The 144179-nt window shown below is 43.5% G+C and overlaps 4 protein-coding genes, 4 non-coding genes and 1 pseudogene across 10 annotated transcripts; 6 read left to right on the top strand and 3 right to left on the bottom strand.

Annotated features, from left to right (window-relative positions):
• Positions 1-2083: 2083 nt before the first annotated feature.
• trnastop-uca lies at positions 2084-2170 on the top strand. The gene has a single exon. It is a non-coding gene; the product is annotated as a tRNA-Sec (tRNA).
• An 8524-nt stretch (positions 2171-10694) lies between these two features.
• trnastop-uca lies at positions 10695-10781 on the top strand. The gene has a single exon. It is a non-coding gene; the product is annotated as a tRNA-Sec (tRNA).
• An 8499-nt stretch (positions 10782-19280) lies between these two features.
• On the top strand, positions 19281-19367 carry trnastop-uca. The gene has a single exon. It is a non-coding gene; the product is annotated as a tRNA-Sec (tRNA).
• Positions 19368-19937: 570 nt separating this feature from the next.
• Positions 19938-20024, top strand: trnastop-uca. The gene has a single exon. It is a non-coding gene; the product is annotated as a tRNA-Sec (tRNA).
• On the top strand, positions 19955-22409 carry LOC124006305 (annotated as a pseudogene).
• Positions 22410-37129: 14720 nt separating this feature from the next.
• Positions 37130-46521, bottom strand: LOC124005638 (transcription factor RelB-like). Of its 3 annotated transcripts, XM_046315075.1 has the most exons (11): positions 46162-46521; positions 45599-45610; positions 45170-45357; positions 43109-43441; positions 42193-42359; positions 41889-41980; positions 41614-41745; positions 41334-41438; positions 40862-41077; positions 40629-40700; positions 37130-38971 (listed from the first exon to the last, which is right to left on the bottom strand). In XM_046315075.1, the coding sequence occupies exons 1-11, from the start codon at positions 46193-46195 to the stop codon at positions 38478-38480; spliced, it is 1845 nt and encodes a 614-aa protein (XP_046171031.1). In that variant the 5' UTR covers positions 46196-46521; the 3' UTR covers positions 37130-38477. The 3 variants fall into 3 exon arrangements, with proteins under 3 accessions (XP_046171031.1, XP_046171032.1, XP_046171033.1); XM_046315076.1 differs by lacking the exons at positions 45170-45357; positions 45599-45610; positions 46162-46521 and adding an exon at positions 43961-44336; XM_046315077.1 differs by lacking the exons at positions 45170-45357; positions 45599-45610; positions 46162-46521 and adding an exon at positions 44022-44336.
• Positions 46522-47789: 1268 nt separating this feature from the next.
• On the top strand, positions 47790-88504 carry LOC124005639. The gene is made up of 13 exons (XM_046315078.1): positions 47790-47840; positions 57398-57430; positions 62769-62826; positions 63094-63251; positions 63343-63477; positions 65145-65335; positions 65438-65469; positions 65838-65980; positions 71201-71301; positions 72074-72294; positions 84652-84980; positions 85227-85283; positions 87889-88504. The coding sequence occupies exons 1-13, from the start codon at positions 47819-47821 to the stop codon at positions 88140-88142; spliced, it is 1734 nt and encodes a 577-aa protein (XP_046171034.1). The 5' UTR covers positions 47790-47818; the 3' UTR covers positions 88143-88504.
• Positions 88505-98556: 10052 nt separating this feature from the next.
• On the bottom strand, positions 98557-125593 carry LOC124005664 (cleft lip and palate transmembrane protein 1 homolog). The gene is made up of 15 exons (XM_046315109.1): positions 125498-125593; positions 114435-114562; positions 111748-111871; positions 111265-111423; positions 111066-111183; positions 110896-110981; positions 110675-110795; positions 110241-110485; positions 109989-110082; positions 109755-109882; positions 109520-109582; positions 109334-109429; positions 109089-109224; positions 108485-108652; positions 98557-100647 (listed from the first exon to the last, which is right to left on the bottom strand). The coding sequence occupies exons 1-15, from the start codon at positions 125540-125542 to the stop codon at positions 100448-100450; spliced, it is 1911 nt and encodes a 636-aa protein (XP_046171065.1). The 5' UTR covers positions 125543-125593; the 3' UTR covers positions 98557-100447.
• A 2385-nt stretch (positions 125594-127978) lies between these two features.
• Positions 127979-132950, bottom strand: tbcb (tubulin folding cofactor B). The gene is made up of 7 exons (XM_046315785.1): positions 132769-132950; positions 132391-132561; positions 132099-132242; positions 131647-131743; positions 131179-131370; positions 130202-130274; positions 127979-130040 (listed from the first exon to the last, which is right to left on the bottom strand). Exons 2-7 carry the CDS (start codon positions 132508-132510, stop codon positions 129926-129928), a joined length of 741 nt encoding a protein of 246 aa, XP_046171741.1. The 5' UTR covers positions 132511-132561; positions 132769-132950; the 3' UTR covers positions 127979-129925.
• Between the last annotated feature and the right edge of the window lie 11229 nt (positions 132951-144179).

The following is a 144179-nucleotide window of genomic DNA, read 5'->3' as shown; positions in this document are numbered from 1 at the left end:
TCATGGAACGGGCAGTCCTTCCCCGGGAGGAAGAGCATCTCCGTCTTGCCGAAGTTCAGCTTGAGGTGGTGATCCGTCATCCACACTGATATGTCTGCCAGACATGCAGAGATGCGATTCGCCACCTGGTCATCAGAAGGGGGAAAGGAGAAGATTAATTGTGTGTCGTCTGCATAGCAATGATAGGAGAGACCATTTGAGGTTATGACAGAGCCAAGTGACTTGGTGTATAGCGAGAATAGGAGAGGGCCTAGAACAGAGCCCTGGGGGACACCAGTGGTAAGAGCGCGTGGTGAGGAGACAGATTCTCGCCACGCCACCTGGTAGGAGCGACCTGTCAGGTAGGACGCAATCCAAGCGTGGGCCGCGCCGGAGATGCCCAACTCGGAGAGGGTGGAGAGGAGGATCTGATGGTTCACAGTATCGAAGGCAGCCGATAGGTCTAGAAGGATGAGAGCAGAGGAGAGAGAGTTAGCTTTAGCGGTGCGGAGCGCCTCCGTGATACAGAGAAGAGCAGTCTCAGTTGAATGACTAGTCTTGAAACCTGACTGATTTGGATCAAGAAGGTCATTCTGAGAGAGATAGCGGGAGAGCTGACCAAGGACGGCACGTTCAAGAGTTTTGGAGAGAAAAGAAAGAAGGGATACTGGTCTGTAGTTGTTGACATCGGAGTGATCGAGTGTAGGTTTTTTCAGAAGGGGTGCAACTCTCGCTCTCTCAAATGTACCTGGGTATGTAGTTGGTTCATACTTCAACTTTGCTCATACACTGCTGCCATCTTTTGGACACTATCGGAATTACAACCAGAGTGATGGCTCGATGTGGGACCTTTCTGTTGCATTTCAAAGATGGTGATCTATTGTGTTATATTCTCCTACATTCAATTCATATTTCCACAAACTTCAAAGTGTTTCCTTTCAAATGGTACCAAGAATATGCATATCCTTGCTTCAGGGCCTGAGCTACAGGCAGTTAGATTTGGATATGTCATTTCAGGCGAAATTTGAAGTAAAGGGGGCTAACCCTAAGAAGTCTCCAAAACACAACATAATGATGTCTTTTCAATGTAGTCACTTTAACTACCAGTTAATCCAATAGCAAATGTAAGATATGTGTTTCAAATCACCCTTAGAAGTGCTGAAAGTAATATGGTACAGTACTGTAAATTACAGTACAGTTTTCACATTAGGCAATACACTTATTTATATTACCCAACAAAATTGACAGAAAATCTAGCATTTCCATAATACAGTACTGTATATATCCAATGTGTAATCAAAGGTGTGATCAATGAAGACATCCTCTACAATATAAGTATACTATCTGTAATGAAATGTAAGAAAATATAGATATATTTTTTTAAACCATGTTTAGCACACATTAATTGGCATCAAGCCTGTCTTGAGCATTTGGCCATAAAATTCTCATCCACATCACAGGTAAATGTCCTCATTGTTCATGCATCTTGAGAAAAACCTTTTGCCATGGTGAATCCAAGCTTGACATTGGTCTGCGTTGATGTTGTCGCATGCCTCATCCATGGAAGGAGGGTGGCACACCAAACCATCTTAAGAGATAGCTACGCACACAGAAATGTTTCCCCCACATTGTGCAGGCACTTGGAGGGTTGCCTGTTGGCCTATGAGCTGGTTTCCATGTATTTGATAACATTCCATTTACTCCGTTCCATACATTATTATGAACTGTACATTATGAACACAGCAGCCTCCTGTGCCTTAGACACCCTTGGAGAATGGGGTCAAAGCTGGGGACCAGCCATTATTTGATGGTGACCCTGGATGCGCACTACAAACACTCCACCCCTTTTGTTATCAACCAGCCAATCAAATCTTAGCAATTTTGCATTCTTTCGAAAAGCCCTCCCTTAACAAGACATTTCATTTCATTTCTGTGTTTCTTTCATTATACAGTCACTAAAATGCTTGCGATTTTCATTGCAGAAAAACGTACATTCCTTATACTAAATAATACGGTTGCTTTTACCACAGCATTTTGTCACCGACACTGAAACATTTATGTACACCCTCAGGTCTATATAGGCACTGCGAACTCTCAACACAATGCCCGGATGAGCCTCGGTGGTCCGGGGTGCAGGCTTCAAACCTGTAGCTGCCTAGCGGCAGAGTGGTTCAATTCCACCTTTCGGGCGTCATTTATCAACATCCAAATGTATGTACTTTGATCACCAACAATGTTCGTACGAATTCGCTGATATTATATACTGCGCAGCAAAAGAAACGTAATTGTGTTTTTGGAGGTAAATATAAGTAAAAAGTTGTGGATGGGCCGCCTGTGTCCTACCAAATTTTAAGAGATAAGTGCACACATTCCCTCGCCCCCACGTTGTCCAGGCCCTTGGACAATGAGCTTCTGCCCACAGTCCTGAGTTTTGGCCAGGTTGAACCAGCATCAAGCACCATCACTCTCTAAAAATATATTTTGGTTAGTTATTTTTATAGTACAGTTCCAATATGATATTGTGAAGAAAGTTGCATAGCATGTGCAATCAAATAGTAACAGTAATACACTATCCAGTGCTGTACCTGAACATAATAGGACCCCAGTGACTTTAAAGACATGCTCCAGAACTTTGGCAACTACTTTTTTTGTAGTGGGCTGGAAGTGTCAATGTGTACTTCATAAATGCATAATCTATGATCAAAATTACTTACTTACCTCAATTAGGCACAAAATCACTAGTTTGGAAGCAACTGTTTTTCTGGAACCTGTGCTGTGCCATTTCCCCCCATCTGGGCCAGCCCCCCAGCAATTCGATTTCAACCAATGAGCTTCAGCCCCTTGCTATATGAGTGACAGCTAGCAAGATGCACATGATGCACACACACAGCAGCATGACAGAGAGAATAATGACATTTTATCTGCACATTTTCTGGGACCACTTTTGGCTCGTTAACACTACTTTCAGAACTACTGGGTAAAAAGTAACCAAAAGGACCAGAGAATCTCTAAGTGAAACAGGGGTGTTTTTCAATGTTTATACTAATCAAGTTAAGCCATTTCATGGCTGGCAGACTAATTATTGCATTATTTCAGATTTGTTCAGTTCTTCCTGCCTTACCCTCTTTATATCCTGTCTCCTCCTCAGAAAATCAGACAGACCCCACCACAGCCTCAGCCCTAAAGTCAGAAAGCCCTACAAGCCTCAGGGTCCAACTTCCCACCTGCCTCCCATCCCTCATCAGCCTCACTCAGGCACTGCTGCGTTCCATCCTGGCACTCACCAACGGACTTACCCTGCTACTACTGGGCCCAAACTGCATGCATGGCTCTGGGGCCTGTGGCCTCTTCATCTACCTGGACCCCGCCCCAGGTGTGTGTGTCTGATCTGGGCCGGCGGATCGCCAGTGTTTATTTTATTTTTTATTTTTTTCACCTTTATTTAACCAGGTAGGCTAGTTGAGAACAAGTTCTCATTTGCAACTGCGACCTGGCCAAGATAAAGCATAGCAGTGTGAATAGACAACACAGAGCTACACATGGAATAAACAATTAACAAGTCAATAACACAGTAGAAAAAATGGGCAGTCTATATACAATGTGTGCGAAAGGCATGAGGAGGTAGGCGAATAATACAATTTTGCAGATTAACACTGGAGTGATAAATGATCAGATGGTCATGTACAGGTAGAGATATTGGTGTGCAAAAGAGCAGAAAAGTAAATAAATAAAAACAGTATAAAAACAGTATGGGAATGAGGTAGGTGAAAATGGGTGGGCTATTTTCCTATAGACTATGTACAGCTGCAGCGATCGGTTAGCTGCTCGGATAGCTGATGTTTGAAGTTGGTGAGGGAGATAAAAGTCTCCAACTTCAGCGATTTTTGCAATTCGTTCCAGTCACAGGCAGCAGAGTACTGGAACGAAAGGCGGCCAAATGAGGTGTTGGCTTTAGGGATGATCAGTGAGATACACCTGCTGGAGCGCGTGCTACGGATGGGTGTTGCCATCGTGACTAGTGAACTGAGATAAGGCGGAGCTTTACCTAGCATGGACTTGTAGATGACCTGGAGCCAGTGGGTCTGGCGACGAATATGTAGTGAGGGCCAGCCGACTAGAGCATACAAGTCGCAGTGGTGGGTGGTATAAGGTGCTTTAGTGACAAAACGGATGGCACTGTGATAGACTGCATCCAGTTTGCTGAGTAGAGTGTTGGAAGCCATTTTGTAGATGACATCGCCGAAGTCGAGGATCGGTAGGATAGTCAGTTTTACTAGGGTAAGCTTGGCAGCGTGAGTGAAGGAGGCTTTGTTGCGGAATAGAAAGCAGACTCTTGATTTGATTTTCGATTGGAGATGTTTGATGTGAGTCTGGAAGGAGAGTTTGCAGTCTAGCCAGACACCTAGGTACTTATAGATGTCCACATATTCAAGGTCGGAACCATCCAGGGTGGTGATGCTAGTCGGGCATGCGGGTGCAGGCAGCGATCGGTTGAAAAGCATACATTTGGTTTTACTCGCGTTTAAGAGCAGTTGGAGGCCACGGAAGGAGTGCTGTATGGCATTGAAGCTCGTTTGGAGGTTAGATAGCACAGTGTCCAATGACGGGCCGAAAGTATATAGAATGGTGTCGTCTGCGTAGAGGTGGATCAGGGAATCGCCCGCAGCAAGAGCAACATCATTGATATATACAGAGAAAAGAGTCGGCCCGAGAATTGAACCCTGTGGCACCCCCATAGAGACTGCCAGAGGACCGGACAGCATGCCCTCCGATTTGACACACTGAACTCTGTCTGCAAAGTAATTGGTGAACCAGGCAAGGCGGTCATCCGAAAAACCGAGGCTGTTGAGTCTGCCGATAAGAATATGGTGATTGACAGAGTCGAAAGCCTTGGCGAGGTCGATGAAGACGGCTGCACAGTACTGTCTTTTATCGATGGCGGTTATGATATCGTTTAGTACCTTGAGTGTGGCTGAGGTGCACCCGTGACCGGCTCGGAAACCAGATTGCACAGCGGAGAAGGTACGGTGGGATTCGAGATGGTCAGTGACCTGTTTGTTGACTTGGCTTTCGAAGACCTTAGATAGGCAGGGCAGGATGGATATAGGTCTGTAACAGTTTGGGTCCAGGGTGTCTCCCCTTTGAAGAGGGGGATGACTGCGGCAGCTTTCCAATCCTTGGGGATCTCAGACGATATGAAAGAGAGGTTGAACAGGCTGGTAATAGGGGTTGCGACAATGGCGGCAGATAGTTTCAGAAATAGCGGGTCCAGATTGTCAAGCCCAGCTGATTTGTACGGGTCCAGGTTTTGCAGCTCTTTCAGAACATCTGCTATCTGGATTTGGGTAAAGGAGAACCTGGAGAGGCTTGGGTGAGGAGCTACGGGGGGGGGCGGAGCTGTTGGCCGAGGTTGGAGTAGCCAGGCGGAAGGCATGGTCAGCCGTTGAGAAGTGCTTATTGAAGTTTTCGATAATCATGGATTTATCGGTGGAGACCGTGTTTCCTAGCCTCAGTGCAGTGGGAAGCTGGGAGGAGGTGCTTTTGTTCTCCATGGACTTCACAGTGTCCCAGAACTTTTTGGAGTTGGAGCTACAGGATGCAAACTTCTGCCTGAAGAAGCTGGCCTTAGCTTTCCTGACTGACTGTGTGTATTGGTTACTGACTTCCATGAACAGTTGCATATCACGGGGGCTATTCGATGCTATTGCAGTCCGCCACAGGATGTTTTTGTGCTGGTCGAGGGCAGTCAGGTCTGGAGTGAACCAAGGGCTGTATCTGTTCTTGGTTCTGCATTTTTTGAACGGAGCATGCTTATCTAAAATGGTGAGGAAGTTACTTTTAAAGAATGACCATGCATCCTCAACTGACGGGATGAGGTCAATGTCCTTCCAGGATACCCGGGCCAGGTCGATTAGAAAGGCCTGCTCACAGAAGTGTTTTAGGGAGCGTTTGACAGTGATGAGGGGTGGTCGTTTGACTGCGGCTCCGTGGCGGATACAGGCGATGAGGCAGTGATCGCTGAGATCCAGTGTGCCAGGGGTGCAGGCGGTGCACGACCTCCACGTGTGGCAGCTGACAGAGAGCTGCCTGGTGGTGTCTGTACATATCCACTGCCACGCTGGGTTCCAGATACACAGGTTTGTGTCTGTTTTTATAGTACAATACAATGCATGTTGCTGATGGTGAAATGGTTTTGGATGGACAGTAAATATAGTTAACTCAATATGCATCTGTTCCCACAGGTGTGGTGATTTGTTGTCGGGGGTCACCAAGGTACTGCAGAGTGTAGGTGTGAGCTGCTGCACCGTACAACCAGAGTTCCTCCTCTCTCTACTCCCACAGCCAACGGCAACCTGGATAACAACGGCACCAACCCCACCATCATCCATAGGGAGATGCCCTCACACCTCGCCTGCAGCCTGGCCTGTGGGAAGGGCTCTGCTGCGAAGATGTGCTGTGCTCCTCTGGAGGAAGGGCCTGCAGAGCCACTGGCACTCCCTGCTGGGGAAACTGAGGAGGAGCCTCACGTGCTGATCATGGAGAACACCTTTCTTTGAGGGAAGGACCTCTAGGATGTATCTCAGTAGTGTAGAGTGGGCTCCTTGCATCCTTTCCTTCATATTAAACTGACGTGAGAGGCCTGAAGTGGAGCAAACCACTTTTGGCAATTAAGATTCAGCTTGGGGATTGAATAGAATACATGATTATTGTCAGAATATTCTTAAAGACTTCTGTCCCCATGTCATTGAGGTACTTTTAGAGAGCTAGATAGCCTAATGTAAGAATTAGGCTCAGGTAAAGAGTAGAAATCCCAGTAGTCATCATGCGTGTGTGTATTTTGGGATGGGGTGGGATAATAAACAGCATTCCTATGGGTACTCAGAAAGGGCCTGTATGTGTACTGTATCTACTGTATGTATGTATGTATGTATGTATGTATGTATGTATGTATGTATGTATGTATGTATGTATGTATGTATGTATGTATGTATGTATGTATGTATGTATGTATGTATGTATGTATGTATGTATGTATGTATGTATGTATGTATGTATGTATGTATGTATGTATGTATGTATGTACTACATCATTATGTTGGGATTGTATTTCATTGTATTAACACGGTACCATACCAAAGATACAGTAGATTGTAAGCCAAGTCACTCACCTAATTAAGTGTTTATTCAATAATGCCATTTCAACATACACTACTGTTCAAAAGTTTGGGGTCACTTAGAAATGTCCTTGTTTTTGGAAAAAAAAAGCCACCAAATATTGTCCATTAAAATAACATCAAATTGATCAGAAATACAGTGTAGACATTGTTAATGTTGAAAATGACTATTGTAGCTTGAAATGGCTGATTTTTCTAAGGAATTTCTACATAGGTGTACAGATGCCCATTATCAGCAACCATCACTCCTGTGTTCCAATGACACCTTGTGTTAGCTAATCCAAGTTTATCATTTTAAAAGGCTGATTGATCATTAGAAAACCCTTTTGCAATCATGTTAGCACAGCTGAAAACTGTTGTTCTGTTTAAAGAAGCAATAAAACTGTCCTTTAGACTAGTTGAGTATCTGGAGCATCAGCATTTGTGGGTTCGATTACAGGCTCAAAATGGCCAGAAACAAAGAATTTTCTTCTGAAACTCGTCAGTCTATTCTTGTTCTGAGAAATGAAGTCTATTCCATGCGAGAAATTCCCAAGAAACTAACCAGAATCGAAAGAGGAGTGACAGGCCCCAGTGCACAACTGAGCAAGAGGACGAGTAGATTAGTCTCTAGTTTGAGAAACAGACACCTCACAAGTCCTCAACTGGCAGCATCATTAAATAGTACCCGCAAAACACCAGTCACAACGTCAAGATTGAAGAGGTGACTTCGGGATGCTGGCCTTCTAGGCTGCATTGCAAAGAAAAAGACGTATCTCAGACTGGCCAATAAAAAAAGAAAAGATTAAGATGTGCAAAAGAACACAGACACTGGACAGTGGAACTCTGCCTATAAGGCCAACATCCCGGAGTCGCCTCTTCACTGTGGATGTTAAGACTGGTGTTTTGCGGGTTCTAACATTAACAATGTCTACACTGTTATTTCTGATCAATTTGATGTTATTTTAATGGACAAAATTTTTGCTTTTCTTTCAAAAACAAGGACATTTCTAAGTGACCCCAAACTTTTGAATGGTAGTGTATTTTCACTGCCATTATTGCACATTAATGACAAAGTTGTATGTCTAATCATTCACTTTCTGTGTACATTGAATGTGTAAAATATTTAGGGCTGTCAAACAATCACAGTAATTAATGCAGTTAATTGCTAAATAAAGATTTTTACATTTAATTAAAAGGCAGTGCATTGAGGTACAGGCATACTATGCTTTGATTGTAAGGGACGGAAACACAACATTATCTACAACAGAATTTTCACCGTAAACAACACAAATGTCACTAACATATAGCTATTAATGATCCCAATGTTTAAGTAGGTCTACTCCCTCTTATCAATGTTCTTGAAGTTTAACACTTGGGCACAGCAGACAAATACACATACGCACATACTCTCTTGTGTAACGATCGCAGATTTTAGAGAAACAACAAATGTCGGTACATATAAGTGTGTTATATCGGCTGAAAGCTTAAATGATTGTTAATATAACTGCACTATCCAATATACAGTAGCTATTACTGCTAAATAATGCCATGCTATTGTTTGAGGAGAGCTCCTAACAACAAAACACCTTTTTCACCACGATAGGTTTGATCAATTCAACTCTGAAGGTGAAATGTGTACTTCAATTCTGAAATCATCATCCAAAGGGTCCCAGAGATAACATGAAGTGTCATGTTGTTAGATGAAATCCTTTTTCATGTTCTAAAAAGGTCCATATAGCATGCACGATCGATTTTGTACTTCCACTCGTTCAATTTGCAAAGAAAGGAATCTGAAAATCTAACCCTAAACATTGTTTCAACCAGTCAAACCACGTTCATATTTATTCCTCAGAGATCATAGACTGTAATCAGACTTCACTATATCATTAGGGGTGTAGCATATCCTATAGGACACTAAATTTGGTCAGAGAGCGACGCCTTCATGGCACGCCGATGATGCGGCCGAATCTGTCGCAAAATGTAGCTGCTAACCTTGTGCGACAGCAAGCCTTTTCCTTTTGGACAAAAATCATAAGAATATGGAGAGTTATAAAGTTATGAAAACTGGGTGTTTTGCAAATGTTGAACGTATAGTATGACGACTAATACTGGAAAAGCTCAATCAAAGTCCAAGTAAACAGATTTGACGATATTCTTGCAAAAAAATGTCATGTGAATGTCTCCTTCACAATTTGCCCAAATGTACCTGGGTATGTAGTTGGTTCATACTTCAACTTTGCTCATACACTGCTGCCATCTTTTGGACACTATCGGAATTACAACCAGAGTGATGGCTCGATGTGGGACCTTTCTGTTGCATTTCAAAGATGGTGATCTATTGTGTTATATTCTCCTACATTCAATTCATATTTCCACAAACTTCAAAGTGTTTCCTTTCAAATGGTACCAAGAATATGCATATCCTTGCTTCAGGGCCTGAGCTACAGGCAGTTAGATTTGGATATGTCATTTCAGGTGAAATTTGAAGTAAAGGGGGCTAACCCTAAGAAGTCTCCAAAACACAACATAATGATGTCTTTTCAATGTAGTCACTTTAACTACCAGTTAATCCAATAGCAAATGTAAGATATGTGTTTCAAATCACCCTTAGAAGTGCTGAAAGTAATATGGTACAGTACTGTAAATTACAGTACAGTTTTCACATTAGGCAATACACTTATATTACCCAACAAAATTGACAGAAAATCTAGCATTTCCATAATACAGTACTGTATATATCCAATGTGTAATCAAAGGTGTGATCAATGAAGACATCCTCTACAATATAAGTATACTATCTGTAATGAAATGTAAGAAAATATAGATATATTTTTTTAAACCATGTTTAGCACACATTAATTGGCATCAAGCCTGTCTTGAGCATTTGGCCATAAAATTCTCATCCACATCACAGGTAAATGTCCTCATTGTTCATGCACCTTGAGAAAAACCTTTTGCCATGGTGAATCCAAGCTTGACATTGGTCTGCGTTGATGTTGTCGCATGCCTCATCCATGGAAGGAGGGTGGCACACCAAACCATCTTAAGAGATAGCTACACACACAGAAATGTTTCCCCCACATTGTGCAGGCACTTGGAGGGTTGCCTGTTGGCCTATGAGCTGGTTTCCATGTATTTGATAACATTCCATTTACTCCGTTCCATACATTATTATGAACTGTACATTATGAACACAGCAGCCTCCTGTGCCTTAGACACCCTTGGAGAATGGGGTCAAAGCTGGGGACCAGCCATTATTTGATGGTGACCCTGGATGCGCACTATAAACACTCCACCCCTTTTGTTATCAACCAGCCAATCAAATCTTAGCAATTTTGCATTCTTTCGAAAAGCCCTCCCTTAACAAGACACTTCATTTCATTTCTGTGTTTCTTTCATTATACAGTCACTAAAATGCTTGCGATTTTCATTGCAGAAAAACGTACATTCCTTATACTAAATAATACGGTTGCTTTTACCACAGCATTTTGTCACCGACACTGAAACATTTATGTACACCCTCAGGTCTATATAGGCACTGCGAACTCTCAACACAATGCCCGGATGAGCCTCGGTGGTCCGGGGTGCAGGCTTCAAACCTGTAGCTGCCTAGCGGCAGAGTGGTTCAATTCCACCTTTCGGGCGTCATTTATCAACATCCAAATGTATGTACTTTGATCATCAACAATGTTCGTACGAATTCGCTGATATTATATACTACGCAGCAAAAGAAACGTAATTGTGTTTTTGGAGGTAAAAATATAAGTAAAAAGTTGTGGATGGGCCGCCTGTGTCCTACCAAATTTTAAGAGATAAGTGCACACATTCCCTCCCCCCACGTTGTCCAGGCCCTTGGACAATGAGCTTCTGCCCACAGTCCTGAGTTTTGGCCAGGTTGAACCAGCATCAAGCACCATCACTCTCTAAAAATATATTTTGGTTAGTTATTTTTATAGTACAGTTCCAATATGATATTGTGAAGAAAGTTGCATAGCATGTGCAATCAAATAGTAACAGTAATACACTATCTAGTGCTGTACCTGAACATAATCGGACCCCAGTGACTTTAAAGACATGCTCCAGAACTTTGGCAACTACTTTTTTTGTAGTGGGCTGGAAGTGTCAATGTGTACTTCATAAATGCATAATCTATGATCAAAATTACTTACTTACCTCAATTAGGCACAAAATCACTAGTTTGGAAGCAACTGTTTTTCTGGAACCTGTGCTGTGCCATTTCCCCCCATCTGGGCCAGCCCCCCAGCAATTCGATTTCAACCAATGAGCTTCAGCCCCTTGCTATATGAGTGACAGCTAGCAAGATGCACATGATGCACACACACAGCAGCACGAGAAGAGAGAATAATGACATTTTATCTGCACATTTTCTGGGACCACTTTTGGCTCGTTAACACTACTTTCAGAACTACTGGGTAAAAAGTAACCAAAAGGACCAGAGAATCTCTAAGTGAAACAGGGGTGTTTTTCAATGTTTATACTAATCAAGTTAAGCCATTTCATGGCTGGCAGACAGACTAATTATTGCATTATTTCAGATTTGTTCAGTTCTTCCTGCCTTACCCTCTTTATATCCTGTCTCCTCCTCAGAAAATCAGACAGACCCCACCACAGCCTCAGCCCTAAAGTCAGAAAGCCCTACAAGCCTCAGGGTCCAACTTCCCACCTGCCTCCCATCCCTCATCAGCCTCACTCAGGCACTGCTGCGTTCCATCCTGGCACTCACCAACGGACTTACCCTGCTACTACTGGGCCCAGACTGCATGCATGGCTCTGGGGCCTGTGGCCTCTTCGTCTACCTGGACCCCGCCCCAGGTGTGTGTGTCTGATCTGGGCCGGCGGATCGCCAGTGTTTATTTATTTTTTATTTTTTTCACCTTTATTTAACCAGGTAGGCTAGTTGAGAACAAGTTCTCATTTGCAACTGCGACCTGGCCAAGATAAAGCATAGCAGTGTGAACAGACAACACAGAGCTACACATGGAATAAACAATTAACAAGTCAATAACACAGTAGAAAAAATGGGCAGTCTATATACAATGTGTGCGAAAGGCATGAGGAGGTAGGCGAATAATACAATTTTGCAGATTAACACTGGAGTGATAAATGATCAGATGGTCATGTACAGGTAGAGATATTGGTGTGCAAAAGAGCAGAAAAGTAAATAAATAAAAACAGTATAAAAACAGTATGGGAATGAGGTAGGTGAAAATGGGTGGGCTATTTTCCTATAGACTATGTACAGCTGCAGCGATCGGTTAGCTGCTCGGATAGCTGATGTTTGAAGTTGGTGAGGGAGATAAAAGTCTCCAACTTCAGCGATTTTTGCAATTCGTTCCAGTCACAGGCAGCAGAGTACTGGAACGAAAGGCGGCCAAATGAGGTGTTGGCTTTAGGGATGATCAGTGAGATACACCTGCTGGAGCGCGTGCTACGGATGGGTGTTGCCATCGTGACTAGTGAACTGAGATAAGGCGGAGCTTTACCTAGCATGGACTTGTAGATGACCTGGAGCCAGTGGGTCTGGCGACGAATATGTAGTGAGGGCCAGCCGACTAGAGCATACAAGTCGCAGTGGTGGGTGGTATAAGGTGCTTTAGTGACAAAACGGATGGCACTGTGATAGACTGCATCCAGTTTGCTGAGTAGAGTGTTGGAAGCCATTTTGTAGATGACATCGCCGAAGTCGAGGATCGGTAGGATAGTCAGTTTTACTAGGGTAAGCTTGGCAGCGTGAGTGAAGGAGGCTTTGTTGCGGAATAGAAAGCAGACTCTTGATTTGATTTTCGATTGGAGATGTTTGATGTGAGTCTGGAAGGAGAGTTTGCAGTCTAGCCAGACACCTAGGTACTTATAGATGTCCACATATTCAAGGTCGGAACCATCCAGGGTGGTGATGCTAGTCGGGCATGCGGGTGCAGGCAGCGATCGGTTGAAAAGCATGCATTTGGTTTTACTCGCGTTTAAGAGCAGTTGGAGGCCACGGAAGGAGTGCTGTATGGCATTGAAGCTCGTTTGGAGGTTAGATAGCACAGTGTCCAATGACGGGCCGAAAGTATATAGAATGGTGTCGTCTGCGTAGAGGTGGATCAGGGAATCGCCCGCAGCAAGAGCAACATCATTGATATATACAGAGAAAAGAGTCGGCCCGAGAATTGAACCCTGTGGCACCCCCATAGAGACTGCCAGAGGACCGGACAGCATGCCCTCCGATTTGACACACTGAACTCTGTCTGCAAAGTAATTGGTGAACCAGGCAAGGCGGTCATCCGAAAAACCGAGGCTGTTGAGTCTGCCGATAAGAATATGGTGAATATGGCATTTCGCTACACTCGCATTAACATCTGCTAACCATGTGTATGTGACAAATAAAATTTGATTTGAATTTGATTTGACAGAGTCGAAAGCCTTGGCGAGGTCGATGAAGACGGCTGCACAGTACTGTCTTTTATCGATGGCGGTTATGATATCGTTTAGTACCTTGAGTGTGGCTGAGGTGCACCCGTGACCGGCTCGGAAACCAGATTGCACAGCGGAGAAGGTACGGTGGGATTCGAGATGGTCAGTGACCTGTTTGTTGACTTGGCTTTCGAAGACCTTAGATAGGCAGGGCAGGATGGATATAGGTCTGTAACAGTTTGGGTCCAGGGTGTCTCCCCCTTTGAAGAGGGGGATGACTGCGGCAGCTTTCCAATCCTTGGGGATCTCAGACGATATGAAAGAGAGGTTGAACAGGCTGGTAATAGGGGTTGCGACAATGGCGGCAGATAGTTTCAGAAATAGCGGGTCCAGATTGTCAAGCCCAGCTGATTTGTACGGGTCCAGGTTTTGCAGCTCTTTCAGAACATCTGCTATCTGGATTTGGGTAAAGGAGAACCTGGAGAGGCTTGCGTGAGGAGCTACGGGGGGGGGGCGGAGCTGTTGGCCGAGGTTGGAGTAGCCAGGCGGAAGGCATGGTCAGCCGTTGAGAAGTGCTTATTGAAGTTTTCGATAATCATGGATTTATCGGTGGAGACCGTGTTTCCTAGCCTCAGTGCAGTGGGAAGCTGGGAGGAGGTGCTTTTGTTCTCCATGGACTTCACAGTGTCCCAGAACTTTTTGGAGTTGGAGCTACAGGATGCAAACTTCTGCCTGAAGAAGCTGGCCTTAGCTTTCCTGACTGACTGCGTGTATTGGTTACTGACTTCCATGAACAGTTGCATATCACGGGGGCTATTCGATGCTATTGCAGTCCGCCACAGGATGTTTTTGTGCTGGTCGAGGGCAGTCAGGTCTGGAGTGAACCAAGGGCTGTATCTGTTCTTGGTTCTGCATTTTTTGAACGGAGCATGCTTATCTAAAATGGTGAGGAAGTTACTTTTAAAGAATGACCATGCATCCTCAACTGACGGGATGAGGTCAATGTCCTTCCAGGATACCCGGGCCAGGTCGATTAGAAAGGCCTGCTCACAGAAGTGTTTTAGGGAGCGTTTGACAGTGATGAGGGGTGGTCGTTTGACTGCGGCTCCGTGGCGGATACAGGCGATGAGGCAGTGATCGCTGAGATCCAGTGTGCCAGGGGTGCAGGCGGTGCACGACCTCCACGTGTGGCAGCTGACAGAGAGCTGCCTGGTGGTGTCTGTACATATCCACTGCCACGCTGGGTTCCAGATACACAGGTTTGTGTCTGTTTTATAGTACAATACAATGCATGTTGCTGATGGTGAAATGGTTTTGGATGGACAGTAAATATAGTTAACTCAATATGCATCTGTTCCCACAGGTGTGGTGATTTGTTGTCGGGGGTCACCAAGGTACTGCAGAGTGTAGGTGTGAGCTGCTGCACCGTACAACCAGAGTTCCTCCTCTCTACTCCCACAGCCAACGGCAACCTGGATAACAACGGCACCAACCCCACCATCATCCATAGGGAGATGCCCTCACACCTCGCCTGCAGCCTGGCCTGTGGGAAGGGCTGTGCTGGGAAGATGTGCTGTGCTCCTCTGGAGGAAGGGCCTGCAGAGCCACTGGCACCCCCTGCTGGGGAAACTGAGGAGGAGCCTCACGTGCTGATCATCGAGAACACCTTTCTTTGAGGGAAGGACCTCTAGGATGTATCTCAGTAGTGTAGAGTGGGCTCCTTGCATCCTTTCCTTCATATTAAACTGATGTGAGAGGCCTGAAGTGGAGCAAACCACTTTTGGCAATTAAGATTCAGCTTGGGGATTGAATAGAATACACGATTATTGTCAGAATATTCTTAAAGACTTCTGTCCCCATGTCATTGAGGTAATATATATGCCATTTAGCAGACGCTTTTATCCAAAGCGACTTACAGTCATGTGTGCATACATTCTACGTATGGGTGGTCCCGGGGATCGAACCCACTACCCTGGCGTTACAAGCGCCATGCTCTACCAACTGAGCTACAGAAGGTACTTTTAGAGAGCTAGATAGCCTAATGTAAGAATTAGGCTCAGGTAAGAGTAGAAATCCCAGTAGTCATCATGCGTGTGTGTATTTTGGGATGGGGTGGGATAATAAACAGCATTCCTATGGGTACTCAGAAAGGGCCTGTATGTGTACTGTATCTACTGTATGTATGTATGTATGTATGTATGTACTACATCATTATGTTGGGATTGTATTTCATTGTATTAACACGGTGCCATACCAAAGATACAGTAGATTGTAAGCCAAGTCACTCACCTAATTAAGTGTTTATTCAATAATGCCATTTCAACATACACTACTGTTCAAAAGTTTGGGGTCACTTAGAAATGTCCTTGTTTTTGGAAAAAAAAAGCCACCAAATATTGTCCATTAAAATAACATCAAATTGATCAGAAATACAGTGTAGACATTGTTAATGTTGAAAATGACTATTGTAGCTTGAAATGGCTGATTTTTCTAAGGAATTTCTACATAGGTGTACAGATGCCCATTATCAGCAACCATCACTCCTGTGTTCCAATGACACCTTGTGTTAGCTAATCCAAGTTTATCATTTTAAAAGGCTGATTGATCATTAGAAAACCCTTTTGCAATCATGTTAGCACAGCTGAAAACTGTTGTTCTGTTTAAAGAAGCAATAAAACTGTCCTTTAGACTAGTTGAGTATCTGGAGCATCAGCATTTGTGGGTTCGATTACAGGCTCAAAATGGCCAGAAACAAAGAATTTTCTTCTGAAACTCGTCAGTCTATTCTTGTTCTGAGAAATGAAGTCTATTCCATGCGAGAAATTCCCAAGAAACTAACCAGAATCGAAAGAGGAGTGACAGGCCCCAGTGCACAACTGAGCAAGAGGACGAGTAGATTAGTCTCTAGTTTGAGAAACAGACACCTCACAAGTCCTCAACTGGCAGCTTCATTAAATAGTACCCGCAAAACACCAGTCACAACGTCAAGATTGAAGAGGTGACTTCGGGATGCTGGCCTTCTAGGCTGCATTGCAAAGAAAAAGACGTATCTCAGACTGGCCAATAAAAAGAAAAGATTAAGATGTGCAAAAGAACACAGACACTGGACAGTGGAACTCTGCCTATAAGGCCAACATCCCGGAGTCGCCTCTTCACTGTGGATGTTAAGACTGGTGTTTTGCGGGTTCTAACATTAACAATGTCTACACTGTTATTTCTGATCAATTTGATGTTATTTTAATGGACAAAATTTTTTGCTTTTCTTTCAAAAACAAGGACATTTCTAAGTGACCCCAAACTTTTGAATGGTAGTGTATTTTCACTGCCATTATTGCACATTAATGACAAAGTTGTATGTCTAATCATTCACTTTCTGTGTACATTGAATGTGTAAAATATTTAGGGCTGTCAAACAATCACAGTAATTAATGCAGTTAATTGCTAAATAAAGATTTTTACATTTAATTAAAAGGCAGTGCATTGAGGTACAGGCATACTATGCTTTGATTGTAAGGGACGGAAACACAACATTATCTACAACAGAATTTTCACCGTAAACAACACAAATGTCACTAACATATAGCTATTAATGATCCCAATGTTTAAGTAGGTCTACTCCCTCTTATCAATGTTCTTGAAGTTTAACACTTGAGCACAGCAGACAAATACACATACGCACATACTCTCTTGTGTAACGATCGCAGATTTTAGAGAAACAACAAATGTCGGTACATATAAGTGTGTTATATCGGCTGAAAGCTTAAATGATTGTTAATATAACTGCACTATCCAATATACAGTAGCTATTACTGCTAAATAATGCCATGCTATTGTTTGAGGAGAGCTCCTAACAACAAAACACCTTTTTCACCACGATAGGTTTGATCAATTCAACTCTGAAGGTGAAATGTGTACTTCAATTCTGAAATCATCATCCAAAGGGTCCCAGAGATAACATGAAGTGTCATGTTGTTAGATGAAATCCTTTTTCATGTTCTAAAAAGGTCCATATAGCATGCACGATCGATTTTGTACTTCCACTCGTTCAATTTGCAAAGAAAGGAATCTGAAAATCTAACCCTAAACATTGTTTCAACCAGTCAAACCACGTTCATATTTATTCCTCAGAGATCATAGACTGTAATCAGACTTCACTATATCATTAGGGGTGTAGCATATCCTATAGGACACTAAATTTGGTCAGAGAGCGACGCCTTCATGGCACGCCGATGATGCGGCCGAATCTGTCGCAAAATGTAGCTGCTAACCTTGTGCGACAGCAAGCCTTTTCCTTTTGGACAAAAATCATAAGAATATGGAGAGTTATAAAGTTATGAAAACTGGGTGTTTTGCAAATGTTGAACGTATAGTATGACGACTAATACTGGAAAAGCTCAATCAAAGTCCAAGTAAACAGATTTGACGATATTCTTGCAAAAAAATGTCATGTGAATGTCTCCTTCACAATTTGCCCAAATGTACCTGGGTATGTAGTTGGTTCATACTTCAACTTTGCTCATACCCTGCTGCCATCTTTTGGACACTATCGGAATTACAACCAGAGTGATGGCTCGATGTGGGACCTTTCTGTTGCATTTCAAAGATGGTGATCTATTGTGTTATATTCTCCTACATTCAATTCATATTTCCACAAACTTCAAAGTGTTTCCTTTCAAATGGTACCAAGAATATGCATATCCTTGCTTCAGGGCCTGAGATACAGGCAGTTAGATTTGGATATGTCATTTCAGGTGAAATTTGAAGTAAAGGGGGCTAACCCTAAGAAGTCTCCAAAACACAACATAATGATGTAAATTACAGTACAGTTTTCACATTAGGCAATACACTTATATTACCCAACAAAATTGACAGAAAATCTAGCATTTCCATAATACAGTACTGTATATATCCAATGTGTAATCAAAGGTGTGATCAATGAAGACATCCTCTACAATATAAGTATACTATCTGTAATGAAATGTAAGAAAATATAGATATATTTTTTTAAACCATGTTTAGCACACATTAATTGGCATCAAGCCTGTCTTGAGCATTTGGCCATAAAATTCTCATCCACATCACAGGTAAATGTCCTCATTGTTCATGCACCTTGAGAAAAACCTTTTGCCATGGTGAATCCAAGCTTGACATTGGTCTGCGTTGATGTTGTCGCATGCCTCATCCATGGAAGGAGGGTGGCACACCAAACCATCTTAAGAGATAGCTACGCACACAGAAATGTTTCCCCCACATTGTGCAGGCACTTGGAGGGTTGCCTGTTGGCCTATGAGCTGGTTTCCATGTATTTGATAACATTCCATTTACTCCGTTCCATACATTATTATGAACTGTACATTATGAACACAGCAGCCTCCTGTGCCTTAGACACCCTTGGAGAATGGGGTCAAAGCTGGGGACCAGCCATTATTTGATGGTGACCCTGGATGCGCACTATAAACACTCCACCCCTTTTGTTATCAACCAGCCAATCAAATCTTAGCAATTTTGCATTCTTTCGAAAAGCCTTCCCTTAACAAGACACTTCATTTCATTTCTGTGTTTCTTTCATTATACAGTCACTAAAATGCTTACGATTTTCATTGTAGGAAACGTACATTCCTTATACTAAATAGTACGACTGTTTTTACCACAACATTTTGTCACCGACACTGAAACACTTATGTACACCATCAGGTTTATATAGGCACTGCGAACTCTCAATCAAATGCCCGGATGAGCCTCGGTGGTCCGGGGTGCAGGCTTCAAACTTGTAGCTGCTTAGCGGCAGAGTGGTTCAATTCCACCTTTCGGGCGTAATTTATCAACATTCAAATGTAATGGACTTTGATCACCAATGATGTTCTTACGAATTCGCTGACATATACTACGCAGCAAAACAAACGCAATTGTGTTCCTGGAGGTAAATATAGTGCCACAAATTGTGGATGCGCCGGGACCTAAACAATGACATCTTCACATTGACAGGTCCTTACTGAATTGTATTGTGCGGTGTTGTAGGATCCAAGTAATGGCCTAAGTCCTACCACATTTTAAGCAATGAGTGCACACATTCCCCCCACGTTGACCCTGGATATACCCTGGATACACTATAAAAACTCCACCCCTTTTGTTGTCAACCAGCCAATCAAATCTTAGCAATTTTGCATTATTTCGAAAAGCCCTCCCTTTAACAACATACTTCGTTTAATTTCTGTGTTTCTTTCATTATACAGTCACTAAAATGCTTACGATTTTCATTGTAGGAAACGTACATTCCTTATACTAAATAGTACGACTGTTTTTACCACAACATTTTGTCACCGACACTGAAACACTTATGTACACCATTAGGTTTATATAGTCACTGCGAACTCTCAGTCAAATGCCCGGATGAGCCTCGGTGGTCCGGGGTGCAGGCTTCAAACCTGTAGCTGCTTAGCGGCAGAGTGGTTCAATTCCACCTTTCGGGCGTAATTTAAAAATGCTCAAAATACATGGACTTTGATCACCTACAATGCACATTCGCTGATGTATATACTACGCAGCCAAAAACTACAATCTAAGTCTCTTCCTGAAGATATATATGTTATTTTATAGTTGTATTTCACAGAGTCACGCTGTCTGGAATACAGTGTTTTATAAAATGATTATTGCGTCACTCAAAACAGTAAAAAAAAAAATCTAGTGCAGCGCGACGCAAATTATATGCATCCTTCAAACGAACAAGACCGGAAGCACATAATGACTGCCAAACCCGATAAACCAATCATCGCTTCGCCGTTTTTTTTCTTAACCAAGCAATCAATGTCCTTGTTGGAGTAGGCGGAAATGTTGCATGTCCTTGTTTTTGTAACGTGGAAAGATATCAACGGCATCTGATGGTGTAGTTGGTCGTTTATCCATTTCAAAGGTAAGTTGCCGTTTGAACTGAGTAGAGACTAGTATTTGGCAACAAATTAGAAATTACATTATCAATAGCTTCATAGCTGTCCTATCCAGCTACTGTAGCTAGTTTAGTGAAACCGAACGTGCGGCATTGTTGCTGCTGGGTTGTCTGGAGGTCAACAGCGAGCATCTAGCTAACGTTAGTGAGCTACACCGACTCTTCCATATTCATATTTAAATAGCTATTTCTCCTTACCTTGCAGTTGTCTAACAATGAGTTTAACAAAATCACAATTAAATGTAACGAGATTTAACTTAACAAATAAGTAAAGGAATTGCAAATAAGACTACACTTGGTCCAATTATATTTTTGTTTTCCCAGCTAGGCATGCGTCAATACCAACCCAGTGACCATGCCTCTCCACAAGTACCTCTCAAAGATCTGGGAAGCCCTTACACTGAAGCAGGGGATCTATGCCTTCCTCCCCAAACACTACCTCTGCTCTCTGGAGGAGACCACGCAGGCCACCCCGGTCCACTGGAAGGCCCTGGGAGTCAAATACAGGGCACAAGGAGAGGGTCCAAGACATCCCCATTTACTACCCCCTGAGTCCCAGGACGGCCTATGGGGAGATGAAGGATGGATATCAGGCTTCAGATATGCAAACAATGACAAAGTGAGTACTATGAAGGGCATTAATGAATATCATGAGCATTTGTTGTGTTCCCCGTATTCACAGTCACACTTTATTCTATATCTGAGCATGTATCCTAACATTGTCTATCTCTTCAGCTCTCCACCAGGCTGGAAAGAGTCTGGAAGCCACAGCTGTTCACCAGAGAGCTGTACAGTGAGGTCCTCAACCACAAGCTCACCATCACCGTCACGGCTCGCACCCTAGACCTCATTGATGCCGCCTACAACTTTGACTATTACATCCTGAGGGTGAGGGAGAGGAGTCTGCATGTTGCCGTCTTTAGCTATAGTGTGTGGATACATGTCAATTGTCCAACGTGCTGTGTTTTGAGAAGATGGCACAGTGTGGGTTTCATCATCCAATGACTCGCTTGATTCTCCTCCAGACACCAAAGGAGGACCTGAATGGACCTGAGGCGGGCCATGCTCCTGAGGCTGGCCTTTAAAGACATCCAGCTCTACCCAGAGGACCCTGTCAAGAGGGAGAGGATCTACACCAAGCACAAGGTCGGTTCATTATGTTTTGGACAATGACAGTTTGAAATCCCAACACACTTTTGTCTTGAGCTTTCACCAAGTTGCTATAGGAGATGACGCAACAACTGTTCATAAAGTCAGTGAAAGTGCTGCACAAAGTTTATAGATGACGTAATGAGTTCTCCCTCATCTCTTTCCCTCACATTCTGTCCTCGCCCCTCTTCCATTGCCCCCAGCAGGAGTTTGAGATCCCCGCAGAGGAGGCTGAGTGGGTTGGCCTGAGTGTGGATGAGCCCGTGGAGGAACAGAGACAACTGGAGCACAAGGTAACTGCATCGTTTCAGTCACATAGGACATATGGTGTCCCACAGTAATCACCCTGCCAGGGTAAAAATGCACGGGTGATATTGACTGATTTTTAGATTGTATCTGCTCGTGCTCATAATCTCTCTAACGGGACTCTAATTGTTTTGTTTCCCAGGAGCCGGAGGCTTTGTTCAAGAGCTGTGTAGAGAACCCGGCGAAGGTGCTGGCCATCCAGAAGCTCTCTGAACCACAGCTGGTGGAGGAAAAAGCAAGGGCCATTTTTTTGAGGAGCACTGAGGTCACTTCCTGTTGATGGTGACACTTGGGGACACTTGGTGGTCACTTGATCCCATTGAAAGACACTTGTTTATTCAGGTTCTATTTTTCAGCAGCTGATTTGGGCTGATTCATCTGGTTGTTACCTTGTAAATATTCCCCATTCAGTGCTATATCATTTGTCTAAGGAATAAAATATTCATTTTTAATCTGTTTTTATTGGCAAATTCTTAGTTAGTGTTGTGGTTAGTTGTACGGTACTGGGCTCTTGATTCCAAATCTAGACTGTCATACTCATGTTTATCCTCTAGATGGGAGTGATTACCACTTTTTCAGTATCATTTTAAGAAAGATAGAAGACAGCCATGGGCCTCTTTTATCAAAGGTGCGTGCGCACAAAAAAATACTCTAAACCTTGCGTGTGCCCGTTTTTCCACAAAGGTTGGTATTTCTCAATTTGGAAGTTTATGGGAAAGTGTGCGTATCACACATACAGCTCAGACCAAATGCGGAAAACTCACTTATTTGAATGCATTCAGTTGTGCAACTGGCTAGGTATCCCATTTCCCCACGCGTATGCACAACTTCAATTGTATTGCAAGCAAATATTGTTATTTTGGAGGTGTTTGATACATGGGTATTATAGTAATGGTAGGCTACTAAAACATTTAATGTAGGCCTAATGATAAATATGATGACTAAGATCAGATAGCAGCATGAATCCTCATATTTATTTAGCTTTTATTATATAGCTTAGGCCTAAATCATCATCATTTGCAGGACATGTCTCTCCATTTCTGTCATGACTGGTTTATTCCTGCTACACAACAAATAAGGTTATTCCACGAAAACAGTGCCCTGTGATATTTTAAGTGGAAATTGTGCACCAATATTTAATTTTATAAAATGAATGCCCTTTTAGTAAAGACCACATGGAGAAGTCACTAAATCAAAATTTTCTATAAAAAGGCTTGCTAAAGTAACAAAATTCAGCATTTTGACATGTCAATCCCGAAATGTCTCCCTAGTTTCTCCATCCTTGTAAAGCGTTAATTATTTTGTTTCTTTGACATTAATTTCTGAAGATTATCATTCAGTGACTCTTTTACGTCTCCCTCATTTTAAGGTCAAGCGTTAACTGAACACTTTTTTTACTGAACACTTTTTTTTTTTTTTTATGATAAAATTCCTTTTTAAAGTATTTTTCCCAAAATAAATATCTAATAGTCAAATCATAGTGTAAAAGCAGGTGAGTTGATTCTACTCTTTTTGGCCATTTTGTGCTGGGAAACTGAATGGGTTGAGCATCCAACATTTTTGTGAAGCTTGCCACTCCCTGTTGCGCACAAGCTTCCATTCCCCCTGCCACAAGGGAATTTATGGCTGATTTTAAGAAGAAATCGGCAACCTTTGCCACTTTATTTGGCACTTACTTTAGTTATTTTTTTTATATATAACCACTTGAAGTTGAACATATACTCTTTTTAAGACGATGTTAAAATGAGCTCAAATCAAGTTTGTTTTTAAACAAGTCACACTTCTCAAAAGACACTGAATTGGTAGAACGACCCAAATATTAGGCTACCATTTATCCATCGCTCATTCAATAGCGAAGCATGCTCTGAAGTAAATAGACCAATAGCCCTGTTTAATATATTTGATGGTGTTGCTGTGCGATAGGAGCACAACATCATAGCCTATATAATCTCAGAGCCTATACCAGGGCAGGAGATAGAAACACAATCATGTGTTGATAAACTAATAATTCATATACTGAACTAAATATAACGCAACGTGTAAAGTGTTGGTCCCATGTTTTATGAGTTGAAATAAAAGCAAAAGCCCTGTTTAATATATTTGATGGGGTTGCTGTGCGATAGGAGCACAACATCATAGCCTATATAATCTCAGAGCCTATACCAGGGCAGGAGATAGAAACACAATTATGTGTTGATAAACTAATAATTCATATATTGAACTAAATATAACGCAACGTGTAAAGTGTTGGTCCCATGTTTTATGAGTTCAAATAAAAGATCCCAGAAATGTTCCATAGGCCCAAGAAGCTTATTTGTGCACCCTATTAGTGAGCATTTCTCCTTTGCCAAAATAATCCATCCACCAGACATATCAAGAAGATTATTAAACAGTATGATCATTACACAGGTGCACCTTGTGCCGGGGGCAATAAAAGGCCACTCTAAAATGTACAGATGTGTCACATTGAGGGAGCGCGCAATTGGCATTCTGACTGCAGGAATGTCCACCAGAGCTGTTGCCAGATAATTTAATGTTAATTTCTCTACCATAAGCCGCCTCCAATTTCATTTTAAAGAATTTGGCAGTACGCTCAACCATCCTCACAACTGCAGACCAAGTGTAACCACACCAGCCCAGGACCTCCACATCTGCCTTCTTCACCTGCAGGATCATCTTGAGACCAGCCACCAAAACCAAGTATTTCTGTCTAATAAAGCCCTTTTGTGTGGGAAAACAAATTCTGATTGGCTGGGCTCCCCAGTGGGTGGACCTGGTTCCCAAGTGGGTGGGCCTATGCCCAGTCATGTGAAATTAATTGATTAGGACATAATACATTTAAATTGACTGATTTTCTTATGACCTGTAACTCAGTAAAATCGTTAATTGTTGTATGTTGCGTTTATATTTTTGTACATTATATTTTGCATCGAAGTGTGGGCTGCAGCACTTTTAAATTGTTTCAATATTGCAGAATATGCGGACAGTATTTGGCACTCGCTGTAGGTGGCATGCATTTGGTTTGAAAAAATAACTTCAGAACATTACCCTTCTGCCCACACCTTTCCAGAAATGTGCTAAGATTGGCCATTGCGCTTTCTTTTAGAGACCGTCAGGGACCAGCTCCAAAATCTCAATCATACAGCAAATGAGGGTTTTTTTGTTACCATAAAAGGTGAATGACGTTTTCCAGACATGGTTGAAATGCTGGTTCACGAGCACACACATATATACTGAACAAAAATATAAACATGTAAAGTGTTGGTCCCATGTTTCATGAGCTGAAATTAAAGATCCCAGAAAATGTCATAAGTATTCAAACCGGAGTCAAAACTTTGTAGAAGCACCTTTGAGTCGTCTTGGGTATGTCCGTTTCAGCTTTGCACATCTGGATTTGGGGATTTTCTCCCATTCTTCTATATTTTCTCAAGCACTGTTAAAGAAGATGGGGAGCGGAGGTGAGCAGAAATGTTCAAATCTTTCTACAGATTTTCAATGGGATTCAAGTCTGAGCTTTGGCCGGGCCACTCAAGGACTGTCACATTCTTGTTCTGAAGCCATTCCAGCTTTGCTTTGGTTGTATGCTCGGGGTCATTGTCCTGTTGGAATGTAAATCGTCGCCCCCAGTCTATGGTCATTTTCACACTGAAGCAGGTTCGCATCAACGATTTGCTTGTATTTGGCCCCGTTCATTGTTCCCTCTATCCTTACCAGTCTCTTAGCATGATGTTGCCACCACCATGCTTCACTGTAGGGATGGTGTTAGATGAGTGATTAGCTGAGCCTGGTTTTCTCCAGACATAGCGCTTTTGCATTCAGGCCAAATAATAACATTTTTGTCTCATCAAACCATGTAATGTTCTTATGTTCTGTCTTTCATGTGCCTTTTTTGCAAACTCCAGGTATGTTGTCATGTGTCTTTTCTCAGGAGTGGTTTGTTTCGAGCTGGCCACTCTCCCATAAACCCCAGATTAGTGTACTGTAGAAACTGTTGTCCTTCTGGCAGGTTTTCCCATCTCAGCCAAGGAACTATGTAGTTCTGTCTCCTCCCAGATCAAGGTCCTTCTTGCCCGGGTTGCTCACTTTGGTCGGACGGCCAGCTCTAGGCAGAGTCTGGGTAGTTCCATATTCTTCCCAATGACGGAGACCACTGCTCTTGGATACTTTCAATACCCAAGAAATGTCGGAGATCTATGGATAGTTCCTTGGATTTCATGGTGTAGTTTCTGCTCTGACATGCATCTCTAACAACTGTGGGACCTTATCTAGAAAGGTGTGTTTCTTTCTAAATCACGTGCAAACAATTGAATTGGCCACAGATGGACTCCAATCCAGTTGTAATGGCATCTCAAGGATGATCATAGGAATGCACCTGAGCTCAATTTGGAGTGTCATAACAGAGGGTTGTGAATATTTATGTACATTTGATATTTCTGTATTTCATTTTAAATCAATTGAAGAAAAATAAATAAGTAACTTCATCGTTATGGGGTATTGTTTGCAGATGGGTGATATTTAAAAAATATATTTAATCAATTTTGAATTCTGGCTGTAACACAACAAAATGTGGAGTAAGTCAAGGGATATGAATACTTTCTGAAGGCACTGTATGTTCCATTGCACAGGCAAAGCCTAGAATCTCCACCTACGGCAGAATTTTGGACGAAATGTACACGCCGTTGATAAATGAGGTCCCAGGTCGTCATCGTGGTATTAGTTTCAACACAACAGGCAATAGCCTAGAATAATTGAATCTTAAACAAATAAGCTTAGTTTTCTCATTTACATTTTGAATATAACGCAGCTGTGTAAATGTACCACTCTCTGTTTGTGCTTCTTGGAAGATTACAAGGACTATAAGGCAAGATGGAGTTCATCCACACACTCCTTAACTCACTTAAATGTAATGAAGACCACATACACCACATGTCTATGAAATTCCCTTATATGGTACACAACTATATTACGTAAAAAGAAGTTGCTTGGCTCTTAGGTAAACACTGTGTTTTTTGTTGTTGTGTGGCTTTCGCTTTCGACAACTTCAGTGTGCCTGCACATATCCTGCTGTAACTGTTTCCATGACCAAATAGTGTGTGTTTAGGCGGGGAAACCCTGTTAGTTGGGGGACTCCCGTGGGTGTTGTAACCTAGCAACCGAGTAGGACTTCTCATTTACATTTACATTTAAGTCATTTAGCAGACGCTCTTATCCAGAGCGACTTACAAATTGGTGCATTCACCTTATGACATCCAGTGGAACAGCCACTTTACAATAGTGCATCTACATATTTTAAGGGGGGAGGGGGGTGAGAAGGATTACTTTATCCTATCCTAGGTATTCCTTAAAGAGGTGGGGTTTCAGGTGTCTCCGGAAGGTGGTGATTGACTCCGCTGTCCTGGCGTCGTGAGGGAGTTTGTTCCACCATTGGGGAGCCAGAGCAGCGAACAGTTTTGACTGGGCTGAGCGGGAACTGTACTTCCTCAGTGGTAGGGAGGCGAGCAGGCCAGAGGTGGATGAACGCAGTGCCCTTATTTGGGTGTAGGGCCTGATCAGAGCCTGGAGGTACTGAGGTGCCGTTCCCCTCACAGCTCCGTAGGCAAGCACCATGGTCTTGTAGCGGATGCGAGCTTCAACTGGAAGCCAGTGGAGAGAGCGGAGGAGCGGGGTGACGTGAGAGAACTTGGGAAGGTTGAACACTAGACGGGCTGCGGCGTTCTGGATGAGTTGTAGGGGTTTAATGGCACAGGCAGGGAGCCCAGCCAACAGCGAGTTGCAGTAATCCAGACGGGAGATGACAAGTGCCTGGATTAGGACCTGTGCCGCTTCCTGTGTGAGGCAGGGTCGTACTCTGCGGATGTTGTAGAGCATGAACCTACAGGAACGGGCCACCGCCTTGATGTTAGTTGAGAACGACAGGGTGTTGTCCAGGATTACGCCAAGGTTCTTAGCGCTCTGGGAGGAGGACACAATGGAGTTGTCAACCGTGATGGCGAGATCATGGAACGGGCAGTCCTTCCCGGGAGGAAGAGCAGCTCCGTCTTGCCAAAGTTCAGCTTGAGGTGGTGATCCGTCATCCACACTGATATGTCTGCCAGACATGCAGAGATACGATTCGCCACCTGGTCATCAGAAGGGGGAAAGGAGAAGATTAATTGTGTGTCGTCTGCATAGCAATGATAGGAGAGACCATGTGAGGTTATGACAGAGCCAAGTGACTTGGTGTATAGCGAGAATAGGAGAGGGCCTAGAACAGAGCCCTGGGGGACACCAGTGGTGAGAGCGCATGGTGAGGAGACAGATTCTCGCCACGCCACCTGGTAGGAGCGACCTGTCAGGTAGGACGCAATCCAAGCGTGGGCCACGCCGGAGATGCCCAACTCGGAGAGGGTGGAGAGGAGGATCTGATGGTTCACAGTATCAAAGGCAGCCGATAGGTCTAGAAGGATGAGAGCAGAGGAGAGAGAGTTAGCTTTAGCGGTGCGGAGCGCCTCCGTGATACAGAGAAGAGCAGTCTCAGTTGAATGACTAGTCTTGAAACCTGACTGATTTGGATCAAGAAGGTCATTCTGAGAGAGATAGCGGGAGAGCTGACCAAGGACGGCACGTTCAAGAGTTTTGGAGAGAAAAGAAAGAAGGGATACTGGTCTGTAGTTGTTGACATCGGAGGGATCGAGTGTAGGTTTTTTCAGAAGGGGTGCAACTCTCGCTCTCTTGAAGACGGAAGGGACGTAGCCAGCGGTCAGGGATAAGTTGATGAGCGAGGTGAGGTAAGGGAGAAGGTCTCCGGAAATGGTCTGGAGAAGAGAGGAGGGGATAGGGTCAAGCGGGCAGGTTGTTGGGCGGCCGGCCGTCACAAGACGCGAGATTTCATCTGGAGAGAGAGGGGAGAAAGAGGTCAGAGCACAGGGTAGGGCACTGTGAGCAGAACCAGCGGTGTCGTTTGACTTAGCAAACGAGGATCGGATGTCGTCGACCTTCTTTTCAAAATGGTTGACGAAGTCATCTGCAGAGAGGGAGGAGGGGGAGGGGGAGGAGGATTCAGGAGGGAGGAGAAGGTGGCAAAGAGCTTCCTAGGGTTAGAGGCAGATGCTTGGAATTTAGAGTGGTAGAAAGTGACTTTAGCAGCAGAGACAGAGGAGGAAAATGTAGAGAGGAGGGAGTGAAAGGATGCCAGGTCCGCAGGGAGGCGAGTTTTCCTCCATTTCCGCTCGGCTGCCCGGAGCCCTGTTCTGTGAGCTCGCAATGAGTCGTCAAGCCACGGAGCGGGAGGGGAGGACCGAGCCGGCCTGGAAGATAGGGGACATAGAGAGTCAAAGGATGCAGAAAGGGAGGAGAGGAGGGTTGAGGAGGCAGAATCAGGAGATAGGTTGGAGAAGGTTTGAGCAGAGGGAAGAGATGATAGGATGGAAGAGGAGAGAGTAGCGGGGGAGAGAGAGCGAAGGTTGGGACGGCGCGATACCATCCGAGTAGGGGCAGTGTGGGAAGTGTTGGATGAGAGCGAGAGGGAAAAGGATACAAGGTAGTGGCCGGAGACTTGGAGGGGAGTTGCAATGAGGTTAGTGGAAAAACAGCATCTAGTAAAGATGAGGTCGAGCGTATTGCCTGCCTTGTGAGTAGGGGGGGAAGGTGAGAGGGTGAGGTCAAAAGAGGAGAGGAGTGGAAAGAAGGAGGCAGAGAGGAATGAGTCAAAGGTAGACGTGGGGAGGTTAAAGTCGCCCAGAACTGTGAGAGGTGAGCCGTCCTCAGGAAAGGAGCTTATCAAGGCATCAAGCTCATTGATGAACTCTCCGAGGGGACCTGGAGGGCGATAAATGATAAGGATGTTAAGCTTGAAAGGGCTGGTAACTGTGACAGCATGAAATTTAAAGGAGGCGATAGACAGATGGGTAAGGGGAGAAAGAGAGAATGACCACTTGGGAGAGATAAGGATCCCGATGCCACCACCCCGCTGACCAGAAGCTCTCGGGTGTGCGAGAACACGTGGGCGGACGAAGAGAGAGCAGTAGGAGTAGCAGTGTTATCTGTGGTGATCCATGTTTCTGTCAGTGCCAAGAAGTCGAGGGACTGGAGGGAGGCATAGGCTGAGATGAACTCTGCCTTGTTGGCTGCAGATCGGCAGTTCCAGAGGCTACCGGAGACCTGGAACTCCACGTGGGTCGTGCGCGCTGGGACCACCAGATTAGGGTGGCAGCGGCCACGCGGTGTGGAGCGTTTGTATGGTCTGTGCAGAGAGGAGAGAACAGGGATAGACAGACACATAGTTGACAGGCTACAGAAGAGGCTACGCTAATGCAAGGAGATTGGAATGACAAGTGGACTACACGTCTCAAATGTTCAGAAAGTTAAGCTTACGTAGCAAGAATCTTATTGACTAAAATGATTAAAATGATACAGTACTGCTGAAGTAGGCTAGCTGGCAGTGGCTGCGTTGTTGACTTTGTAGGCTAGCTGGCAGTGGCTGCGTTGTTGACACTACACTAATCAAGTTGTTCCGTTGAGTGTAATAGTTTCTACAGTGCTGCTATTCTCAACAATTACCTGTCTAAAGGTTCATCCTCAACTTATAAGGACAGGCGATGTTGTATGCCAAAGGCTGGAATTACCCTCACTCTAAATCTAAAAGGCCCATATCTTTTTTTTAAACATGTCTTTGTGCCATTACGCAGGCAGAGTCTCCGATGAAGATTGCACAGTATGCAAACTAAGCATTAAAAAGTGAAATATACCATGCATGGATCATCGTTCAGGGAAGATGCCTCTTGCTGTGTGATCAGGGCCTTAAATGATTTCATTTCATTGTAAAGATAGTGAATGGAATGACAGTGTAGTATACTATAGATTTGAATATGGACATGTGACATGATCGGATCACTGTGACTTGAGACTTAACTTCTCAACGACTTTGAATTTGACCAGATGTGGTAATTGCTTTGTTCCATTCCCTCATGATTGTATGGGTATGTATTTATAGTTTGTCATTGACTGACAAGTGGGTCGGCGGGCGAGGTTTATTTACTTGGTGAACCTTTTCTGGATTTAAATCAAACAGTCATCAGGAGATGACATACACTGAGTATACAAAACGTTAAGGACACCTGCTCTTTCCATGACATATCCAGGTGAAAACTATGATCCCTTATTGATGTCACTTGTTAAATCTACTTCAGTCAGTGTAGATGAAGAGGAGGAGACAGGTTAAAGAAGGATTTTTAAGCCTTGAGACAATTGAGATATGGATTGTGTGTGTGTGTGTCATTTACAGGGTGAATGAGCAAGACAAAAGATTTAAGTGCCTTTGGTAATAGGTGCCACGCGCACTGGTTTGAGTCAAGAACTGCAACACGGCTGGGTTTTTCACATTCAATAGTTTCCTTTGTGTGTCAAGAAATGTCCACCACCCAAAGGACATCCTGCCAACTTAACACACCTGTGGGAAGCAATGGAGTGAACATGGGCCAGCATCGCTATAGGGAGGGGGCAACTCAATATTAGGAAGGTGTTCCTAATGTTTTGTATTCACACTTTCCCCTTTTGCAGGTATTCCCAAACTGGGATATATATATATTCCCTCAGGGATACGTGCAATGCCTTCGGGTGTACACCAAATAATAATATGATTCACATTAAGAAAAACAGTCCATTTATATTTTCTAACGGGGCTATACATTTGGGTGAGGTTTTTTTCTCGCCTGGGTAGCCTCGTTTCACTACCAAAAATAAAATTAAACTGTGTAGTGTTCAGCGAAATAACAATACAATGTCAAATACAGGTAGCCTCGTCAAATAGTTAACATCCAATCACATTAACCGTTACTCTCTCGCGGGAATTCCACTAACGGTCCGTATGTAGCCAAACGTAGCTGCTGCTCATGTTGGTATCTGTACTGATGGTGCAAAAGCCATGACAGGGAGACATAGTGGAGTGGTAACGCGCGTGCAAGCAGTTGCCCCCGACACCACTTGGGTACACTGCAGCATCCACCGAGAGGCTCTTGCTGCCAAGGGAATGCCTGACAGCTTGAAAGACGTTTTGGACACTACAGTGAAAATTGTTCACTTTGTTAAAGCAAGGCCCCTGACCTCTCGTGTATTTTCTGCACTATGCAATGATATGGGCAGCGACCATGTAACGCTTTTTACAACATACAGAAATGCGCTGGTTATCAAAGGGCAAAGTACTGACACATTTTTTTACTGACCATCATTTTCACTTGTCTGATCGCTTGCATGATGACTAGTTTCTCACACGACTGGCCTACCTGAATGATCTAAATCTAGGATTACAGGGACTCTCCGCCACTATATTCAATGTGCGGGACAAAATTGAGGCTATGATTAAGAAGTTGGAGCCCCTCTCCGTCTGCATTAACAAGGACAACACACGTCTTTCCATCATTGTATGATTTTTTTGTGTGCAAATGAACTCAAGCTTATGGATAATGTCAAATATGATATAGCGAAGCACCTGGGTTTGTTGGGTGCGCAATTACGGAGGTACTTTCCTGAAACGGATGACACAAACAACTGGATTTGTTATCCCTTTCATGCCCTGCCTTCAGTCGGCTTACCGATATCTGAACAAGTGAGCCTCATTGAAATTGCAACAAGTGGTTCTGTGAAAATTGAATTTAATCATAAGCCACTGCCAGATTTCTGGATTGAGCTGCATGCAGAGTATCCTGTCTTGGCAAATCAAACTGTTAAGACACTGATGCCCTTTGCAACCACATACCTATGTGAGAGTGGATTTTCGGCCCTCACTAGCTTGAAACTAAATGTGGAAAATGATTTAAGACGGAACTCAACATTGCAGAGTTACGTGCATCCTTTCAAGCATTCCCTTCTCATTAACCTGTGGTGAGTTATTCACAATTTTCGATGAACAAATAAGGTTTCATATGTAAGCTGGCTAAATAAAGAGCAAAATGATTGATTATTATATTATTATTTGTGCCCTGGTCCTATAAGAGCTCTATGTCACTTCCCACATGCCAGGTTGTGACAAAAACTCACACTCATTCTTATGTTTAATAAATATATCGTATAGTGTGTGTGTGGCAGGCTTACAATGATGGCAAAAAACAATATTTGAGAGTGCGCTGATCCTGGTGCTAGAGGGGGTACACGCAGCTGGAGGTTGAATGTTTGAAGGGGTATGGGGACTATTAAAAGTTTGGGAACCACTGCCCTGTAAGCATTGTGGTTCAGGAGGTGACAACTCTATCAGCTAAATTCAGATAGCATCTTGTTTGCTAATTGTTTCCACACTAAGATCAGCCAGTCAGCCTACAAGGCCAGGATTCCCTTGAATCCCCCATAGAAACAGCTATGAAGGCCATCTCTAAACCAACAGCATCCTCTGCACACAAAGTACACATCACACTAGTACATATTTTCACCTTAGGCTGCATTTAGACAAGCAGCCCAATTCTGATATTTTTTTCCACTAATTGGTCTTTTGATCAATCAGATCAGTTATTTTGCAAATAACTGGGCAAAAGATCAGAATTGGGCTGCCCGTGTAGATGCAGGCTTTGTGACTGCTTGTGTTAATGTCGCCCATGATAAATTACAGCTGAGTCCCACTGTGTATAGGGCCATCAACATTCAATGCTCCCAAACCAGGGCTGGGTAGGTTACTTTGTAAATATAATCTGTTCCAGTTACTTGTCCAAAATTGTAATCCGTTACTTGTTGATTACCTGAACTCAGTAACGTAATCTTATTAATTTTTTAGATTATTTTCCCCTTAAGAGGCATTAGAAGACGAAAAAGATCCATCAAATGGCATTTGTTGTGTCATCATAGGGGTCTCTGACTTGTGGTCAGACTCACTCAGGTGGAACAAACGTGCACTTTTTTTCAATGCTGAATTGAATGTCATTGAGAAAAAATAAAGGTGTCAATGTATTTTTCCTTAAATATCCTTTGGGAACCACTAGGAAGAGGTAGCGAGTCTGCTTAAATGGAGTGCTAGGAAAACTGCCTAGTCATACTGTACCACTACCAGGCCTCAGCCTGGTTCATCCTTATATAACAAACTTCCCTCCTGTATTTCTGTTATGTGGTAATTAAATTTTATCCTTTATCACGATTGAAATGATTTAATCATTCCACATTTAGGACAATCTAGTTTTAATTCATTCTAAAGTGCCTTCGGAAAGTATTCAGACCCCTTGACTTTTTCCCCATTTTCTTTTAACTTACAGCCTTGATTTATAATTGATTAAATAAAAACAAATCTTCAGCAATCTACACACAATACTCCATAATGACAAAGCGAAAACAGATTTTTTTTTTAAATTAAAAACCTTTTTACATAAGTATTCAGACGCTTTGCTATGACACTCGAAAATGAGCTCAGGTACATCCTGTTTCCATTCATCATCCTTGAGATGTTTATACAACTTGATTGGAGTCCACCTGTGGTAAATTCAATTGATTGGACATGATTTGGAAAGGCACACACATGTCTATATAAGGTTCCACAGTTGACAGTCCATGTCAGAGCAAAAGCCAAGCCGAAGGAATTGTCCGTAGACCTCCGAGACAGGATTGTGTTGAGGCACAGATCTGGGGAAGGGTACCAAAAAATGTCTGCAGCCTTGAAGGTCCACAAGAACACAGTGGTCTCCATCATTCTTAAATGGAAGAAGTTTGGAACCACCAAGACTCTTCCTAGAGCTGGCCGCCTGGCTAAACTGAGCAATCAGGGGAGAAGGTCCTTGGTCACGGAGGTGACCAAGAACCCGATGGTCGCTAAGACCATGAGAAGCAAGATTCTCTGGTTTGATGAAACCAAGTTTGAATTCTTTGGCCTGAATGCCAAGCTTCACGTCTGGAGGAAACCTCGCAACATCCCTACGGTAAAGCATGGTGGTCGCAGCTTCGTGCTGGGGGGGATGTTTTTCAGCGGCAGGGACTGAGAGACTAGTCAGGATCAAGGCACAGATGAACAGAGAAAAGTACAGAGAGATCCTTGATGAAAACCTGCTCCTGAGCCCTCAGCACCTCAGACTGGGGCGAAGGTTCACCTTCCAACAAGACAACGACCCTAAGCACACAGACATGACAACGCAGGAGTGGCTTCGGGACAAGTCTCTGAATGTCCTTGAGCTTTGCTTGCTTCAACAAAGTAGGCTACTGAGTGAAGGGTCTGAATAGCTGTGTAAATGTGATATTTCATTTTTCCCCTCCATTTAAAATAAACCTGTTTTTGCTTTGTCATTATGAGGTATTGTGTGTAGATTGACGAGGGGAGAAAAACTATGTAATCAATTTTAGAATAAGGCTGTAACGTAACAAAATGTGGAAAAAGTCAAGGCGTCTGAATACTTTCCCAATATGTCACAGAGATTCAATATGTCTCACACACACAGGTTGTTTTTAGCACCAGAGAAGATGGCGAGAGGAGAGGTTAGACGTTGACTTTGTTATGTCACACATTCTCGTTTGCGTTCAACCACATTTGCAGAACGTAAAGTCAGTAACGTGTCAGTAAGATCTATCGATGGTTTGAGGAGGTGGAGGATTGTTGTATGGCCACATAGGACATTTCAACTTCCTCAATCAGACGCAAGTGTTTGGGTGTGTAATGTTAACCTTTTAACTTTCACCTCTACTATAAAAAGGTTATCTCTGGAATGAGGAGGTCTGACTCTTAGCTCAGTGCAATGGTATGTAGGCCTACTTGTGTGAACACTCACGTCTGCTTTCCTATGACTAATCCGTATATTAGGAAAAAGCTCTTCTGCATGAATTCATGGGAATTTTTCGAGTTTCAAAATCCCAAAGTTTATTTCTGGGCAAGTATGCAAATTCTTCTGAAGCTGCTGAGCTAGTTTTAAAGTGAATTCAGACCAAAACTCGTGGGCATATACAGTAGGCCCATAGAAATAAAACCATTTAATGAGTGTGTATACTTTAGTCAAGTATGAAATGCACTATATAGTAAAGTAGGAAATGTGTATAGATTTACCTCTAGTAATACTCATCAGTGTGTAACTAACTGTGTACATACGGTAATTCAACTTTTGGTTGCGAGCCCAGCGTGGAGTTTCCCTGTGGCTTTATGCAATGCTATTTCCAGTGTTGGTGAACAGTGAAAAGCACAGTGTGAGATACACCTGCTCAGACTGGGCCTTATTGAGCTTATTAAACAAATCTATGTCATCATATCGTTCACCATGGACCTGTGAAGTGAGATCGATTCAGGTTTGTGCCGTTTAGCAGATAACAGAGTGGTGTGATTTGTGCCTCTAGTGGAACATTTGCTGCCATACAGTAGCCTTTCACTGGGTTGCGTTCAGTAGGCATTAAAAAAACGGAACAAACCCCTAAATTTCTCCTGTAAGAACATATGAAAAAATTGTTATTGTTTGTACTTGAACTGCTACCCTGCGTGGGATTTCACAGTGGCCTTATAACTTCCCATAATGCTCCTCTGACTAAGCAAAATCTCTGAACGCAAAGGGATTAAACTGTTATGTTTTAATAAATACATCCAAATAGAAATGCTTCCAAATAAAGTTTCAGCAGCACTACACAGAAGGTGTATGGGAGAATGAGTCATCGTCGATGCAGTGACTCACAGGTGGTGTAATCTCATCAGGCAAAAAGCCATATCCAATGGCATTGGAGGACAAAGTGAAGCGCCTCGTCAGAGCTCTACCCCAGAAACTGATGGGCTAACAAAAGAGCATCTCTGCTTTTACATGAGAAAAAAACCCAGTTACATACAACACAAACAATATATTTCTGTGTTGTACACATATTGTCAAGTCAGGGCCCATGTACAAGACTGTGTTGTGTTGGTGAGGTGAGGGGAGGTCACGTAGTTTTTGGAGTAAATGTGAGTGAGGCTTTTAGGAATGTGAGTGGGCTGGACTATGACCCGGCAACAAAAGCTGTGGCAGCTAAAAATAGGATGGCATTAAAAGCGGCAGTGCCTGAACACAAAGACGAACCCAGGAGGACAGACACTCGTCTGGCTCACCGTTCTCCCACAGCCTTTGCCTCATTCCCTCTGTCTTTCATTCAGTCCCTCTCTCTTTTTCTCTCTCCTTTGTCATTGGCCAATTAGGTTTTTACAAAATGAATAAAGCTATCATGTAATTAATATTAAATAGCCTATATGGCCAACGACAAAACCCACTTGATGTGACCAGAGTTTAAGATGAAGACTTGGAATCATTTTATTTTTTGAAATACTAAATGACAAGAATCAAAACACTACAGTGTGAAGGGTGGAGTCTGGCATACAGTGTACAATGAAGCTGAACATACACAGAACATAATCTGAACATGTTTAACACTAGGAACAGATGGACAGCGCATTGGACTATGGTCGTTTCTACTGTACATGGAGATTGGTTATTACAATGAACAGAGTCAACAGGTGAGCCAGAGGTTAAAACTAATGTCAACATTCAAAAACTACAGATACCAGTCAAAAGAAAGGAACTTTTGACGATACAACTTTGACTATACAACAAAGAATATATCACATATGGAAAGTGAAAAATAAAACAGCATTTGTGGTTGGTCCCTTTTTATTTAACAATTTCTCCACAGAGGGTTAGTTTTCAGGTTGTCTTGCGCCAACAATTAAATGCTTAGGGCTCGATTCAATGTGTCGTGCTGAAGATCCTTGCTACAGTGCGATGAAAATGTAACGGCAAAGTATGCCGCATTCGCAGAGACTGCATTCCTGGTAAATGGTGCATGTGTCGGCTCAATTGGAAATGACCTTGAAATTTCAATCGCGCTGAACATCCGCGATACGGATTGAATCGAGCCCTTTTGTTGTGCTTTCCTTCAGTTGAACCCTCAAAATCAGGGATCTCCTGCAGGTCCTGGTGGTAGTCTGCCTCAGTCACAATATATACACAGTAAGGACGGAGCCTGACAAGGAAAACTGACATGGCAGACAAGGGTTGAGTTTGTGTGTCCGTTTTGTATTTGGTCACCACAGGTAGTAATGACAATGGGTAGGTAGGAATCGTTCTTAACACCCATGGTTAGCCTAGTGGAAGGGCAACTCGCCTCCACCAGTATCACTCTGGTCCCCCGGAGGAGCGAAAGCTACATGTCTTCCGTGAGTGCTGTGCTGATCACAGCTATTAGCCTGAGGCTAACGTTAGCAGCATGGTGAAGGCAGCACAGTACACTCAGAGACTTGGGTCCGGGCAGACATTTTGAAACGTATCCTTTTAGGGTCTGGTAGTGGTCGTGTGTGGGAAGGGGGGGGGGGGGCAGGGGTCTGGATTATAGCCTCATCCAGCGAGGCCTTTGGGGGCAAGGGGTAACCACAACGTTAAGGTACAAGGTGCTTCCGCTACTGCTATTACCTGTGTGTGTTCAAACTCTCATACTGTACTTTATTTGGGTGAGATGACTGTCACAGGGCAGAGTTAGGACTTTACACACCCTACACTTCTGGTTTGAGGAGCAACACAACAAAAGCCCCTTAACGTTCAGGGGCTACATTCGCGCCACATTCAGTCTTAAGGGGTTACCTTTTGTCCTCATAGGTCCCCCTCTGTCTTTACCTGGACCAAATCACACCCCTCGTTATCACACTGGCCCTGGTCCTGAGAGGCGGAGCCGCGGAGTAACATTGGGAGGAGGTCCATCGGAGAGGTCTGATTCTCGTTGACCAGCTGGTTGAACTGCAGGTCGTTATAGTAGCCCAAGTCCTGCCCAGACCCACCCTGGTTGAAGTTAAAGTTCATGTCCATGACGCCTGGGGTGAAGTTGGAGTTGAGCTCCTGGCCAAAGCCAAGGAGGGCAGGGTCACTGAACAGAATTCGAGAGAGCATACTGATGTCGTCTGGGCTCATGTCCTCATTGAAGAAGTTGTCCTCCTGGAGGTCATTGTAGTGGATCTCCCCCATGGTGGAGGCCCCAGACTGGGCAGGAGGATGCAACTCTTCTGGGACCAGCTGGCTCTCTGCTGGGGGGAAGGTGAACGGCTCGAATGGCTGAGAGGTGGAGGCTCCTGCTGCAGCCACATTTTGAACTGTGGGCGATAGAAAGGACTTACAGTGTATTCGGAAAGTATTCAGACCACTTGACTTTTTCCACATTCTGTTACGTTTACAGTCCTATTCTAAAATGGATGCAATTATATTTTTTCCTCATCAATCTACAGACAATAACCCATAATGTCAAAGCAAAAACAGGTTTTTAGAATCTTTTGCAAATGTATAAAATAATGAAATATTACATAAGCATTCAGACCCTTTTACTCAGTACTTTGTTAAAGCACCTTCGGCAGCGATTACATCCTTGAGTCTTTTTGGGTATGTCGCTACAAGCTTGGCACACCTGTTTTTGCGGAGTTTCTCCCATTGTTCTCTGCAGATCCTCTCAAGCTCTGTCAGGTTGGATGGGGAGCGTTGCTGCACAGCTATTATCAGGTCTCTCCAGAGATATATGATCAGGCTCAAGTCCAGGCTCTGGCTGGGCCCCTCAAGGACATTCAGAGAATTGTCCCAAAGCCACTCCTGTGTGTCTTCAAATCAAATTTTATTTGGCTCTGTGCTTAGAGTTGTTGTCCTGTTGGAAGGTGAACCTTCGCCCCAATCTGAGGTCCTGAGCACTCTGGAGCAGGTTTTCATCAAGGATTCATCAAGTGCCAGGTTTCCTCCAGATGTGACGCTTGGCATTGAGGCCAAAGGGTTCGATCTTGGTTTCACCAGACCAGAGAATCTTGTTTATCATGGTCTGAGAGTCCTTTAGGTGGCTTTTGGCAAACTCCAAGCGGGCTGTCATGTACCTTTTACTGAGGAGTGGCTTCCATCTGGCCACTCTACCAGGTGATTGGTGGAGTGCTGCAGAGATGGCTGTCCTTCTGGAAGGTTCTCCCATCTCCACAGAGGAACTCTGGCGCTCCGTCAGAGTGACCATCGGTTTCTTAGTCATCTCCCTGACCAAGGCCCTTCTCCCCCATTTGCTCAGTGGCCAGCTCCAGGAAGAGTCTTGATATTTGCATATTTCTTCCATTTACGAATGATGGAGGCCATTTTGTTCTTGGGGACTTTCAATGCTGCATTTTTGGTACCCTTCACCCAGATCGTGTCTCGGAGCTCTATGGACAATTCCTTCGACCGCATGGCTTGGTTTTTACTCTGACATGCACTGTCAACTGTGGGACCTTATATAGACAGGTGTGTGCTTTTCCAAAGCATGTCCAATCAATTGAATTTACCACAGGTGGACTCCAATCAAGTTGTAGAATCATCTCAAAGATGATCAATGGAAAAAGGGTGCACCTGAGCTCAATTTCGAGTATCATAGCAAAGGGTCTCAATACTTATGTAAGTAAATAAGGTATTTGTTTTTTATTTGTAATAGATTTGCTAAACTTTCTAAAAACCTGTTTTCGCTTTGTCATTATGGGGTATTGTGTGTAAATGGATGAGAAAAACAACAACAATTGAAGGCTGTAATGTAACAAAGTGTGGAAAAAGTCAAGGGCTCTGAATGCTTCCCGAATGCACTGAATATAAGAACACCTTATTGACACTCAGATGTACAGTCATTTGTTTCGGAGAGGGTCCTGTGTAAGCAGCTGTTATTGTTCTCGCTTTCATTTTCTTTTTTTAACTTTCTGTCCTGCAATTAGGTGCAGAAGTTTAAGCTGGAAAGAGAAAGAGCCCGAGGCCAATCCTCACCTGCCACACAGGACCTCTCTGTGAAGCCGATGTCCGACTTTATCTTCCTCTTCCGCTTCACTTCATATGGATCTGAACACGGCATCAAAACAGAAAAAAAGATCTTTCATCCCTCTGTTTGAATAGCTCGTCTCTATAATGTTATATTATTGCACAATACATAACATGTTATAACACAGCATTATGATATCATATATATATATATATAAATAACGTTCATAAGTTGTATCAACCTGTGTTGTCGGGCTGGTAGGTAAACGTGACGGGGTCACTGTCCATGTGGTCCGAGAGACGACGCAGGAGGACATTTACTTCCACTTCCTCCCCCACGTCCTGTTCCTGGTAGGACGGGGTCTTGAACACGATAGCGATCTGCCGGTGGACGTCCGTCTGGGCAAACTCCGCCTTGGCCTCCCAAGACCCCCTCTTGAAGATGATCTCTATGTCATCTGAGCGGGAAACACACACACACACACACACACACACACACACACACACACACACACACACCAATCAGCTTGTATAGTCCTGCAGGCTGTATGACTTCAACAGTGTATTTCCAGAGAGGTGTCATTACACATCATGTGCCACTTCCATCAAGTTGTTTAAAAACAGGATTTTGCCTTCACCCTTTAATTTGCTAGATATCAGCGCGCTCAACACAGTGTTTCTATGTTACAACTTGGGAGTCTGGCTGCATCTCACCTTTCTGGACTTTGTCGCAGAGCATGTAGATCTCAGTCTTGCCGGTGCATGGCCCTTTAACAATGTTCAGACGGTTGATCTTCAACTCAGATGTTGTGGTCGCCTCTGTAAACACACACACACTGAGCACCTGCGAGATGGTTCAGGAAGGAAGTACATTTACATAGCTGTGGTGTGAGGGTACTGGTTCGTATCACGTTTGAAGACTATTGTAAAAGCAGTCATGCACAGGTGTCCGTGTCAGGAGGACGTTTGGGGGGGGGGGGGGGGGTGATCTTACTCTTGTCATAGACGGGGTTGGACACTATGGGGTTCAGGAAGTCCTTATTTCCATCCTCCCACTCCAGCTCACACTGGAAACACAGCCGCACCACGTTCATGTCCATGTCCTCGATGCTTTTAGAGTGGCCCGCTGGGAGGACAGAGGAGATGATATTACCCTACGGCTATTGAAAATACAACTTTCTTGTACAATGATATTGGGTTTATGTAATTGGGTAAGTTCTGTGTGCGCTTGCGATGTGCTTTGTGTGCGCGTGTCAGGGCTCTACTCACTTTTAAAGGGGTCGATCTTCTGATTCCGTCTCTTCTCGAGTGAGGCATCCAGCTCCTTCCGCCTGACACACTGGATGCCCAGGTTAGCAAAACTGCATGATGCACACAAAACATGGTCGGTTACAAACCATTAAAAACAGACATGTTTACACTAACCTAGTTTACACTTTCCTGGCAAAGCACTCCCAAAGAGGTGAAGAATGAACGAGAAAGAAATAGGATATGGGCCTCTGGTGGACAAAGGGAGAAAATGCACTTGTCACGAAAAGAGAGCGATGAATAGAGGAGAGAAAGAGAGGGGCACCTGTGACGTCGGTTGCTGTGAGGGTTTAAGCAGATGACACAGATTCCGGTACCGTCAGCACAGTCTTTACCCACAAGGCAGTGGGGGTGTGGGCGGTACGGGTAGTCTTTGGTCACCAGGGAAACAGTGACCATCACTTTTTTTATGTTCTGAATGGGACCCTGGAGCTGAAAGAGGGAGGAGAAGGGAAAGAGGGAGGAGAGGGGAAAGAGTGTGAAGACGAGAAAGAAATGGGGAGAGAAAGTGGGGGAGAGGGACAAAGAAAGAGGAGGGGGAGAGAGATATGCATCAATCAAACCGTCTTTCTTCCTCCAACGCAAGTGAGAGCATGATTAAAACTGAATAAATGTGCAGTGATTAACCAAAACTCTCCCTTTCAACTGTCATAATTCACACTTGCTGGTAATGTTAATCTTAGAGGGATGCGGTCTGAATTGTAGTATGTGGGTGCGAATCAACAGTGTTTAAAGGGGGGGGGTAATCCCCTTAGTTTGAACCACACAAAGATGTGGATTTGTGGGGTACTTTCTATTTCAGTTACATGTAATTCCTCCCCCTTCCCCTCTGCCCCTGCTCCTTACACTAGCAAGGCTCTACATGTTGAGGGCAGCCAAACCAACAAGGGGAGAAACACCTTTATTCTGGGATAGATGGTACATTCCGTTAACCCCCTTCCACTTCCCACACAAACATACAAATCCAGTGCAAGTTAGGGATGACATTGGGAACACAATTTGCAGTAAACAAATATAAGGACTAGGTTCTATATTAATGAGACGTTAAATGGTCACGATGAAAGATGTCCCTTATCACAAGAGTAAGGGCATTAACTGTGACTTCGCTAAGTTGTTTTAAATGAAAGTGTTTCCAATCAACTTCAAATAAATACAAACTACAATATGGATCTATTGGGTACCTCTATAGCAGGCAGGGTCTTGGTGGAGTCTCCACTGGAGGCCCCTAGGATGCTCCCGGCCGAGCGGCCCTCACACTCATAACGGAATCTCATGCCTCTCTCTTTGGGCTGCTCCACCACAGCCAGGGTGGGCCTCTCCAGGATCTGCTCCAGCAGATCTGTGTCTGTCTGGGCCTGTCGAGAGGGACTATCTGGCCCCCTGGAAGTCCCTGAACCAGAGGACCCCCGTCCTCGTCGGTTTGAGCCCGAGTGAGAGACCCCACGAGTGGGGTGAGGTGCTGCCATATCTCTGGTGCTAGAGGGGTGCTGGGGCTGAGGGAAGAAGCAGGGCGGCTGCGGAGAGACATCGTTTAAAGTCAGTGGCCATGTTTAAAAATCCATGTAAAGAACACAGCAGACAACAAACAGTTAACTTTGCATCCAAAACATCATCATGACGGTACTGAGAGTGAAATGGTGAGAGCGTTTTCAAAGATAACCTGCATTGTTATTGTTTATCTACATATTCCCTCTCGGTACACCACTTTCTATGTCCTCATTTGACACATTCTGTTGGCATGCCCCCCTTTCAACCGTTAAACTAGAGAGCAACCCTTCCGTTTTTGGTTAACCCCTCTATACTTCCGTCTCCCTTCCACCCTCTCAGGCTGCTGAGATGCATGACTGTTCTTCATGCTTCATGCCTCCATCTCTCTAGCTCTGTCCGTCTGCCCATTTCTTCTAGGTTCTCTTTCACGTCAAAATGGTATACTTATATACATTTGTTTTTTTTACGGCCCGTGGTCATTACAGACAGACACAATCTCTCTCACACACACTTTGCCCTACAACTCTCCAAGTTCAACCACATACCTTCTAATTAACAGCCTGTTTGAAGAATCCCTAGAGACCAGCAACAGGAAAAACTACTCACCAAAAACAAACCGGAACAAAGAAAAAAAGCTGACCGACTTAAAGGATCGCCTTCTCCCTTTGTTATTACAAGCTGCCCTACAACTCAAGCCTGTCTAAACAAACCGCCAGAAGTTGAGCAAGTATGAGCAAAAAGAGGTGCGTGTGAGATCATTGTGCTCCACCGCAAAGTAGCGTCTACAGGCGGGGTATGTGTGCGAGTGTGTAAGAGTAATAGTGTTGGCATGCCTTAGAGCCTCTACACAAAAGCAACTAGGATCGAGCCGGGAGGCGCATGTTCAGGAAACAGGAAGTTGACATAATCTACAGCAGATCGACCAATTAGAAAAGCAGAAAAGCCTCCGAATGTAAACTTCCACCCTGAAAGGGTTGGGTCCAGGAAGGAAGGGAACTCAAAACGAAAGTAGGAATCAGATGACACTCTTTCTCTCCTTTTTCTGCCACCTCCCCCACGAGATGCCACAACATGCAGACGGGGGTGTGTCAACTCAGCTCACAGTCTCTCTCAAGGCACCGCTTTGACTCACAGACGTACACAGACCTCAATTGTCTCACTGTGAGTTCCAGACTATTGAAGAACAGCAACCCAAGGCATGACAACAAGGTAATCAAGGCCGCCTTAGAAGTCAAAGCACCAGTGAGTTGAGTCACCATGCTTATCCATGGAAACTGTGAGTAGAGTTTCACTTATCCCTGAGGTGTGTCTGTCTGCCTTGGTTCCCACAACTAGCCCACGAGGAAGCAATAGCACACGTCCCAGATAAGACTAGACCTTAGCTGTTTTCTTGACTTTATCTCCCAGCTATTACAACAAACTGAGATACCAAGCCCTGACAGTGTGAACTGATGCGACCACAAAGAGTACCTGAGTGTCTGCAGAAACAAATCAAATCACTAACTAACCACCACACAACAACTACAAGTTTTGAGCTGGTGTGTAGGCCATCTGTGAACCCCAGGAAGAGTAGCTGCTGCTTTTTCGACAGCTAATGGGGAACCTAATGAAATGTCAAATACCAAAAAGTCAACCCCTCCATTTTTCTGTTGAACTCTATGAATCAATGGCCTAACAAAGACTATCTCCCTTGTAGAAATGTATCATTTAATGAATATATTTTTGTATTAGATCCCGAAAGGCCTGGTACTCACCCTGGAGGTCGTGCCCCTTGGCACCAGTACTGGGGGCGTTGAGGAGGGGATCTGCCTGGGCATGGCCCTGTGGTTCTGGGCCTGGGGGTCAGAGTCTACGGGGGGATGAGGAGGTCTGGGAAGGCAGAAACGAGACTGGGCCTGACAGGGAAACTCTCGGTCTGCAGAGATCACCTCCTGAATGATGTCTAAAAAGAGTAGAGGGAGTGGGATGAGATAGACTGCAAACACGCTGATGGGGGGCCTCCAAACATTGAGCTGGTGGGTTGGCCATCTGAGTGTGATCCACGTCTGTATGTGTACAGTACCAGCTACATCAAACCATGAGCATGATGCACAGACCTAGGAGGCACGTACAGAGACTATATGACTACTAGTCATTTAAATAAAAAAAAGTAACTATACATTAATAACAAATATCCTACTCACCCAAGTCATTTGCTGTTGTACAAAGCGGGAGAAAAAAAAGTAAGTTAACTCATTAATGATTACTTTGTGACAGGCAAGACTATATGCATGTATGACAGTGATTGTAATAGTGTAAGTATAACAGGTAAGTATATGTATTGCAATGTAATAGTATAGGTTTAACAGGTAGCCTAAGACTAGTGTCTAAGACTAACGTCTCTGAAGTGGGTGTTGACCCTTCTACTCAACTGTCAGTCACGCTGGGGAAGACAGAATGACAACACAAACTGTCAAATGAAATAGCATGGGCAGTGTGTGCCGTTTGAATAGCATGGGAGTGTGTGCAGTTTGAATAGCAAGGCCGTGTGTGCCGTTTACACTATAGAATCTCTTGTCTAGGCCCCTGCAGTCTGTCCACTTTTTGACACAGACCCGTGACAATGCGTTTACACTACAAGTAGATCAATTATTTATGAAAATTATACTATACTGTTCGTGCGAATGTGAATGACTTGGGACAACACACATTAGACACCGTTGATGCATAACTCAGATTCCGTTTATTTAAAAGAAAGGACACTTACTTGCAGTGCAGTTTTGAACACTCATGTTTCTCATGGCACTTTACGACGTTTGTCCTGGAGCTGAAAACCTTGTTCGAGTATAAAAATAAAAAACAGACACAAACACAATTCCGCCCTATTTCCCCTAACCGATCATTTCGTGGCCATGGTAGGCTACTGCAATCAAATATTGTCCTCTCTTCGCTCTCGTACTTCGATATGGTTCAATTGGCCTTTCGTTGTTAAAAAGCATACAAATTCTACATCTCCTGCATGCGATGAGCTAGTGCATATGTTATGGCTAGAAATGAGTCGCCTCACAAGCGCCCTGTTCGAGTGTGCGTTTAGTTCCGCACTTGTTGGATGGATTTGACTGGCTGTTCCGTTGGGTGGAAATCCCCTTACGTCACTGCTTGGGAAACCCCCAGAGGCAGTGTTGTGCCGGCAGTAGCCATGTAGAAACTTCAGATGACGGCTCATTCCATCAACTATATTTTGCAAACTACTGTTTTATAATAGCCGCAAAGTGCAATGACCCGAGTGTGGATATCCTGATATAAAAAATAAGACCCTTCCTCATGTCCGTTTTTTTACGCACAATGGGATCGATTATTGTACTTTAAAAATATAGCTACTTGCACTAAGTATATTTCAGAAAATAGAATAGTATATTTCATTGTTTAATGCAAAATAGAGTGGGATATTTATAATATAATGAGGAAGGATACTGGTAGTGCACAAACATGCAATTTCTCATGGTGGTGCATCCCGGTGTGATTCAAACGATATGCCAACTATAATCCAATTAATCTATCCTTTATGTCAGAGATGAACAATTTTGACCGTGGTGAGGGCCACAAAAAAAGCCGAACTCATCATGAGGGACCGCAGTTGCTCGCAGGTCTGCATACCCACATCAATACCCACACCTCCAAACAGCGCCGGCCCTGGCGTTTTGGAGAGCATAAGTGAAAATATGTTCGCGTAAGAGTGACTAACCAAATCAATGGGGGTGTCATGGCAAAAAGTGTCCCTCCAAATCACAATGGGGTTCGATCAACTATTAGGTTTCTTACAGATCACAAAGTCAGCTAATTTCTACTTCATTCATATGCAAATGCGTTTGATTCATACACTGGCTTGTCTGGCTGGCATGTTTTTAATTTGACCTGTCGTTCCCTTATCTACACTGAAATAATATTACTTTCAGTAGTTCTCTTATGATACTTTTTTCTATCTCGCATAGAGCTCATTAGTACACCCTTGTGGTTGAATATATGCATCTATTGTAGGTCCTAGGACACAATAATGAATCATGTTGAACTAACGAATACCGTAAAGCACATATGTCAGAGTCAAGGCCCGCGGGCCACATCCGGCCCGCGAGAAGGTTTTTTACGGCCCCTGGGATGATCTTGATTTATTATTAGAACCGGCCCGCAGACCGCAGCAAGCCGGCAGCCCGCAGATCTTTTACACGCACCAATACTACATTTCCCACAATGCAACGTTTACGTCCTATGCATGGCACAACTACGGGGCATGATTTGTATGAAGAGGTGTCAAGATGTGTAAATGAGATGGAGCTGCCTTGGGAAAAACTCGTGGGTTTGACAACCGACGGAGCACCTGCGATGTGTGGACACAGGAGCGGACTGGTGCGAAGGTACGGGAAAAGATGCAAGAGGAAAACGCGACAGGTGAGCTGACAGCTTATCATTGTATCATACACCAGGAAGCGTTGTGCGGTAAAGCCTTGAAAATGGAGCATGTAATGAGCATCATCACGCGCACAGTTAACTTTATCAGAGCCAAAGGTTTGAATCACCGCCAGTTCAAGGCATTTCTGACGGAGTTAGAAACGGAGCATGGTGATTTGCCTTATCACACAGAGGTGCGATGGCTAAGCCAGGGAAAGGTGCTTCAAAGATGTTTCGAGCTTCGTGAGGAGATTTGTCTGTTCTTGGACAGCAAAGGGAAAGACACAACACAACTCCGAGACGAAATGTTTCTGTGTGAAATGGCTTTTCTGTGTGACATTACGAGTCATCTGAATGCAATGAACTTGCAGCTGCAGGGTCGGGATCGTGTCATCTCTGATATGTACAGTACAGTGAAGGCATTTAAAACCAAACTGACTCTGTGGGAGACGCAGATGCGGAAAGAAAATTTGAGCCACTTTCCCAGCTGCCAGACCATGAAAGAGAAGCTCTCTACCAGTGCGTTCCCGAGCGCACAGTTGGCTGATAAAATAGGTATGCTTGCCGCTGACTTTCGACGCCGATTTGCTGACTTTGAAGCACAAAAAAGCAGGTTGGAACTGCTCGGTAACCCATTTGCTGTTGACGTGGAAAGCTCACCACCAAACCTCCAAATGGAGTTGATTGACCTCCAATGCAATGATGCACTGAGGGCAAAATATGCGGCAGTGGGTGCTGCGGAGTTCGCCCGTTTCCTCCCCGACACAATGCCCCAGCTGCGCATCCAGGCTGCTCAAACGTTGTCTATGTTTGGCAGCACATACCTGTGTGAACAACTGTTTTCTTTGATGAACTTGAACAAAACATCACACAGAAGTCGACTTACTGCTGAACACCTCCACTCAATTCTGAGGATTTCCTCAGCTCAGAGCCTTACCCCGAACATTGATGAACTTGTGGAAAAGATGGGACACCACCAAGTATCACCCTCAACCTCAAACAAGTGAACATTACTGTGCAATCACATATTTAGAGTTTTTACTCAGTTCAAGTTTAAAAGTTAAAGTTTAATATTTGTTTTCACTGCATGTTACTTCTCCTTAAACAAAGTGTTGTTTTTGATTAATAGATTTTTGCACTTTATTTTATTGTATTTCAATCCAATTATATTTTAAAAATATTTCAGTTGAGTGGATGATAGAAAATTGCTATTATTGTTTTTTTCTTTGAAGTAAATTTAGCCCACTTTTGCTAAAATAGAAAATATAGGCTACTGATGGTGCCTTGAATACCGGTTTCTTTCATTTAATGTTCATGTTATGGGGATTTTTATATAAAGGAAATTTGTCTTTTGTGTCTGTTGAAAATTAAAGATTACTGACAGAGCCATAAGAAAATATTGCTTTATTTATCTGATCATATTGGAATATATTTGTTAGGTTTTCAGTAGGTTCAATTAGGTTCACTAGACTATATGCGTCATTTAAAAAAAATTTCAATGAATAATATAATAATAATATATGCCATTTAGCAGACGCTTTTATCCAAAGCGACTTACAGTCATGTGTGCATACATTCTATGTATGGGTGGTCCCGGGGATCGAACCCACTACCCTGGCGTTACAAGCGCCATGCTCTACCAACTGAGCTACAGAACCCATTCGAACAGTCCGGCCCTCGGCTTGTAGCTAAATTTTTTATTTGGCCCTCCGTCCATTTGACTTTGACACCCCTGCCGTAAAGGGATACCTTACAATTTACAACAATGAACACCTTGTGCAACAGCTGTGAAAACCAACCTTCGATTCTGGGAGGTGATTCTGCAACTTCGGGCACTTTGGCCATTACAAGCTTTCAGATTCAAAAAAAAAAAATGAAACACCATTTTTACCAGTATTATAATTGTGTTTGATTTGTCTAGAAATAATATCTGATAATGGCTGCGATCGTACTATTCAGGAATGTATATCTTTTTGTCATTTTTCTAAAACCGCTATAAACAAATGTCAGTTACATCACGTCATTAACATATAAAGAATAAAAACATGTTTAAAAAAATAAATCCCCAAAATTGACCCTGAGGACATAGAAGCTCCGTAGTTGCAGAATCACCCAGGTACACTCACATGACAATCATAGACTGAAATACTGAATTATTGTGTGTGGACTCGAGAGGTGGGTGCTGTGTGGGTGGGAGGTTCTGCCTGTCTCTCAAGGGGGACTCAAAGAGGGAGACTGCAAAGTCCAGGCACTGCTGCTCTCTTTGATCTGAGTGTTTGCAGTGCTAGTGTTTTTAGTTCATCTGTGTATGTAATCAAACACAAGGCACCTGTGAGAACATTTGATGGATTAGTGCAGTGTTATAAATGGGAGATATTTACTTTTCAACAGTTGTTTAATGTATAGCTGACCTCAAGCTCCAACTCAGAGCATCAGACTGATCAGAACTCACTGGCTCTGGTGGATGGGATACCTCCTGTGTGTCTTAGACAGTTGATGGTCCTAAATTAATTTGGAGAGGTAAATTGAAGAGGTACACTTTTTATAAGCTAAGCATAAATACCATTTCTTGCTTTCTCATGTCACCCAAAGCTTATTATCACGTTTCAGGTAAAAACCCAGATGCAGATAATGTCGAATTAACGACAGTTTATTTATCCAACAGGGGCAGGCAAAAGACAGGTCAAGGGCAGGCAGGAGTCAGTAATCCAGATAGGTGGGGAAAAGGTACAAGATGGCAGGCAGAAAAGGTCAAAACCGGGAAAACTAGAAAAAAGGAACAGCCGAGAGACAGGACCAGAGGGAAACCGCTGGTAGGCTTGACCAAACAAAACGAACTGGCAACAGACAAACAGAGAACACAGGTATAAATACACAGGGGATAATGGGGAAGATGGGCGACACCTGGAGGGGGGTGGAGACAATCACAAAACAGGTGAAACAACATACACTCCTAAAAATCTTTTTAGATTAAAAGACTATAAGAGCACCATATAGAATTTAGGAACAGCATTAGCTAGGCCAACCACATTTGTATTTATTGATTGATTGACTTCGCTAGATAGAGGTGCACACACAACCCCAGACTTGACACAGGAGACTTAACACAGGACAAGTAAAATTATACAATCTCAGCCTTTGCCACTCATGCTGTACAAATGTAACAACTTTCCATCTTGGTAAAGTTCCCGTTGTTGGATGTCATTTGTCTCTTGTAGGAACTCCTCTGCCTGCAACAGCAATTAGATTGCTGGCCAACTCTTCATCAATCAAATGACCGCTTGCCCACCGAAGGCTCCGCAACATGGTCTAACAATAGCTGGCTAACGTTACTACGTTTTATTGATTCCATAACTAGATTATAGACGAGTGACGTTAGCTAGCTATCTCGAGTTCAGTTTACTGTCAATGGCAGATCTAGCTAGCTGACGCCGTTGGTAGCGTTACATTATCTAACTGTGACTAACCCCATTCGGTACACATTTGCGTAACCACTACATTCAAACGAGGTTGCAATGAAAACGAATGGCACTGTAACGTCTGTTGACATCAAAATATTGAGTGTGAACTACATTTCTAATCACGCGTTGATTGACATGGTAATGGCACAATAGTATTGGAGAAAGTTGCAAAAACTGAGCCCCCCCCGTACGTTAAATTGTGATGCGTCATGACGTAACAGCACGCATAAAGCAACTCATTCTGTGTCTTTACAGCCTCTCTCCACCAGGTGTAGCGCTTCTCTCACCGTTTAAAAACAACACAGGGACAGGGTAAGGGGGATATCTAAATCCTTTTTCGTTTTCGTCATCACTGCAAGTCATCATGATTTGAAAAAGCCTCTGTTTACTTCTGAAGATAACTTTAGCGGCCCCCTAAAATTCCCGATTCAAATTCGACACAAACCTTCCAATAGGTATAGGTAATGACACATTATAGAAACTCTTTATAGTGTTTTATTTACGTTTTAGAGGTGAAGGTCGATTTTGTTGGAAAGGGGAGAAAGTGTGCTTTACAATGGTATTGATATTACAGTTGATCTGGAAGTACTACGTTTTTGGGGGCGCTAAAATAAGGTCAGCGATGTAGATTCCAAGAACACAGGATGAGATGTTACTATCCTTTGTGCAAGCACTTCCAAGAGTTAATGAACAGTGAGCCTGGTGAAATTTGGGGAGCGCATCGACAGTAGTGTACCCTTGGTTCCTAGGGTGTTTCGGCCTTTCACACTATTCACCCTCCCCAAAGGCAGCCAGCGACAGGGTGATCAATCCTACACTTGCGTCCCATTCCCAATTAGTCATAGGAGTTGCCTTGTTGTTGATAGCCAACAATCCCATGGGACTATGCATGGCAGGGGCGTCCTCCTCCCTGAGTCAAGCATTGTTGACCGCATACTTCCTGGCCCTCTCACTTCGGGGCCCAGCTGGGGTCTTTCCTCTTCATCCAGAGCCACTGACTGCTGCCTTCTGCCGCCTCCGATACAGCTTTGATTGTCGAACGCTGGCTCTGGCCCTTAATTCCCAGGTCTCTAAGCAGTCTGGTTGTAGATGTTGCCACAAAACCTCTGCAAATACAAATAGGTCCTTGTTTTTGCTTCTCAAAACCGACGTTAGATAGCTAGCTAACATTAAGTCAACGTTAACGTTACTATGAACTTTAACGTTAACAAACTTTATGCAAATGACAATCTATGACTCATAGTGTAACAGTATACTTTTAAACCGTCCCCTCGCCCATACCCGGGCGCGAACCAGGGACCTTCTGCACACAACGACAACAGTCACCCTCAAAGCATCGTTACCCATCGCTCCACAAAAGCCGCGGCACTTGCAGAGCAAGGGGAACTACCACTTCAAGGTCTCAGAGCAAGTGACGTAACCGATTGAAACGCTAACTAAGCTAGCCGTTTCACATCCGTTACACTCACCCCCTTTTGACCTTCCTCCTTTTTTCCGCAGCAACCAGTAATCCGGGTCAACAGCATCAATGTAACAGTATACTTTTAAACCGTCCCCTTGCCCATACCCGGGCGCGAACCAGGGACCTTCTGCACACAACGACAACAGTCACCCTCGAAGCATCGTTACCCATCGCTCCACAAAAGCCGCGGCCCTTGCAGAGCAAGGGGAACTACTACTTTAAGGTCTCAGAGCAAGTGACGTAACCGATTGAAACGCTATTTAGCGCACACCGCTAACTAAGCTAGCCGTTTCACATCCGTTACAATAGCATACATATAGGTGAATCGTTGTGACATGATATACGAGTGAGAGTGTAATCAATGTGTAATAACTACGTTAAACAAAAAAACTATAGCTCCTGAAACAGCTTATGTCGTTTTGGTGTGTTTTTGATGAAGAACATTGTTTGCATCCATGAACTAGCTAGCTTTTTTACGACCAAGCACTGTCCGGCATTCCGACTCTTTTCAGTGAGCCGGCTCGTTCGGCTCAACTCACCAACTCTTTTGGCTTTCAAACGGCATCCCACAAATTGAAATAAATGTTAAAAAGAATGATGCTATTACACATGTGCATTTAAAGTATAACTTTTTAAATATATATATAAACAAAGGTCATATAAATGAACTATTCAAAACTAATACAATCTGAACAACATAATAATAGAATATTGCACCATGTCAAAGAAAAATAAGGAACAATGTGCAAAACTGCAGCATCCCACTTAAAACATTAAACTGGTCCCTTTTTCTCTCTCGCTTCTTTATTGCCATGTTATATCCAGCAGCACACAGCAATGCTGACCATATTTTGCTTTTATGAGAGGTTTGCATTCAGAAATACAAGCTGAATGCAAAGGGGGCTGATTGGGGCTGATGCAGTTTCTTCTCAGTAATTATTTGTCCCGTTTTCGAGAAGACCCTCTCAGAGGGAACGGATGTGGCCACTATGCAGAGTCTCCCTGTCGTGACTTTAGTAGGCCCTGGGTAGACAGAGGCCTTGTTCTTCCACCAGCTCAGAGGATCTGCAGATCTTTGGAGGAGCGGCTCCATTATGGCATCTGTTGAGGGATTCCTTCGTGCTGCATCCCCAGTTGCTCTCTCGTCAAACAGCAGACGTTTGTGGCACTACTGCTGGTTCTTCTGCTCCATCTGATCCCTCTTTTTCCTGTTGCCCTGGTGCCTGAGCCAGCTGACTGCTGGGGATGTCCCTCCCTGCTGCTGAGGTTATTCTTTGAAGAGCCTCATCAATCGCTCTGGCATCACTGAAGGCTAACTTCTTAAACATGGGGTCAAGTGCAGCGGTTTCTGATAGCACGTGATTATATTCCATTCTGTGGAACTTTCTGTCCATTGATGAACATAGGGTGTCCATCAACTCTGTCACATGTCCTGTGGTTACATTTGCTTCTCTCTGGCGGCTGGCTGTGATTCGCTGCAGACCTTTACACAGGAGTATCATTTTTTAGGCTGTCACATATCTGAAAAGAGAGAACAGTACCTTTATTAGTTCAGGTTCATGTTTTGTCCACAGATACTACATTCTCATATACATATATAATACTGGATTAAATAATGATGTAGTAATAACTGCTTACTGTATCTCTCTCCACTCCACTCTCTCCATAGTGACCTGCTCAAAGGGTTCCAGGACTCCACCACCTCTCATTACTCTTGGGTCAGAGCATCAACAGGTGCATTGACAATGGCCAGGGTAGAGACGATGGCATCTTTTGACTCAAGAAACCGCTTCAGCATATAAAATGTTGAATTCCACCTTGTAGTGCAGTCTTGTTTAGGCCTCAGCTCAGGCATCCCCATCTGGCGTTGTGTAGACCTTAGTTTTTCAGCACCTACTGTGCTCCTGTGGAAGTATTCCACAGCTGCTTTCACTTTGTCCACAGTGGGCTTCATCACTGTCAGAGCACCTCTTATGATCAGGTTGATTGTGTGGGCAAGACATGGATGATGTGTCCAGTTGAACATTTTCATGGCTTTGGTTATGTTAGCTGCATTGTCGTTAACACAACAGACCACTTTTCCATCTACTTGCCATTCTCTGGCCACTCTCAACAGTTCCTCTGCCAATTTCTCTGAGGTGTGTCTGTCGCTGAACTCAAAGCAGTCCAGAAGACAGCTAGACATCGAAAAATCTTCAATGAAGTGACAGGTAACCAACATGTAAGAAGTGGGTACCCTTGATGTCCAGCAGTCAGTGGTGAGGCAAACTGCAGTAGGTTTTTGGACTCCTTCCCATACTGAAGCCTGTGTGCTCTCGTACAGTTGTGGAATAAGTGATATTTGAAAGGGCTTTCCTGCTTGGAATTGTGTACATTGGATTTAGACTATTGCTAAAATTTCTAAAACCTCTGTCCTCCACGATCAAAAATGGCTGGAAATTGGTGGCAATCATTTTAGCCTGCTCTTAAATGCAAGTAAAACTAAATGCATGCTCTTCTACCGATCGCTGCCCGCCCGTCCAGCATCACTACTCTGGACGGTTCTGACTTAGAATATGTGGACACATACATATACCTATGTGTCTGATTAGAATGTAAACTCCTTTCAGACTCACATTAAGCATCTCCAATCCAAAATTACATCTAGAATCTTTAAATCTAGAATATATGTCACGCCTTGGTCATTGTATCTTGTGTTTATGTTATATGTTTGGGTAGGCCAGGGTGTGACATGGGTTTATATGTTGTATTTCGTATTAGGGTTTGTATTAATTGGGAGTGTGTATTATTAGGGGTGTGTCTAGTTAGGCTTGGCTGCCTGAGGCGATTCCTAATTGGAGTCAGCTGATTCTAGTTGTCTCGGATTGGGAACCGTATTTAGGTAGCCTGAGTGCGCGTTGTATTTCGTGGGTGATTGTACCTGTCTTTGTGTTAGTCACCAGATAGGCTGTATTAGTTTCACTCGTTTGTTGTTTTGTATTTTCAGTTATTTCATGTACAGCATTTTCTTCATTAAATGTCATGAGTAACCTACACGCTGCATTTCGGTCTGACTCTCTTCAAACAACAGACGAACGACATTACAATATACAGATTTGGTAAAAGATCAAGTCCATATTACAGCAGGAACAGCTCAAATAAGCAAAGAGAAACAACAGTCCATCATTACTTTAAGACATGAAGGTCAGTCAAATCGGACAATTTCAAGAACTTTCAAAGTTTCTTCAAGTGCATTCGCAAAAACCATCAAGCGCTATGATGAAAATGGCTCTCATGAGGACCGCTACAGGAAAGGAAGGCCCAGAGTTATCTCTGCTGCAGGGGAAAAGTTCCATAGATTTAATTGCACCTCAGATTGCAGCCCAAATAAATGCTTCACAGAGTTCAAGTAACAGACACATCTCAACATCAACTGTTCAGAGACTGCATGAATCAGGCCTTCATGGTTGAATTGCTGCAAAGAAACCACTACTAAAGGACACCAATAATAATAAGAATCTTGCTTGGGCCAAGAAACACGAGCAATGGACATTAGACCGGTGGGAATTTGTCCTTTGGTCTGATGAGTCCAAATTTGACATTTTTAGGTCCAACCGCCGTGTCTTTGTGAGACGCAGAGTAGGTGAACGGATGATCTCCGCATTTGTGGTTCCCACCGTGAAGCATGGAGGAGGAGGTGTGGGGGTGCTTTGCTGGTGACACTGTTAAGTGATTTATTTAGAATTCAAGGCACACTTAACCAGCATGGCTACCACAGCATTCTGCAGCGATACCCCATCCCATCTGGTTTGCGCTTAGTGTGACTATCATTTGTTTTTCAACCGGACATTGACCCAACACATCTCCAGGCTGTGTAAGGGCTATTTGACCAAGAAGGAGAGTGATGGTGCTGCATCAGATGACCTGGCATCCACAATCTCCTGACCTCATCCCAATTGAGATGGTTTGGGATGAGTTGGACCGCAGAGTGAAGGAAAAGCAGCCAACAAGTGGTCAGCATATTTTGGAAATCCTTAAAGACTGTTGGAAAAGCATTCCAGGTAAAGCTGGTTGAGAGAATTGTTGACCGGGGCACCTCTAGTTGGGTAGAAATTTGACGAACTGACTTGTAGGAAAGGTGGCATCCTATGACAGTGCCACTTTGAAAGTCACTGAGCTCTTCAGTACTGCCAGTGTTTGTCTATGGAGATTGCATGGCGGTGTGCTCAATTTTATACACCTGTCAGCAACGTATGTGGCTGAAATAGCCAAATCCACTAATTTGAAGGGTTGTCCACATACTTTTAGTGATGTCGTGTAGTTTCAGCCGTTGCAAAAATCGAGGAGTCGATTCGTTGCAGAATCGAAGCTTGACATCCCAGAAATTGGAGTCGACGGGCAAAGAATCTATTATTTTGGAGTTGACTCCCCACCACTAGGTGCTTGTAGGTGGGGCTGAATTGGACTACTTATCTCAGCTCATCTTAAGCTTCCATCTATGAATGAGATTGCTTTATGGAAAGAAACACCATGAACACTCCACTACGGATGTTTGGTATGTGACCATCACTGTCAAACTCTGCACATTTGCTAGAATTTGTGTGTACAATCTCTGGACTTCCTTTCCTTAACATGTGTTTGTTTCATTTGTGCAGTTCTTCTGACTCTACCCTGCTACAGCGCACATGGTAAGTGGAAAGCACTGTCATCTCTTGCATCTGTTTGTATGAATTAAATGGGGCCAGTTGTTGAGAGGTGTAGGGCTGTGCGGGCCACTATTCTGCCTCTCAGATTTATGTGTACAGTAGACATCAGAGATGATATTGTAATGTGGGATACTATTCTGCCTCTCAGATTTATGTGTGTACAGTATACAGCAGAGATAGTATTGTAATGTGGGCTACGACTCTCACTCTCAGATTGATGTGTGTACAGTATACAGCAGAGATATTATTGTAATGTGGGCTACTACTCTGCCTCTCAGATTGATGTGTGTACAGTAGACAGCAGAGATAGTATTGTAATGTGGGCTATTAATCTGCCTCTCAGATTGGTGTGTGTACAGTAGACAGCAGAGATAGTATTGTAATGTGGGCTACTACTCTGCCTCTCAGATTGATGTGTGTACAGTAGACAGCAGAGACAGTGTTGTAATGTGGGCTCCTCTTCAGTTACAATAATCCCCAGTGGAATACATTATTACTTATTGTTCTGTGGTTTGGACCTATATGTGCTTGCTATATTATTACATATATAATCGCTAGAATTAAATCAATAGGGTCTCTGTGGACATAGTTGTAAAGATTTGTCATTTCACTTTTAAAATGCATTACCTTTTTGACGTTTTCATCTGATTGTCAAACAGTCACTTCAAAGGGCTCCTTTACCAGGCTAGCAGCGCACGTTCATCCACTTCCTACCATATTTCAAGCCTCCAAACAGTGGTGAATGGAAAGAGACATCTGTTACACAAAACACCAAAAAAGTGTAATGATATTTGCCGATTGTCATTAGGCCAGAATTGATGTGTCCACTCCTAGGCGGCGTGTGAGTTTCAAGTTAGGGGAAGCTAATGGTCACCATAAAAATGCACCTTTATAATAAAGCATTACATGCGTCATCACATTTGCAAACTTATGTAAGATAGCCTACTATTCATAAGGTGATCAGTGCATTGGATATTCATAACTTAGGCTAATATAACTCAGTCACTGTTCACAAAATGACCTTTCAATGCTTGGCTGAGCGCGTACGGTAGAGTTGGCCTAGGCTATAGCAGATACATTTCTTAAACAATATTTTCTTTGCCCGTGAAGAATTTGGCCTTTTATAAACACATTTCATGCAATTCTACTTCACTTTATATGACTGGAGACATTGAAATAATCTTTTTTGATTAGACAAATGACAGGGTACTCTAATCTGCTGACACTTACAAACAGATCAGTAAAAACAATGTCTGATTAGGGCTTGGTGGTATGGCCAAAATATCATGTCACGGTATACAAAAAAAATAAGGTATTTTATGTTTTTGAATAATAAAAGTTATAAATTGCTTTGAGTAGTGCGTGACCCTAGGCTGGCAAAACATACATTCTATGTGATTTCAATTGGTCTTTCCCCATTTTCATCAATTTCTGCATTTCCATCACTCATTTGAGGTCATTTCCATACTGCACGATATAAGCAAACAATCCAGGCCTTATTTTTGACCAAATGTTGCAATTGAGATTTTATTAGCGATTTAGCTCAAAACACTTGGGTGAACTGTTGGAATCATGGAAGTATGACGGTTATTCTAATTCTATATTTAGAATATAATAGTGGACACTTTGAATACAGTGTTGTTGGACATGACAACGAATGAAAATGCCAAAAATGATTGTGACAGGGTAGGAACCGAAGTGTTAGTAACTGTTTCCTAGGGGACCCTATAATCTTTGGCTATATTTAATGTTTTTTCTTAGCTACTTTATGTAGCTAACATATTCACGATTTGTGTATTCCTCTTTGATTTAGAATATACTGTTGCGCAAACAAGATATATCAGGCTGTATACTTTTGCTCTGACTCAGTACATGTATTAACTAGCTAGCCAGCTAACTAGCGATTAGCATTAGCAGCTAACACAATGTAGGCCCAACTTGCTAAGGAAAGACAAACTAGCCGTTTGCAGATGTAAGAAAGTCACTTTTCCACATTTTGTCTCGTGACAGCCTTATTCTAAAATGGATGGAAAAAAATGTCCCCATCACCAATCTAGACAATTACCCCATAATGACAAAGCTATTTTTTATTTATTTATTTTTGCAAATTATTTTTTTAAATGAAATAACACATTTACATAAGTATTCAGGCCCTTTAAGCAGTACTTTGTTGAATCACCTTTGGCAGCGATTACAGCCTTGAGTCTTCTTGGGTATGACGCTACAAGCTTGGCACACCTGTATTTGGGGAGTTTTTACCATTCTCTGCAGATCCTTTCAAGCACTGTCAGATTGGAGCATCACTGCACAACTATTTTCAGGTTTCTCCAGAGATGTTTGATTGGGCTCTGGCTGGGCCACTCAAGGACATTCAGAGACTTGTCCCAAAGCCACTCCTGCGTTGTCCTGTTGGAAGGTGAACCTTCGCCCCAGTCTGAGGTCCTGAGTGCTCTGGAGCAGGTTTTCATCAAGGATTTTGCTGTACTTTGCTCTGTTCATATTTTCCTCGATCCTGATTAGTCTCCCAGTCTCTGCTGCTGAAAAACATCCCCACAGCATGATGCTGCCACCACCATGCTTCACTGTAGGGATGATATTGGCCAGGTGATGAGCGGTGCCCGCATTCCTCCATACGTGATGCTTGGCATTCAGGCCAAAGAGGTAAATATTGGTTTCATCAGACAAGAGAATTTTGTTTTCTCATGGTCTGAGAGTCCCTTAGTTGCCTTTTTGACAAACTCCAAGCGGGCTGTCATGTACTTTTTACTGAGGAGTGGTTTCTGTCAGGCCACTCTACCATGAAGGCCTGATTGGTGGAGTGCTGCAGAGATGGTTGTCCTTCTGTAAGATTCTCCCATCTCCGCAGAGGAACTCTGGAGCTCTGTCAGAGTGACCATCGGGTTCTTGGTCACCTCCCTGACCCAAGGCCCTCCTCCCCCGATTGCTCAGTTTGGCCTGGCGGACAGCTCTAGGAAGACTCTTGGTGGTTCCAAACATCTTCCATTTCAGATTGATGGAGGCCACTGTGTTGTTGGTGACCCTCAATGCTGAACACTAGTGGATGCACATTAAGAAGCAAAGGGAAAACATTATTGTTGTCATCAACATTGTTGCATGTGCTGCATTGACCATGCAGACTGAAAGCAAGTGTGTCAGGGTCGAGGAACAACAAATTCGCTCCATGAGTAACAGGGGGACGGTTTATATGGAAAGCAGCATGGAGAGAGTGAGATGACTCAAGTAATGGAGTAAACATTTAACAAACCAAAATCAAATACTGTTATAGAAGGTAATGTAAAAACCCAAACCGGTTTGTGCATCAATACTGGTGTATCATAAAATACAGTATAGTAGACTTCCATCTAAACTGGAAGAGGAAATTATTGTCCAAAAACAAACGTTTTTAAGTGGCATTGACACAACAGTGATGAGAGTGAATATGCACACTCACCGGGGATATGGCCGATGCTCTCCGCTGGTGCCAATATCCTAAGATAGGCTACAGGCCTACTGTTCGCTCAATTAAGTTGAGAATTTTGATAACTTTCAAGACAGATTAGAGTTTTTTCATTGCCTTCTCTTTCCAGCAATAGCCATTTTCTTTCCAAACTACATTACTTATACAAAAGTACTGTATGTGGACACCCCTTCAAGCTCACAGAACGGGACCGCCTAGTGCTGAAGCGGGTAAAAAATGGTCTGTCCTTGGTTGTAACACTCAATACCGAGTTCCGAACTGCCTCTGGAAGCAACGTCAGCACAATAACTTTTTATCGGGAGCTTCATGATATGGGTTTCATAGCCGAGCAGCCGCACACCAGCCTAAGATCACCATGCCAAACGTTGGCTGGAGGGGTGTAAAGTTTGCCACCATTGGACTCTGGAGCAGTTGAAACATCTTGTCTGAAGTGATGAATCACACTTCACCATCTGGCAGTACGACAGACGAATCTGGGTTTGGCGGGTGCCAGGAGAACGCTACCTGCCCCAATGCATAGTGTCGACTGTAAAGTTTGGTGGATGAGGGATAATGGTCTGGGGCTGTTTTTCATGGTGCGAGCTAGGCCCCTTAGTACCAGTGAAAGGAAATCGTAACACGACAGCATACAATGACACTCTAGACGATTTTGTGCTTCCAACTTTGTGGCAACAATTTGGGGACCAACACTTTACATGTTGTGTTTACATTTCTGTTCATTGTAGCTAGTTGAAAAGTGACGTACATGTGTGTCAAGTATGGAAAATGTGTGCTAGACATCCGGCAAAACAAAACGCATATGCATCTGGTGGACTTCGGGCATTACTTTCACCCCTGTGCATTATGTACCTTACTTCCCTGACAGAGTTCTGCTTGAATAGGGATATCTGCAATCTGCGATAAACAAAAATATGAATGCAACAAAATTTTCCCAACACACAAAAAGCTTATTTTTTACACATTTGGTGCACAATTGTGTTTACGTCTCTGTTAGTGAGCATTTCTCCTTGGCCAAGATAATCCATCCACCTGACAGGTGAGGCATATCAAGAAGCTGATTAAACAGCATGATCACGACACAGGTGCACCTTGTGCTGGGGAGGCCACTCTAAAGTGTGCTAGGTGTTGAGGAGTATTTCTGTCTGTAATAAAGCCCTTTTATGGGAAAAAAAACATTCTGATTGGCTGAGCCTGGCTCCCAAGTGGGTGTGTCTATGGCCTCCCAGGCCCACCCATGTCTGTGCCCCTGCCCAGTCATGTGAAATCCATAGATTAGGGCCTAATTTATTTATTTAAATTGACTGATTTCCTCATATGAACTGTAACTCAGTAAAATTGTTGAAATTGTTGCATGTTGCGTCTTATATTTTTGTTCAGTATAGATAGTAAGTCAGTGAAATGAGTTGTCATCATTACTCTAAACAGTATAGCCTTTTAGGGCATACTAGTGGATGTGTTTTTTATAGTTGCTGTGGAGATATTAAGCCTGTAGAGAACTTTAAGGAGCGTTAACAGCAGCCATAGGTACCGTTGCTTCCTGACAATACCTTATTTAGTTTTTCAGGCATTTTATCATCAAATGATCTTTATGCTTTTTATCCTAATCAACTTCAGTCACTGATAGGCAGTTGTAATATGCGATTTTTAAAGCAATGAATTATTCAGTGCTTTACTTTTTCTTTTCTTTTTTTTTTTACTGTAAAGAAATTTACAGTTACAATATTTTCTTAGTGTGTGTTTTGCAAATATCACACTTAGATTAACAGCATAACCTGAGAAAGCTTTTCACAGAATACGTAGCCAGGACATTGTCTTGATGTGGGGATGTTACTTGTCTCACAGGGCAGGTAAATCCTTTTGGAATTCCAGTCTCCGTCCATGCTGGGAAGTTCTACGGCACGTGAGTATAGCAAGTGCCATTATTATCTCTGCTCTGGTTAGAAGCTGCCCTTGGGCCCAGATCTTTAGTGGGGATATGCAAAACTGACCTTAGAACAGTGTTTAGGGGCAACTTCATCCTACTACCTTTCGTTAATTAAGACATGTCATCATGATGTAACTGTATGTGTGTGCATTGCGACTCCAGTTTGTCTATGTCTAGTTTATGTGCTTCATATAGATGAAGATAAATGCCCTCTAGACATGAAGATGAGCCTCTGCCTTTCAGGGCTCCCAGAGATCACATCTGCGGCGGGGTTAATTATAGAGATCTAGATTTCACCTGCTGTGAAGGAGTACGTCATGAAGGGGCGGGGCTGTCCTGCTGTGGAAACAGGGTCTTTAACCTCACCCAGGCTTCCTGCTGTACCTATTCACTTGATCCTGGTAACTGGGTTAAAATCATACTTTTTTCAGCACCTCCTGAATTTAAAATGATATGCTGTGTGGGTGTTTATCTGTGATTCAACCATTGCAGGTCAACTGACTCTGAATGTAAGCCAGCTGGTGTCAGATTGCTGTGGGTTGAGGGCCTACGACCCACTCAACCAACTGTGTTGTGACTCACGGATCCTGAACAGGACCCAACCCCATGCCAAGTGTTGTGGAAAAGGTCAGTGAGGTGCAGTCTATTAACATAGACTGCACCAAAGATTTGCTGTCATCATTGATGATGTAGCTGTGTTTGTTTTATTCTCCCCAAAGGCAATAACAGAGGTGGTGTTGTAGTGTGCATTTCAAACTGTCCTTTTCAAACTGCCTACAGCAGGCAATATATTGTTACCACACTCTGCAGTCTATTAAAGCCAAAAAAGGTGAACATGCTTGTGTTCCTTGCTAGAAACCTTTAGGTATATCGTTGTTTTTTGTATTGCACTTTTTATTTGTTAAATTTTCAAACGCCTATATTCACAGACATCTTCCTCAAAAAAAATGTAGCCTAGGCTAGAATATTCTGTTGTGTGCCATAAACTTATTTGCACTGTCATTTATTTGGTTAATTCCGTACTTGGTTTGTTTACTTTATTGGTTTTGTAATTTGTTGCCTGTCCAAATGTGGGTTTATAGGCAACGTTTATTTTTTGTTCCAGTTTTAGGTTTGTTTTTGTTCCAGGTTTGCAAGGATTTTCCGGCAGCACGCAACTTGTTTTTCCAAAAAGTTTTGGTCAAGTGGAGGCCCATTAGAATAATCTATCTTGCAATTGTTGGTTCTCTCTCTCTCATTATTACCATATCATACTTTTATTTAGACTATTCACAAGCATAACTTTCTGAGATAGAACTTGGTTACTGGCCTCTTATATTCATTTGAAAGGTGATCATGGAAGATATGCTTGGACCAACAAGTCACATTCAAATAAAATGGGGAATGGGATAAAAAAAGCCTTTCGAAAGGCCCATGATCATCCGACATTGGAGAGGTGAGTGAGATAAATGTTATCTGACATTTTGCGCAGATTTTGGCACTCTCCGCTTCGTCTACAATCTACATTGTAGGCCTAATCTTGCATCACGTTAATAGTTGGCTAAGTCTAACTCCATATTTATTGAAAAAGGCTATTGGTGGAGTGCTGCAGTGATGGTTGTCCTTCTGGAAGGTTCTCCCATCTCCACAGAGGAACTCTGGAGCTCTGTCAGAGTGACCATCGGGTTCTTGGTCATCTCCCTGACCAAGGCCCTTCTCCCCCGATTGCTCAGTTTGGCCGGTCGGCCAGCTCTAGGAAGATTCTTGGTGGGTTGAAACTTCTTCCATTTAAGAATGATGGAGGCCACTGTGTTCTTGGGGACCTTCAATGCTGCAAAAATGTTTTGGTACCCTTCTCCGCATCTCTACGGACAATTCCTTCAATCTCATGGGGTGGTTTTTGCTCTGACATACACTGTCAACTGTGAGACCTTATATAGACATGTGTGTGCCTTTCCAAATCATGTCCAATCAATTGAATTTACCACAGGTAGACTCCACAGAAGTTGTAGAAACATCTCAAGGATGATCAATGGAAACAAGGCTAGTCTTCCCAAGGGCATAAACAGAGGTGGTGTTGTAGTGTACATTTTAGACTTGGCTCTCAAACTGTATTTCCCAGTGGCGGTCTGTCTACTCAGAATGCTGTTTGGGAGATGTTTCCCGATTCTCATTGTGACGACCACCTTCACCTCACGGCTTCTGTGTTCACTCACTCCCCTTCACAATGTCAAGCTTGTAAGACTGTAGCACTTGAAAGCTCTTGAGTTCTTTTAAACAGTAAATCTCATCAATTGTTATTACCTGTCCCACAGAGCCTTACGATGAAGACAACCAGCTTTGCTGTGGAAATATTATCGAAGGAAGGAAGGTCCTGGCCAAAATGTCCAGTCACCACCGATGCTGTGGAGACCACCAGTTTAACCAGCAAAGCCACTGCTGCTGCTCTGAAACACTATCCCCAGAGCCTCTCAATGCAAGCTGCTGTGCATCATCAAGTTATAATGTTAGTAAAAAGGCAACCTGCTGGTTTTGTATGGCTGTAATGAAACTTCACATTATGATCGTTTGTCATCTTTGTGTGTATTTTGTTCTCTCTTTTTTTCAGCTGAGGGGAATTGATGCGAGTTCTCCAAACTGGTAAAGGTTGCCTTCATCCGTATAAAGAACCTCACTTTTATTTATTCAATGTTCCATTCAACCATTTCATTAACAGTCAGGGTTTCAAATAAAACATTTCGATGTCTCAGTTGCTAAAAGCCTTGTGGCTTTTGGCCGAGGCCCGAGATATTGAATGGCCTGCCAACAAGCACAAGAAGGGAGTTTAACTGATAACCTTTTGTCTGTAGAAAAAGACTGGTGGAATAATTAGAAACGTAACGATGATTGTTTTTTAGCATGGTTTTTCACAACTATGCTTGTGTTTGTGTACATATACGTTTATTGTTTATGTATGTGTAGGTGCATGTTGTTGTATTGCATCTCTCTCGCTCTCTGCATGCCTCCAGTATGCCAGGGGAGAGACCCTGTGGTCGAGGTGCCTGTTTTAACCCAACAACAGAGGGTTGCTGTGAGAACCCTACATCTCTCCAAGGGAAGCGTTACTTGCGTCACCAGACCTGCTGTGAAGGAATACTCAGCCGCAACCCATGTAAGACAGCACAAGGTGTCCGACTAGTTTTATTTTTTATTTTGTTTTTGTATCGGAGGCTGGTGGGAAGAGCTATAGGTGGACAGGCTCATTGTAATGGCTGGATTGGAATAAATATGATGGTGTCAAACATATGGAACCACACGTTTGACTCCGTTTCATCTATTCTATTCCAGCCATTACAATGAGCCAGTCTTCATATAGCTTCTCCCACCAGCCTCCTCTGATGTGTATGTACACTGAGTGTACAAAACATTATAGGACTACTCACTCTTTCCATGACGTAGACTGACCAGGTTGAAAGCTATGATCCCTTATTGATGTAATGTCTTAAATCCACTTCAATCAGTGTAGATGAAGGGGAGGAGACGGGTTAAAACGGGTTAAAGTCCCTTTGTTTATAAATCGATCTGTGGACCCCGTAGATCGAAATGGCTTGCATTGAGCAATAGCCCTGGTTCCACCTGGTTCTTTAGCCTGTGTGACATAGGATGTGAAATCTGAAACCACTTGAAGCCTGGGATGTCCCTCCTAGCGTTTCAATCACTCTTCTTACTGTCCATCAATTCCTGGCTAAACCCTACATCCCAGCCACTGACAAAGCACATGCTTGCAATGGGGTTGGGCCATGTCTGGAATGACACATCATCCAATCGACCTGTCCAAGCATTGTTGATCTATGGTTGTATCGTCAATTTATTTTTACCCGGGGCAGGGGGAGAGCGAGTTGTTGTATTGCCTAGCAACACAGTAAAGGATCTGTAATGCAGCCTGAGACTGTGCACAAACATGTGGTGGCAAAACATTGTAAAAGAGGTTGAACTGCATGTGAAGTCCTGGCCAGCATGTTAAGTGAATGGCACACCACCAAAGCAGGTCCCCGCAGTCAGAAAAGAGCTACCATCTAAACCATGGCAGATCCTAGCCACCTCCTCATAAAAACAGATTAGAATCAAATGTTATTTGTCACATGCGCCGAATACAACAGGTGTTCACCCTCCACCATACTTTACAGTTACATTTTTTTCTCCACCGATAGTGTTGTGTGTTCCTTCCAAACAACACAACTTTAGTTTAATTTGTCCACAGAATATTGCCATGAGTGCTGTCAAATATCCAGTTGCTCTTTTGCTAACTTCAGATGTGCAGCAATGTTTTTTTTGGACAGCAGTGGCTTCTTCCACGGTATCCTCCCATGAACACCATTCTTGTTTAGTGTTTTACGTATCATAGACTCGTCAACAGAGATGTTAGCATGTTCCAGAGATTTCTGTAAGTCTTTAGCTGACACTAGGCTTCTTCTTAACCTCATTGAGCATTCTGCGCTGTTGCTCTTGCAGTCATCTTTGCAGGACGGCCACTCCTAGGGAGAGTAGCAACAGTACTGAAATTTCTCAATTTTATAGACAATTTGTCTTACCGTGGACTGACCTTTAGAGATACTTTTGTAACCCTTTCCAGCTTTACGCGAGGCAACTATTCTTAATCTTCTGAGATCTCTTTTGTTCGAGGCATGGTTCACATCAGGCAATGCTTCTTGTGGATAGCAAACTCAAATTTCGTGAGTGTTTTTTAATGAGGCAGGGCGGCTCTAACCAAAATCGCCTAACTCGTCTCATTGATTGGACTCCAGGTTAGTTGACTCCTAACTCCAATTCGCTTTTGGAGAAGTCATTAGCCTAGGGGTTCAGGTACTTTTTCCAACCTACACTGTGGATGTTTAAATTAGGTATTCAATATAGACAAGAAAAATATAATACTTTGTGTCAATAGTTTCAGCACACTGTGTTTGTCTATTGTTGTGGTTTAGATGAAGGTCAGATCAAATTTATGCAGAAATCCAGGTAATTCCAAAGGGTTCAGATACTTTGTCTTGCAACTGTAGGTTAAATTATCGTCTGTCGCATCACGGTGTTATTGCCATTGACGATGTCTATCAAACATCGTTGATTTCTGATTTATATCGTAATATTGTCCAACCCTAGCCCTCAATCCTTACATCATAGCACATTGAGTTTGATTTACAGCCATTCATCTAAAATAATTCATAGATTTTAAACAAAAAACGTTATGTTCGTCATAGATGGACAACATTGATATGGGGTGAAAGGCGGGTTCCTAACAAGTTCAGGAAGCCAAGCAAGAGCTCTGTGTGATGTTTACAGCAGTGGGAGCAAGAGGGACTTTTAGAAAAGATATACATTTCTCTAACACTAAATCAAATCAAATCAAATTTATTTATATAGCCCTTCGTACATCAGCTGATATCTCAAAGTGCTGTACAGAAACCCAGCCTAAAACCCCAAACAGCAAACAATGCAGGTGTAAAAGCACGGTGGCTAGGAAAAACTCCCTAGAAAGGCCAAAACCTAGGAAGAAACCTAGAGAGGAACCAGGCTATGTGGGGTGGCCAGTCCTCTTCTGGCTGTGCCGGGTAGAGATTATAACAGAACATGACCAAGATGTTCAAATGTTCATAAATGACCAGCATGGTCGAATAATAATAAGGCAGAACAGTTGAAACTGGAGCAGCAGCACAGTCAGGTGGACTGGGGACAGCAAGGAGTCATCATGTCAGGTAGTCCTGGGGCACGGTCCTAGGGCTCAGGTCCTCCGAGAGAGAGAAAGAAAGAGAGAATTAGAGAGAGCATATGTGGGGTGGCCAGTCCTCTTCTGGCTGTGCCGGGTGGAGATTATAACAGAACGTGGCCAAGATGTTCAAATGTTCATAAATGACCAGCATGGTTGAATAATAGTAAGGCAGAACAGTTGAAACTGGAGCAGCAGCATGGCCAGGTGGACTGGGGACAGCAAGGAGTCATCATGTCAGGTAGTCCTGGGACATGGTCCTAGGGCCCAGGCCAGTTGAAACTGGAGCAGCAGCATGGCCAGGTGGACTGGGGACAGCAAGGAGTCATCATGTCAGGTAGTCCTGGGGCATGGTCCTAGGGCTCAGGTCCTCCGAGAGAGAGAAAGAAAGAGAGAAGGAGAGAATTAGAGAACGCACACTTAGATTCACACAGGACACCGAATAGGACAGGAGAAGTACTCCAGATATAACAAACTGACCCTAGCCCCCGACACATAAACTACTGCAGCATAAATACTGGAGGCTGAGACAGGAGGGGTCAGGAGACACTGTGGCCCCATCCGAGGACACCCCGGACAGGGCCAAACAGGAAGGATATAACCCCACCCACTTTGCCAAAGCACAGCCCCCACACCACTAGAGGGATATCTTCAACCACCAACTTACCATCCTGAGACAAGGCCGAGTATAGCCCACAAAGATCTCCGCCACGGCACAACCCAAGGGGGGGCGCCAACCCAGACAGGCTGACCACAACAGTGAATCAACCCACCCAGGTGACGCACCCCCCCCCAGGGACGGCATGAGAGAGCCCCAGCAAGCCAGTGACTCAGCCCCTGTAACAGGGTAGAGGCAGAGAATCCCAGTGGAAAGAGGGCAACCGGCCAGGCAGAGACAGCAAGGGCGGTTCGTTGCTCCAGAGCCTTTCCGTTCACCTTCCCACTCCTGGGCCAGACTACACTCAATCATATGACCCACTGAAGAGATGAGTCTTCAGTAAAGACTTAAAGGTTGAGACCGAGTTTGCGTCTCTGACATGGGTAGGCAGACCGTTCCATAAAAATGGAGCTCTATAGGAGAAAGCCCTGCCTCCAGCTGTTTGCTTAGAAATTCTAGGGACAATTAGGAGGCCTGCGTCTTGTGACCGTAGCGTACGTGTAGGTATGTACGGCAGGACCAAATCAGAGAGGTAGGTAGGAGCAAACCCATGTAATGCTTTGTAGGTTAGCAGTAAAACCTTGAAATCAGCCCTTGCTTTGACAGGAAGCCAGTGTAGAGAGGCTAGCACTGGAGTAATATGATCAATTTTTTTGGTTCTAGTCAGGATTCTAGCATACAAATATACTAAACATACAAATATGTATTTTACAGTTATAAGGAAGGTGAAATCTCATAGTTAGTGGTTTTATAATTGTATTATATGATATTTAGAAGGCTGTGTGCTTAGGGTTGTTGTCCTGTTGGAATGTGAACCTTTGCCCCAGTCTGAGGTCTTCAGTGCTCTGGAGAAGGTTTTCGTCAAGGATCTCTCTGTACTTTGCTCCGTTCATCTTTCCCTCGATCCTGACTAGTCTCCCAGTCCCTGCCACTGAAAAACATCCCCACAGCATGATGCTGCCACCATCATGCTTCACCGTAGGGATGGTGCCAGGTTTCCTCTAGATGTGACTCTTGGCATTCAGGCCAAAGAGTTCAATCTTGGTTTCATCAAACCAGAGAATCTTGTTTGTCATGGTCTGAGAGTCCTTCAGGTGTCTTTTGGCAAACTCCAAGTGTGCTGTCATGTGCCTTTTACTGAGGAGTGGCTTCAGGCCACTTCCATAAAGGCCTGATTGGTGGAGTGCTGCAGAGATGGTTGTCCTTCAGGAAGGTTCTCCCATCTCCAAAGAGGAACTCTGGAGCTCAGGTTCTTGGTCACCTCCCTGACCAAGGCCCTTCTCCCCCCAATTGCTCAGTTTGGCCGGGCAGCCAGCTCTCAGAAGAGTCTTGGTGGTTCCAAACTTCTTCCGTTTTAAGAATGATGGAAGACACTGTGTTCTTGGGGACCTTTAATGATGAAGACATTTTTTGGTACCCTTCCCCAGACCTTTACCTTGGCACAGTCCTGTCTTAGGGACAATTTATTTGACCTCAAGGCATGGTTTTTGCTCTGACATGCACAGTCAACTGTGGGACCTTATATAGACAGGTGTGTGCCTTTCCAAATAATGTCCAGTTAGTTGAATTTACCACAGGTGGACTCCAATCAAGTTGTAGAAACATCAAGGATGATCAATGGAAACAGATGCACCTGAGCTCAATTTCAATTCAATTTCGAATCTCATAGCAGAGGGTCTGATTACTTATGTAAATAAGGTATTTCTTATTTTCTTTATACGTTTGCAATCATTTCTAAAAACCTGTTTTCGGTTTGTCATTGTGGGGTATTGTGTGTAGATTGAGGAGGAAAATAATCAATTTGATAAATTTTAGAATAAGGCTGTAACGTAACGAAATGTGGGAGAAGTCTAGGGGTCTGAATACTTTCTGAATGCCGCAGTAAGTTCTATAGATGTCTATAGCAAACAAGTATTTTTTTCATGTGAGTCATCACCATCTCTGTCCTCCCTCCTTCCCATCTCTCTCACCAGGTCCCTACAATGTTGCTAGCTGTGGCTCTCAGGTTTACAATCCAGATATCAACATCTGCTGTGCCGGGCAGATTTCTCACAGGGTGCTTGGGAAAAACCTGGTGAGTCCATTAGCCCACAGAGCTTAGGCCTACAGCTAAATTTAGTTCACTGAACCTCCTCCGCAACATAAAGATGTGCTAATCCCAGTCAAATGAATGTATCATCCACCCACTTGTTGAGTAGTTGTTTGTCAAGACATGAAGACAATGCTGTACTGTAAATGGATGTGTTTGTAAAAAAAATACATGTTAATGGTCAAAATAACAAAGTGTCAAACTATACGTTGTCCACAGACTAGTTTCAATACACTCAGAATGTTTAGATAGGGCCCCAGTTGGAAGTGGGTGTCCTATACTCCAAGCCAATGTCCTAGAGTGCTGTTTGATCTAAAAGTCTATCAGGGAGAAAATCTGCCCCATGATTTGCCAGTAACAAGGACTATTTGTAGTGGTGAGAGCTTTACTTTGGCTATATGCTGTACTATGTCAGTTTAGTCCGCACAGTTATTTACTTAAGCCCCATTCCGCAACCAATTAGAGTAGTACAGCCCCTCTTCAGTGTGAGAGTGTACCTGACGAGTAACGAGAGCTCTCTTTGGGTCTCTTTTCTATCACGGCACTCTGTCGGTAGAAGATGTGTGCACAGGTTTACTGGTAAGAAAGTCAGACTTTCTTTTCTAGCGTTTTGACTTTCTTTTGTGATTTTGTGTGAATTTTGTGTATTTGCATGCTATGGTTTGTGAGTGCATGAAGTTGTCTGTGTGTGTGTGTGTCTGTTATTTATGTGTGCGCGTGTGTTGATACCCTGCTGACTGGTGTGTGTCTCTCCCAGTGCTGCGGTAAAACTCCCTATGCTGTAGAGGACCGACGGGTGCTGTGCTGTAACCAGATGTTGCACCGTGGGGTGGAGGCTAGGCACCAGTGCTCCCCAGGTGGCCACTTGTATCTGCCATCCCGTGAAATTGTGTGTGAGTCACGCGTTCATCTCAACAATCCAGGCTGTGGAGAAGAGACCTACAACCCTCAGGATGAAATCTGCTGCAATGGACACAAGTGAGTTGCTCTGTAGGGTGGAAACTGTAGGTAGATTAACCTAGCCAGGCAGTTTATCCCAAAGACATGGGGTTATCACTGTCTGCAAGTAGATTTCAGAGTGCCTGAAGGCTAACGATTAGATCACTTCATCTTCAACAGACTGTATCCAGCCTCCCCTTTCCAAGTGATGATGCAATCCCACTAGGCACATCAATTCAACATATCTATTCCACGTTGATTCAACATAATGTAATTGAAATGATGTGGAAACAATGTTGATTCAACCAGTGTGTGTGCATGTTTGTACTTTAACTAACGGTGGAAAGTATTCCCAACCATCAGACAATGGGTGTGCATCTATGTATGTTTATGTCTGGGAAACATGAATGGATGCGACTGTAATGAAATTAAACATACCCACATTCCCAGGCCCACTACCTTCGATTTTATAGAATTCCGTGGGCGACTAACTGCTTAATGGAATGCACCAAGTCATACAAACCACTGACTCCCAGAGGGCGTCTACCGCTGCAGCCAAAGGTCTAAAGGTCTCCTCCCATCCTGTACTTCACTTCCCTTTTTCCAGTCAGAGGCATTCAGACAGACTACCAGACATTTTAAGAGAAGTGGTATGTCTGCTTTGGGGTCTCTAAGAGGGGGCCAGACACCTCTTTGGGTTTGGGGGGTGGGTAGTGACGCACTTCGATTTGCTTTTTTTTTGACTCTGTGGTTGAATCCCAAATCACTCCCTCATCCTTGTTTGTGTCTGATTTCAAGGCATGACACATGTAACAAAGTAAATGCATCCCAAAACTTGTTCTCAACTGGCCTGCCTGTAATGTCTGCTTTGGGGGTCTCTTAAGAGGGGGTTTGGGGGGTGGGTAGTTGTTTTTGTCTACCTAGTCCTGTTGTGTGACTTGTGCTTGACCTCGGTGTCTGACTCTAGGAGGAAGCTGGTTGATTTCTGGGGGGGGATTTGTTCATTTGAACATCATGCTTGTTATATTATTTCAATGTGAAACATGAATTGCATCATTCAAGTCACGAGTGTGTCCTGAAGTTGAAGGGTTGACCCTCTCGCTACTCTTCAGGTCACCCTCCCGAGTTTCCTCCGCAACATGTGACAACGGAGGGCCCTCAGAGCGAGTTGGCAAGCGCGAGGGGCTGGTTTATGATGGATAACGGGGTGAGAAAAGTACCCAATTGTCATACTTGAGTAAAAGTAAAGATAAATGTAATAGAAAATTACTCATGTAAAAGCCATCCAGTAAAAGTCTAAAAATATTTGGTTTTAAATATACTTAAGTATCAAAAGTAAATGTAATTGCTAATATATACTTAAGTATCAAAAGTAAAAGTATAAATAGATCATTTCAAATTCCTTATATTAGGCAAACCAAACAGCCCCATTTTATATTTTATTTACGGATAGCCAGGGGCATACTCCAAAGCTCAGAGATCATTTGCAAATAAAACATTTGTGTTTAGTGAGTCTGTCAGATCAGAGGCAGTAGAAATGACCAGGGATGTTCTCTTGATAAGTGCGTGAATTGGACCATTTTCCTGTTCGGCTAAGCATTCAAAATGTAACGGGTACTTTTGGGTGTCAGGGAAAACGTATGCAGTAAAAAGTACATTATTGTCTTTCGTAAAGTAAAAGTTGTCAAAAATATAAATAGTAAAGTACGGAAACAAATTCTTATTTACAATGATGGCCTACCAAAAGGCAAAAGGCCTCCTGCAGGGATGGGGGCTGGGATTTAAAAAATAACATACAAATATAGGACAAAACACACATCACGACAAGAGACAACACTACATAAAGAGAGACCTAAAACAACAACATAGCAAGGCAGCAACACATGACAACACAGCGTGGTAGCAACACAACATACCAACAACATGGTAGCAACACAACATGGTAGCAGCACAAAACATGGTCCAAACATTATTGGGCACAGACAACAGCATACAGGGCAAGAAGGTAGAGACAACAATACATTACGTAAAGCAGCCACGACTGTCAGTAAGAGTGTCCATGATTGAGTCTTTGAATGAAGATATTGAGATAAAACTGTCCAGTTTCAGTGTTTTGTTGCAGCTCGTTCCAGTTGCCAGCTGCAGCGAACTGAATAGAGGAGCGACCCAGGGATGTGTGTGCTTTGAGGACCTTTAACAGAATGTGACTGGCAGAAGGGGGGAGTGAGGCCTAAGAGGGTTTTATAAATAAGCATCAAGAGACGGGTATACAGAGATGACCTGTTTACAGAGGAGTATAGAGTGCAGTGATGTGTTCTATAAGGAGCATTGGTGGCTAATCGGATGGCCGAATGGTAAAGAACATCTAGCTGCTCGAGAGAACCCTTACCTGCTGATATATAAATTATGTCTCCGTAATCTAGCATGGGTAGGATGGTCATCTGAATCAGGGTTAGTTTGGCAGCTGGGGTGAAAGAGGAGCGATTACTATAGAGGAAACCAAGTCTAGATTTAACTTTAGCCTGCAGCTAGCCATACTCCCAAGTACTTGTATGAGGTAACTACCTCAAGCTCTAAACCCTCAGAGGTAGTAATCACACCTGTGGGGAGAGGGGCATTCTTCTTACCAAACCACATTACTTTTGTTTTGGAGGTGTTCAGAACAAGGTTAAGGGTAGAGAAAGCATGTTGGGCACTAAGAAAGCTTTGTTGTAGAGAATTTAACACAAAATCGGGGATATGTTCGAGTGTGCCCCTGGCTATCCGTAAATTTAAAAAACAAGAAAATGGTTCTGTCTGGTTTGCTTAATATAAGGCAAGATAGGCAGCACCTATCTGGGCCAGGGCGCTCTTGAAAAATAGATTTTAATCTTAATGAGCCCTTCCTGGTTAAATAAAACTTTAAAATAATACATTTTTTAATTGTTGATACTTTTGCTTTTGATACATATTTTAGCAATTTTATATTTTAGCAATTACATTTACTTTTGATACTTAAGTATATTTAAAACCAAATACTTTTACTCAAGTAGTATTCTACTGAGTGACTTTCACTTGTACTTGAGTCATTTTCTATTAAGGTATCTTTACTTTTTCTCAAGTATGACAATTGGGTACTTTTTCCACCACTGGGTTTTGGTAATCTCTCTTCATTGCTCAATCTGTTGATTCAAGCAATCAATGGGCTAAAATAATTCAATCTTATAGCTAGACTCTCCAGATTGCATTTCTTTGAGTGCTATATTCATTGAAATATAATGGTTAAAATCCATCAAATTCTAAATAATCAGTACTTATGGCTTTGAGTTCACCGAACATGACAGCACTTTAAAAAAGATGAATCCTTATTAATCCCTCTTCAGAGGACAAATATCATTTAACTTTTTTTACAGCTTTTTTGCTACATAAACTCAGCAAAAAAAGAAATGTCCCTTTTTCAGGACCCTGTCTTTCAAAGATAATTCGTAAAAGTCCAAATAACTTGACAGATCTTCATTGTAAAGGGTTTAAACACTGTTTCCCATGCTTGTTCAATGAACCATAAACAATTAATGAACATGCACCTGTGGAATGGTCGTTAAGACACTAACAGTTTACAGGCAATTAAGGTCACAGTTATGAAAACTTAGGACACTAAAGAGGCCTTTTTACTGACTCTGAAAAACACCAAAAGAAAGATGCCCAGGGTCCCTGCTCATCTGCGTGAACGTGACTTAGGCATGCAGATGTGGCCAGGGCAATAAATTGCAATGTCCGTACTGAGAGACGCTTAAGACAACGCTACAGGGAGACAGGACGGGTTGATTGTCCTCATAGTGGCAGACCACGTATAACAACACCTGCACAGGGTCGTTACATCCGAACATCACTCCTGCGGGACAGGTGCAGGATGGCAACAACAACTGCCCGAGTTACACTAGGAATGCACAATCCCTCCATCAGTGCTCAGACTGTCCGCAATAGGCTGAGAGAGGCTAGACTGAGGGCTTGTAGGCCTGTTGTAAGGCAAGTCCTAACCAGACATCACCGGCAACAACGTCGCCTATGGGCACAAACCCACCATCGATGGACCAGACTGGAAAAAAGTGCTCTTCACTGACAAGTCACGGTTTTGTCTCACCAGGGGTGATGGTCGGATTCACGTTTATCGTCAAAGGAATGAGCATTACACCAAGGCCTGTACTCTGGAGCGGGATCGATTTGGAGGTGGAGGGTCCGTCATGTTCTGGGGCGGTATGTCACAGCATTATCGGACTGAGCTTGTTGTCATTGCAGGCAATCTCAACGTTGTGAGTTACAGGGAACACATCCTCATCCCTCATGTGGTACCCTTCCTGCAGACTCATCCTGACATGACCCTCCAGCATGACAATGCCACCAGCCATACTGCTCGTTCTGTGTGTGATTTCCTGCAAGACAGGAATGTCAGTGTTCTACCATGGCCAGTGAAGAGCCCGGATCTCAATCCCATTCAGCACGTCTGGGACCTGTTGGATCGGAAGGTGAGGGCTAGGGCCATTCCCCCCAGAAATGTCTGGGAACTTGCAGGTGCCTTAGTGGAAGAGTGGGGTAACATCTCACAGCAAGAACTGGCAAATCTGGTGCAATCCATGAGGAAGAGATGCACACTTAATGCAGCTGGTGGCCACACCAGATACTGACTGTTGATTTTGACCCCCCCTTTGTTCAGTGACACATTATTCCATTTCTGTTAATCACATGTCTGTGGAACTTGTTCAGGTTATGTCTCAGTTGTTGAATCTTGTAATGTTCATACACATATTTACACATGTTAAGTTTGCTGAAAATAAACGCAGTTGACAGTTGAGGACGTTTCCTTTTTTTGCTGAGTTTATACATACATTTTACATATACATTTGACATACATGGTACTTTTATATATAGCAGTCACATAACAATGATACTTTACCAAACACAAGCTCTTTAATCCCGCCACTCAGCCCATCCCACCTGTCTCCATAGACTACCCTTGTTTGGTTTCCATGTGCCATATATTTTTCAATTGGGCTGTGATATTTTACCTAATTTTTTTACCTTTCTAATTGTATACTATCCACAGTTTATGAGCTAAAGATGTAAACCTTTCCTACGAGTATTATTATATTATTTATTGACTGACTATGACTTTCCAAATCACCAAACACTGCTATTTGTAAGGTTAGTTTTTAAGTGCATGTTGTGATTTTTTTTTTTTTAACCATTCCTGTACCTGTGACCAGAAACAAGCTACATAGGGCCAATACCAAAATAAATTATCTATTGATTCGGTCTCTTCGCAGCAAAATCTACAGAGCTGAGATTGTTTTATGCTCCATATATATATATAGCATTCTGTTGGTGGCAATAATTTTATATAATAATTTAAAGTGTTGTATAATAATTTAAAGTGTTGAATCAAGTGTAGTTTTTTTTGTACCAGTTCATGAACCATATGCCATGGAATTGGTACATCGAAAATATCTTCCCATTTATTTTGCAACCGTTATGGTGCAGCTGTCAACATTTTTGTCCTCAAATTAAACTGGAATATTTTTCTATTTATGCCAGTTCATTTCAGCCAATTTGTATCTTTAATATATGGCAGCTTTATTGCGGTTTTGGAGCAGTGGCTTCTTCCTTGCTGAGCGGCCTTTCAAGTTCCCTACCTTCTCCCTTTTCCACTTGCCTCCCTTTTTGTTGTAGTGCTGCAATCAGTTGGTTGGCCGTTTGGATTGAGGTTGTACGTTTGGATCCCCACATATATTTTCGATAACTACATATGTGACATAACTCCTCCGTTTCTATTCATAATGTCATTAACAAATCTAATCATTTTTAAACATTTTTTCAATAAAGAATGTTTTTATTTTTTTATTATCAGTATATTTGAGTTTAACCATAACCATTTGTTGTAATATTTGTTCTTTCTTTTCTGGAGGATAAAACTGAAATTGTAACCAGCTTTGCATGGCGATACTTTAAACAAAATGTAATTTTCAATTAGTAGGAAATGAGAAGTTGTAATCTGTATAGAGGCAAAAAGGACATGTTTGAACAATGGATGAGCCTTTTGTGATAATCTACTGGAAGACCATTTTGGGTTTAAGTATAACTTATGTATGAGTGAAGCTTTTAGAGGTTTAAAGCTTTAATAGTTTATAATTTTAGCCCCCCAAACTTATATTCGTTATAGAAATAGGCATGTTTAATTTTGTCTGGCTTAGCATTCCAAATAAAATGAAATGTTTTTTGCTCATTTGATTTTAAAAAACAAGTCATCTGGAGTAGGCAGTGCCATTAGTGTAACGCTCGTCGTTGGAATGAGGTAAGGACCAAAGCGCAGCGTGGTAAGTGTTCACATTTTTTATAAAATAACTGAACACTGAACAAAACAACAAATGACAAACGAACAGTCCCGTAAGGTGAATGAAAAAACACTAAACAGGAAATAAACACCGACGAAACACAGGTGGACAAAGTATGATTCTCAATCAGAGACAACTAACGACACCTGCCTCTGATTGAGAACCATACCAGGCCAAACTCAAAAACCAACATAGAAAAACAAACAGACTGCCCACCCCAACTCACGCTGTACTAAAACAAAGACAAAACAAAGGAACTACGGTCAGAACGTGACAATTAATAAGTAAGTATTCTGTGATAGGACCAAAGAGTTAATCAATATGATTTTTTCCATCAATAGACAAGTATTTACCTCGCCATGGTTTCAGAATATTATCTATTGTTGCTAACTTTCTATTGAAAGTTAATTTATACCAGGTATGTCTACTTCACCTTCCACCCATTTTATTGGTAAACTAACAAGGTAGTGTCAACACAATTTTTTTAACGATCCAATACGTAATATGGTGCACTTGTCATAATTAGTTTTTAATCCAGAGAGGCTAGAAAAGTGATCAAGATCTTCAATGAGACTGTGCAGGGATCCAGATTGTAGACTTGTGAAAAAAACGCTTCACGGTTGGGATGGTGTTCTTCAGCTTGCAAGCCTCCCCCTTTTTCCTCCAAACATAATGATGGTCATTATGGCCAAGCAGTTCTATCTTTGTTTCATCAGACCAGAGGACATTTCTCCAAAAAGTACAATCTTTGTCCCGATGTGTAGTTGCAAACCGTAGTCTGGCTTTTTTATGGCGGTTTTGGAGCAGTGGCTTCTTCCTTGCTGAGCGGCCTTTCAGTTTATGTCGATATAGGACTCGTTTTACGATGGATATAGATACTTTTGTGCCTGTTTCCTCCAGCATCTTCACAAGGTCCTTTGCTGTTGTTCTGGGATTTATTTACACTTTTCGCACCAAAGTACGTTCATCTCTTGGATACCTATGATGAAAATTACAGGCCTCTCTCATCTTTTTAAGTGGGAGAACTTGCACAATTGGTGGCTGACTAAATACTTTTTTGCCCCACTGTATGTGAACTTCTGACCCACTGGAATTGTGATACAGTGAATTATAAGTGAAATAATCTGTCTGTAAACAATTGTTGGAAAAGTGACTTGTGTCATGCACAAAGTAGATGTCCTAACCGACTTGCCAAAACTATAGTTTGTTTACAATAAATTTGTGGAGTGATTGAAAAATAAGTTTTAATGACTACAACCTAAGTGTATGTAAACTTCCTACTTCAACTGTAGATTAATTAGCCAGATCTGTTTTTGGTCCACTAGCATATTTAAAAGAATCCATCTTCCTTGCGGCGCTGTTCGAACAGTTTGCACAATCGGATCAAAATGTGTATTAAATTAGTATAATCACCCCTTTTGAGTTTCTTTGCCCATGACACAAATATATTTCTCCCTCCCAGTCCTTTTTCCACCCAACCTCATCTATATTTGTAGAATGAGTTTCCTGTAAACAATAGATATTATATTCTCTTTTAGCCATGTAAAAATGTATCTTGTTTTTTTTTATGATCTGCTAAGCCATTACAATTATAACTGGCTATACTTATTTCCAGACTTACCATAATGATACCCAAGTTTCAATTATACTTACCACAACCAATGTTTGTAGACTTACCATTAAAAAGCACCACAATGATTTAAGTGTCAAAAAATGGTGCCGAAGAGGATGGCTAACGTTTTACATGTCTGTAATCAATTGTGCTATTTTGTTCGATTTTTTTTTTTAGCGTTGTTTGTAACTAGTTTTTTAACTTATTTTGTACACAATGTTGCTGCTACCGTCTCTTATGATCTATAATAACTTCTGGACATCAGAACTGGGATTACTCACCACGGACTGGAAGAATCTTTTTCATTTAACGAGTCCGACGAGAAAGATATACTGCTCTCCCGGGAACAGGCCCAGATCCCCGCCTTTTGCGTGAAGAAAAGACGGCGGAAAAGAGGACGCAGATCAGGCTGCCTTTTGAGAATTCTTAGGCGAGCGAGTAAACTCCCATTGCCATCAATTCTACTTCAGTATCATTAGAAAATAAAATAGATGACCTATGATTACGATTATCCTATTAACGGGACATTAAAAACGGTAATATGTTATGTTTCACTGAGTCATGGCTGAACGAAGACACAGACAATATAGAGCTGGAGGGATTTTAAATGCACCGGCAGAACAGAGACGCTACCTCTGGTAAGACGAGGGGTGGGGGTGTGTCTTTTTGTCAATAACAGCTGGTGCACGCAGTCTAATATTAATGAAGTCTCGAGGTATTGCTCACCTGAGGTAGAGTAGCTTATGATAAGCTGTAGACCACACTATCCACCAAGAGAGTTCTCATCTATATTATTTGTAGCTGTCTATTTACCACCACAGACCGATGCTGGCACTAAGACCGCACTCAACCAACCCTATAAGGCCATAAGCAAACAAGAAAATGCTCACCCAGAAGCGTAGCTTCTAGTGGCTGGGGACTTTAATGCAGGCAAACTTAAATCAGTTTTACCACATTTTTACCAGCAAGTCACATGTGCAACCATAAGGGAAAAAATTCCAGACCACCTTTACTCCACACACAGAGATGCATACAAAGCTCTCCCCCGCCCTCCATTTGGCCAATCTGACCATAATTCTACCCTCCTTATTCCTACTTACAAGCAAAAACTAAAGCAGGAAGTACCCGTGACTCACTCAATACAGAAGTGGTCAGATGGCGCAGTTGCTACGCTACAGAACTGTTTTGCTAGCACAGACTGGAATATGTTCCGGGATTCATCCAATTGCGTTGAGGAGTATACCACCTCAGTCATTGGCATCATCAATAATTGCATCGACGACGTTGTCCCCAAGGCTAGAGCTGCCGCTTTCAAGGAGCGGGACAATAATCCGGATGCCTATAAGAATTCCTGCTATGCCCTCAGACAAACCATCAAACAAGCAATACATGATTAAGATTGAATCCTACTACACTGGCTCTGACGCTAATCAGATTTGGCAGGGCTTTAAAACTTTTACGGACTACAAAGAGAATCCCAGACGCAAGCTGTCCAGTGACGCGGGCCTACCAGACGAGCTAAATGCATTTTATTCTCGCTTCAAGGCAAGCAACACTGAAGCATGCACTAGAGCACCAGCTGTTCTTGATGCCTGTGTGATAACGCTCTCGGTAGCCGATGTGAGCAAGACCTTTAAACAGGTCAACATTCACAAAGCTGCAGGTCCAGATGGATTACCAGGACGTGTACTCAAAGCATGCCCGGATCAACTGGCAAGTGTCTTCACTGACATTTTTAACCTCTCCCTGACTGAGTCTGTAATACCTACATGTTTCAAGCAGACCACCATAGTCCCCGTGCCCAAGGAAGCAAAGATAACTTGCCTAAATGATTACCGCCCGTGGCACTCACATCGGTAGCCATGAAGTGCTTTACATTTACATTTAAGTCATTTAGCAGACGCTCTTATCCAGAGCGACTTACAAATTGGTGCATTCACCTTATGACATCCAGTGGAACAACCACTTTACAATAGTGCATCTAAATCTTTAAGGGGGGGGAGGGGGGGTGAGAAGGATTACTTTATCCTATCCTAGGTATTCCTTAAAGAGGTGGGGTTTCAGGTGTCTCCGGAAGGTGGTGATTGACTCCGCTGTCCTGGCGTCATGAGGGAGTTTGTTCCACCATTGGGGAGCCAGAGCAGCGAACAGTTTTGACTGAGCTGAGCGGGAACTGTACTTCCTCAGTGGTAGGGAGGCGAGCAGGCCATGGCTCACATCAACAGCATCCTCCCGGATACTCTAGACCTACTCCAATTCGCATACCGCCCCAATAGATCCACAGATGAAGCAATCTCAATCGCACTCCACACTGCCCTTTCCCACCTGGACAAAAGGAACACCTATGTGAGAATGCTGTTCATTGACTACAGCTCAGCGTTCAACACCATAGTGCCCATGAAGCTCATCACTAAGCTAAGGACCCTGGGACTAAACACCTCCCTCTGCAACTGGATCCTGGACTCCCTGACGGGCCGCCCCCAGGTGGTAAGGGTAGGCAACAAGACGTTTGCCACGCTGATCCTCAACACTGGGCCCCCTCAGGGGTTTGTACATAGTCCTCCCTGTTCACTCTCAACTGCGTGGCCAAACACGACTCCAACACCGTCATTAAGTTTGCTGATGACACAACAGTGGTAGGCCTGATCACCGGCAACGATGAGACAGCCTTTAGGGAGGAGGTCAGAGATGTGGTCGTGTGGTGCCAGGACAACAACCTCTCCCTCAATGTGAGCAAGACAAAGGAGCTGATCGTGGACTACAGGAAAAGGCGGGCCGAACAGGCCCCCATTAACATCGTCAGGGCTGTAGTGGAGTAGGTTGAGAGTTTCATGTTCCTTGGTGTCCACATCACCAACGATCTATCATGGTCCAAGCACACCAAGACAGTTGTGAAGAGGACACGACAAAACCTTTTCCCCCTCGGGAGACTGAAAAGATTTGGCATGGGTTTTGGCATCCCCAGATCCTCAAAAGTTCTACAGCCTCACTATCGAGATATAATATTCCACCCACTAAAACCTCCCCCCATATCTAGGTCTGTTATCACTAAGACCATCAGACCATCTCCCTGACTCATGACGCACCTTTGCGTCCTAAGGCAAACCCTTGGCCGCCAATTGGCGTTGGCCAGAGGGAAATACGGGCAGTCCCATGATAACATATCTATGAGGGTAAGAGAACTAACCAAATAACATGGAAAACAGTCAGAAAAAAAAATAGTAACAATAATTGATAATATTAATATAAATAATAACAGCACAATCTTATAAATGCATGCTCATATTTAGAAAGTCAATAACCATGTCAGCCCAGCCTGCTCAGTTCATTGGATTCAATTGTTTGAAAATGTTTGAAAAAATGAAGAGAAAACAACCTAAATATATCACAAGACCAGTCCTTTTTTTTAATGTCCAATACATGCAAGACATATTTCATGTAGTCCTCATCATATCCTGTTGTTTTCCGAGGAAAAAAAGTAAGGAAAAAAAGAACATGGATTCTAACGGCTGCTAATGACTGGAAGTAAAAATGTGTCTTAGGAATCACACTGCCCATAAAGGACTACCCAAGTTACAATCAACTCTGACACAGCCATGGCACGACAGCCAAGAATACATGCAGTACTGACAATCTAGAGCGAGTGAACCTGTAAAACCAACCCTCTCTCCACCCATACACATTTAGTTTTTTATTCCACGGTCATTACTCTATCACATTGGCTGTTGTACATCTCGGCCTAAATCATTAGGATCAGCGATATAAAAGATAGCATAAATAGTTTATATATAATTATATCATCTCTCTCACATAGAGAAGTGCTTCCATAAGCCAGTTATTGTGTTAGTGTTAGTTAGTGTTCGTTTTTTTTTCAGAGTTTTACCCCCTTTTTTCGCCCCAGTTTCGTAGTATCCAATTGTTTTAGTAGTTACTATCTTGTCTCATTGCTACAACTCCCGTACGGGCTCGGGAGAGACGAAGGTCGAGAGTCATGCATCCTTCCGAAACACAACCCAACCAAGCAGCACAGCTTCTTAACACAGCGCGCATCCAACCCGGAAGCCAGCCGCACCAATGTGTCGGAGGAAACACTGTGCTCGATGAGACAAGGACATCCCGACCGGCCAAACCCTCCCTAACCCGGACGACGCTAGGCCAATTGTGCGTTGCCCCATGGACCTCCTGGCCACGGTCGGCTGCGACAGAGCCTGGGCTCGAACCCAAAGTCTCTGGCCTTAGACCAGTGCGCCACCCGGGAGGCCCGTTGTACCGTTAACTTTAATCAGTTTATCCAAGTGTTAACTAACCCGCCACACACTAATAGAGACAACAAACCTGTTGACAATACCTAATAAATTTGCTGGTGTGTATCGGAACAGCTCTCTTGCTATTGGGTCAAATCTTTTTTTCTCTGCACAGACACCGCAGGTTGGGAAACATGTCCTGCTGCGGAGGGAAGGGCTACAGCCCCAGCACGGGCCAGATGAAGTGCTGTGCAGGGACTCTGTACGACCTGCAGGTTCAGGGCAGGCTCACAGAGGATGCCCAGTGCTGTGGGAATATCCTGATGGAGGCCGGCTCCACTCAGACCTGCTGCTCTGCCCCAGGGCTAGACCTGCTCTACCCTACCCAGTCAGGGTTCACCTGCTGTGGGCACCGCTACCCCAACTCCTCCCTGTGGTCCTGCTGCGCGGGGGTCCTGCACCCAAGGTCTGAACGAAACACCACCAGCATGAACATGATTCCAGGTCAGTGGGAACAGGATACATTCCGAACTTGACTCCCATTTGTCATCGATCCATGATTTATGTCAGTTTGTTTTACGTCTTTTTATCTCTGGGCCATACGAAAGACCAACCCACAGCCCAGACGAATGATATGATGATTCTATATGTAGTTCATAAATGATAAACGGGGTGTGTTTTGATGGGTCCCTGCATGGATTCTGTCTCTGTCTAAGTCCATTTGATTAGACTGTTGTTTACTACCCTCAGGACCCAGGCTTCTACCACTGGGGGATTTGAAGACGGAAGATCTGTGTTACACCGAAGGTAAGGTCTCCAGTTTGCAGCACAGAGTGAAGGAAACATGAATCTATACTTTGACCTCTAGCAAGAACAGTGGGAAGCACTTGAATCTACACTGAACAAAAATGTGACCGACCGGCTGGATTCGTTCGGTCTTATGTAGCAACATTTGAGGTGGTGTTTTTTACATTGGATAAAAGTATAGACTCCAAGCTAGAAAATGGCATATCATGCACTAGAGTTGAGGAACAATGGGAAAGTAAATTCTGCTTTGAAAGTTGATCAACTTGTAACCCCACTTTTGAGAAAATGGCCCTTGAATATTTTGGTACCACTACTGGACAGCTCTTCTTTGTCTACACCCATTCAGCATCGTTCACATCCCCTTAAGCCAGCCCCACCCTTCTCTTTAAGGATTCACATGTAAGGCTAAACAGAGTGAGTACACCTTGTAGTGGGGACAATAAAAGGCCACTTTAAAATGTGCAGTTTTGTCACACAACACAATCCTAGAGACGTCTCAAGTTTTGAGGGAGTGTGCAATTGGCAAACTGACTGCAGGAATGTCCACCAGAGCTGTTAATTTTTCTGCCATAAGCTGCTTCCAACATCGTTTGATAGAATTTGGCAGTAAGTCCAACCGGCCTCACAACCGCAGACCACTTGTAACCAGCCCAGGACCTCCACATCTGGCTTCTTCTTCATCTGAGGGGTGGTTGGGAGGGTGCTGAGGAGTAGTTCTGTCTGTAATAAAGTCATTTTGTGGGGGGAAATTATTTCTGATTGGCTGGGCCTAGCTCTCCAGTGGATCCCCTCCCAGGCCCAGCCACGGCTACACCCCTACACAGTGATGTGAATTCCATAGATTAGGAATTAATTTATTTATTTAAATTGATTGATTTCCTTATATGAACTGTAACTTAGTCAAATCTTTGAAATTGTTGCATGTTCTGTTTATATTTTTGTTCAGTATACAGTTGAAGTTGGAAGTTTACATACACTTAGTTTGGAGTCATTAAAAATTGTTTTTCAACCACTCCACAAATTTCTTGTTAACAAACTATAGTTTTGGCAAGTCGGTTAGGACATCTACATTATGCATGACACAAGTAATTTTTCCAGCAATTTTTTACACAGATTATTTCAAATATAATTTACTGTATCACAATTCCAGTGGGTCAGAAGTTTACATACACTAAGTAGACTGTGCCTTTAAACAGCTCGGAAAATTCCAGAAAATTACGTCACGGCTTTAGAAGCTTCTGATAGGCAAATTGACATCATTTGAGTCAATTGGAGGTGTACCTGTGGAGATATTTCAAAGCCTACCTTCAAACCCAGTGTCTCTGTGCTTGACATCATGGGAAAATCAAACGAAATCAGCCAAGACCTCAGAAACAAAATTGTAGACCTCCACAAGTCTGGTTCATCCTTGGGAGCAATTTCAAACACCTGAAGGTACCACGTTAATCTGTACAAACAATAGTACGCAAGTATAAACACCATGGGACCACGCAGCCGTCATACCGCTCAGGAAGGAGACACGTTCTGTCTCCTAGAGATGAACGTATTTTGGTGCGAAAAGTGCAAATCAATCCCAGAATAACAGCAACGGACCTTGTGAAGATGCTGTTGGAAACAGGTACAAAGGTATCTTTATCCACAGTAAAACGAGTCCTATATCGACATAACCTGAAAGGCCGTTCAGCAAGGAAGAAGCCACTGCTCCAAAACCACACCACAAAACTGCACATGGGGACAAAGATCGTACTTTTTTGAAAAATGTCCTCTGATGAAACAAAAATATAACTTTTGGGCCATAATAACCATTGTTATATTTGGAGGAAAAAGAGGGAGGTTTGCAAGCCGAAGAACACCATCCCAACCGTGAAGCACGGCGGTGGCAGCATCATGTTGTGGGGGTGCTTTGCTGCAGGAGGGACTGGAGCACTTCCCAAAATAGATGGCATCATGAGGGAGGAAAATTATGTGGATTTATTGAAGCAACATCTCAAAACATCAGTCAGGAAGTTAAAGCTTGGTCGCAAATGGACAATGACCCCAAGCATACTTCCAAAGTTGTGGCAAAATGGCTTAAGGACAACAAAGTCAAGGTATTGGAGTTTCCATCACAAAGCCCTGACCTCAATCCTATAGAAAATGTGTGGGCAGATCTGAAAAAGTGTGTGTGAGCAAGGAGGCCTATAAGCCTGACTCAGTTACACCAGCTCTGTCAGGAGGAATGGGACAAAATTCACCCAACTTATTGTGGGAAGCTTGTAGAAGGCTACCCGAAACATTTGACCCAAGTTAAACAATTTAAAGGCAATGCCACCAAATATTAATTGAGTGTATGTAAAGTTCTGACCCACTGGAAATATGATAAAATAAATAAAAGCTGAAATATATAATTCTCTCCTATTTTTCTGACATTTCACATTCTTAAAAAATTGTGGTGATCCTAACTGACCCAAGAAAGGGAATTTTTACTAGGATTAAATGTCAGGAATTGTGAAAACTGAGTTTATGTATTTGCCTAACGTGTATGTAAACTTCCGACTTCAACTGTACTTTATTTTTGACACCAAGTACAGTGGCTTCACAAAGCTGATCTGAATTTTGTGTCCAGTTCTGCTAGGAACAGTGGAGAGTGTGTCTATGAAGATGAACGAGCGGTCCATCGTGATGGTAAACGCCATGTCTTTGCTGGCCTCTCATGGCAATGTCAGCACCCTGCCTTCCCCTCTGTACCACACATTACCCGACCACTGCTGCTCCCCTGAACTGGTGCCGGGCAACACTTACATCTGGGTGAAAACAGGATTCATCTCTGATCTCAGTGATCATTCCTCCCCTCTCCATTCCATCCTTTCCAGGTGCTGAACCTTTATCTCTCCCAGAGGAAAGAAGCCCAACCCTCTCAGCATAATGTGAATTCTGGGTATTTCCATAGCCTATTGCTGAGAAATCTGGTATGTTAACTGTTAAGCTTAAAACTAGCATCTTTATAGTCTCTAATGAGCCAAATCTCTGGATAAGCCATATTGTGTCAGTCTGGGTAGTGGTGGTGTACTGACTAGATGTTTTGTTGGTTTAAAGAGGCAATTGGTGCATCCATTTCTGGACTTTCACGTTAGTGCATTCAGAAAGTATTCAGACCTTGACTTTTTCCACATTTTGTTATGTTACAGCCTCATTTTAAAATTGATTGAATAGTTTCCCCCCCTCATCAATCTACAGACAATACCCCATAATGACAAAGCAAAAACAGTTTTTATTTTGCAAATGTTCAAAAAATATTTTAAAAATATCACATTTACATAAGTATTCAGACCCTTTACTCAGTACTTTGTTGAATCACCTTTGGCAGCAATTATAGCCTAGTGTCCTCTAGGATATGACGCTACAAGCTTGGCACACCTCAAATCAAATTGATTTATATAGCCCTTCTTACAAACAGCAAGCAATGCAGGTGTAGAAGCACGGTGGAGACATACCCCAAGCGACTTACAGCTGTAATCGCAGCAAAAGGTGGCGCTACAAAGTATTAACTTAAGGGGGCTGAATAATTTTGCACGGCCAATTTTTCAGTTTTTGATTTGTTAAAAAAGTTTGAAATATCCAATAAATGTCGTTCCACTTCATGATTGTGTCCCACTTGTTGATTCTTCACAAAAAAAATACAGTTTTATATCTTTGTTTGAAGCCTGAAATGTGGCAAAAGGTCGCAAAGTTCAAGGGGGCCGAATACTTTCGCAAGGCACTGTATATATATATATATATATATATATACCGATTTGATTCTTAAAGAATATAATTTGTCTCATGGGTTTAGTTCAACAGTGGGTACATCCATCCCTCAGCTGTTTACCAAAGACAGTGGCAGGGTGTACCTGCAGATTTGTTGCCTAAACATTTGTTTGAACAACAGAGTGCCCCTTTAATGGTGCTATGTTAATACAAATATGTTCTTAGAGTACCACAGTATGAGTCATTATACCCATAAAAGCTATTTTAAAAACACTTCAAATAAGGGCTATGTTTTGTGAAGGCTTACCATGGCATCAGTTTTTAATAACTGCCGAAACGAGGAAAAGCTAAGAATTTCTGCATTAACCATCTGTTTACTAAATTTTGTAAGAAATAAATTGGCAAAATATCCTTAAGTTGACAATTCTGTGAACTGTCTTGGACATGTTTGAAATTTACACAATACCTGTTGGCAAAGGTATCGTCTAAAGATGACGTGCTCTACTTTGATCTAATTTGATGCTAATTATCATTTTCAACAGCTGAGAATAAATAGAACCGAATATATTGATAAGTCACCTTGTCCAAGAGAGATTTACACAGTTAATAAAATTCCACGCCCGGAAAAGCCTACACAAAACACAGCCCTTATCCAATTTGTAAGTCGCTCTGGATAAGAGCGTCTGCTAAATGACTTAAATGTATGTAAATGTTATTTTAAGTGTTTCTAAAATCCCCTATCGGAATAATAAATGGTGGAAAAACAATTGGAACCATTTCCCTGTTTGACCGCTAGGTTTTCTGGGTATATGACTCATCCACTGTGGGACTCTATGGCTATTCCCTCCAAATCCATACTGAAGCCATTTCTTCACTGAATGTTAACGCTTTGTTCAATGTGATACTGTCATCGTAGGAGTAAACATGTCTGTGAAGTGATTGCACCACGTTGTGAAACATCAGGAAATAAAGCCTAAATTTAAGTAAGTATTTGTGTAGGTGTGTGACTTTACCGCGGGTTGCCTTTATGCCAGCGCTTCCCAAACTGGGTCCTGGGCACCCCAAGGGGTGCATGTTTTGGTTTTTGCCCTAGCACTACACTGCAGATTCAAATAATCTAAGCTTGATGATTAGTTATTTGAAACAGCTGGGAAGTGCTATGGAATAAAAATGTTCAGCCCTTGGGGTCCCCAGGACCAAGTTTGGGAAACACTGCTTTATGCTATTCCACATACAGTGAGTGTACAAAACATCATGAACACCTGCTCTTTCCATGATAGACTGGGTGAATCCAGGTGATGTCACTCGTTAAATCCTCTCCAATCGGTAGATGAAGGGGAGGACACAGGTTAAAATGTATTTTTAAGGCATGGATTGTGTTTATGTGCCATTGAGGGTGAATGGGCGAGACAAAATATTTGAGTGTCTTTGAACTGGGTATGGTAGTAGGTGCCAGCCGAACCGGTTTGAGTGGCAAGAACTGCAACGCTGCTGGGTTTTTCTCACTCAAAGGTTTCCCCTGCGTATCAAGAATGGTCCACCACACAAAGGACATCAAGCCAACATGACAACTGTGGAAAGAATTGGAGACAGCATTGGTCAGCATCCCTGTGGAATGCTTTTGACACCTTGCACCTTGCTTTTGACACCTTGCACCTTGCTTTTTGACACCATGCACCTACAAATTGAGGCTGTTCTGAGGGTGGGGTTGTTAATGTCTTAGGTGTTCTTAATGTTTTGTAGACTGTGTGTCAAGGTGGTCCTGCTTGGCGTGTGAATATAGTATAACAATTTTAAAAATCAAAAGTCCAGGCAAAGACTTGTAAATCAGCTATTGCTAGACATTTTGACATCAGTATTAACATTACAAGCTGAGATTCTGTAGTTTCAGAACATACTAAATAAATTCAAGTGACTGAAAAACAAATCAAGTCATTAATATATTTATATTAATACATACAATACTGTTGTTGTTTTTTTGCTCAAGTTTGGAACATCGAACATTTGTTTAAAACTTCTTTCGGCTGCCGGGATCGATATGACAACAGCTAAGGAAAGTGCAGGGCGCCAAATTCAAAACATCAGAAATCCCATAATTAAAATTCCTCAAACATACAAGTATGTCAGACCATTTTAAAGATACACTTCTTGTTAATCCCACCACAGTGTCCGATTTCAAATAGGCTTTACAGCGAAAGCACCACAAATGATTATGTTAGGTCAGAGCCAAGTCACAGAAAAACACAGCCATTTTTCCAGCCAAAGAGAGGAGTCACAAAAATCAGAAATAGAGAGAGAATTAATCACTAACTGTTGATATAATTTCATTATTCCAATATGTTTTCATTAATTGAATTCACTTAGTCTATTTTATGAGAATTTGTAAGATTATTATTAGCATAAAATAGATGGAGACCAGTCTTATCAAAATGAGATATTTATTCTCGGAGCGCGCTGCCATGTAACCACGAACAACAGTTTATATACAAAATATGACGTCATTGGTTCTAGAATGAATCTCCTCCTGTCGACCAAGATAAACGCAGGTTTAAAAGTTCATTCCGACCTACTAGCGTGCACACATGACACACAATATAACTGAATTAACTCTTGATCCCTCACCATTATCCATCACCACTTAGCTGACAGTTCCAGTTCCAATGGAAAACCTAAGAAAACGAACAATGTCTTTATCTGAACATTTAAAAAAAACACTTCCAATCTTCTCCAATCTGGCTGGAATGGTATTTATTTAATTTAATTACCCCCTGTTTCAGGCTCCACAATCCCTCACTTATGACTTCATATTGTTAATTAGATATAACAAAACAGAGTATAAGTTTACTTAGTTACAGTTCTATTTATAATGGGGATATTGTTTAGTAATTTATTCATACAATTCCTAACACTAACCTTTGATGATCTTCATCAGATGACACTCATAGAACTTCATGTTATACAATACATGTATGTTTTATTCGATAAAGTTCAGATTTCTATCAAAAAATCTCAGTATACATTGGCGCGTTATGTTCAGTAGTTCCAAAAACATCCGGTGATTTTTGCAGAGAGCCACATCAATTTACAGAAATACTCATCATAAATGTTGATGAAAATACAAGTGTTATACATGGCACTTTAGATAAACTTCTCCTTAATGCAACCGCTGTGTCAGATTTAGAAAAAGCAAACCATGCAATAATCAGAGTACGGCGCTCAGAGCCCAAACAAGCCAAAAAGATATCCGCCATATTGTGAAGTCAACAGAAGTCAGAAATAACATTATAAATATTCACTTACCTTTGATGATCTTCATCAGAAAGCACTCCCAGGAATCCCAGTTCCACAATAAATGTTTGTTTGGTTCGATAATGTCCATAATTTTTGTTCAAATAGCTCCTTTTGTTTTGTAAGCGCGTTTGGTAAACAAATTAAAACTCACGAAGCGCGTTCACTAGGAAAAAAAGTCAAAAAGTTCCATTACAGTCCATAGAAACATGTCAAACAAAGTATATAATCAATCTTTAGGATGTTTTTAACATAAATCTTCAATAATGTTCCAACCGGAGAATTCCTTTGTCTGTAGAAATGCAATGGAACAGAGCTCGCTCTCACGTGAACGAGCGTGGCCAGCTTGTGGCTCTCTGGCAGACCTCTGACTCATTCCCCTCTCGTTCGGCCCCCCTTCACAGTAGAAGCATCAAACAAGGTTCTAAAGACTGTTGACATCTAGTGGAAGCCTTAGGAAGTGCAACATGACCAATATCCCACTGTATCTTCAACAGGGAAAGAGTTGAAAAATGACAAACCTCAGATTTCCCACTTCCTGGTTGGATTTTTTGTCAGGTTTTTCCCTGCAATATTAGTTCTGTTATACTCACAGACATCATCAAACAGTTTTAGAAACTTCAGAGTGTTTTCTATCCAAATATACTAATAATATGCATATGTTAGCAACTGGGACTGAGTAGCAGGCAGTTTACTCTGGGCACCTTATTCATCCAAGCTACTCAATACTTCCCCCAGCCATAAGAAGTAAAAAATGGAGGGTAGTCTGTCTTTCGTGGGTAGCAGGCCCGGCCCTTCCATTAGGCAAGATTAGGCCGTCGCCTATGGCGGCACTTGAATTTGAGGCGACATTTTGACAATTGATTGGCTACTTCACCGCCCGCGGCACCCCGGCCATCAGTTCTTGGCACTGCTGCAGTTCCCGCCCTCACCCCATTCCCGCTTCTCCCGAAGTTCACTCCCATTATCCGTGGTAGCTATGGTGTTGTGTGTGTTTATATGGGATTATACAAACAACATTTGCCTCCACCCTATGCCACACCAAACTGGAAGTCTTCCTACTAGCTTAGAAAGACAGTACCGTGCAGTATCGAAAAGCCCTCACTGCTGCTCGATCATCCTATTTTTCCAACTTAATTGAGGAAAATAATAACAATCCTAAATTTATTTTTGACACTGTCGCAAAGCCAACTAAAAAGCAGCATTCCCCAAGTGAGGATGGCTTTCACTTCAGCAGTAATAAACTCATTGAGGAAAATATCATGATCATTAGAAAGCAAATGACGGACTCCTCTTTAAATCTGCGTATTCCTCCAAAGCTCAGTTGTCCTGAGTCTGCACAACTCTGCCAGGACCTAGGATCAAGAGAGACACTCAAGTGTTTTAGTACTATATCTCTTGACACAATGATGAAAATAATCATGGCCTCTAAACTTTCAGGCTGCATACTGGATCCTATTCTAACTAAACTACTGAAAGAGCTGCTTCCTGTGCTTGGCCCTCCTATGTTGAACATATTAAATGGCTCTATCCACCGGATGTGTACCAAACTCACTAAAAGTGGCAGTAATAAAGCCTCTCTTGAAAAAGCCAAACCTTGACCCAGAGAATATAAAAAACTATCGGCCTATATCGAATCTTCCATTCCTCTCAAAAATTGTAGAAAAAGAGGTGTGCCGCAACTCACTGCCTTCCCAAAGACAAACAATGTATACGAAATGCTTCAGTATGGTTTTAGACCCCATCATAGCACTAAGACTGCACTTGTGAAGGTGGTAAATGACCTTTTAATGGCGTCAGACCGAGGCTCTGCATCTGTCCTCGTGCTCCTAGACCTTCGCGCTGCTTTTGATACCATCGATCACCATATTCTTCTGGAGAGATTGGAAAAGCCAAATTGGTCTACACGGACAAGTTCTGGCCTGGTTTAGATCTTATCTGTCAGAAATTAACTTTCACTGCTAACATGGTGAATCCCCAAAATTGCCCTCGCTAGAAGCCTGTGTTTCAGACATAAGGAAGTGGATGGCTGCAAAACTCGGACAAAACAGATGCTTGTTCTAGGTCCCAAGAAACAAGGAGATCTTCTGTTGAATCTGACAATAATCTTGATGGTTGTACAGTCATCTCAAATAAAACTGTGAAGGACCTCAGCGTTACTCTGGACCCTGATCTCTCTTTTGACTAACATATCAAGACCGTTTCAAGGACAGCTTTTTTCCCATCTACGTAAAATTGCAAAAATCTGAAACTTTCAGCCAAAAATGATGCAGAAAAATTAATCCATGCTTTTGTTACTTCTGGGTTAGACTACTTGCAATGCTCTACTTTCCGGCAACCCAGATAAAGCACTAAATAAACTTCAGTTAGTGCTAAAAATGGCTGCTAGAATCCTGACTAGAGCCAAAACATTTGATCAGATTACTCCAGTGCAAGCCTCCCTACACTGGCTTCCTGTTAAGGCAAGGGCTGATTTCAAGGTTTTACTGTTAACCTACAAAGCCTTACATGGGCTTGCTACTACCAATCTTTCCGATTTGGTCCTGCCGTACATACCTACATGTACGCTACAGTCACAAGACGCAGGCCTCCTAATTGTCCCTAGAATTTCTAAGCAAACAGCTGGAGGCAGGGTGTTTTCCTACAGAGCTCCATTTTAATGGAATGGTTTGCCTCCTCACGTGAGAGATGCACACTCGGTCTCAACCTTGAGGTCTTTACTGAAGACTCATCTCTTCAGTAGGTCATATGATTGAGTGTAGTCTGGCCCAGGAGTGTGAAGGTGAACGGAAAGGCTCTGGAGCAACGAACTGCCCTTGCTGTCTCTGCCTGGCCGGTTCCCCTCTCTCCACTGGGATTCTCTGCCTCTAACCCTATTACAGGGGCTGAGTCACTGGCTTACTGGTGCTCTTCCATGCCGTCCCTAGGAGGGGTGCGTCACTTGAGTGGGTTGAGTCACTGACGTGATCTTCCTGTCTGGGTTGGTGCCCCCCCTTGGGTTGTGCCGTGGTGGAGATCTTTGTGGGCTATACTCGGCCTGGTCTCAGGATGGTAAGTTGGTGGTTAAAGATATCCCTCTAGTGGTGTGGGGGCTGTGCTTTGGCAAAGTGGGTGGGGTTATATCCTGCCTGTTTGGCCCTGTCCGGGGGTATCATCGGATGGGGCCACAGTGTCTCCTGACCCCTCAAGTCTCAGCCTCCAGTGTATATGCTGCAGTAGTTTGTGTCGGGGGGGCTAGGGTCAGTCTGTTATATCTGGAGTACTTCTCCCGTCTTATCCGGTGTCCTGTGTGAATTTAAGTATGCTCTCTCTAATTCTCTCTATCTCTCTCGGAGGACCTGGGCCCTAGGACCATGCCTCAGGACTAGCTGGTATTTTTATTTTTTATTTTATTTTTTATTTCACCTTTATTTAACCAGGTAGGCTAGTTGAGAAAAGGTTCTCATTTGCAACTGCGACCTGGCCAAGATAAAGCATAGCAGTGTGAACAGACAACACAGAGTTACACATGGAGTAAACAATTAACAAGTCAATAACACAGAGAAAAAAGGGGAGTCTATATACAATGTGTGCAAAAGGCATGAGGAGGTAGGCGAATAATTACAATATTGCAGATTAACACTGGAGTGATAAATGATCAGATGATCATGTACAAGTAGAGATATTGGTGTGCAAAAGAGCAGAAAAGTAAATAAATAAAAACTGAGGGGATGAGGTAGGTGAAAATGGGTGTGCTATTTACCAATAGATTATGTACAGCTGCAGCGATCGGTTAATTGCTCAGCTAGCTGATGTTTGAAGTTGGTGAGGGAGATAAAAGTCTCCAACTTCAGCGATATTTGAAATTCGTTCCACCTCATACTCCAGCAAGGAGTATGAGGACTCCTTGTTGTCCCCAGTCTACCTGGCCGTGCTGCTGCTCCAGTTTCAACTGTTCCACCTGCGGCTATGGAACCCTGACCTGTTCACCGGACTTGCTACCTGTCCCAGACCTGCTGTTTTCAAATCTCTAGAGACAGCAGGAGCGGTAGAGATACTCTTAATGATCTGCTATGAAAAGCCATCTGACATTTACGTCCGAGGTGCTGACTTGTTGCACCCTCGACAACTACTGTGATTATTATTATTTGACCATGCTGGTCATTTATGAACATTTGAACATCTTGGCCATGTTCTGTTATAATCTCCACCCGGCACAGCCAGAAGAGGACTGGCCACCCCTCAAAGCCTGGTTCCTCTCTAGGTTGTTTCTTCCTAGGTTTTGGCCTTTCTAGGGAGTTTTTCCTAGCCACCGTGCTTCTACACCTGCACTGCTTGCTGTTTGGGGTTTTAGGCTGAGTTTCTGTACAGCACTTTGAGATATCAGCTGATGTAAGAAGGGCTATATAAATACATTTGATGTAGGATTTAAGGTAAACAAACAATTCCCTAGGAAAGCAGACAACTGTACAGGGATTGGGTTAGCCAGATTGAAGTACTCGGGCAACCCACCTCGGTTTACTCCTGGTGAGCACCAGTGTTATAGACACAAGAATGGCACCAGGAATTTAGGAGATTAATGGATGTAAGTCTGATAGTTAATGTGACTGACTTAGGTTTGGAAGCACAGGAGAAAATTCTTAACCTTACAGCACCTATAACTGATGCATAGTGGGCTTGTACCAGTAAAGGATGCATATAACAGACACTACCAAAAGGGTGGTTAGGAACTTGCCCTGCGGTGTTATTGGTCCAACCAGTTAGAATTAGTCATCAGAGGCCAGTTATAGGATGCCAAGGTAGGCACATGAGGAGTTTTGACCAGGATGAGAGTAGCCCTGTCTAGATGGATGCTATTGGCATCCATAGGGGAGTTCCAGATGAATACAAAGCTATGAATCAAATAGGTGAAGGCATTACCACTACGTTTTTCGGTGGTTGACAATAAATAAAAATGTGGATTGGATAAATTACATCTAATATAATCAATAGAGATTCATGAATGAAACCGGGGATGCAGTAAAGGGGATCTGACCAATTATCCGCCACCTCCCTTATGACCTGGCAAAATAGGCTGGCTCTCGATGTTATTGGCAGAAAAGGGCGGGGTATGTAGAATGATAGGGGTTCATTGTTGTACGTTTATTCCGAATAAAACATCACCAGATGGGACAGTTACAAGAGCTCTAGCAGGCTTAACAGCTCTAAGTGAAGAATGGGCTGAGAACTCAGGGGTTAATACATCTGTGACAGGGTGGTTCGATAGTATGTTTGGAAAATGGAAAAATGTTATAATCACCGTGTTGTGGGCCGCTTTCATCTGTATGAGTGTGTTGATGTTGTGTGGTTGCTGTTTGATTCCGTGTGCTAGAGGTTTTAATCACCAGGACTCTAGAGATCGATGACGCAACAAAATGGTGAGGTAAGGACCGATTCTGAGCTCCGACCAGTGGGACAACAAATACATGCCTCCAAACCGAGTAGATGACTCTGATCCCTTTGATTACGAGGAGCCCATGCTGGATGAGACGATCTTCAATGTTTAGACAGACTGTTTATTTCATGAAGATAATGAAAATCCTAAAAAGAAGAGTTTTAATTGGATATAGGCCTAGAACAGTCGTTGACGAGTATATGATGTAAATACATGTATTGGTTGTGTTTGATTTTGTGTGACGTTTATAATTCCAATAAAAGGTTGACGTATCAGTGTGTAATATTTAGTCAAAGGGTGGATTGATAAAGGAATTTATATGTTTAAAGTAATGACTAAAGAATTCCACCCTGAAACGTATTTAACGGTGTGAAATGTATTAGAATTATGAGACTATAATCCAATAATGTGTGTGTAAAACAAGTTAAGATAAAAAAAACATTGTGTTACTTTGTAGCAATGTGAACCACAGATGACGTTATAACTCTGAAAACGTACGACAGGAAAGAGGCCCTTTCCAAGGTCCCTCTAATCTAGGGAGGAGAGGAACAGCTAGAAACTGCCAAGCTGGAAGAAAAGTGATCAACTAGGAATGTGTTAGTATTGTGGAAAAATACAACCCACCTAAAGGGAGGCAGAGTTTCTACTGATGTGTGTGTGAATTATAAAATGACTGTTCTCATTTTTGACTTCAGAGTACTCTGAATAAAGAATTAACCTTTTGCAGAATCTGAGACTTCGCCTAATTATTATTAAACCCAGGGTCTTACAAACCTCTGGGAATTGGTCAAAGTTATAAATTATTTGATCATTGGGATTGAAAATTCTCACGACAACACCCATTAATTCTTAAAGAATAGAATTTGTCTTACGGGTTTATTTCAACAGTGGTTACATCCATCCCTCAGCTGTTTAACAAAGACAGTAGTGGGGTGTACCTTCAGAAGTTGCCTGGACATTTGCTTGAACTACAATTTGCCCCTTTAAATGGTGCTAGTTTAATGAAAATATGTTCTTAGAGTACCACAGTATGAGCAATAACACCCATAAACCTATTCTAGAAACACTTAAAATAAGGGACGTGTTTTGTGAAGTCTTAAACTGGCGTCATGTTTTGATAACCATGCCCGTGATGCTCTGGGTGAGACTGCCGAAACTAGGAAAAGGTAAGGATTTCTGGATTAACCATCTGTGAACTACATTTAGTAAGGAATAAAATGGCTAAATTTCTTTAAATTGACAATTCGGAGAGCTGTCTTGGGTAAGTTTGAAATGTACGCATGTCATCTACTTTGATGCCAATTAGCATTTCTGAAAGCTGAGAATAAATAGCCAAATACATTGATAACTCACCTTGTCCGAGAGAGATTTACATGGTTAATAACTCATCACAGCCTGTTAAGACTGAACAGGCCTTATTTTAAGTGTTTCTAAAAATCTCCTATGGGAGAAATAAATTGGGGGAAAAAGTAATTATTTGTGTAGGTGTGTGACTTTACTGCGGGATGCCTTTATGTCAGCGCTTCCAAAACTCAGTCCTGGGGACCCTAAAGGGTGCATGTTTTAGTTTTTGCCCTGGTGCTACACAGCGGATTAAAAATAATCTAAGCTTGATGATTACTTGATTATTTGAATGTGAAGTACTAGGGGAAAAAAAAAAAAAAAAAAAGTACAGCCCCAGGACATAGTTTGAGAAACACTGCTTTAAACCATCTCACTCAACAGTTTCCCATGTGTATCAAGAATAGTCCACCACCCAAAGGACATCCAGCCAACCTGACAACGGTGGGAAGCATAGGAGTCAACATTGGCCAGCATCCCTGTATTAGGCATTTGACACCTTGTAGCGTCCATGCCCCGACAATATGAGGCTGTTCAGAGGGTGGGTTGTTAATATCTTGTAGACTGTATGTCAAGGTGGTCCTGCTTGGCATGTGAATGTAGTAAAACAATTCAAAAATCAGAAGTCCAGGCATAAAGACTTGTAAATCAGCTATTGCTAGACATTTTGACATCAGTATTAACATTACAAGCTGAGATTCTATAGTTTCAGAACATACTAAATAAATTAAAATGACTGAAAACAGAAATCAAGTCAATAATATTAATGTATTTATATTAATACCTACAAGGCTGTTTTTTTTTGTTCAAGTTGGGAACATCGACCATTTGTTTAAAAATGGAGGGTAGTCTGTCTTTCGTGGGTAGTGTTGGACAGGTCGTCCATCTTGGTTCCCTTCACGTCGCCCTTGGCTCTGGACCCTTCCAGTTTCCTCCAGCACTACTCACCAATTTCCAGTTACCCCACCATGACACACTGCGTTCACACACGGAATGAAAAAAATAAAAAAAAATAAAAAAAATCACAAGAAATCCATGAATGGTGCAAAGATCTGAAAATACGGAGATATGTACTGCGACCTTCCACCCTCAACTGGATCTCCCACATTCACAACCTTGCTTCCAAAACATTACTGTTACCCATAGAAAAAGATAACAATTACAGTACATCACGTTTCACTTGAACTGCAGAAAAAAAAAAAAAGTGAGTCTACATTAATTACGATTTGCTGCAGATCCCCCACACAAAGAAGAGTTAAACAGAAATATGTAGCGGTGTCCATGACAAAATACAATGACTCCTTTTCCCTGGCAAGTGACATTTCACTCTGCCTGGTTTCCACAGGTCCGCTTCGCCCCAGGAGCGAGGGAGAGAAAGGCGGATAGGTTGGTCATGTTAATCGTTCTTCTTCTCCTCCTCTGCTTTTTCTGTTATAGCGGCGACCTCCCCTGTGGCTGTGACCTCCCCCTGTGCTGTGCTGTCCTTGTTAGGGTCCACTCCAGTGGGTTCCGCTCCGCTGGTGCCAAATTCATTCATCCGGTTGGGATCCACCCTGTAGATCCAGCGCTGGTACAGGTAGACAAAGAATACTACGTCTGTGGGAGGGAAACATAGGAGTTATTACAGGGGTGTAATGTTCACCAAAATCCATGGTTGGGTTAAAACAGTTATAACTGTCCAGATCTGGAATGACAACAGTATCACTTGTCTCCAGGGGTGTTTTGACTCTACTATGTGGGAGATATGAGGACAGCAGCTCTGATCTTGATGAAGTCACAGATGTTATTTCAGACAATGCCAACTTCTGTGTTGAGTCAGATGCGCCTACTAAAACCTGTAAAATCTTCCCTGACAATAAGCCTTGGGTATCAAAACTAGGGTTGGGTACGTATTGTGGTTTTGGGGTCACAGTTCAGTTTCAGTACAGAGGAAAAATGAAATGCCAATAGTTACTGTAGCAACATTTTTGGCCCTTTAAAATACAAAGTGTTGGTATTCCTGATTCCATGTATGATCATGAGTCATATAATGGCTGATGAGAGCACAAATCAGGAGTCCTAACACTTTGCCTTTTCTTAAATGAAAACAATTACTCATCAACAAAGTGCAATATCTGTGTGAAATCAATATGTAAACATGGCTCAGACATTGTACATTAAGGACACCTTCCTAATATGGAGGTGACACCCCATGTGTCAATTGTCTCAAGGCTTGAGAATCCTTAACCTGTCCCTTTCATCTACACCAGGGATGAGCCTGCAGAACATTTTGTAGGCCGGTGGACCAACTCAGCCTGGGTCTCAACTTACTGTTAAGAGTAAGAATAATAGACAACACAAGCTGCAATTAAACCGTGTGGCTGTGCATCAGTCACTCACTCAATTAGCCCATTTCAGCACAAAAAAATATTTTAATGTTTAGTTAGTCTTGCGGCCAGCTATCTAAACTTGAAGTAAGCATGTTTTGAATTACTGACCGGGGTGGGGCACATTGATCACGAGTGATCATATTTAAAACTGAAAACATTTGCCTCCACCCTATGCCAAAATGTGGAGAATTGCAGGAAATGTAATTTTACAATATAGATTTTGTTATCCTTTAATTAGCTCTCTGTAGGCGTGGAGATCCATTTGTAGCAGGGATGGGCAACTCCAATCATCTGGGGCCTGATTGGTGTCACACTTTTGCCCCAGCTGACACACCTGACTCCAACAATCAACTAATCATGATATTCAGTTTAGAATGAAATTAGTTTAATCAGCTATGTTTGATTAGGATGGGGAGAAGTGTGAAACCACTCTATTGCTCAACACATTGGACAATTCATTTACAATGCCGGCTTTAGCTTGCTTAGATAGCAAACAGGTAGGACCCGCTCTGAAATGGGTGCGAAGGTTCCAGTTTCATAGAGTCTCGGGCACGTTCATGAGGTGCTGAATCCCCATATTCTCAACAACCGAGAATGGGCGCATATACTCAGCAATAAACATGCTAAAGACAAATCAGAAAGTATACATTTAACCCTGCTTTGTAGTATAACTTATTTTGAACAAAAGCTACAAATAAGTGAGTCAATCAGCCCTATGCTGAAAAATAGAGCTGTCCATACTTCTGAAACAATCTTCAGTGACCATTGAATTGTCGCCTTTCCCTATATGTTGCTTTGTGCATAAAAGTGCAAATTGAGGAAACACCAACTTAATTACACTGAACAAAAATATGAAAACACACAACATGTAAAGTGTTGGTCCCATGTTTCATGAGCTGAAAAAAAAAAGATCAGACATTTTTCAAACACACAAAAAGCGTATTTCTCAAAAATGCTAAAGTTGGTTTACATCCCGGTTAGTGAACATTTCTCCTTTGCCAAGATAATCCATGCATCTCACAGGTGCATATCAAGAAGCTGATTAAACAGCATGGTCATTACACAGGTGTAGCTTGTGCTGGGGACAATAAAAGGCCATTAAAATGTTAACTTTTGTCACAACACAATGCCACAGATGTCTCAAGGCAAGGGAGCGTGCAATTGGCATGTTGATTACAGGAATGTCCATCAGAGCTGTTGCGAAATAATTTAGAATGTTAATTTCTCTACCATAAGCCGACACCAACGTCGTTTTAGAGAATTTGGCAGTACGTCCAACGGGCCTTACCTTTTTTTTAAGGTTGTATCTGTCTATCATTTGAATTCCATAGATAAGCCTACTGAATTTATTTAAACTTCACAGATTTCCTTGTATGACCTGTAACTCCTTTGAAATTGCTGCGTTATGTTTTTGTTCAGTCTATCTACGTAGACGAATTGGCAGTAGAATGGCCTTACTGAAGAGCTCAGTGACTTTCAACGTGGCAATGTTATAGGATGCCACCTTTCCAACAAGTCAGTTTGTCAAATGTCTGCCTTGCTAGAGCTGCCCTGGTCAACTGGAAGCTCTGAAATGGAAACATCTAGGAGCAACAGTGGCTCAGCTTCAAAGGGGTAGGCCACACAAGCTCACAGAATGGGACCGCCGAGGGCCGTAGCGCGTAAAAATGATGTCCTCGGTTGCAACACTCACTGCCGAGTTCCAAACTGCCTCTGGAAGCAACGTCAGCACAAGAGCTATTCGTTGGGAGCTTCATGAAATGGGTTTCCATGTCTGAGAAACCGCACACAAGCTTAAGATCACCATGGCAATACCAAGCGTCGGCTGGAGTGGTGTAAAGCTCGCCACCATTGGACTCTGGAGCAGTGGAAACGCGTTCTCTGGAGTGATGACAGACGAATCTGAGTTTGGCGGATGCAAGGAGAACGCTACCTGAACCAATGCTTAGCCCCAACTGTAAAGTTTGGTGGAGGATGGGGCTGTTTTTCATGGTTCGAGCTAGGCCACTTAGTTCCAGTGAAAGGGAAATCTTAATGCTACCGAATACAATGACATTCAAGACGATTATGTGCTTCCAACTTTGTGGCAACAGTTCGGGGAAGGCACTTTCCTGTTTCTGCATGACAATGCCCCCCGTGCACAAAGCGAGGTGCATACAGAAATGGTTGGTCGAGATCGGTGTGGTAGGTCTTGACTGGCCTGCACAGAGTCCTGACCTCAACCTCAATGAACACCTTTGGGTTGAATTTGAAAGCTTACTGCAAGCCAGTCCTAAATCACCCAGCAAGTCCCCGCAGCAATGTTCCAACATCTAGTGGAAAGCATTTACATTTACATTTTCATTTAAGTCATTTAGCAGACGCTCTTATCCAGAGCGACTTACAAATTGGTGCATTCACCTTATGACATCCAGTGGAACAACCACTTTACAATAGTGCATCTAAATATTTTAGGGGGGGGGGGGTGAGAAGGATTACTTTATCCTATCCTAGGTATTCCTTAAAGAGGTGGGGTTTCAGGTGTCTCCGGAAGGTGGTGATTGACTCCGCTGTCCTGGCGTCGTGAGGGAGTTTGTTCCACCATTGGGGAGCCAGAGCAGCGAACAGTTTTGACTGGGCTGAGCGGGAACTGTACTTCCTCAGTGGTAGGGAGGCGAGCAGGCCAGAGGTGGATGAACGCAGTGCCCTTATTTGGGTGTAGGGCCTGATCAGAGCCTGGAGGTACTGAGGTGCCGTTCCCCTCACAGCTCCGTAGGCAAGCACCATGGTCTTGTAGCGGATGCGAGCTTCAACTGGAAGCCAGTGGAGAGAGCGGAGGAGCGGGGTGACGTGAGAGAACTTGGGAAGGTTGAACACTAGACGGGCTGCGGCGTTCTGGATGAGTTGTAGGGGTTTAATGGCACAGGCAGGGAGCCCAGCCAACAGCGAGTTGCAGTAATCCAGACGGGAGATGACAAGTGCCTGGATTAGGACCTGTGCCGCTTCCTGTGTGAGGCAGGGTCGTACTCTGCGGATGTTGTAGAGCATGAACCTACAGGAACGGGCCACCGCCTTGATGTTAGTTGAGAACGACAGGGTGTTGTCCAGGATTACGCCAAGGTTCTTAGCGCTCTGGGAGGAGGACACAATGGAGTTGTCAACCGTGATGGCGAGATCATGGAACGGGCAGTCCTTCCCCGGGAGGAAGAGCAGCTCCGTCTTGCCAAAGTTCAGCTTGAGGTGGTGATCCGTCATCCACACTGATATGTCTGCCAGACATGCAGAGATGCGATTCGCCACCTGGTCATCAGAAGGGAAAGCCTGCCCAGAAGTGTGGAGGATGTTGTAGAAGCAAAGGGGGGACCAAGTCCATATTAAAACTCCTATGATTTTGGAATGAGATGTTCAACGAGCAGGTTTCCACATACACTACATGACCAAAGGTATGTCTACAGGAATGAGACGGATCCTGCTTCTGTTGCCTGTTTGAGTTTATTTAATAGTCTACTGACTCCGTGAGTACCAAGTATCACACAACTGCAAAATGTCGCTAAATGTTGGGTAAAGCAAGCAGTCAGTTTTTAAAACCTTTTCTATGCTTTAATAAAAGGCTTTACAAAATGTTTGTTAGAACAGATTCTCTGGTATTCGTGTTGTTTACACGGCTCCAAGCAGGCAGAAAAGGTATTGTAATCCAACACCATCGGTTTGTCACACATAATATGCAACCAGCTCTCGCTTCTCTACCCTCCTTTTTCTTCATCTCCTTATTGTTATTACAATTATGAGCATCATTATAATAAGTCATGTCATTAGATGGTTTCTTATCGCTATAGCCTTGTATAACCACCACTCAGCTGTAGGCCTATGAGCGTGTCCGGTTTAGTCTTAATATCGTAACTTCCTATGCAGCCTCTCCAGTCTTAAGAGTTCCAACTAGTCGTTGACAGATTTTTTAAAAACATTTTATTTTAAATCTTTATTTAACCAATTCTTATATAGAACAAATTATTATTTACAATGATGGCCTACAGGAGACCCCATAAGCTGTCCTAACAGTTAAGTGTTCTCAGAGTAAGTGTATTATTCCCAGAGGATCATTAGAGCTGCACTAGACACATGTTTCCACCACAACAAGTATATACACTCCAAGTTCGAGACAAAGTAATAGGGTAATGAATAATCATTTCTCCCTTAAGGGGATATGACCTGACCTCAACCCCTCATTTTCCTAATCCACAGATGTCCATCCCTATCCCCTATAGCAATCCTGTGACTTCCTCCCATCCACCCAGCACATTCCAGAGCCATCAACTTCTGATGTAAAACATAGTTTCTAGGATAGCAAATGTTCCAAGTTTAACCCAGAATCCAACAAGAGTTACCAGTAGGTATCTTGATTACAGAAAGAGGCAAGTGGTTCCTGAGCCATAGACAGGCAATTGCTTTGGAGCTGGTAAAATAAACGTTATAATTTCTATATGACGAACCCATCGGAATGGAAAAGGCACAACGCTCGCTTAACACTAAGACTGTACTTTCCCTAAACAGGTTTTAAAGAATGATGTTGAGGCCTTCAATGGCCTTCTTCAGAATAATCACAAAGTGAATGGACAAGTTCATATTAGGGCATGGGGAAGACAATTAAGGAGAAATCGTCAGCTGGTGGTGCTAATGAGACATGTGGTAGACCATACAGGTCGGTACTCAGGGTTTGGGGTACTATGGTCAATGTCTTCACCTAGTGATATAATACAGATGTGGAACCAGTAAAAAGAAAAATTGGAAAACTGGGCAAGCTTTTTTCACTACAGTAGGTGTAATTGATATAAAACCATCACTATATAATGCATGTTGAATATGTTGGGTATAGAAACTCAGAAAAAAAGAAGGAAAGAAACGGACCTTTTTCAGGACCCTGTCTTTCAAAGATAATTTGTAAAAATCCAAATAACTTAACAGATCTTCATTATAAAGGGTTTAAACACCATTTCCCATGCTTGTTCAATGAACCACAAACAATTAATGAACATGTGGAATGGTTGTTAAGACAGCTTACAGAAGGTAGGCAATTAAGGTCACAGTTATGAAAAGCCTCTTTAATGTCCTAAGTTCTCTACTGACTCTGAAAAACACCAAAAGAAAGATGCCCAGGGTCCCTGCTCATCTGCGTGACGGAGGCATGAGGACTGCAGATGTGGCCAGGGCAATAAATTGCAATGTCCGTACTGTGAGACGCCCAAGAAAGCGCTACAGGGAGACAGGATGGGAGTTGATCGTCCTCGCAGTGGCAGACCACGTGTAACAACACCTGCACAGGGTCGGTACATCACACCTGCGGGACAGGTACAGGATGGCAACAACAACTGCCCGAGTTACACCAGGAATGCACAATCCCTCCATCAGTGAGAGAGGCAGGACTGAGGGCTTGTAGGCCTGTCCTCACCAGACATCACCGGCAACAACATTGCCTATGGGCACAAATACACCGTCGCTGGACCAGACAGGACTGGCAAAAAGTGCTCTTCCCTGTGAGTCAAAACCGAGACTCTTCAGTGGTGATGGTCGGATTCAGTTATCATCGAAGGAATAGGCGTTACACCGAGGCCTGTACTCTGGAGCGGGATCGATTTGGAGGTGGAGGGTCCGTCATGGTCTGGGGCGGTGTGTCACAGCATCATCGGACTGAGCTTGTTGCCATTACAGGCAATCTCAACTCTATGCGTTACAGGGAAGACATCCTCCACCCTCATGTGGTACCCTTCCTGCAGGCTCATCCTGACATGACCCTCCAGCATGACGATGCCACCAGCCATACTGCTCGTTCTGTGCGTGATTTCCTGCAAGGCAGGAATGTCATTGCTCTGCCATGGCCAGCGAAGAGCCCGGATCTCAATCCCATTGAGCACGTCTGGGACCTGTTGGATCGGAGGGTGAGGGCTAGGGCCATTACCCCCAGAAATGTCCGGGAACTTGCAGGTGCTTTGGTGGAAGAGTGTGGTAACATCTCACAGCAAGAACTGGCAAATCTGGTACAGTCCATGAGGAGGAGATGCACTGCAGTACTTAACGGGGCTGGTGGCCACACCAGATACTGACTTACTTTTGATTTTGACCCCCCCCCCCCCCCCCTTTGTTCAGGGACACATTATTCAATTTCTGTTAAGTCACATGTCTGTGGAACTTGTACAGTTTATGTCTCAGTTGTTACTTCGAAGCTGCGATGCCTGATAAGGACCCGATCAAAAACAGTCGCTTTCAATCGTGATTGCAATTGCTTTAGCCAACTTGTTGCAGCTCATATATTGTTAAATTATTCAAGGCTCCCTTTTGTTTCTTATTTTTTTTATAACTGAAACGCTTAAACAAAACGAGCAAACCAAAAGAAACAACAGTTCACCTGACACAAGACTAAAGTTTGAAATGTCTAACTCAATAGCACAGACCTGATTTGCCCTGACGGAAATGCTTCAACCCCCTACAAATGACAATTATAATCCACATAATCAAAAACAACCTTATTAGGTCATGATGTACAGTATATACTTTACATCCAATAGAAAGTAGTATACGGTTTTTGTTCATCAACATCTTTGTGTTTCCGGTCAATATAAAAAAAGGATAAAAAGACTAGATGGAGAAGATGTGCTCAAATATGCCCTCTGGTGTTTTAAATGAGTATTAACTGCAAGCTCTGCGACTCACCGACATATCACAACATACCGTTCACGACACTACAGTGCGATTTCAAATGAGGAACCACTGTAGTCGTTAACGGAACAGCCTGAACATGTTATTTTTCAGCTCAGGCGTACTCAAACAGGCAGACAATGCAGCGTAGACAGCCTGCAGGCCTAGTGTTATTACTTTGTTCATATATTTTTGGGATGCATTCATTCAGGTCCACGATGCAGCCAGAAACAAACGGTTCGGTATGAATACGTGTACCGTTAAACCCCTAAGGGAACTCGTTTTTTAGTGTTTTTTTTTTACATCAATGGGATAGTCATTGTTAAGACCCGGAATGGACTGTACTTAAGTCTATGAAATGTGTGTGTGTTGGAGGGCAGTGAGGAATAACGCACCGTCTCTGAGACATCCTATCCTGTACATCATGGGCATCTTGATGACAAAGGCGAACAGGTCGTCGATGAAGGTGTTCAGTGCCTTGTAGGTGAGCATCCTCCATGGGAGGTGGGCCACGGACTTCATCTTATAGTTGATGAACAGCTGTGGCGTCATCGTGATGAAACCTGAGCCAAAAATCACAAAGCAGACACCACGACGAATCAGAGCAAAGAAACGATGAGCGTCGCACTTAGTCCGTCTCCGACAGTGTCACTTAGGGTCGAATATCACTTAGGATGTCAAATAATAAAGAGACATTTAGGAGAGAATGTGTTAACAAGGACAGACTATCAATAATTATAGACTTCACGGGTCAATAAGACTCGACTGTCTGCTGTCTGCTCGGACACTGTCAATAGGGATCAGGCTATGTAAAATGAGGATTAAGACGGCATAGACTCTCACTTGTCCTGGACTGTGCAACTGATATTTAGCGATTTGATCATCACAGCATAGAAAACGAGGATCTTCCAAGACCAGAAAAATAGGAATTCCTTGAAAAATCAGACAACAAAAAATATGTATAATCCCATTTCTGAACAATGACCACCCGCGACTCACCAAAGGTTAACAAGAAGCCATAGAGCATGCCCAGTACGAATGAGTACCAGCCTTTGTGCTCTTGGTACAGCACACTGTAGACGGCATAGCACCCGAACAGAGGGTAGAGCAGCCATGACAGGTACTTGAACGCCATCTACGCAGAGGGAAGAGGACAGGACAAAAAACATCAGTGGAAGTTTTGCCATTCTAGCGGTCAATAAAAGCCATTGTATTGTGTGTGTGGCGTTGTGGCGTTTCCTTACGTCGTCGAAGACTTTGGTGGAGGACTGCACGTACGTGGACTTGTCTTTTATTGATAAGCGTGGGAGGATCCCGAACAACTTGTTCTCTCTGTCCAACTAAGGGGAAACCGACATCCAGATTAGCTAACAAACAGGGATTCATTTGTGCAACCCGAAAACAAGAGAAATACCTGTTCTCCATCTCACCTTGACGTCCATGACCTTGGTGATCTTCCAGAAGTCGATGAGCAGGCCGATGAACACGCTGACCTGTTATGGGACACGAGCTGGGGATTAGAGAAGGGACCACTCTGCTCTAGTACAATGGTCATGAACGACATCCCTACAGAGCCTGTCATGATGAATGACATTACAGGGTCTGGTGACATGTCCATTTTTTTTTTATTTTTTTATATACACACAAATGGAAAAACCCACTGACCTGCACCACGAAGTTTGTCTCATTGTCCAGGATGTAGAGCAGCACCACCAGGGACTGGAACACCCCGAAGATGATGGAGCGCACAGAGAGACCCTCCATGGACTGCCTGCTGTTCCAGAACTGGATGTCTAACACACACACACACACACACCAGAATAGAAAGAACATTCAACCACACAAAATACATGTAATAGGTAGTTAAGCTGTGGGAAAAAAGAAGCACAGTGAGCTCACCATTCTTGAATGCCAGGAACTCGAAGACGCTGTGAACGATTGAGACCACAATGGTCACGCCCAGGAGGTAGGGGTTGGTTTCCAGCAGGGCCACCTACAGAGACAACACAGTTCCTTAGCCACGGTTACCAGGGAAACAACATGGGGTCCAGACTCCGGGACCAGTTTGATTCTACGATGTGCTAAATTGGAGGAGCAAAAGCAAAACAAAAATATACGCCCTGCCCCAGCCTATGACCTCTAACCCCTGACCTTGACAGAGTCCTGGTCCTCGTCAGACTGCTCATAGGTGTCCTCTGGCAGGAAGTTCCACGGTGAGCGGGCGTTCTGGGCAGCGTAGAGCTGCCAGCGCCACAGGGACAGCGGGCAGTAGGACAGGCGCAGAGGCAGTGACTGCAGGCTCTCATTGATGGGGTAGTAGTCTTTCTGCAGGTTCCAGTAGTCGTTGAAGTAGACGATAGGATAGTAGTCGCCGCTCACCGCGTCAAACTTCACATCTGTAGGGTTGTGGAGGGTAAAAAGAATGGGTTGAGAAAATGAGACTGAATAGAGCAGTAAACTAAACAAAAAAAAGTTTATTTCCCCTTTAGTTAGATATTTGTAAAGAAGCAGTAGATCTCAACCCTCCTAGTACATGCTCTGGTCTGAACCACTGAGAAGCGTGAGAATAGGTTGGTAGAGCTTACGTTGGTCCAGTGGAGGTGGGACCGAGCCCTTGACCCAGGCTGTATGGTCATCCACCATGTTGATGGTGAGGTTAGGGTGCCAGTGGGAGATGATCTCCACTGGGCCGTGGCTCTCCGCTCGCTGGGGGGGAGAGGAACGGCAGTCAATCAATACGGTACGGACTTGGTTTACTGACCGAAAACAAAAATAGGGTCTAGGCATCATGGTAAACACAGCCGACCTTGATCATCTCCGGGTCTGTCTCGGTCTCCCCCGTCAGCAGGTTCTTAGTCTTCACGAACTTCCTGCGTTTGAACTTGTTCAGCACTGAAAGAGTCAAAGAGGAAAACGTGAGTCAAACCACTGACATACTACTTTGAAAAGGTAGGGGGGGGGGGGTCGGTTACTTACTCCGCGTGGCATGGACTGTCGCTAGCCGACGATACTGGCCCTTGCGTTTGGGGTCTGGGTGGAATCCAGTCTTTGTGAAGTACACGTGGATGTAGAGGGAACCATTCATTTGCACCTTCTGTAGCACATTGGATCAGCGAAAGAGAAAGAGATTAGAAAATGGACATTCTACCTTCACTTCTCCCTCCTGCTCCCTCACCTCTGGGATGTTCAGATCTATTGAGTGCTCATAGCAGCCGTCCCCATCTTCTCCAGTGTTCCAGTCTCCGTAGACCAGGTCTCTATGGAACCAGAACAGGGACTGTGTGTCGTTGAAGTCAGAGAACACTTCGTCCTGGGAGATGTACACATACAGGTCCTGAGGGCAAAAAAAAAACAGGTTATCACTTATTCTTCATGTTATCTATTTCCATATTCTCCTATTGACTTGTTCTCAACCACTTTGGGTGGTTGTTTGCTGTGGCACAGCTTCTTTGTCCAGCAGTGTGAACTAATTACTGAGTGCAAGTCAACAAGCTAGCCAGGATAAAGCTCATCAACGGAGACAAGTTGTGCACACAACTCATCCAGAGAACTACCACTGAGCGGCAGGCACAGACCAAAAGGTCAACCAGGAAGTCAATACTGTCACATGACCTGGGGTTAATCGCTTATGCAGAACGGTGTGAAAAGGCTGGTGTACCATGAGGCTTTCCTTGGGGAAAAGGTTTCGGCTGGGTAAATGCGGTGCCCCAGCTGGGGTACTGGGGTCTGGTGTAGAGGACCCTCTGCGGAACCAGCTACTGATGGCCCAGATGACAAAGATCCTGTAGAGGATGAGGAAAGAGAAGAAGAAAGTCAAGTAAGTCCAATTGAAACCAATTAAACTTTTAGTCAAATGTGTAAAAAGGTTGTTTTTTTCTAAGTGGGGTGCTTGGAACCATAGAAATAGAATTAAATTTCTATGATTGGGACCACCCAAATGACATAACCCCATTCAAGTTGAAATTTAAAACAGTTATGGTATGGGTTAAATGCTAGGTTAGGGTTAAGGGTAGGGTAGTCCCAACGATCCCACTTAGCATCTACCATAAAGGGTGTGTGTCAAACAAAGGTTGAGATAAAGACGAGTGTTTTTATATATCCCTCTCTCTTTAGCATCAGATGTTGGAGAGGATTGATTCCAGTTCCTTGGTGTCCACGTCACCAACAAACTATCATGGTCCAAACACGCTAAGACAGTCATGAAGAGGGCACGACAATGCCTGTCGTGCCCTCTTCATGGCTGTCTTAGAAACAGGAGACTGAAAAGATTTGGCATGGGTCCCCAGATCCTCAAAAAGTCCCACAGCTACATCATCGAGTGCCTCCTGACCGGTTGCATCACCACCTGGTATGGGAACTGCTCGGAATCCAACCTTAAGGCACTACAGAGGGTAGTGCGTACTAGAGGTCGACATGGACGATTAATTAGGGTCAATTTCAAGCTTTCATAACAATCGATAATCACGCGCCGATTATGTGAATGCAGCAAGGAGCCAAGGTAAGTTGCTAGCTAGCATTAAACTTATGTTATAAAAAAAAACAATTAACATAATCACTAGTTAAACTAGTAATATCAACCACCATGTGTAGTTAACTAGCTTGTCCTGCGTTGCAAATAATCAATGTGGTGCCTGTTAATTTATCGAATCACAGCCTACTTCACCAAACTGGTGATGATTTAACAAGCGCATTCGCAAAAAAAAGCACTGTCGTTGCACCAATGTACCAAACCATAAACACCAATCCCTTTCTTAAAATCAATACACAAGTATATTTTTTTTAACTTGGCACACTTCATTAAGAAATGCAAGTTAGCAGTAAATATTAACTCTGGGAATTGTGTCACTTCTCTTGTGTTCAGTGCAAGCAGAGTCAGGCTCGTTGCGAACTGTGTGAAGACCATTTCTTCCTAACAAAGACCATAATTTGCCATAGTTTTAAATAATTATGACATAACATTGAAGGTTGTGCAATGTAACAGCAATAGTTAGACTTATACCATGACTTGACCGCTCGCGTCGCGTGCGTGTCGCGTTTCAAAATAAATGTAGAAATATATATTAATCAATTATTGCACCAACACTGCTCGCGCGCGCCAACAAGCATCTGCGTTGCCAAGGGCTAAAATAGAAGTCAGTTCTATTTGTGATGCAGATCGCACTGCAACTCCTGACTCCCATCTCCTCATTGGTTATACCCATGTGGGTGACTGAAAGACGAACGAGGGCAGTGGCGGAAATGCACCTAATTTATGAAAGTTGCCAATCGCAATATAAAGTCCAGAGAAGAAAAGGCCTGGGAGGAGAGATGACTGGAAACGATTCGGTTGACCGTTTTATGTGTGGATTAATTGGTCGGAGTAGATGGATCGTGTGCATTTCAGGTATAATAACAACGCAATGTTTATATCCCAAATTGGCTAGCAACAGCAAACTACCTAAATAGGACAAATTAGCTAGCAAGTGCAAGCTAGCTGGCTAAATTGCCATAAATGTTTAATGCTTTTCAACCCGTTTCCAAATTAATGTAATTGGTTCAGAGTTTGTTTTTATATTTCAACCTGAGTGTCGTGATCGCGTTTGGTGTGGGGGGATAAAATATGCATTTATGCACGATGGCACACGCGCGCAGCCGGCAACAACATGCAAAGGGATGTTTTTCAGCGGATGGTGAAGCATGGTGGTGGCAACAACATGCAAAGGGATGTTTTTCAGCGGATGGTGAAGCATGGTGGTGGCAACAACATGCAAAGGGATGTTTTTCAGCGGAAGGGAATGGGAGATCAGTCAGGATCGAGGGAAAGATGAACGGAGCAAAGTACAGAGAGGGTTCCTTGATGAAAACCTGCTCAGGACCTCAGACTGGGGCAAAGGTTCACTTTCCAACCACACAGACAACGCAGGAGTGGCTAGGGGAACAAGTCTCTGAATGTACTTGAGTGGCCCAGCAAGAGCCCGGACTTGAACCCGATCAAACATCTCTGGAGTGACCTGAAAATAGCTGTGCAGCGACACTCCCCATCCAACCTGACAGTGCTTGAGAGGATCTGCAGATAAGAATGGGAGAAACTCCCCAAATACAGTTGGGCCAAGCTTGTAGCATCATACCCAAGAATACTCCAGGATGTAATTGCTGCCAAAGGTACTTCAAATACTGAGTAAAAGGGTCTGAATACTTCTGTAAATGTGATATTTCAGTTTGATTTCTCAGTATGGGGTATTGAGTGTAGATTGATGAGCAAAAAAAAAAAAGATTTAATCAATTTTAGAATAAGGCTGTAGTGTAACAAAATATGGACAACGTAAAAGGGTCTGAATACTTTCCGTGCACACATTTCTGACCCACCTGAACAGGACTCCCTTTATGACCGACCATGCGTTGGGTGGTGGAGCCGGCGGGGGCTGTGCAGGGTCCCCAACAGCAGTCTGTATGGCCTGGCCATCCACGGCTGCAGCAGCTCCATTGCTGCTCACCTACACACACACACACACACACATATAAAATCAGTAGTGATGCACCGATATTAAATATTTTGGCCGATAGCGATATCCAATATTTTCCTCACCAAAAACAAAACACAAATGACCAATATTTAAACATTTTAGCGGCCTTTTCAGCATTCTAGTATAGTTAAATAGGCACTGCATCTCAGTGAAAGAGGAGTCACTAAAGTCCCTGGTTACAATCCAGGCAGTATCACATCCGGCCGTGATTGGGAGTCCCATAGGGCGGCACACAATTGGCCCAGCTTCGTCCAGGCCATCATTGAAAATAAGAATTTGTTCTTAAATGACCTCCCTCGTTAAATAAAGGTTACACGCAAAAAAAGTTATTGCTGGCATTTGTCCCCATTACCAGTAAAACAATCAAAACATATTTTTTCACTTACTTACTATTCTGTTCCGTTGTTCAATCATTTCAAAATTTTACATGGAGTTATTACGTCATACAGGTATGCACGGTAGCTTTGACATGGGCTTTTAACATCGCCGTTGAACTAGACATCGGCTGATACCGATTTTGACATTTTTAGCTAATATCGGCCGATTCCGATATGTTAACCGCTATATTGTGCTTCCCTATCAATCAGGGAATCCTAAGATGGGTTTCCATCCACTAGCGGAATATCCATCAAAAAGATAGGCACAGGAGTGTTTCCATCAAACTGGCTTGTTACAGATGAAAAGCTGTGCGATGACATAAAAGCTAGCCTACTTCAGCAGTACTGTATCATTTTAATCATTTTAGTCAATAAGATTCTTGCTACGTAAGCTTAACTTTCTGAACATTTGAGACGTGTAGTCCACTTGTCATTCCAATCTCCTTGCATTAGCGTAGCCTCTTCTGTAGCCTGTCAACTATGTGTCTGTCTATCCCTGTTCTCTCCTCTCTGCGGTAGCCTCTGGAACTGGTCTCCGGTAGCCTCTGGAACTGCCGATCTGCAGCCAACAAGGCAGAGTTCATCTCAGCCTATGCCTCCCTCCAGTCCCTCGACTTCTTGGCACTGACAGAAACATGGATCACCACAGATAACACTGCTACTCCTACTGCTCTCTCTTCGTCCGCCCACGTGTTCTCGCACACCCCGAGAGCTTCTGGTCAGCGGGGTGGTGGCATCGGGATCCTTATCTCTCCCAAGTGGTCATTCTCTCTTTCTCCCCTTACCCATCTGTCTATCGCCTCCTTTGAATTTCATGCTGTCACAGTTACCAGCCCTTTCAAGCTTAACATCCTTATCATTTATCGCCCTCCAGGTCCCCTCGGAGAGTTCATCAATGAGCTTGATGCCTTGATAAGCTCCTTTCCTGAGGATGGCTCACCTCTCACAGTTCTGGGCGACTTTAACCTCCCCACGTCTACCTTTGACTCATTCCTCTCTGCCTCCTTCTTTCCACTCCTCTCCTCTTTTGACCTCACCCTCTCACCTTCCCCCCTACTCACAAGGCAGGCAATACGCTCGACCTCATCTTTACTAGATGCTGTTTTTCCACTAACCTCATTGCAACTCCCCTCCAAGTCTCCGACCACTACCTTGTATCCTTTTCCCTCTCGCTCTCATCCAACACTTCCCACACTGCCCCTACTCGGATGGTATCGCGCCGTCCCAACCTTCGCTCTCTCTCCCCCGCTACTCTCTCCTCTTCCATCCTATCATCTCTTCCCTCTGCTCAAACCTTCTCCAACCCATCTCCTGATTCTGCCTCCTCAACCCTCCTCTCCTCCCTTTCTGCATCCTTTGACTCTCTATGTCCCCTATCTTCCAGGCCGGCTCGGTCCTCCCCTCCCGCTCCGTGGCTTGACGACTCATTGCGAGCTCACAGAACAGGGCTCCGGGCAGCCGAGCGGAAATGGAGGAAAACTCGCCTCCCTGCGGACCTGGCATCCTTTCACTCCCTCCTCTCTACATTTTCCTCCTCTGTCTCTGCTGCTAAAGCCACTTTCTACCACTCTAAATTCCAAGCATCTGCCTCTAACCCTAGGAAGCTCTTTGCCACCTTCTCCTCCCTCCTGAATCCTCCTCCCCCTCCCCCCTCCTCCCTCTCTGCAGATGACTTCGTCAACCATTTTGAAAAGAAGGTCGACGACATCCGATCCTCGTTTGCTAAGTCAAACGACACCGCTGGTTCTGCTCACACTGCCCTACCCTGTGCTCTGACCTCTTTCTCCCCTCTCTCTCCAGATGAAATCTCGCGTCTTGTGACGGCCGGCCGCCCAACAACCTGCCCGCTTGACCCTATCCCCTCCTCTCTTCTCCAGACCATTTCCGGAGACCTTCTCCCTTACCTCACCTCGCTCATCAACTTATTCCTGACCGCTGGCTACGTCCCTTCCGTCTTCAAGAGAGCGAGAGTTGCACCCCTTCTGAAAAAACCTACACTCGATCCCTCCGATGTCAACAACTACAGACCAGTATCCCTTCTTTCTTTTCTCTCCAAAACTCTTGAACGTGCCGTCCTTGGTCAGCTCTCCCGCTATCTCTCTCAGAATGACCTTCTTGATCCAAATCAGTCAGGTTTCAAGACTAGTCATTCAACTGAGACTGCTCTTCTCTGTATCACGGAGGCGCTCCGCACCGCTAAAGCTAACTCTCTCTCCTCTGCTCTCATCCTTCTAGACCTATCGGCTGCCTTCGATACTGTGAACCATCAGATCCTCCTCTCCACCCTCTCCGAGTTGGGCATCTCCGGCGTGGCCCACGCTTGGATTGCGTCCTACCTGACAGGTCGCTCCTACCAGGTGGCGTGGCGAGAATCTGTCTCCTCACCATGCGCTCTCACCACTGGTGTCCCCCAGGGCTCTGTTCTAGGCCCTCTCCTATTCTCGCTATACACCAAGTCACTTGGCTCTGTCATAACCTCACATGGTCTCTCCTATCATTGCTATGCAGACGACACACAATTAATCTTCTCCTTTCCCCCTTCTGATGACCAGGTGGCGAATCGCATCTCTGCATGTCTGGCAGACATATCAGTGTGGATGACGGATCACCACCTCAAGCTGAACTTCGGCAAGACGGAGCTGCTCTTCCTCCCGGGGAAGGACTGCCCGTTCCATGATCTCGTCATCACGGTTGACAACTCCATTGTGTCCTCCTCCCAGAGCGCTAAGAACCTTGGCGTGATCCTGGACAACACCCTGTCGTTCTCAACTAACATCAAGGCGGTGGCCCGTTCCTGTAGGTTCATGCTCTACAACATCCGCAGAGTACGACCCTGCCTCACACAGGAAGCGGCGCAGGTCCTAATCCAGGCACTTGTCATCTCCGTCTGGATTACTGCAACTCGCTGTTGGCTGGGCTCCCTGCCTGTGCCATTAAACCCCTACAACTCATCCAGAACGCCGCAGCCCGTCTAGTGTTCAACCTTCCCAAGTTCTCTCACGTCACCCCGCTCCTCCGCTCTCTCCACTGGCTTCCAGTTGAAGCTCGCATCCGCTACAAGACCATGGTGCTTGCCTACGGAGCTGTGAGGGGAACGGCACCTCAGTACCTCCAGGCTCTGATCAGGCCCTACACCCAAATAAGGGCACTGCGTTCATCCACCTCTGGCCTGCTCGCCTCCCTACCACTGAGGAAGTACAGTTCCCGCTCAGCCCAGTCAAAACTGTTCGCTGCTCTGGCTCCCCAATGGTGGAACAAACTCCCTCACGACGCCAGGACAGCGGAGTCAATCACCACCTTCCGGAGACACCTGAAACCCCACCTCTTTAAGGAATACCTAGGATAGGATAAAGTAATCCTTCTCACCCCCCCCCTCCCCCCCCTTAAAATATGTATCACTATTATCACTATTGTAAAGTGGCTGTTCCACTGGATGTCATAAGGTGAATGCACCAATTTGTAAGTCGCTCTGGATAAGAGCGTCTGCTAAATGACTTAAATGTAAATGTAAATAAAAAAACACCTTCTGCACATCAGTTTTTTTATTCAGTTAATGGAAACTTAAGTTCAATGCGATTCCATCGGTTGTCACAAAAACTTTCTATCAAATAGCAATCTTGCCCAATCTCGTCTTGGTGCATGTTCTCTGGACAACACTGATAAAGTGGAATGTAGGGTGCAAAAATGTAAATTTAAAAAAGACATTTCAATAGCTAGGCAAAAGATTTATGCAAATATTCTACATTAACAAAATATGTGCATTTTCCCCTCAAGTTAACTAGTTGTGCATGATGACGTAGTGCACAACTTCTGTGCTTAAATTCTGACGTACCGTATGAAAAAAATACAAGTTAAAATGAGTTTCCATCGCATTTTCAGCTCTACTGATGGTTTAAATGTTGCGTTATAGAGCAAAAGTGCCCACTCTGGTATTGGCGCGTGCGCTATAGCCAAGAGCTCGCAGATATAGTGCGGGTATATCCTGCACGAGATGATTATGGGCAAAAGAGCAAGTTTATTTTTAAAATTTATGGACAAAAGAGCAAGTTCATTTTTAATTTGTCATACGGTAGCCATCATGTCACTAGAATAAGACCCTCAATATTTATTGTAAAGGAGCATCAAGCTCATCACCTTGCACTTTCACCACCACCCTCTGAAGTTCATTATTTATTTATAGTGTGTGGTTTTCTGAGTCATTGTGGCAGGACCACAAATCACAACTTGTTTACTTCGGTATGATGGTTATTATATCAATTTGCGCATAAACAAAGTTGTTTCCACTGGCATTTCTTGCATAAAAAAACATTTTACAGACAAGAAGATCTCACCATGTCTAACAAACAAAATGTCTGTCGTAGGGATGCAAATGTTGGTACATTTTGCAGCCAACTAACTGACCCTCATTAACCGGTCAACAACCTACATTTTTTCCCCAAACAGTAAAATGACGTAACCAACAGAAAGTGCACAATTTGCTGGTTTGGGTAAGTGTCCTTCAGTAGCGTTTGGACACCACGTACATTACCACTCATCACCGCTGCCCCGTCGTAGGTTTGTGCAACCAGCTTCTCGACGTTTTAGTGGCCAACACCAGTTTTGTCCACCTCCACAAACTCCAAAAACCTCTCACACACACACTGTTGTTTGGCAACATGTAGCGCAGCACTATTACCATCTGTGATTTACAGGAGGCGTCAGTAGTCTCGTCTGCCTGTACAGACGCAAAAGGAGTCTCAGACACCTCCTTAACTATAGGTTCTCTGTACACTGCATACATGCAACCCCCAAATTTGTTTTGGATTGTGCTAGATGTACCCTTTTGGTTGGTTGTCATAATGCCTTTGTAGCCTGTAATCTCTTTCACCCCATGCTCTCAAAAATACTCCGGAAACGGCCTGGGTTCAAGGAGACGGTAGACTCGTAATTTTTATTTAACCAGGTAAAACCCATTGAGGTTAAAAAAACAATTTTGAGGGCGAGCTGGCAAGAAGGAGAAACAGGTTAATAGCAGCGTGTGCATAAAACATAACAGAAAAATACAGAATACACACAAAATACAAAGTGTCACAAGTTAAAGATACAATTGAAGATTAGAAACTGCAGTTGTGAAACAGTGTTGTCGATCAGTCTTAAAAACAGACAAGGACACTAACTCCCCTACCTTTAAAATCTCCTAAAGCATGTTCCAAGATGAAGGCGCATTATGGGAAAAATATCTCCCCCCGTTCATCTTAGTTCTAGCCCGGAACAGACAAGGACAGCAGCAATTGTGAACGAAGACTATATTGAGTGACTGATCTGGTCAGTAAAGAACAGATACAAAGGGAGTTGTCCCACCAACGCTTTGTACACAAAAGTGTACCAGTGCTATCACCTCCTGGTGGAGAGAGAGGTCCATTGCACCATAGCATACAAATCACAGTGATGGGTGAGTGATCAAGCATTTGTAATACATCTTATTATGTATTATGTACCCGACAGGTGATCCTGGGCAGCTTCAATGTGGTGCTCTTATTCTTCTCACTTTGCTTGGTGAGGTAGATTGCTGCTATAACTTGATGACCCTTAACATACCTAACCATTTCCTTGGCTGTCTTGTAGTGTGTATCCATTGTTTTCAGTGCCATGATGTCCTTGAAGAGCAGATTCAATGCATGAGCAGCACAGACAATGGGTGTGATGTGAGGGTAGGACTCCTCCACTTTAGACCAAACAGCCTTCATGTTTGCAGCATTGTCTGTCACCAGTGCAAATACCTTCTGTGGTCCAAGGTCATTGATGACTACCTTCAGCTCACCTGCAACGTAGTGTCTGTTGTCCCTTGTGTCTGTGCTATTGTAGAATACTAGTTGAGGGGTGGAGATTAAGTTAATTATTCCTTGCCCACCCATCAGAGATGATTGCAATTCAGTCTGCTTTCTCAATGATTTGCTTGACCTTCACTTGAACTCTGCATCCAGCAAATGAGTAGATAAATCATGTCTGGTTGGAGGGGTGTATGCTGGGCGAAGAACATTCAGAAATCTCTTCCAATAGACATTGCCTGTGAGCATCAGCGCTGAACCAGTTGCATACACAGCTCGAGCAAGACATTCATCAGCTTTTCTCTGCCTACATTCCTCCATTGAGGCAAAAAAACTTCTGATTCCAGGAGGACCATGAGCTGTTGCTATCGATTATGTGTCCAAATCATCATTTTCACCTTGAATAGAAGTAGAGGGACTTTTGTCAGATAGTGCCCGTGGCATTTGCCTGTAAAGGTTATAAAAACATTTGTAAAAAAAAGTAAATAAATACAAATACTATTCCATGTACAGATAAAGTTAGGCAGTTAGATTAAACAACTCCTTTCTAAGAGATATATATATATATATATGTTTTAATTAAACATGTATGGAAACAGATGAATTAACACTCAGTTAGCAGGCTCAAGCAAGCTAAAAACCCACATGGTAGCAAAGACTATAGCAGAAATTGTGACGTTAGAAATCATTTAAACACACTTTGCTGTAGACTACTATTTACTAGTTAACAAAAAATCATGTGTCATAAAATATTCAACCCACCCAGTATTGTAATCAAAACGTACCAGAAAGCATGTAGTCCTTGGCTCAGGTAGTGTAGTAGTGTGGGCTCAATAGCATCTCATTAGTGTGTAAGATCTTGAGAATCAGCCTGTACATGTGATGGAAGAATGCGCTGTGCATGCAGAGGGTTGCAATTCCATTGAATTGGGGATAGTTTAACCAAAATATGCCACAAAATCTAGAATTGCCTTCTGTGTATCCCACAAAAAAGGTTCACTGTTATAAGCTTACTTTTAAAAAAATGAATTTAAGCAAAATTCCCAGGCTTAACTCCCCATGGAAATTTTCCCGCAAAGCTTCTGAGCCTTCGCAACACTATTTCTAACCTAAAAACGCGGGGCTCAAAACAGGTGGGGGCTCTTGTGCCAGAGCTTCATACAGTCAAAAGTCTCTGTGGTCTATTATTTAACATGAAACTGCTGTAATGAAGCAGCTAATAAAAACATATTTTTAAAACATTTGCCAAAACGCAAATCACGGGAATTTGATTTGAACATGAGAGAAATGTTGATTAATGGCATGAGGAAGTCTAAAATAATTGCCTTCACGTTTCTATGTATGGATTTCCGCAATGCTACTTTGAAGCAAGGTAAGACATGACTCATTATTTGAAGTAAAACTTTCAGGTTTCAAACGAATATACTGCCGCAAACTAAAATTGCAAAGTGGTGAGTGACGCGCTGATTGCCTTCTTACCATTGACTAAGGTTATAGCCTACGCACTCGAATGGGAGGCGTGCTTTTATTACGAGTTGAGATCGAGAAAGAAAACTCATTTTAAAACCGTGGCCATCAAAGCTAAACAATTCTAGATGCAGTCGCATGTTATTTGTTGCGCAGTGACTTGGCTGACAAAAGCACGTTTCTCATCAGTGCAGGCTTTTTGTCAGGTCATCGACTATTCCGCTCCTCAAACTAGCCTCGTTATGCATGACGACAAACGAAAATACACACGCCAATTTAATTCCACTAAATTTGCTAATTCACCTATATCATGACAGGCCAAATGTATTTTCAGCAGCTAACCGTTTAATGTTTAATCTCCCTAGGCTGTCTGCATTTATAAAATTGTATTGAATCTTCCTGTTTCCGTCACAGCTGTCGTGATTTTGCTTGCATAAAAACTGTGGATGGAAACGTGGTTACAGACAACAAAATTCACCCATGTCTGGTTTGTTTTGTCGACTGTAGGACATTTTACCTAGAAGTTCCCAGTTTCCAGGAACACTATTAAGAAAAGATTTTTGATTTTCCAGCATCCATTCAATTTTACCTAAAGCGAGCAAGAGAAAAAAAAATAAGACCCAAACCAGGGTGAGGAAAGTAGCACTTCGGGGGTTATCCAATCTGGGACTCATTTCAAGAGCCACCAATGAATTACGCAAGTCACTTATAAAGAAAGTGATTCCCTGAGGTTAGTCAATGGTTTACACTGCATTAATGTTCCCCTGAAAGTCTACTATTAGGACCCATGATGATGTAGCTACTTTGATAGGATTTGACATGTAAGCAAAACCTGTCTAATTAAGTTGTATGGTTTGGAGTGCAGCATGAAGGAAGCATTCCAAGCCAAGAACGTGTCAGTCAGAAAGCCCAAGCAGGGGTGCATTGTTGCCCAGTGAAACAAAAGACAAGCACAAGCCAAGTCACAAGACAGGCCCCACTTTCTGAAAATCACATCTCCCCTGCATGTCACCAACACAAACAGGGTTGGACAGCAAGCCTCTAAGAACAAACTGCATTGACAGTCAAAGGTTTCAGTCAACACAGTGACCACCATGGCCTAAGAGGCTGATGCTAAATAGTGCTGCATGAGTGTTTTTGAGTGAAGGCAGCAGTTTCCTTATGATGTTAACTGACTGGAATGATTTCATTATCTGTGGCAGATGCTCTGTTTTGTTCCAGAGGGCACCCCAAGATTACACAGGATCCAAAATCCAACTTATTTTCCCAGTAAGAAGTAATTCTTACAACTCACATTGTCAACTGGGGTTAACATTTTACCCACTACTAAATTCTGCCAATGGGACACAGAGTAAAAGCTTCAAAACAACCAATGGCTATGCCTACTGCTATGAGAGGCAACACAGCCCTTTATCTGTCAATCTTTCATGGAGGGAATCGAAAGACAGCTGCTGCCTTGGCTCCGGTAGCATTCCTCATTGGTGAGATGAGTGACAGGATCTGTGATAAGAGGACCAAACTGGTTCCTATGAGTGGGAGATACTCGTGAATGCAGTGGATAATCAACTAGAAGTATCTGCGCAAACAAGCCATGAGGACCTTAGATAACACCACTCTGAAGGCTAGCATGGTAAGAGGGCCTCTAGTGGATGCGTTTGAAGTTGATTTAATAACTTAACACACCTATCAAATCAGGAGGCTTGTTGAGACACAGCAAGAAATTACACTCCCCCTCCCTCCCTCCTCTTTTTATTTTTTACATGCGTAGTCTCCCAGTGAAAGCAAATGTCACACAAACCAAAAATTTGTAATTGATCCGATCTGTTCAGAAGGGGATGACAGTCCCGTGGCATGCATGTGCACGGATGTTTGACCGAAGTCTACATTAGCTTGCTAACTGATGAGTAGTGACTAGCTTGCTAGCTAGTTAGCTAATAACTAACCAGAATATCCAACCCGCTTGCTTACAGATGCACTAGGGTCAGACAGGCTCACTGTGTAAATTGTTTAGATTATCCAGCGTCTCACTTGGAAAACATACCCCAATTCAGGGATGATAAATGCTTTGTACTTCGAATTGTCCCATTATCACAACTGTTACAGGAGAAGAATGAATGACAGTTATCAGTAGCCACAGCAGCCATTATGGAATGGCATGTCGCCTTGAACAACAAAGAAGCGGATTGGCTGACACTGCAATTCCAAAATGGCTGCCATGGCTTGAGGATGAAAAGAGCAGTTTTCCAGAAAAACATCCTGGTCTCAGACTAGACGTAACATAGTAATTGTACATCCAGGACACCCAAATTAGTAGATTTTACATTTGGTATGGTTACAAAAGACATACACAAATTAAAGTAGGGTGGTTGGTTGGGCGTTTAACGCAAATGTCAAGTTCAAATCACAGACAACCAAAGCATTTTTTAGCAACTTTAACTACTTTGCATGTTACCTTACTCTTTTAGCTAACCCTTCTAGCAAACTTCTCGGTGTAACAGTTTGGATAATGGGACAAATCGGAATACAACACATTTCTCATCCCTGGATTGAGGTATGTTTCCCGAGCCATATTTTGCGTCAACTCCGCCGTGTCTTAATCTATACATGAATCCCGTCTGACCCTAGTACAGCTGTAAACATGCGGTCGGATCTACTTGCTAGCTAATAAGATGCAACATCCATAACTAAGTAGTTAACGAACCAAAATCTAGAAAACACAGATGTTCGATCATTCTCAGCGCCGGGCTGTGATTCGTTTAGCACTCAGTTGATAGTGATAGGCAGCAGACTAGCCTAGTCTACCAAGTAATAACTTTAGTCCGTTAAAAGGGGAAGTGCGATTAAAGGATTAATGATTATGCTAACGAACGTCGGCTAGGCTGACGAAATATCATCGCCAGTCTAGCTAGCCACTCCTGTAGCTAACTAGCTAGGTTAAAACGGGCTAACCCAATCACCCACTGTCATGACATGATCTGTTACCCCAAGTAACGACCTCATTATTTTGATCAGAAATATGGTTGTCGGTTTATCAGAAAATAACTAACTTGCAAGATGCTGTAACAAACGCACCGTGAAAGGCAGGGGGGACGTTTATAAACCGACCGGCATTGACAGCGTCAAAAAGCTCGCGAGTGAAACGATCACACTTCAATAACAATGTCTGCAGTGCCATTCACTGCTCGAGTTAGCCATATGCCGATATTGGTACGTTCACACATTGACGACAGTCATACAATTTAATTCATTTTTACCTCGCCGTTGGCTTGCGGAGAAGCTTCGGTCTCCTGCGACGCCATCTTCGCTGTCTCTGTCGCACACCGCTGGCAATGAAACCGAAGTTCTCGCGTGAGCTCAGATAGGTACATATGCAACGTGACGTTTTTTTTTTGCAAAGAAGCAAGTCGTCCCATGTTGGCATGAAGACATCAGAGTGAGTGCCTTCCTTATTTCTCTATTTGCAGCAGTACCCACTTTTAAACAATAGAGGAAACAGCTGCTTGTTATATCTGCTACACTCTCTTTACTGTATGTTCAGTGGTATGTTGTGCTTACTGTATTTGTGCCTGTTGTAACCCAGGGGTGTAAAGTACCTTTGCAAAAAATACTTTGAAGTATTACTGAAGTCGTTTTGGGGGGGGGGGGGGGGGGGGGGGGTATCTGCACCTTACTATGTATTTTGTTTGCCTACTTTTACTTCAGTAAATTCCTAAAGAAATTGACTTTTTACACCATACATTTCCCTGACACTCAAAAGTACTTGTTATGTTTTTACAGAAAAATGGTCAAATTCACTCACTTATCAAGAGAACATGTGAGCAAATGAGGTGAGATAAGGGAGGTAAAGGCAAAAAAAAGGCCATGGTGGCAAAGTAAATACAATATAGCAAGTAAAACACTGGAATGGTAGATTTGCAGTGGAAGAATGTGCAAAGTAGAAATAAAAATAATGGGGTGCAAAGGAGCAAAATAAATAAATAAATATAGTAGGGAAAGAGGTAGTTGTTTGGGCTAAATTATAGGTGGGCCATGTACAGGTGCAGTAATCTGTGAGCTGCTCTGACAGTTGGTGCTTTAAGCTAGTGAGGGAGATAAGTGTTCCCAGTTTCAGAGATTTTTGTAGTTCGTTCCAGTCATTGGCAGCAGAGAACTGGAAGGAGCGGCGGCCAAAGAAAGAATTGGTTTTGGGGGTGACTAGAGAGATATACCTGCTGGAGCGCGTGCTACAGGTGGGTGATGCTATGGGGACCAGCGAGCTGAGATAAGGGGGGACTTTACCTAGCAGGGTCTTGTAGATGATACTTAAGTATATTTAAAACCAAATACTTTGACTTTTACTCAAATAGTATTTTACTGAGAGACTTTAAATTTTACTTCAGTCATTTTCTATTAAAATCAAATCTAATTTGATTGGTCACATACACATATTTAGCAGATGTTATTGCAGGTGTAGCGAAATGCTTGTGTTTCTAGCTCCAACGGTGCAGTAATATCTAACAATTCATAAAAATACGGATCTAAATCAAATAATGTAGTAAATATGTAAATATTATGACGAGCAATGTCAGAGTGGCATTGACTCAAATACAGTGGAATAGAATACAGTATATCAAATCAAATCTAACTTTATTTGTCACATGCACCGAATACAAGCAGTCTCTAAGGTGCAAGGTTGAGTAACCAGGTGGTAGCCGATTAGTGATGGCTATTTAACAGTCTGATGGCCTTGAGATAGAAGCTGTTTTTCAAGTCTCTCGGTCCCAGCTTTGATGCACCTGTACTGACCTCGCCTTCTGGATGGTAGCGGGGTGAACAGGCCGTGGTTTGGGTGGTTGATGTCCTTGATGATCTTTTTGGCCTTCCTGTGACATCGTGTGCTGTAGGTGTCCTGGAGAGCAGGCAGTGTGCCCCCGGTGATGCCTCTGGAGAGCCCTGTGGTTGCGGCCAGTGCAGTACCAGGTGGTGATACAGCCCAACAGGATGCTCTCAAATGTGCATCTGTAAAGGTTTGTGTGGGTCTTCACCACACTGCCTGTGTGGGTGGACCATTTCAGATCGTCGGTGATGTGTATGCAGAGTAACTTGAAGCTTTTCACCTTCTCCACTGTGGTCCCGTCGGTGTGGATAGGGACGTGCACTCTCTGCTGTTTCCTGAAGTCCATGATCAGGGAGAGGTTATTTTCCTGGCACCACTCCGCCAGGGCCCTCACCTCCCTGTAGGCTGCCATTTTCGGAGAGGCCTACAACTGTTATGTTGTCTGCAAACTTGATAATATAGTTGGGAGGCATGTGTGGCCACGCAGTCATGGGTGAACAGAGTACAGGAGGCTGAACACACACCCTTGTGGGGCCTGTGTTTAGTCAGCGAAGTGGAGGTGTTGTGTCCTACTTTCACCACCTGGGGTGGCTCATCAGGTAGTCCAGGACCCAGAGCGTAATGAGCTTGGAGGGTACTATGGTGTTGAAGGCTGAGCAAAAGTCAATGAGCAGGTATCAAGTATGACAATTGGGTACTTTTACAACCACTGACCATATTCCTTCTCAGTTTCCTGTGCAGTGTCCCACTGCAACCTGACAGTTTCGGGATAAGTGTGATGAAGTCTTCAACCCCTGCCTAGACTAGAGATCTCTTCTACCTCTCTTTTCGCCATGCATGAGGTACTTTATTTTTGTCCTACTAATAGTGAATCAGAGTAAGAATCGGTAAAATACACCCTGAGCATCACATCTGCTGGTATGTTTATTTTACTTTATTGTGCATTAGATACCATTGCACTTTGGCACATCAAAAATAACACCAGCACCTTTGAGATTTCATAAGAACAGATTGCAATTCATGGACCAATCAGGGCCTGTCAATTGCTGACAAGGTCCGAGAAAAAGAAAAGAAAAAAGGAATGCATTAATTATTTGCTTTCATATTCAGTTTCTCTTCCAAAACTGGCTCAGTTACATGCGCGACTTAACAAATGACAGATCACATGCTTTCATGAGTCAATCTCTGAAGTGGCGATGAGGAGCAGTACAATGAAGTTCAGTAGAAACACAGATAAGATATCTCATCCATCTGAAAAGTGACTTGTCAGCTGAGCTCTAGGTCTGAACTGCATGCTGTCTATGTGCATAACTGGTGACATTTGAAGTGTTGGAGCGTTAGAAGCAGCTTAACATTTTCCAGAATCTAGAACAGGGACATGACACACAAAAACAAAGGGCTTTATGGTACAATAACCATTGAACAGATATTCAAATAAACTGTCACTAATCAGAACAACTAGATAGTTTGTTGTAGTGTGAATTCTTGCATTCCAAAGCATGGGATTTATTTTATAAAGTTTAACAGAACCATGGCTTGGGTTGATAATTCACATTGTGATGCTTTTTATGACTGCCTATTATTAAATTTGAATCTAGGATGTGATGGGCAATTCAGGTTCAACTCAAAATTCAGAGGACATCAATTTAGGAACACTTGCATTCTAAAGCCACTGGATCAAATGAAGTAGTAGGACCACCTGGTTATCATTCACATGGAATACATCCAACAATGTAGTTGTAACAAGGTATCAAAGACTGTACTTTAATTCAAGAGCTTTTCTCAACTCTGCTCATTCAATATCCAGTAAATTCCACACAAAAAAAAACATTTAAAGATGCAGTCCTGGATTTTTAAAGAAATTCATAAAATATGGCACAAATTGGATTTGTAACAGATGAATTTTAAAATACACCTCAAACAATTTTCCAAATTCACATCACACAAAATTAATGACAATACACAAAAACAGGGACTAGTTTTGACTCAGGAGCGCCACTTTCAAAACTACTGCAAAATGACTTATGTAAACAAGGTATTTCTGTTCAATAAATTTGCAAACATTTCCAAAACCTGTTTTCTCTAAACCATTATGGGGTATTGTGTGTAGATTGTTGAGGAAAATGTTTTATTCGAGTCCTCTTCATTATATTTCTATATGTAATGTTCAGAATCAAAATGATTCACCTTGCTGACTATAGGTTTCTCTTGTTTTGGTATATTTGTTTTATTGCTGTTATTGGTCTGTTTAATTGTGTCGTATGCTTAATCTAGTTCTGATCACATACGCGGTGCAGTTTTATAGTTTTAAAATAAGGCTGAAAAAGTAGAGGAGTGTGAATACTTACTTTATGCACTGTACATGTACAGATTAGAAGAAAAAAAACGTGAATTTTATTTGGAACCCAACCGTCTGCTCTGATATAGAATGCCAGTGAAGAATATTAGTAGTCGTTTTCCATCTTGGAACAACTCATCATTGAGCAGTGTAATTGAGTGGGGGCAGTGGGTACTTCTGAAGGGAAGGTGGTGCATAAGAGGACCACTTCATACCCTCCGACAGAGTTCACATGAAACATTGACTAGGTTAGATCCTCCCATGGCGGTTTACTCACGTTCTGCACTGAATTTCTATTCTGATATCAAACACCTACACTAGATTTGGTCCTAGGCGATACTGCCTCCTTACCCAGTTGCAGCTCTCTATTGTCCAACCCATACCTCCCTGACCAGCGCAAAACAAAATAAAGTTAATTGCAATGACACTGTCCCTCGCCCCGGGTTCGTAGTCTGACTGGAGGTCAAAGTTGAACCTTGGTTGAACCCATCTGCCCACACCCTTTGACTGGGTGACAGCATCACAGTTCTACATCTCATCCAGACCATAGTCTTCCTCTGGGAAGTCCCCCACGGTCACTGTCAGGGGCCTGACAAACGCACCATACTTGTTCTCACATTCAAAGTATCGCTTCTCCTTCACACTAAGGAAAGAGAGAGAAGAGACATCAAGTACATTTCATGCGGTCTGCACAACTCCATAAGTCTAATACAAGAAATACACTTCATGATGCAAGGTAGATCTTAACAGTGAACATTCTCAGACACCATGTGATGTCACAAAAATTATGCCAGTTGCCCTCACCTGCCATCATGTTTCCCAAGAGGCTCGTCATACTTCACTCCCACCCAATGACCCGGCTTGAAATCTACTGTACCTGCAAGACAGAAAATAAGTGTTTTCTGTTGGAATAAGGAGTGCCTTAAGTATTCATACCCCTTGATGTGTTGCAGTAGGTTTAACTAAAAACGGTAACTAGGCCACTAAGGAACATTCACTGTCTTGGTAAGCAGCTCCAGTGTAGATTTGGCCTTGTGTAATAGGGTTTTGTCCTGCTGAAATGTGAATTAAGCTCCTAGTGTCTGGTGGAAAGCAGACAACCCAATTTTCCTCCAGGATTTTGCCTGTGCTTAGCTCCATTAAGTTTATTTTTTTTATCCTAAAAACTCCCTAGTCCTTAACAATTACAAGCATACCCATAACATGATGCAGCCACCACTATGCTTGAAAATATGGAGTGTGGTACTCAGTAATGTGTTGTATTCGATTTGCCCCAAACATAACACTTTGTATTCAAGACAACTTATTATTTCACATAAGTTTTCCACAAACTTATTTAGGCTTGCCATAAAGACATTTCAGCTTTTATATTTGGATTAATTCCAAAACATTTCTAAAAACAATTCCACTGACATTATGGGGTAGGCCAGTGACATTTTTTAATTTAAAAATAATAATCCATTTTAAATTCAGGCTGTAACAACAATTTAGAGAAAGTAAAGTGGTGTGAACACTTTCTGAAGTCTCAATTCTATTTAAGGGTCTCGCTCTCCCTTTCCTGTAGATACCTTACCTCCACCTCCTACCGCCAAAAGGACCAACAGCATGTACAACCAGTACAGTAGGTGGAAATACATTATTCAACACTCTGGCTTGTAGAGACTATTGCATCTTTTTAGGGCAACTTCAGTCAGACTGATAATCCACGGAGTAACCATGGTAACAGTCTGTTTAGACAAGCCTAAATCCTGTTGTGGAAAATAAGCTTCAACCTCACTCACCAACATACATAACGGTGCCAATCTTGGTGGGTAGCCCAACAACCTGCACTTGGCATCGGTTGCCGACGCCGATGGCAGCAGCAGCAGTCTCCTCCTCGGCCTCACGAGCTGCAAGCTCAGCCTCCTTTTTAGCAGTCTCTTCTTCATTGAAGCGACCAACGCGTTGCTTCTTCATGAATGACCTTACAGAATCTGAGGAAATATGGACAATCCATTTTGAAATCCCCATATTACAATGGTAATAGTTTGCCACTCAATCATTACGTACGTAATGTACTGAGGAAAGGTTTTGCCATTTAACCTCAAACTGAAAGGCAACACAGGATATAGATGAGAGCAATTATCACTAGTTATCTGTTGTGGCACTCGAAAGTGTCAATTGGCTCTCAACAAGTCTTTTCTTCACTGCCTCAGATTCAATTTCAAATGTACGCATTAGCTGTGAATGATGGTGCAAGCTCACAGTACCTGTCCTCTTCTCATAGACCTCATCTGGAATCTCAAATTTCTCCACTTTAGACAGATCACTGAACTCTCCGCTCTGGGCTCCACTGCGGTCAATCACCTAAGCACACAGAATTCACCATCATCCTGACTCAGCATATTGAATTTTAAAAATAACAGAATGGCTCAGTCATCGTACAGGTGCCAGTCAGTTTCTGCCTTTAACCAACTGGTCGCCGTTTAGCCCAACAAGACAAGTATGGCAAGGCAACAATATAACCTTGTCGAATGTAGAAAGAGGCTGGCAATAAAGCTAGCAGAGTCATGCTGTGGTCAGCAATCTTGTGAGCATTGGAACCACTTGTGGATTAAGAGACCCCATCAACAGATATAACATCTTACACATGACTCCAGTGTGAATAAAGGTAAACAGGGGACACACCATGTGAGCAGTGTTTGAGCACATTAGTACATACGTGAATTTTGCAGTCATCATCCACAGGGTAGGAACCTAGCAGGGCCTCGTTGTCATCTAGTTTCTGCATGAACTTGTCAGTGGTACTGAAAAGCTGCAGTTCCATGCTGGAGGCCGGGGTACCCACAACCATCTCCAATTTACCCTAGAGGGGAAAAAAATAGAAACCGAGAAACTGCATCACATGGCCACAGGCTGTGATACGCCTGTGGTCTTAGTGTCTGCAGTGCAGAGGGGCAATTGCTACATCATTAAGATTCAGAGGCCCGAAGGACAAATTACCGACAACTTACCTTGAATTCGGCGATTGTGATTCCCCTGTTATATCGTTTATTCACCTCGAACGAACTGATGGTACTGGTCAGCCGCACCGACACTGTGGGATTGGTGATGACCGTCACGCCACCGTCCATTTTCAAGCTTTCGTTTCGCCGGTGTTTAACTTATTCAGGCAACAACGAACACTGCATAAATTACAAATAACAGTTAGTCAGTTAACATTCTTAACCTAAATAAATAGTACAACAGTTGCAAATGGCTTTCAACACGGCTAGTCAGATACAAAGTTCACAGTTTAGAAAAGGAGAACTAGCTAGCTACAGTAGCTAACTAGCATGCACGCAGCAAACAAAACAAAGTTAGCTAGCTAACGTGAGTCCTTCCACAAATACCTGTCCTTCTGCACTTTTCTTGACGATCTCTATAAATAAGTAGCTACTATCAAATAACTGGGTGTTTTTAGACTAAATCAATCCAGGGACCATGTGCTGTAATCTCAGTGAACCGATGGGAGAAGGGTGGCTGGCGGATTGTGTTGTTCACTTCAAACGACACCACCCACACATCCTTCTACGCCCAGTTCTGGAACCTTCTACCCGCCCACAACCGCAGGGAACCAGTCATGTCATTAAAATGTAGGGTGTGTATTTTAGGTTGACCAATGGGTAGCACATTTCTAAGATGCCGTAACAGAAAGAAAGGCATTGGGATGCCTACGTAGGCACGTCAATCATGTTGATAGAAGTGGCCTTTCATGATTAGTAACCAATCATCAATGTAGGAATCAATGCGGGGTTTTGCGTGAAAGTGCCACGCCCAAATAATAGAAGTATCAATTGTATCCACACAGTGGCGCTATAAGCCCTATAAAGCCCAAATGTTTAGTTTTGTGACAAAGTCATGCAATGTTAGCTACATTGTTACAAACAACGTTGAATTGCGATGAGAGCAAATAAAATTGTGCATTGAAATATTTTGAAGTTAGTCTATTGATTGATTGAATTAATATATATATCATGTGCAGAATAATTTGATTCTTTGCTAAGGTGTTAACTGCTCTATGACATATTAATCACAGTGAGAAAGAGACACATTCTTAAAAGTTATTACCAGGCCCTGCCTTTGACATATAATGGTTGTCTACTCCAATATCTATTCATGGATGTGTGAGTGGGAAATAAACAGATCAGACAGGAACATAAAATAACATCTGTGCATCAAATTAGAATTTTGGGCTGAGTGTAGGAGTTTGAGGGCTTGTATGGTTAGAAAAGACAAGATCAAAGAAAGGAGTATGGGGTGCAGCCAGAAGCTAGACCGCCTCCCCACTACCTCCACCCCTAGAGGAAAAGTTTACCATTCCTGTTTCAAGTTGAGATAGGGGTGTTTGGCCTTGCCTCATCACACTCTGTCTGTCTGCACATCCAGGTGTACGTGCTGTAAAACACTCTCTGTCACACACACACATACCATCTCTCTCACTTGGTCACACTCTTCATTCTCCAGGGAACTCATTATCATACACACAATCATTTGCATTTGCCGCCGACACAACACCGACAACGATGAGACAGCCTATAGGGAGGAGGTCAGAGACCTGGCCGTGTGGTGCAAGAATAACAACCTCTCCTTCAACATTCAACATGATTAAGACAAAGGAGATGATTGTGGACTACAGGAAAAGGAGGATCGAGCACGCCCCCATTCTCATCAATGGGGCTGTAGTGGAGCAGGTTGAGAACTTCAAGTTCCTTGGTGGCCACATCACCAACAAATCTATCACGGTCCAAACCCGCCAATATAAGGGCACAAAGCGTGACCCAGATGCAGATTTGAGTCTTTGATATTTATTACATCCAAAAGGGGTAGGTAAGAGAATGGTCGTGGACAGGCAAAAGGTCAAATCCAGTTCAGTCCAGGAGGTACAGTGTGGCGGGTAGGCTCGAGGTTAGGGCAGGCAGAATGGTCAGGCAGGCGGGTACAGAATCCAGAAAACAGGCAAGGGTCAAAATCAGGGGGACTAGTAAAAGAAAATAGAAAAAGGCAGGAGCACAGGAAAAACACACTGGTTGACTTGGAACATACAAGACGAACTGGCACAGAGAGACAGAAAACACAGGGATATAAACGCCAGGGATAACAAGTGACACCTGGAGGAGGTGGGGACAATAACAAGGACAGGTGAAACTGATCAGTGTGTGACAGTAACCCCCCCCCTCTAGGGACGCCACCGGGCGTTCTACCTGGGCGCACACCTGGTTGACCAGGGTGTTGGCGATGGAAGTCGGTGATGAGGGCTGGATCCAGGATGTCTAGCAGAAACCCAGCACCTCTACTCCGGGTAATAAACTTCCCAGTCAACCAGGTACTGGAAACCTCTACCCCTCGGTCAAACACCCAGGAGACATCTCACTGTGTATGCCGGATGGTCATCAATGACAAGGGGAGGGGGGGGGTGGGCTTGGGGACAGAAGACAAAGGACTGTGAGACACGGGCTTAATCCTAGACACATTGGAGCGTTGTGCCTTACGAACCAGGGTCCCAATACCCCAAACCACTGTGGCTGCAAGGCATGAGGTAGGGAGAATGGTTTCAGAGACCGAGGGTGTGGCAGAGGAACTGTATAGGCGGGAGAGGGCGTCAGGCTTAACATTTTTGGACCCTGGGCGGTAGGAAATGGTGAAGTTGAATCTAGTAAGCAAGAGAGCCCACCGAGCCTGCCTGGAGGTAAGGTGCTTGGCTGTACAGAGATATTCCAAATTGTTATGGTCGGTCCAGACTAAGAATGGCTGTTTTGCTCCTTCCAGCCAGTGCCTCCACTCTTCCAACGCTATCTTGACCGCCAGGAGTTCTCCGTTGCCTACGTAGTAGTTACTCGCTACAGGATTGAGACGATGTGACAGGAAGGCACAAGGATGAAGCTTTTGGTCCTGGGCAGATAGCTGGGACAGGATGGTCCCCACTCCAACGTCAGAAGCATCAACCTCTACAATAAATTGACAAGACGGGTCGGGATGAATGAGGATGGTTGCTGTTGTGACCCGATGCTTCAGGTCCACAAAGGCTATGTCGACAGCTGGAGACCATGTGAATGGTACTTTGGGGAAGGTGAGTGCCGAGAAGGGGGCTGCCAGGGTGCTGTAACCCCGAATGAAATGGCGGTAGAAGTTAGCAAAGCCTAGGAATCGTTGCAACTGCACCCTGGACATAGGTTGAGGCCAATCCACCACTGCTTTCACCTTTCCAGGATCCATCTGGACATTAGCCTAAACCATGAAAATCCCAAGACAACTGGAACACGGGGACTTGCAATGAGGAGGAACTGGATGGTCTCACAGTGGTTACCTGAAACCCGCCACCTATTGAGCGGCCGTCCAGCGCCCTAGCATCCATGGGAACCGAGAGAGGTTGAGTGGGAATACCAAGCTCAGAAACAATAGTGGCATCCATAAAACTCATCAGCCCCAGAGTCAATGAGCACTCGGAGAGACTTAGATTGGTCTCCCAACAGTAAAAGCACAAACAAAATGTGTGCAGGCGATGGGAATTAGGGAACTCCCTGTCTGACTCACCAGAGTACTTGTAGCCACCAGAGACAAGGGTTTCCTAAAGTCCTGCCCCTCCACAGAACAGACAACAGTTTGAACTCAGCCTACGTGAGCGTTCCCCAACCGATAACCTAGCTCTTCCCAACTGCATAGGCTCAGGAGTATCCAACTTCCCTTTCGTTGATGATTCACGAGGGAACTCGGGTGGCTTTGGATCCTCTCGGAAAAACAGCCTTCGGGGGTTTCCGGATTCCTTGGAAGGTGAGCGAGCCATAGCGGATGAACGAGTGTGCCCGAGACCAGACCTCCTCTCACTCCTGCGTTCCCTTAGGCGTCCGTCAATTCTGATGGTGAGGGCGATGAGGGAGGCGACGTCCACCGGTACTTCCCCAGCTGCTAGCTCCTCTTTTACCACCTCAGATAATCCGTGAAGAAAATGATCGAAAAGAGACTCCGGATTCCAGGCACTCTCTCGGGGGCCAACGTGCGAAAATCAACCGCGTAGTCTGCCACACTACGGAGTTTTTTTGTTATTGTTTTGTTTTATATTGTTTATTGAATTGTCAACACCAGCATGTACAAAATAATTGCACTTGTAAGTAAGTTATTTGGTAGTAATATAAAACAACACATCAAATGCAGCAAAAAAGAGACAGAGAGAGACATATAAAGTACAAAAACAAATAAATAAAATATAAGGAAAACACAGGAAAAAATGATGTATATTTTGATACAATTGTTATAGGTCAACAAGCACAGATAATACAGTCCTTAACATCCGAGATGTCGTTTATGCACATACCAGGCCTCTTCCATCACCAATATATAAATAAACATCACTCTGGAACTGCAGGGAAATGTAGTCGTTTAACATAAGAAAAGAAGAGAGCCCACATTGCATAGAATTTGTCTACAGACCCATTGAGCTGTGTGTTTAATTTCTTCCAGCTTTATGCCATTCAAACGGATTTAATCCAAAGAGCATGAGAAGGGGGGTACAGAGGATTTCCATCTAAGTAAAATGAATCGTCTCGCTAACAAAGTGACAAAGGCAATTACATCCTTATTCATTTTGGTCAATTGCATTGTGGGTAAGGAAACCCCAAATAGTGCAATAAAAGGGTCTGGCTCGATCTGTGTTTCCCGCTTAATTCTGAGAGTGTGTTAAATAGGTCTTTCCAGAAACCAACAAGAGATGGGCAACACCAAAACATGTGTACATGATTAGCAGGAGACCGATTACATCGTACACAATTAGGGTTCACATCCTTGTAAATGTTGGATAATCTTGCTTTGGTCCAGGGGGCCCTATGAATGAGCTTGCATTGAATGAGACCGTGTCGAGCGCAAATAGAAGAGCGATGTACCCTTTTGAGTGCCCCTTCCCATAGTTCATCAGATATTTCCTCACCCAGTTCCTCCTCCCATGAGGATTCAATATTGTTTAATGAGATGGTTTGTAGTGAGCAAATTTGACTATAGATTATTGACACGGTGCCTTTCAGAGTAGAAAGTGGGGTAAGAAATGTGTCGAACTGTGTTTCATCAGGAAGGGTGGTGAATCCTGGATCTATGCTGTGGACGTAACTCCGGACTTGTAAGAACCTAAATAAATGATGTCTGGGGAGACCAAATTTAGCTGATAATTGTTCAAACGTACTAAATGTATTGTTAATATAGAGACCTCTGAATCTTTTAATACCGAGACTAGACCATGTTGAGAAAGCACCATTAACCATAGATGTGGGGAAAAGCTGGGTTTGAGGCCACCGGATCCAAAGAAGAGGTTGTCTGAAACCCAAAGTGGCACTTAAATTGATTCCAGATCTTCAATGTTGTTTTGACACATATATTTTTGGTGAAGGAGGAGTAAGGGCCTGTAACGGTGGAGTGAGCGAGGGAAGACAATGATGCCGGTATAGATGAGGCGGCCAAATTGGAGGTGTGAATATCTCTGCTCTGCAACCAGTACTGAATGATCCTAAGGTTAGCGGCCAATAATAGACTCTGAAATCCGGTAGAACTAGACCACCGTCTGGCATGGGTCTCTGCAAAAGCTGTATACTACCCATATAAAAGGGTAGTATTAGGCCGTCCATATTTTTGAAAAATCTATTGGGAAGAAAAAATCGGAAGGCACTGATAGAGATATACGAATTTAGGGAGAGTATTCATGTTAATAGAATTAATTATTGCGACTAAGGAGAGGTGTAGCAAAGACCAGCACTCCAAATCGTCCTTAGTACGGGTTAAAAGAGGAGCAAAGTTGGCTTGAAAAAGGTTTTCAAATCTGATTGTGACATGTACTCCCGAGGTAAATAAAACTACTGTGAGCAATTGTAAATGGCAAGTTATGTAAAGGGGATTTCTTTGTGGCCATATTAAGCGGCATCAATTCGCTTTTACTGAGATTCAGTTTATACCCTGATAAGTGACCGAAGGATGCAAATGTGGCAAGAGCAGCAGGAGCATAGACAGAAAGGTTGGATGTGTATAATAATACACCTGCAGTACAGCGAGTACAGAAGTCTTATCCAAGTCCAGCCCAGCGTCATGAATTTGGAGCCAAAGCAGAGTTTATTTAGAGTGTAAAAAAGGTATTTCCTTTCCACCCAGTCAAACACTTTCTCCGCATCCAGGGATATAATGGCGTCAGAAGGATTATATATAATATGAAATAATCGTCGAAGATTGAAGAACGAGTGTCTATTTTCAATAAATCCTGGTTGATCCGGAGAGATAATTGATGGGAGGAGTGTTTCCAGACGCCTTGCCAGAAGTCTGGCTAGAATTTTATAGTCAACATTTAGCAGGCTAATTGGACGGTGTGATACACAGTCAAGAGAGTCTTTGTTTTTTGTTTTTTAAGTTAAAACGTTCCTTATAAATAATTGGGCAATACAGCGTGTTAACATAGATAGCCTATCCCTTTTCAGTTTGTTCTCATGTGCGGTGTAGGAAATAATTTCACCTCTGATATAAGATTTGACAGTTTCCCAGAGTAGACGCAGAGATGTTTGGGGTTCTATTTGTAATCATGAATCATGAGGTGGCGAATCGCATCTCTGCATGTCTGGCAGACATATCAGTGTGGATGACGGATCACCACCTCAAGCTGAACTTCGGCAAGACGGAGCTGCTCTTCCTCCCGGGGAAGGACTGCCCGTTCCATGATCTCGCCATCACGGTTGACAATTCCATTGTGTCCTCCTCCCAGAGCGCTAAGAACCTTGGCGTGATCCTGGACAACACCCTGTCGTTCTCAACTAACATCAAGGCAGTGGCCCGTTCCTGTAGGTTCATGCTCTACAACATCCGCAGAGTACGACCCTGCCTCACACAGGAAGCGGCGCAGGTCCTAATCCAGGCACTTGTCATCTCCCGTCTGGATTACTGCAACTCGCTGTTGGCTGGGCTCCCTGCCTGTGCCATTAAACCCCTACAACTCATCCAGAACGCCGCAGCCCGTCTAGTGTTCAACCTTCCCAAGTTCTCTCACGTCACCCCGCTCCTCCGCTCTCTCCACTGGCTTCCAGTTGAAGCTCGCATCCGCTACAAGACTATGGTGCTTGCCTACGGAGCTGTGAGGGGAACGGCACCTCAGTACCTCCAGGCTCTGATCAGGCCCTACACCCAAATAAGGGCACTGCGTTCATCCACCTCTGGCCTGCTCGCCTCCCTACCACTGAGGAAGTACAGTTCCCGCTCAGCCCAGTCAAAACTGTTCGCTGCTCTGGCTCCCCAATGGTGGAACAAACTCCCTCACGACGCCAGGACAGCGGAGTCAATCACCACCTTCCGGAGACACCTGAAACCCCACCTCTTTAAGGAATACCTAGGATAGGATAAAGTAATCCTTCTCACCCCCTCCCCCCTTAAAATATTTAGATGCACTATTGTAAAGTGGCTGTTCCACTAGATGTCATAAGGTGAATGCACCAATTTGTAAGTCGCTCTGGATAAGAGCGTCTGCTAAATGACTTAAATGTAATGTAAATGTATGAAAAAGTCGCTTTGACTCAAAACAAAATTTACTAAGTGTTCATTACTGAGCAGTTGAGTATTTAGCCACCAAGGCAGTCGCAGATTGTCAACAGTTTGAAAGACTGCTTCCATAGTAACAGGGGCGTGGTCAGATACAACACTTGGATTATATGAACATGAAGATATGGAATGGAGAAGCCTGTCATCTACAAGGAAGTAGTCTATGCGTGTAAAAGTGTGGTGAACCGATGAGAAAAAAAAGAGTATGCTTTTTCAGACGGATTAAACATTCTCCAAGGATCTGAGACTGCGAATACAGACAAAGGTTCGGACAACTCTAGGTGAGGTTGTTAAGGTGGGTGGTTTAGTGGAGGATCGATCCAAATGTGGGTCTAACCAACACTTAAAGTCAACGCCTAAGATCAACATCAGAGAAGACATATTTGGGAGTGTAGAGAAAACCGATTTGAAAAAACCCCCCATTGTCCCAATTAGGAGCATTAATATTAACAAGAAGTACATTCCTATTGAGCAGCCTACCACTGACAATTATGCATCTTCCATGGGGATCTGCGATCACATTAGAACATGTAAAAGGTACCGATCTGTGAAGTAAAATAGCCACCCCTCTTGCCTTACTCTGAAATGAGGAATGAAACACCTGACCCACCCATCTGCACCTGAGACTTGAGTGTTGCGATACCTTCAGATGAGTTTCTTGGGGAAAGATAATGTGAGCTTTCAATTGATGAAGGTGGTGTAGCACCTTAAAACGTTTAACTGGGTTATTTATGCCCCTGCAGTTCCAAGTAAGAAAATTAAAGCCACCCCCTCCAGCCGGATGGGCTACACTAGGCTGAGTCATGTCTTAAGAGAGAGAGAATGTGTAAAGGACAAGATACAATGTAAACCTAAAGATCCTAGTTGAACCTAAAAGCTCAAATTTCAAAAACAAAAGACAAGCGACGAAGCACAAAAAACACATAAAAACTATATACAAATAAAGAGGGAAAAACCCCTTCCCTCACACCCTCCCTTGCCGAAGCATCTCCCCAACTGAGATGCAAGCAAAACCCTAAATACAAAAAAAAGTTTAGAGCAAAGCATGATAACGCTTACTCTGCTACCTGAGATTTGTGACCATTTAACCAAAGTAAGCCAAACATACATAGATCGGTCCCCAGTAGAGTCTACAGAAAACAAACCTTGGTTAAGAGAGGTTTAACAGCAATACTGATGGAAAAACTACGGCTGAACCATGAAAACAGACAGATATTGGCATTAGAGGCGGCAACCTGCTTTGGAAATAAAAATAAATAAAAAGAGAGTGACATTCAAATGTTGATGAACCCAGCAAAGTTGGCTCAGCTTGCCAACCAGTCTGCCAGCCGGCCTGCTAAGAAGATCAGCTAAACAACCATTTGTTCCACACCATGCGGTACAACAGCCGCTTTCACGTTCTTGTTGATGAAATCGGCCGCTAAAGCCGGGTCCTCGAATCTGTGCGTGGAGCTGTCTGGTAAAGTCAGTTTCAGAACCGCAGGGTAGATGAGGCTGAACCTCACGCCCGGGCAGGCGCGTAGCTGATGCTTCACAGCTCCAATGTTAGCCCGCTTCTTAGCCACAGCTGTGGTGTAGTCCGCAAATATCGAGACTCTTTTACCCTTGGAGAGGAGAAAGGATGCTTCTTCCGGTCTCCTCAGTATGTCATTGCGGACGTGAAAGAAATGCACCCTGATGACAAATGGTCACGGGGGTTCTCCATCCCAGGGTTGGCTACGCAGAGTGCGGTGGGCCCGGTCTAGCAGTGGCTTCTCCTCCAGACCGAGCAGCTCCTGTAGCAGCTGGGCCATGGACTCCGGCCCTCCACTCCCTCCGTTATTCCCAGTAGACGAATGTTGTTCCTCCGCATTCTACTTTCCATATCTTCACATCCATTGTCGAGGTATGCCACCCTAGTTGTTAATGAGCCAATGTTAGCCTCTAGCTCGCTAATGCGAGTGCTGTGGTCTGTAGCACCTCAATCCAGCCCCGATAAGGCCACTTCATGTGTGTCAAGCTTACCAACAGTAACCCCCCACACTACGGGAGGTTTGACGTAGTTCAAGAAGTTTACTGGCCAACCCCTCTCCCGGATACCGGAGAATCAAATGCCTTCCTCACCTCTGCCATGAAATCCTCCAGATGACAACAAATGGTGGATTGTTGCTCCCAAACTGCCATAGCCCAGGAGAGCACCCTTGCTGACTTTAGCGTCATTAATATTCGCTATCTTCGATGGGTCCTAAGGGAACGAAGATGGCTGAAGCTCAAAAATAAGGGAGCATTGAGAAAGAAAACCCTGGCAAGTTCCAGGATCTCCAGAATATCGCTCCGGAGGAGGTAAGCGGGGTTCTCGGGGAGCCGGGGTAGGCTGTACAAACCCACCACTGATAGTACTGGGTGGTTGGGAGGTCTCGGAGGTGGCAGGCTGCCTATGAGCTAAATCATTGATTTGCTCCATGATAGCCTTGAACCCTTGGTTGTGACGTTCCGTCAAGGAACGAAGCCCTTCCAAAAGGTCCAGCAGTAGCTCCTCATGCCTCCCAATGATGACTCCCTGCACGGAGACAGTATAGCGGAGCTGGTCCAAGTCTGCTGGGTCTGTCATGGCCAGTTTGTACTATAAGGGCACAAGCCGAGACCCAGATGTAGACACAGGAAGCAGATGGTTTGAGTCTTTGATATTTATTACATCCAAAAGGGGTAGGCAAGAGAATAGTCGTGGACAGGCAAAAGGTCAAAATCAGTTCAGTCCAGGAAGTACAGTGTGGCAGACAGGCTCGAGGTCAGGGCAGGCAGAATGGTCAGGCAGGCAGGTACAGAGTCCAGAAAACAGGCAAGGGTCAAAACCGGGAGGACTAATTAAAGAGAATAGAAAAGGCAGGAGCACGGGAAAAACATGCTGGTTGACTTGGAACATACCAGACGAACTGGCAAAGAGAGACAGGAAACACAGGGATATATACACCAGGGATAACAAGCGACACCAGGAGGGGGGTGGAGACAATAACAAGGACAAGTGAAACTGATCAGGGTGTGACAGCCAAGACAGTCATGAAGAGGGCACAACAAAAACATATTTGCCATGGGTCCTCAGATCCTCAAAAAGTTCTACAGATGCACCATCGAGAGCACTGGTTGTATCACTGCCTGGTATGTCAACTGCTTGGCCTCCGACCGCAAGGCACTACAGAGGGTAGTGCGTAGTACGGCCCAGTACATCACTGGGGCCAAGCTTCCTGCCATCCAGGACCTCTATACCCAGTGGTGTCAGTGAAATGTCCTACAAATGGTCAAAGAATCCAGCTACCCTAGTCATAGACTGTTCTCTCTGCTACCACATGGCAAGCGGTACCAGAGCACCAAGTCTGGGTCCAAAGGCTTCTTAACAGCTTCTACCGCCATGCCACTCACGTCCGTAGCCATGAAGTGCTTTGAAAGACTGGTAATGGCTCACATCAACACCATTATCCCAGAAACCCTAGACCCACTCCAATTTGCATACCACCCAAACAGATCCACACAGATGATGCTATCTCTATTGCACTCAACACTGCCCTTGCACTCAACACTACTCAACACTGTTCCTTGGAAAAAGGAACACCAACATGAGAATGCTATTCATTGACAACAGCTCAGCGTTCAACACCATAGTACCCTCAAAGCTCATCACCAAGCTAAGGATCCGGGGACTAAACACCTCCCTCTGCAACTGGACCCTGGACTTCCTGGCGGGCCGCCCCCTAGTGGTGAGGGTAGGTAGCAACACATCTGCCATGCTGATCCTCATCACTGGAGCCCCTCAGGGGTGCATGCTCAGTCCCCTCCTGTACTCACTGTTCACCCACGACTGCGTGGCCAGGCACGACTCCAACACCATCATTAAGTTTGCAGACGACACAACAGTGGTAGGCCTGTTCACTGACGAGACAGCCTATAGAGAGGTCAGAGACCTGGCCGGGTGGTGCCAGAATAACAACCTATCCTTCAACATAACCAAGACTAAGGAGATGATTGTGGACTACAGGAAAAGGAGGACCGAGCACGCCCCCATTCTCATCGACGGGGCTGTAGTGGAGCAGGTTGAGAGCTTCAAGTTCCTTGGTGTCCACACTACCAACAAACTAGAATGGTCCAAACCCACCAAGACAGCCGTGAAGAGGGCACAACAAAGCCTATTCCCCCCCAGGAAACTAAAAAGATTTGGCATGGGTCCTCAGATCCTCAA

This window comes from Oncorhynchus gorbuscha, linkage group LG19 (assembly GCF_021184085.1).
Source record: "Oncorhynchus gorbuscha isolate QuinsamMale2020 ecotype Even-year linkage group LG19, OgorEven_v1.0, whole genome shotgun sequence".
Taxonomy (NCBI): domain Eukaryota; kingdom Metazoa; phylum Chordata; class Actinopteri; order Salmoniformes; family Salmonidae; genus Oncorhynchus; species Oncorhynchus gorbuscha.
Note: the sequence above shows the minus strand (reverse complement) of the source record. Positions and strands in the feature narration are given on the sequence as shown.

What these genes read in the sequence shown, in the direction of transcription:
- LOC124005638 (XM_046315075.1), bottom strand. Translation starts at nt 46,195, where the DNA reads ATGAGAAACATGAGTGTTCAAAACTGCACTGCAA. An exon ending in CAAGGGGCACGACCTCCAGG is followed by an intron (nt 43,442 to 45,169) that starts GTGAGTACCAGG and finishes GTCTCTCCGCAG; the next exon opens with CCGCCCTGCTTCTTCCCTCA. An exon ending in CACAGCAACCGACGTCACAG is followed by an intron (nt 41,981 to 42,192) that starts GTGCCCCTCTCT and finishes TGCATCATGCAG; the next exon opens with TTTTGCTAACCTGGGCATCC.
- LOC124005639 (XM_046315078.1), top strand. Translation starts at nt 47,819, where the DNA reads ATGCAAGAGGAAAACGCGACAG. An exon ending in ACCCTGCTACAGCGCACATG is followed by an intron (nt 57,431 to 62,768) that starts GTAAGTGGAAAG and finishes CTTGTCTCACAG; the next exon opens with GGCAGGTAAATCCTTTTGGA. An exon ending in GATGCGAGTTCTCCAAACTG is followed by an intron (nt 65,470 to 65,837) that starts GTAAAGGTTGCC and finishes GCATGCCTCCAG; the next exon opens with TATGCCAGGGGAGAGACCCT.
- LOC124005664 (XM_046315109.1), bottom strand. Translation starts at nt 125,542, where the DNA reads ATGGCGTCGCAGGAGACCGAAGCTTCTCCGCAAGCCAACGGCGAG. An exon ending in CTCCGCAAGCCAACGGCGAG is followed by an intron (nt 114,563 to 125,497) that starts GTAAAAATGAAT and finishes GTGTGTGTGTAG; the next exon opens with GTGAGCAGCAATGGAGCTGC. An exon ending in TCCCCAAGGAAAGCCTCATG is followed by an intron (nt 111,424 to 111,747) that starts GTACACCAGCCT and finishes TTTTGCCCTCAG; the next exon opens with GACCTGTATGTGTACATCTC.
- tbcb (XM_046315785.1), bottom strand. Translation starts at nt 132,510, where the DNA reads ATGGACGGTGGCGTGACGGTCATCACCAATCCCACAGTGTCGGTGCGG. An exon ending in TCACAATCGCCGAATTCAAG is followed by an intron (nt 132,243 to 132,390) that starts GTAAGTTGTCGG and finishes TTTCCCCTCTAG; the next exon opens with GGTAAATTGGAGATGGTTGT. An exon ending in CTTGGGAAACATGATGGCAG is followed by an intron (nt 130,041 to 130,201) that starts GTGAGGGCAACT and finishes CTCTTTCCTTAG; the next exon opens with TGTGAAGGAGAAGCGATACT.